At 46.0% G+C, this 107,500-nt stretch overlaps 3 protein-coding genes across 3 annotated transcripts; 2 read left to right on the forward strand and 1 right to left on the reverse strand.

The window, feature by feature from the left end:
• The first annotated feature begins 51,420 nt into the window (after window positions 1-51,420).
• On the forward strand, window positions 51,421-62,333 carry LOC130392418 (uncharacterized). The gene is made up of 2 exons (XM_056602900.1): window positions 51,421-51,696; window positions 51,968-62,333. The coding sequence occupies exon 2, from the start codon at window positions 52,241-52,243 to the stop codon at window positions 53,222-53,224; it is 984 nt and encodes a 327-aa protein (XP_056458875.1). The 5' UTR covers window positions 51,421-51,696; window positions 51,968-52,240; the 3' UTR covers window positions 53,225-62,333.
• A 22,872-nt stretch (window positions 62,334-85,205) lies between these two features.
• glipr2l (GLI pathogenesis-related 2, like) lies at window positions 85,206-97,025 on the forward strand. Its single transcript, XM_056602533.1, has 5 exons — window positions 85,206-85,697; window positions 92,124-92,232; window positions 93,650-93,753; window positions 94,843-94,920; window positions 96,195-97,025. The coding sequence occupies exons 1-5, from the start codon at window positions 85,685-85,687 to the stop codon at window positions 96,368-96,370; spliced, it is 480 nt and encodes a 159-aa protein (XP_056458508.1). The 5' UTR covers window positions 85,206-85,684; the 3' UTR covers window positions 96,371-97,025.
• A 189-nt stretch (window positions 97,026-97,214) lies between these two features.
• nacad (NAC alpha domain containing) lies at window positions 97,215-105,408 on the reverse strand. The gene is made up of 8 exons (XM_056602532.1): window positions 101,084-105,408; window positions 100,394-100,636; window positions 99,421-99,509; window positions 99,237-99,305; window positions 98,983-99,129; window positions 97,946-98,083; window positions 97,728-97,850; window positions 97,215-97,348 (listed from the first exon to the last, which is right to left on the reverse strand). The coding sequence occupies exons 1-8, from the start codon at window positions 105,366-105,368 to the stop codon at window positions 97,334-97,336; spliced, it is 5,109 nt and encodes a 1,702-aa protein (XP_056458507.1). The 5' UTR covers window positions 105,369-105,408; the 3' UTR covers window positions 97,215-97,333.
• Between the last annotated feature and the right edge of the window lie 2,092 nt (window positions 105,409-107,500).

Here is a 107,500-nt window from a genome sequence, read left to right on the forward strand (position 1 = left end):
CAGGACTTGAGTGAATTATTTTCCATCTGATAGCTTTACCTTATGACAACATTAGTTCACTGGGCAAACCTAGGCCCATAGTTGCACACAGGGAGGGAGTTAGGGGGGAGAAGGGCGCTCTCACGCACGTGCACACATACACACACAGGCACAGAGTAATGGGTCTGTCTGCTTGGATAAAAGTAGGCTATTTGCTAAGCAATCACACAATTTTGCATAGTGTAAAATTAGGGACAGCTGACGTTTATTCCTTTTATTCAATGTATCACTTTCAGCTTATCTAACAAACATATTGCCACGGATGTGCCCTCAAAGAAACTGCCAGGCATGAGGGAAAGATTACAGAGGAGGAGATTGAGAGCTGGAGGGAAAAGCACGACTGTGCAAAGAACTTTCAGGGCTCTAGCAAGGCTATGGAGCAGGAGGCAGCGAAGAGGATGTGGGCCAGGTCCATAAGTCGTCACCAGTTGAGGTACCCCCAGATGCTGTCAGATGGGGATAGCGCAGCATTCAGGGGGGTGGTGTCCCTCAACCCATACCCAGAGCATGAGGTTGACAAGTTGGAATGCATAAACCACGCTCATAAGCGCATGGGCACAGCCCTTAGAAAATTAAGTGCTGAACGCAAATTGGGGGGGAAGGGTCTGGGAAAATGAACGGCCAAAAAATGTAAAACTCTACAGAATTATTACAGGGGGGCCATTTTAAACAACCAGGGATCCATTGACAGCATGAAAAACGAAATATGGGCTGGTCTCCTCCACGTCATGTCCACTGATGAGGTCCCATTGCACAACAGGTGCAACCCATCCTGGTATTGGCACAGGAGAGCTGAGGAAAATGGGGAAACACCTGAGAGCCACAGTACCCATGCAGGGAACATTTTGTCCAAGGATGTGGGCCAGAAGCTTCTCCCCGTGTACCACCGCATGTCGAGCGACAGCCTGCTGCAGCGCATGCAGCATGGTGGCACTCAAAATGCAAATGAGTGCCTCAACTCCGCCATATGGGCTCGCTGTCCCAAAACAGTGTTTGTTGGGAGGAGTAGAGTGGAGGCAGCAGCATGACCATCTCAACTTTTAATGAGGGGGCCTCTGCCATGCTTGCTGTGATGGAAAAGCTATGGCTTGAAAGCACTGTTGTCACCATCACCACAATTAAGGAAACCGACATGTTGAGAATTGCTAAAGCTGACACCATACAATCAGAGAGTGTTAAACGTCGTAGAAAGACTCTTAGCACAGCTAAAAAGGTAGTTAGGCACCAACAAGAGGGGTGAGGGGCCAACATACGGTGCAGGCATGGACAGCTAGGCTGTTAACACTAGGGTGGCTGTTTTTTATACATTTTGTGTAAAGTGTTGTTGCATTTCTGGTTGCAGAGTTGCCGTTCTGGTGGAAAATCTGTGTGTGTGTGTGTGTGGTTGTCTACAGTTGGTAGACCTGTTTTGTTAATAAATTATACATTTTCATGTACTTGGGATGTTGCATATTGTTATTACTATGGGCCTGACTAGTTGTTTTGCTTGCAAGGAATGCTTTTCTAATAGAAATATGTGGAATTTTACAATGTAAATCTTTAAATGCGATTTTCTCAAAATGAGTTTTTTCTCATACTCCAAGGAAAAAATCTCCACTTCAGTTTAACCTATATACACCAAACTTTCCAGTCTTGTACCCAACTATATTATGAAGACATTTACAGAGGGATTTGTAAATATGTTATTCCTAGCCTGAATTTTATAACATTATGTCCTCAAAAACATGGCGAAAATCGATTTTTTTAAGGCTATTGACAGTATTTTCTGATTTAAAGGAAAACAAAAGTAGATATCCATAAATCCCTCTGTAATTTTTTCCCATCTAATATTGTCAACAGAAGGAAAAAGGAATTTTTAACCTGGCTTAATCCCATGATCAGATTTTTTCTTTCAAACATTATGCAAATGAGCGCATATTTAATGAGATAATACCTAATTTGCATATTCAAACATCAAAAAAAAAAAAATGGAATACATTTTTTTCTCATCTAAACATGAGTAATCAACTGAGAAAGTTTCATGGTGATACCTATTATTTAAGATTTTTACCCTATTCACCTGCAGTGTCTCGCCTTAAGCCACAAATGTACACCTCCATCCCACAAAAGATGGGGACTAGAAACTAACCTCTGTCTTATGTACATTTACTGTACTGTTGGAGGTCACGCCCCTTTTCTAGCCCTTAGAGAAAAAAAGTTTTCCCAAATGTACTGTCATTTGGACAAAGCCCCTCAGAAGTGTTACCTGCAAGACCTAATGGTTCAGAATGTGGTGGAAAAACAGTTTTTGAGATAGGAACGTCCTACCGCCCTGAAATTTGAACACCTTATTCTAAGGCCTAACTGAGACCCCCGCACCGAAACTTGGCCCAGTCGGACCCCGAGTGCAGGAAGGGGGGGCCTGGACTTTCATAATCCTCGCTCGGTGACTGTAAAGGATGTTTGGTCGGATGTTATGACGAAGAATCATAATGTGAATGTGAATATTCTATAAATGTCTTGATATCATCTTTCGTCTCAACACTTCTGCTGCAGCCGTTTAAAGTCTCACTCCGAGAACCTTAAAATATGAATCAATCCATTAGAAGTATGAAAATATCTTCCCGGTGGCGTAACGGGGCAAACAAGGTGTCCTTTGACATCTACGCTAAATGCACAGAGCAAAAACATATATGTGGCATAAATACCTCCCGCGACCTGTAGAGGCGCTCATTTTTGATACGCTCCAGTGGGTCGTAATCCGTGGCAGTACAAACGACCTATACGGTCGTAAAATTTTGCGGACTTGTTGCACAAAAGGATGCTTAAGGATTCTTCAGACTCTTCGGCATCTGACTCTGATACAGACTCCTCCTCCTCTGAAGGAGGGAAGAGGAAGAGGAAGACGATGAAGACGATCAAGAAAACCCACACAGCATTTGGGAAAAGAGGTAACTTCCATCATTTGGAAAAAGATGATTAGTAGCTTGTAGGTTATCATAGATCTCTCTAAATTGTTTGCACACCCAACCCCTTGATTAATCTTGCCTCCATAACCAACAAATTCTGATAACTTGTGCTGTTTGGTTGTCTCCTAATTTAATATTATTCAAAATATTATTAAAGTATTAGTAGGGTCAAGTATTTTAGACAGAAACCGGTCTTCATTGCATTGCATGGGAGAGACCCGGTTGCAGCCCATATTATTGGTATTTTCTTATAACTGAATAGTGGTAGAAAGATTTAAACATTGATTCTGTTAACTGGATTACTTTTGGAAAGCAATACAATATAAATTAACATTTAGCTTCAATACTACTATTCACTGCTAATATTTACGCAAAAAACAGGTTTTGTTATTTGAACTAGTAGTCCAATCTGCAACATCATTGAACGAGAGTGTCGCAAAATGGACCTAGCTCTGTCTAAGGAACATTTTCATCTTAAAATCAATCAAAGCAGGGCGCTACATTGAAACTAGAATGGAGTGACATAAAAGATCCTTACACTATTAGGCATGAGGCTAAGATCAGTGGCAACACCCTCACAATTTCACATGCATTAACCATATTCAAGGTTCCATATTCAGTTACGTATTTTAGTGTAATCACTTCTGTATTGATGTAACACTAGAGTGAAGAAGAGCAGAGACTAGATTACTTTAGTTGATTTACCCGCCTAACTCCAGAATGGACTGTTATGTATAATCAGGATTATTTATATATTTGTGTGATTATGATATAATGTTAATCTATATTTCATTTTATGATCTGTGTTGTAGTTCAGAATCCAGAGGACGTTGTGCACCGGTACCGAGCTGTCCTAAAAGAGTTTAGGCGCACCAGGAGCATGAGCCTGAGCTGTGTAGCACTGAACGTGGACAGGAACACAATTGCCTTGACGGCCATCATTGCCGAAATCTTTATTGGCGCAGAAGGTGAAGACTTCGGGCAACTGCCAGTGTTCATTGAAGGAGACACTGTAGGCCAGGGGTTTTCAAAGTGTGAGAGAGTGAGCCCCCCCTCAGAGAAAATAGAGTTCCAATCCTTACTATCTTTCACTTCTCCCATTCTTCTGACCTTTCCTGAGGCCGGCACGGTCGGTGTACATAAGCAGTAGCTCCATAGCGGACGTTCGGAGTGGATACTATCTTATCTGCCGATCCGCTAATACCACCCTGGACTGCACGCTTACATTTTACATTCAAGTCTGCTGGTATTTTGTTATTAAAAACGATGAATTATTATTGCACGAGTCCCCCCTGACCCGCTACGCTCGTAAAGTCACCACCAACCTCCCTCCAGGCCCCCCACACCCAAGAACCCACCCCACCTCTCCCCCCTCTCCTCGTAAATCCAACCCCCCCCCCCCACCTCTCCCACGACACCTCTCTCTCTGTGGCTATTTTTACCAACGATAACTTCTGTTTGTAGTTCCCCTTTTCATCCAAGGATCTCATAGGGCTATCTGTGTATATATAAATGTACACACAGCGCAGGGACAGAGTGTACTGAGAGCGCAAATTGCGGTTAAGTGGTAGCCTTATGCCATAAGGTACCACAGATTTCCGCCAGACAGATAGAACTCGGAGAAGTTTCTGTTATCGATTGATACGTTTGTAGTTTGCCCCGCCGCCATATTTGTAGTTCTTGGTAGTGAATCCAACACCCCCCTCTCTCCTCCCTCCGATCCCCCTTCGTGAATCTCCTCCTCCTCTCCTCCTCGACTATCTTAATGAACCCCCCATCACCACTCTTCCTCCCGCCAAACCCTCCTCGTAAATCCAACCCCCCCCCCACCTCTCCCACGACAACTCTCTCTCTCTGTCGCTATTTTTTACCAACGATAACTTCTGTTTGTAGTTCCCCTTTTCATCCAAGGATCTCATAGGGCTATCTGTGTATATATAAATGTACACACAGCGCAGGGACAGAGTGTACTGAGAGCGCAAATTGCGGTTAAATGGTAGCCTTATGCCATAAGGTACCACAGATTTCAGCCGGAAAGATAGAACTCAGAAAAGTTTCTGTTATCGGTTGATACGTTTGTAGTTTTCCCCGCCGCCATTTTTGTAGTAGTCTATGTAGAAGAGAACTATTCCCGGTTCTATCTCAACGCTTCCTCCTACTCGTTGACACAAGAGTATTCCCAATTCCATCTCAACATCTCCCCCTGTACCACAAGAATATAACCATTATAAGTCCCAACTGGGTGACCCCCTGCTTTCCAAGAAGCAAACAACTACTGTTTTCCCCACATCCAGCTCAAGAATCCCCTTAAGTGTCTACCCCCACCAGGCGAGCCCAAGTTTGCCTTACAGCAATAGGGTAATCCATTGAACAGCCGATTAAAACCCCTCTTGACTTAACATTCATACTGGAACAGAGGGATCTCATACATCCCTATGCCCCATCAACTTGTTAGGCAGAGACCTGTTGGTTTCCCTGCAGATCACACAGGCCTGCAACTTACAGAGCACCACCCCTACACATACTGTACCTTCAAACACTCTCTTCCCCTCACTTCCTTATTCATATTAGAGATGCGCGGTTGGTGGTTACACCCGCGGACTCCGCGGTTAAACGGCGGATCGGGCGGGTGACGTGACAAAAAATAATATTTTAATTAAATTCGGGCGGTTGGCGGTTTAACCAACGAAATTCAAAAAAATATATACACATTGTTAAATGTCGTTACCTACTTCCAAGCGCATTTTGAAATAATCCAATTCTCATCAGGCAGTAAATTGGCCTAGTTCCATGTAGGGCCTATATGCATACAGCGTTTATCTGAGAAGGTGGCAGCGCAGCCGAAGGTAGTTAGGGAAAAGATAAAAAAGGGAGAACTAAAAACAAAGGAAAGAGAAGGTCGGAAAAGTGCTGTCTGGAACAATTTTTATGAAGTGGTGAATCCAGATGACACCAGTGCAGGCTATGTCATTTGCAAAAGCTGCGAAGGTGTCTATGTCCATGACAGTCACAAGACGGGTACGTCTAACATGGTGCATCACAAGTGTGCTAAAGCTCAAACCTCCACAAGCCTTATGACAAGTTTCGTCCGTCGAGATCCCAATAGAGTACCACAGGATGTCAAATCAAAGCTGACAGATTCATGTGTGGACCTGTGCTCTGTTGATATGCGCCCGTTCAATATAGTGTCTGGTAAAGGATTTCACAAAGTGGCCCAGACGTTAATTGACATAGGTGCTAAATTCGGTGCCGTTGACGCTGGTGCCATCTTACCCCATAGGCAAACGGTCTGCGACCGGGCAAAGAAGCAGGCTTCCATTGATAAGAAGACACTTTCGGATGCCATCCAGAGAGCTCTAAGCAGCAAGGGTGGTATTGCCGTAACCACAGATACACACGTGGACAAAATTGTTGGTACCCCTCTGTTAATGAAAGAAAAACCCACAATGGTCACTGAAATAACTTGAAACTGACAAAAGTAATAATAAATAAAAATTTACTGAAAATTAACCAATGAAAATCAGACATTGCTTTTGAATTGTGGTTCAACAGAAACATTTAAAAAACAATTAATGAAACAGGCCTGGACAAAAATGATGGTACCCTTAACTTAATATTTTGTTGCACAACCTTTTGAGGCAATCACTGCAATCAAACTATTTTTGTAACTGTCAATGAGACTTCTGCACCTGTCAACAGGTATTTTGGCCCACTCTTCATTTGCAAACTGCTTCAGTTGTCTCAGGTTTGAAGGGTGCCATCTCCAGATGGCATGTTTCAGCTCCTTCCACAGATATCCAATAGGATTTAGATCAGGGCTCATAGAAGGCCACTTCAGAATAGTCCAATGTCTTGTTCTTAGCCATTCTTGGGTGTTTTTAGCCGTGTGTTTTGGGTCATTATCTTGTTGGAGGACCCATGACCTGCGACTGAGACCAAGCTTTCTGACACTAGGCAGCACATTTCTCTCCAGAATGCCTTGATAGTCTTGAGATTTCATTGTAACCTGCACAGATTCAAGACACCCTATGCCAGATGCAGCAAAGCAGCCCCAGAACATAACTGAGCCTCCTCCATGTTTCACAGTAGGGACAGTGTTCTTTTCTTGGTATGCTTCATTTTTGCGTCTGTTAACATAGAGCTGATGTGCCTTGCCAAAAAGCTCCAGTTTTGTCTCATCTTTCCATAGGACATTATCCCAGAAGCTTTGTGGCTTGTCAATATGCATTTTGGCAAATTCCAGTCTCGCTTTTTTATGATTTGCTTTCAACAGTGGTGTTCTCCTTGGTCGCCTCCCATGAAGTCCACTTTGGCTCAAACAACGACGGATGGTGCGATCTGACACTGATGTACCTTGACCTTGGAGTTCACCTTTAATTTCTTTGGAGGTTGTTCTGGGCTCTTTGGTTACCATTCTTATTATCCCTCTCTTCATTTTGTCATCAATTTTCCTCCTGCGGCCACATCCAGGGAGGTTGGCTACAGTCCCATGGACCTTAAACTTTTGGATAATATGTGCAACTGTAGTCACAGGAACATCAAGCTGCTTGGAGATGGTCTAATAGCCTTTACCTTTTACATGCTTGTCTATAATTTTCTTTCTAATCTCCTGAGACATCTCTCTCCTTCGCTTCCTGTGGTCCATGTTCAGTGTGGTACACAGCATGTCACCAAACAGCACAGTGACTACTTTTCACCCTTTAAATAGGCAGACTGACTGATTACAAGTTTGAAGACACCTAATGATGCTAATTAGAGGACACACCTTAGTTTAACATTTCCATAAGGTCAAATTATTTTCAATCTTTTATAGGGGTACCATCATTTTTGTACAGGCCTGTTTCATTAGTTTGTTTTTTAAAATTATTCTGCTGAACCACAATTCAAAAGCAATGTCTGATTTTCATTGGTTAATTTTCAGTAAATTTTTATTTATTATTACTTTCGTCAGTTTCAAGTTATTTCAGTGACCATTGTGGGTTTTTCTTTCATTAACAGAGGGGTACCAACAATTTTGTCCACGTGTGTATGTGGACTGATGAGTTTAAAAAGAGGGCATACACAGTCCTTACGTGCCACTACATCAGTGAGTGGAAGCTGGTAAATCGTATTTTGGCAACTGTGGAATTTGACCCTACCCTGAAAAAAACCAGCGAAAACCTCCATGAGCAGATTACCAGTGTTAATGTCTTACGGAATACAGACAGACAAAATAGTTTTTGTCCGTGACCAGGGCTCAAACATAAAGGCCGCACTCCGATCCTATCACTGGATTCCGTGCTCCGCACACATCATTAACACGGTGCTGAGACATACGTTCAGTACAAAGGGCCCTGATTCCGACAGCATTGAGGATGTAGTGGACCTGATGGATTACTGCAAAGAGCTTGTTGCTTACCTGAAGCGAACCGGTGCGATCGCCAGCCTAAAGCACACCGTGAATCAAGAATGTGATGTGCGGTGGAACAGTAAAGTCACTATGTTGGAATCCATACAGAGACAATATCTGGATATAAGAGAGCTGCTACAGAACAGAGACCAAGAACATCGCCTTGATGGCATCCACCAGGATCAACTCACACACTTGATCGACTTTCTCACCATTTTCAAGTTAGCAATCACCGAGCTTGAAGGGGAACTTTACCCAACGATTCACATGGTGTTGCTCTGGTTTTCCAAGCTCAAAAAACACTGTGAGCCCAAGTTTGGAGACCCACCTTATATGAAAACTCTGCGCTCTCGCGCGTCTGCCCTGCTTGATGATAAGATGTGCCCTACTGCTACTCATAAAATTGCCACCTTTCTCCACCCGAAATTCAAGTCCCTTAAAATGCTGGCAGAAGGGGACAGACGAGAAGTGCTTAAGCAAGTTCGGGAGCTTTTACCAGAGGAAGGTGTCCGTCTCAGTCATGATGGAGAAGAAATCAACCCAGTCACCGAGCCCATGGCAGCAACAGAGCTAGGTGGTGAGTCAATACTTTGCTTAGGCTATTAAGTCTAATTAGGCTCTTGATTGTGTGTTTTTCATTATAAGTGTAAAATTTTAGGCTATGTACCGACATGGATCAATATTATATTCCATCTGTCTTTTGTAGGTGAGGGCGCAATACCGAAAAAGCCAAGGATTGACTTTTTAGACGTCAATCCTTGAAATTTCCATATAGACGCGGGATCAGCAGAGGTAAATCTACTCTCCTTTTGGGAGAAACAAGGCCAGTCATTCCCACGACTACAGCACCTGGCAAAGCGTATTCTTTGCGTTCCAGCAACAAGTGCTGCGAGTGAGTGTCCTTCAGTGCAGCAGGGCGCGTTATAGAAGCCAGGCGCTCTCGCCTGAATCCTGACACTGTGGATGCTATCTTATTCCTCCATAGTGCTAAGACACATTCTAAATAGAACAAAGGTTAGGCATATCAGCAGAGGTTTATTTTGGTTAAATTAGAATGGCTACGTTTATAGCTTGCGTTTTGGGCGCACCACAATTGATAGCTTAAGGCTTAGGAGACACAATAGCCTATATGCCGTTTTTTTTTATTTAGTTTGTGTAGTTTAAGTTTTGTATAGTGGTTGTAGTTTCATGATATGTGTCTTGTATTTTGACTGGCTGGTTGAGGTTTGATATGCAGGTTATAGTTTAATTTGGTAGTTATAGTTTCATACCTAGTTTGACTGACTGGCTAGTTTGATGTGAAACTAATATGAACTAGTTTCATATGTTTGTAGTAGTTTGAGTGGCTGGTAGTAGTTCAATCCGCAGGTTGTTATTTAATTTACTGTTCCCAAAGGCTGAAGTGATTGAGCTAAAGGCTAGGCCTAATGCATTAAGACATTTATTTATTTTGTATAATATTTTTTTCTGCCTGTTGTTTCTTCATAAAAAAGGCATTGTCTGATAGAAGCTATCAATAAAGGTTCATCTTTCGCGGAATTGGTGTTTTCCGATGTTTCACTGAGTCCTCTCTGTCTCTATCACACACACACACACACACACACACACACACACACACACACACACACACACACACACACACACACACACACACACACACACACACACACACACACACACACACACACACACACACTAACGGAAGCAAGTTTAAATTAAGTGACGATCCGTCCCATGTCGCGTCTCCACAAACCTGCAAGTTATGAGACAGCTGTCAGTATTGGAAGAAGCTTTAACGTCTCGTAGATGAAACTGCCTGGGTTATTTTGTTTCGTATAAGTTATATTTTAAAACAGCCAGTCATTGTAGCCTACCACTCGTGGAATATGGAATTTCAAAGAGATGATGGAGTGATTTGACTCAGAAGTGACATCAGGCATTGGCAGCGCAAGATGTGCAGAACAAGTTAAACTTCTAGCTCAGTAACATCAACACCTAAGAAAGAAGGTAAGAAAAATAGTCGGAAAACTTTGATTTGCAAGGCAAGCAGGCAAGTGTTGGGCTTGTTACAGTAGCCTATATAGCCTTCAATTGGGTGAAATTTCGGAATTAATAGGCTCGAGTGAACAGGCAAGAACTTTCTAGCCTCGCGTCAGCTGCGCATATACCTAAAAACAACAGGCGGATGGCGGGCGGTTGCGGTTTTGAAAATTGATTAAAAAAATTCTTGCGGATGGATGGCGGGCGGATCAAGCGTTTTGTAATGCGGTTGCGGATGAAATAATAGTCCATCCGCGCATCTCTAATTCATATCGATGAAAGAAGGAGGCCTTTCATCATCGATTCATATCGATGAAAGAAGGAGGCCACACGCCTTTCTATTGTTAGTTAAATTGAAGTTATTTTCTTATTGTTCTTTCTTCCCCTTGCTCCCTTCCACCCTAAACACCTGGTCATGTGTTGGGACCAGAATGTACATTTAGAATATTTGTTAGTATATTTGAGGGTCTGTGTGTGTCTGGGTGCTGAAATACGGGGAGTCTTCTTATTAGAAGAGTTCTGGGATAACCTGCCTCGTAGGAGAGCGGAAGAATCCCCCCCAATAGAGGACCCTGAGGACAAGCGGTAGAAATGCATAGTTCATCAGACCTGACGAGGTCCGAGTACCAAAATAAAAAAGAATAAAATATATATTTCCTTACAAATTATGATAATAACAGACATTTCAATGAAAGACATCATGTAATCTATGGTTAATAATTGGCAATATTTACAATTAAATTAAATAAGTAGGATAAAATGTTATCCATAATTCATCCTAATTGTGATTGTCAATATACGTGTTAAGTTTTTAATTACACGACAGGCTATGTAGACAGTGGATACTCGATTATTAAAATATATCACAACCAGTTTAATGGTCAACCAAAATGCACAGCCATAACATGACCCCGACTGGACCCCGACTGACAACGTTCCGGTGACAATGTCGAAGATTAATCGAGATTTAAAACACTTAAACTAATTTAAGAGAGAGTGTAAAATAAATCAAGGGGTCCGGAGCAAGAATTGAAAAAGACTTTATCGTGAAGAAAAACAACAACGACAACAGCCTGAGTAGGTCTATAGAGTCACTGCTCGAACATCGATTTTCAGCTTCACTTTATACACATACAGGAATTTCTTTGTTACAATGGTAGGGATGGGAATCGAGAACCGGTTCTTGTTCAGAACCGGTTCCGAGTCAACCGATTCCTTGGAATCATTAGCAAGCCTGCTTAACGATTCCGCTTATCGGTTCCGGTCGCGGCAAATGCGTCATGACGTCACACACACGCTGCTTTTGTTTTGGTTCAGAACGCAGCAAACATGGCGCCTCCGAGGAAGAATCGCATTGTGCGTTCACACCAAACGCGACGGGGCGACAAGATCCCATACAAAGTGAACGTAGAGACGCGTATAAGGGCGAAATTTTCGCGGGAGAAACCGGCGACAAGTTTTTGTCGTGATGAAAGCCAATCAGCGTTCAACAGCGTGATAACTGAGTGACATGTGTAACGTAACAGCCAATCAGCGTTCAGCCGTCAAACTCAGTGCAGTGCAGTCCGGGGTGACTGCGGCATGGAGGAGAAAGTGATTGTTGCAGTTTGCGACTCCCGGAGCTCTATATATAATAGTATATAATATATTATAATTGTATATATAATATCACGGCCAACAGCTCTGTCGTCTCCGGATGGCCGTAGCGTGGGGAGCTCTCATAGGGATTGGGCTTCTCGGGGTTTGTTTACCGGCATTGCTATGGTTTCCGGTCTTGTGTGTTCCAACGGTTTATTAGGTAGGCCCATCTAATAACTCTGTCTAATCAATGCTTAATTTTGTTTATGTCAGTTGAATTTTGTTACAAGTTGAATGCAAACAGCACTGTTAGCATTTCAAAAGGCACAAGCTCTTACTTGGCTGTTTTCAGTCTGTGTTTTTAGTTGTATGGCACATAATGATGGCATATATTTTTTTTTTCGTCTAGACCAATTGATTTGAAAATTTACAATTTCCTAATACTAGAAGCACTTCTGATCAGATATTAAAGAGATTTAATACAAACAAACACATTTATACTTATTTTCTCACCCAATGAGAATCGATAAGAGAATCGATAAGGAATCGGATCGATAAGCAGAATCGGAATCGGAATCGGAATCGTGAAATTCTTATCAATTCCCATCCCTATACAATGGAGTCCCAATGGGGTTTCCGCCCAGTCAATCTTCGTCTCAGCATGCTATCAACCACGCCCTGGTCTGAGGTCCGCATGGATTGACCTCGTTAGCCAAGATGACCCAAGGCTGAAAAGCTGAGGTCAACTTAGCTTGACCCCCCAGTTCCCTGGGCATTCCTGTGCGCCATCTGTTCTGAACCCAGACTCTGCAAGCATCATGTGCTTTCCACCATTTAAAATATTAAACCTATTAATAATCATGGCTTACCATAGAATATACTCACTAATTTCTACCACAACAACAGAAGTGTGTTGCCTAATATTGAAAATGCAGATTTTTATGTTATGATATTTTGTTAATGTTACGAATTTTGTTTTGTATGTTTGTGTCTTCCCATGTGGTCTTGTCACCCTGTTATTCTGCAGGGTCGTTTAAAATATAATCCTTTGAGGTTAGTGGTCAATCTGTTCACTCTGTTCCTTTGTTGTCTTGTGTTGGTTTGGGCCTGTTATCCTTGATCCCCAGGGAAGCGCAGAGACGCAAGTGATAAGGAACGGCCAACCCCTTATTTTTGACATCTTAAGGAACTTAAATTACCATATGGTTAACAAAGGCTTTTGGTTTGTTGGGAGACAGCTGCCCTCAACAACCCAATCTGAGTGTGTAAGAACTCCTGGCCACTCAGCGGACTTCTCGAGAATGAAGGGCCCCGTAGGGAGAAATCCCATCTGAGGCCTCACATTACTGAATAATATGCCTGTTTTATGGTCTGTTGATGCATGTTATGATGCATCTTCGTTCGTACTTTTCTTACGAATGTGTATATAAAGATAAAAGATAAAATGAAAATAAAAATAAGTAAAAGTGTAAAATAAAAACAAATGGAGGATAAATATACCATGTGTGAATGTCCTCTCGTGTGTGTCAGAGCCACCAAGATAATGGAGGTTACTCGACTGTTACATGCACGAGGGGATATTGAAAGCATACCACATATAAAACTATAAGATAATTAGGAAATAGTTTATTATAATTGACTTACAATAACATTTGTTTCAACCGATAACTTCTGAATTTTTCTTTTAGGTTCAGTTTTTGTTTTGTTTATAGAATATCACCATCTATTTAATACCCAGATGTGCATAATTGTTCTCCCATAAAGACTCGATCACTGATAAGTATGAACAGGATTTATTTAAATAACGACATGGGAATATTTTGCATGGTAAATCTTTGGCATGAGCCCCGTCACTGATCCAGGGTGACGTGCGGACTCGGCGTATCCTGCCAGGACTAGCAGGGGCGGAGCCTTCCCCAAAAGAGAGGACGTAGGCCTACGCCGGAAATAGGTGATAACTCGGCATGTCCTGCCGGGACTGGCAGGGGCGGAGCCGACCCCAAAAATAGAATAGCAAAAGGGGGTAATGAGACCATACATACCCGCGTAGAAGAAGTGGACAAGGATCTATACTGCTTCTGGAAGATAAAAGGCATACCCAATATACGACATATTAAGAGTCAATCATACATACCGTAAAACGATAAGCTTAAAACAGTCAGCGAGATCGATGAATCACGTAAAAGCAGTTGACTTGAAATACGTCAGCGAGATCAATTAAAATTTAGAGCACTCTGCAGCTGTTACGCAACGAGCCACGAGTGCTTTCGTGCTGTAACAACTGCCGTGGTCGATTCACTCTCCGGGGTCGCTGTGTGACCTGAGTGCTTTCGCGTTGAACCACCGATGTGGTCAACGAACTCACGAGTGCCCTTGATGTGCCACCGACGTGGTCACGCACTCACCGGTGTTGTTGCAGCAAGTATTGTGAACTTCCATGTTGAACACCGACGTGGTCAACGAAATCACGAGTGCCCTTGATGTGCCACCGACGTGGTCACGCACTCACCGGTGTTGCTGCAGCAAATATTGTGTACTTCCGTGTTGAACACCGACGTGTTCAATGAACTCCGAGTGCCCTGCACTTGAGTGTTTGATATTATGCCACCGACGTGGTAATTAAATTTGCATGTGCCCGAGTTGTGCCCACCGACGTGGTCAACGCACTACCAGGGTTGCTGCAGCGAACGTGGAGTTCTGTGTTGTACCGCACCGACGTGCGCAACGAAATCACGAGTGCTTGAGTTGTTCCCACCGACGTGGGCAACGCACTCACCGGGGTTGCTGCAACGAACGTAGAGTTCTGAGTTGTACCGCACCGACGTGAGCAACGCACTCACCGGGGTTACTGCAGTCAAACCATGAGTATTAGATAACGTGCCACCGACGTGGTCATACTAACGAGTGCCCGAGTTGTTACCACCGACGTGGTCAACGCACTCACCGGGGTTGCCGCTGCAACCTTGAGTTTTATTTTCCTATGTACGCCACTGACGTGACAGCGAACTCAAGAGTGTTTTCTAGATGATCCACCGACGTGGTCACACTCGCCGGGGTTGCTGCAGGTTAACCTGAGTTATGAAACCGAATTTTGCTTTATGAATTTAGTACCTGATAACCACCACCGCCGGTAGTTGCAAATAGTGTTGCTTTTGGCTAGGGTGACCAGACGTCCTCTTTTTCCCGGACATGTCCTCTTTTCGAGACCTAAAAAATGCGTCCGGCAGGGATTCCAAAAACGTCCGGTATTTTGCCTCGTCGCAAAAAAAAAAAATATATATATTATTGTCATTATTATCTTTTTATTTATTTTTTGCCTCGTCGCATATTTGTGTTTCTGGGTCTTTCACATAACCTACTAGTTATTACCATTGTATATGTCTATGGTTATTACGGCCTTCCAAGTTCTGGAAATTGTATCTCCCTTACGTTCCACCTTCTTGCGCGAGCTGACTGTAGAGAGAGTCTGTCATTGGGCGACCGATCTCATGTGCTCGTTGAGAAGGTGCCGTGTATAGACGGAATGAAACCCCCACTGAAGTACGTAGGCTCACGTACTTCACGTAGGCTCACGTACCCCCCCCCCCCCCCTCAACAATCTTGCCCGGGGCGCAATTGGACCTAGGATCGCCACTGTCTGCAGCCATGCCTAAACGTAAATGTAAGTTCACGGACGAACTAAAGAAAAAATACCCATGTTTTCGCCCCCCCCAGCGACGAAGTGTCCTCTTTTTCACAAACTCAAATCTGGTCACCCTACTTTTGGCAATGAAAATTATGACTAAGAGTCGTCATCAACAAACCTTTATCGCGTGAGAAAAACGAGACTGGACGCAACGTGGATGCTGGGCAAGTGACAATAGCAGTGATTAAATGCATAGTACAATATAGTTGGGGAATAAAACAAGACTAAAAAGTGTTTTACGAAAATAAGACTGCTAAAATGTCTCTTCATTTTCGTTGACCTAAACTAGGCAATAAAGACTTATAACGTTATTTTGTTCGACTGGAACTTCAACTGTTCCAGACATAACATCAATTTTCAACCATTTACCTTATTTAACAAAACTACGCACTTGTAACTTCGATAATATCTAAATGGAATTACGATAACACTGGAAAGAGTATGAATGTAACTAAAACTAATAAAAACTAAGATGACAGCTTGACACAAGACTAGACCAACACTAGAAAGGAAACAGGCCACCAAAAACAGCTATGGTTGCAAACGTGTAAACCTGTCTTAACCGACGTTAGAGAGCATCGTGTGCGCTTGAAGAAAGAACCTTGAATTCGACCGGATGTAGGACGTCGAGTTCTGTGTTGTACCGCACAGACGTGTGCAACGAACTCACGACTAGTGCCCGAGTTGTGCCCCAGTTGTGCGTTGACATGGTCAACGCACTCACCGGGGTTACTGCAGTCAACCATGAGTAATAGATAACGTGCCGCCGACGTGTTCATAGTCACGAGTGCCCGAGTTGTTACCGCTGCGCTTTGGTCAACGCACTCACCGGGGTCGCCGCTGCGAACCATGAGTTTTATTTTTTCCATGATATGCCACCAACGTGACACCGAACTCAAAGAGTGTTTTCTAGATCAGTGGTTCTCAACCTTTTTTCAGTGATGTACCCCCTGTGAAATATTTTTTCAGCCAAGTACCCCCTAACCAGCGCAAAGCATTTTTGTTTGAAAAAAAGATGTAAAACACGGCGTTATGCCATCATTGTCTGATTTATTGAACTGTCAACACTGAACATTGAACATAGTTGCATTGAACTGATATTTTTATTTTTTTACTTTGTAAAAGTAAGACACATAAACATAAATGTACATAAAATAACATAAATATCAGACAAACATACATTTGCAAATAGGTTAACAGAAATAAATACATTTATAAGAAAAAATAAATACAAGGGTGAACCTGTGAACTGATTTTTAATGAGAAACTTGTGGTTGTGCTTCGCTGAGAAGCTTTGTCATTCTTGGTGACAGGGAGGCAACTGCTGTGATTAAGCTCTTCTCCAGGCTCAGTCTGTTTCTCTGCTTTGTTTTAATCACAGACATTGCAGAGAAGGTGGCCTCACATAAATATGTGGAGGCAAAGGGCAGTAGCGACTCCAAAGCTTTCTGTCCCAGGTCAGGGTGCTCCTGCTTCACACACACCCAAAACTGTGTGAGTGTGGATGTGTCAAACTTTATCCGGAGGCCACGGTCAGATGACACATCAAGGAGTGTTTCCTGATTAGTGACGGGTAGCTTGTTTGTTTCGGAAAAGAGAAATGGGTTTCTCACCCAATCCAGCTGTTTAGATTTTTCCTCAATGTCAGGAAAGTAGGAATGGAAATTTTCAATCATGTTATTCAAATGTCCCACAATGAGCAACTTGACTGAAGTTCTGTCCACATCCTCACAGAGAAAAGCATTCACCTGAGGAAAGCAGGTGAAATCCCCCTGTGAAGAGGCTCTTCTCCACAGCTCTGCTTTCTTCAGGAAGCCATCCACCTTATCATATAGGTTCAAAAGGCTGGTGTCTTTTCCCTGCAGAGACATATTCAGCTCGTTGAGTTTGCTGAATATATCTGCCAGATAAGCCATCTTTGCAATCCAGTCTGTGTCCTGGAACAGGGTGGCATGGGGAGAGCTGTGCTCAATCAGAAATGTTTGAACTTCTGATCGTAATTCATACAGCCGGTTGAGAATTCTCCCTCGAGACAGCCAGCGCACTTCTGTATGGAGCAGCAGCTGTGTGTGTTCCACTCCCATGTTTTCACAGAGGCGTCGAAACAGGCGTGCGTTACGTGGCCTTGACTTTATAAAGTTGATCACCTTGATGCAGTCGTTCAAAACGTCATGTAGCACAGGGCTCATTCTCTTTGAGGCCAATGCTTCCCTGTGTATGACACAGTGAGTCCACTTCACGTCGGGGTTCTCTTTTTTAATACGCGCTATGAGTCCTTGCGTGCTGCCCGTCATTGATGCTGCTGCGTCCGTGCAGATGCTGCTGCAGGATTTCCAGCTCATGCCATTTTCACAGAAGAAGGTGTTGACAACATCAAAAATGTCCTCTCCTGTTGTTTTCCCCTCCAATGCTTTGCAGAATAGAATGTGCTCATAAATGTCGTCAGTATCGATGTACCGTACAAAAGCAACAAGTTGAGCATTCCCACTGACATCTGTGGATTCATCCAGCTGAAGAGAAAAAGAGTCGCTAAGTTTTCCCACAACTTGCTCGACAATGTCTGTTCCCATTGCATCTATTCTGCGGCAGACAGTGTCATTCGACAAAGGCACAGTCTTTAATTTCTCCGCTGCGGTTGTGTCCAGCATTATCTCAGCCAGTTTAACGGCGGCGGGAAGGAGCAGGTCTTCGGCTATGGAGAACGGCTTCTTGGCTTGAGCGATGAGCAAAGAGACCTCAAATGAGGCCTCCAGGGCTTTGGCTGATGTCGTGGAGGCTTTCCGCATCGTGTCTTGAGATGACCTGAACTCAAAAAGCTTCCTCTTAAAAAACTCAGGTGCCTTACCAACATGACCGGCATGTTTAGTGTTGAGATTCCGCTGAAGATGTGCTGGCTTCATGCTGCTGTTGGCTAATCTCTCCCCACAGAAGAAACACAACGCCTTGGGTGGATGGCAACTCGTTGATGTAAATCCAATTAAAACATATTCTTCTGAATACTGACGAAATTTTTCCGGCTCTAATTTGGCTTTCTTTGGTACGACTGCCTTCGTGTTTTCAGCAGCATTGCTGCTACGCTTCAACCACGACTTCATTTTTTTAAGTTTTCAAGCGGCAAATAGTTCTTCACCAGTCATGGGAGGATACAGTGAGGTCAAACTTGGGGGTTTGTTGGAGGTGTGTCTGGTACAGGCGGGAAAAGGGTATGATCTGGATCAGACGATGGCCCCAAATAGTGGATAAGTGTTGTGTATTCCACATTGTGTTTTCCGTGAGTATAATGAATGATGAATGAATGAATGAATCTTTGGTCTGAACTGGGCTTTAAGATTCACCTTGCAACGGCTTGCAACTCGCAACGCCTTGCAACGCCTTGCAACGAGACGGGCTGCGACGTTCTAAAACTGGGCAGTTCACACTGGCTGCAACGGGCTGCGACGCTAGGTGGTTTCCATAGCAACTGTGAACGCTCTGGCACAGCTGAGAGCCGCAACATCATCATTTGCGTAGGTTAGGTTAGATTAGTTAGGTTTGCCATTAGTTTTATTTTGATTTTGCTTGAGAGTAGGCTAGAGTTACTGTGTTTTGTCATTCTCCACTACATCTGCATTGGAGTAAATAGCTGGAGCTTACAGTTAGTTTATATTACCCGTTGTACTTGAATACATTGCATTTTCCGTTAGTTGAATTTCAGTTTGATCTGTCTTTGTTCACCATCGGCTCAACTATTACTTGGAGATGGATAACTTAATCATGAAAAGGAGAAGACGGCGAGTTATAAAGCCAAGAATATGGAGCCGCAGTTGGGTACTTCAGCGGCAGAAACAGGGTGCCTACGCCGAATCTGTGTAGAGAGCTGGAAGTCGGGGATATCGACAAACGTCGTATAGGACAGGTTGATCCTCCAGCAACTGAATTAAGTTCTCCTCCCTCTCCTCGGACCAGAAGTCTGCCATCTTCAGATCTTTTTATGCTGGAGTGGACAGTACGGTACCGGGACGGAGTAAGGCCGTGACGTACAAGTTGTTCTGTGCTGTGATTGGCTGAAGAGGAATAGTTAAATCGCCGCGTTCTAAAACTGGACCTTGCGATTTGACATGTTCAATCTCTGGCGACTCCTTGCAACGCCTTGCAACTCCTTGCAACGGCTTGCAATCTTTGGTCTGAACTGGGCTTAACACCTGTTGTATTCAACATCTGGGACAGGGAGGGAGGTCTGCTGAGGTGGAATGGGACATTGTTTTTATTTTATTTAGCATAGGCCCTGGCCCAGACGATCACGGCTGACACACACACACACACACACACACACACACACACACACACACGGGGGCAATAGTAATATGTATATCAGCGCAAACGCTCACAGGCACGAACGTTAGCCTACGGAAATAAATACGAATATCCCGCTTATCATACGGTGACTTGCCAAAACCTAAGAAGACATTCCTCCAAAATAACTATTTATTTAATGATTTTGTTGCCATTTCGGGATTTCTGCTAAGAAAAAATAGTTCTTCACGCAAATGCGCAGTAACCCACTGTCTGGCTTTACGTTTCAATGACTTTCTGTTATGTTAAATTACCGGACTAAGGAATGACATGAAAGATGTGAAAAAAAAAAAAAAAAACGTTTTTTTTTCTAACCCTAAAAAATCTCACGTACCCCCTGTACTACCTTCACGTACCCCCAGGGGTACGCGTACCCCCGGTTGATAACCACTGTTCTAGATGATCCACCGACGTGGTCGAACTTGCCGGGGTTGCTGCAGGTTAACCTTGAGTTATATAGCCGAATTTTGCTTTATGAGTTTAGTACCTGATAACCACCACCACCAGTAGTTGCAAATAGTGTTGCTTTTGACACCGAAAATTATGACTAAATGTCGTCATCAACAAACCTTTATCGCGTGAGGAATACAATGCTGGTCATATGACAATAACTATAATTAAATGCGTAGTGCAATGTTGTTGGCGAATACAAACGAGACTGAAAGTGTTTTACAAAATAAGACTGCTAAAATGTCTTCATTTCCGTTGACCTAAACTAGGCGATAAACTGTAATAACGTTTTGTCCAAACGGAACTTCAACTGTTTAAGACATAACAACATCAATTTTCGACCGTTTACCTTATTTAACAAATCTACGCACTTGTATCTTTGATAATACCTAAACGGAATTTCAATATGTTGCATATTCTTGAAGAAAGTTGTCCAATCCCGGGATGCTTTTAACTGACTTCATTTATTATAAAGTCGGCATGTTTCAGTATGGTAACTGAAGCTTAACGGAGGGAATTGTATCTAACGCGTGTGAGAGGAAAATACCGTGATCTACTTCAAGCCCCGGGCTTAGGCCCGGGGTGGCTCTCTGCCGTCTACCTATTGATCTCTGGCCTCTCGAGTTCGAAACCACCCGCTAGAGAGGACGTCAAGTGGGCGTGGCCTAGTGGGCGTGGCCGGGGTGACGTAAAGGCTTCGGCTCCTTCTGTGGTGGAGCAGCCTTCAATAAGGTCTTGCCCCCCTTGTGGCTATGTGAGGGAAATGCAGCTTCTTAAAATACTTATCACATATCACTAGAAAGAGTATGAACGTGTCTAAACTAATAAAAACAAAAGTGACACCTTGACACAAAGACTAAAACTAGAAAAACAAAAACAGCTGTAGTAGCAAACGTGATAAACCTGCCTTAACCGACGTTAGAGCATCGTGTGCGCTTGAAGGAAGAACCATGAATTCGACCGGATGTAGGATTCGTAAGCTGTGGAAGACCGCCTTCCCAGCCGTTTGATAGACGCGACCGGCAACCCTTGTTCAGCAGCTGTGGTTGCCGCTCCAATCCGGAAGGAGTGGCCAATGTAGAGGGGAGATGGTGGGCCGCACCCTTCTACCACCGTCGCGAGATTGACTCTGAACCACCCTTTAGTCATTGGCAGGCCGCAAATAAACAGGTGATTCGGGGACGTGCGTTGCCGAAGCTTGAGATAAAGGAACATGGAAGCGTAAGGACAGAGAGTTGTTGATTCTTGAAATGATAATAGTAACAGCTGCTCCGAGTCCTAGGCTATCGCTTTTAGATGAAAAAATGCCTTGCAGAGAAGGTGACATCAGCGAAAGTCAGGCCCCGTGTAGGGGAAAAAGTCTGAGTAGGAGACGTGTACGCATTTGCGCATAAACCCAAGAATGCATAAACCCGTAGAACGCATGAACCCGTAAAACGCATGAACCCGTAGAACACATGAACCCGTAGAACACATGAACCCGTAGAACACATGAACCCGTAGAACACATGAACCCGTAGAACACATGAACCCGTAGAACGCTGTGAGAAACACTGACTTGGGTAATATGTTAAAATAAGGATGAAAACTCCCAGAGAGAGCACACTAATCTATTCAAAATATCGAGTGAGTTGGAGTGGCCAACACACATAAATAATTGTAATACACCAAAATTGTTAACTGACATACATGGCTAAACAAGCAAATGAAAAATTAAATACCCCGTGTAGGGGAAAAAGTCTGAGTAGGAGACGTGTACGCATGGACGCATGAACGCATGAACCCGAGAACGCATGAACCCGTAGAACTGTGAGAAAACACCGTCTCGAGTAATATGTTAAAATAAGGATGAAATCTCCCAGCTCTGAGAGAGCACACTAATCTTTTTGAAATATCGAGTGAGTTGGAGTGGCCTACACGCGTAAATAATTGTAATAAGCCTACACCAACATTGTTAACTGTCATACGTAGCTAAACGAGCAAATGAAAAATTAAATACCAACACGACTGAAGCTATTAACAATAAGACTATAAATAATAATATAAAATGATACCATAATGTACCTGTTCTTTGTCTTTGGATCTTTTGAATAAATTGAACGATATGTGAATCGCATTGCGAGCAGACGAACGTGAGAGTTAGTGAGCAGCAGCTGAACCAATCTAAAAGGCCCTTCGTCAATAAAAACCTTTTAGTAATAATCAGTTACCACAGTGCCTAAAACCCATCAACTTCATTCATGTTAAAGTGAAGGGAAAAACCTCAGACACAAGGAGTTAACCGAACAGTGCACGGTATAAAGATAATTATGAACCTTTGATTGCGAACGTAGAGTTCTGTGTTGTACCACACCGACGTGTGCAACGAACTCAACGAATTCAACCGGATGTAAAATCCGTATGCTGTGGAAGACCACCTTCCCAGCCGTTTTGACGCTGCTTTGTTATCGCAAAACATGGTTATACGTTATCGCCGCCATGCTTTGCCCCACAGAACGCTAGTTGCTACGATAGGGTAAAGCTCGAACAGCGCAGACGACTCTGACCCGAGGGCGAACGTACCAGCTTCGACTGGCCATCCCTCAGCAAACCATTGCCCTTGGAAGAAACCCCCTAACCCAACCGAGGGAGCCGCATCCTGAAGCTGGACTGGTAGAGCTGTGAGAGAAAATACGCTGCGGGGGCTAACGCGGGGACTGCAGTAGCCATGGTAGCAGGGCACGTGCCAGGTGCGTAGCCTGTGAAGGCGGAGGAAGCCGAGCCTGATGGTTGCTGGAAGTAGAAAGGCGCCGTGGCGACCGACGACAGCGGGTTGGGGGCCTGGACCCGTCCGGGAGTTCCGCATGGCGTTTCGACGGCGTCCATCCTGGCGCCAATGCTTTGCACCAACTCGGCGAGGGTTTGTAGAACCAGGCGGATGTCCGTGTTGGGAACTTGTTGGTGGTGTTGTTGAGGATACCGGGGACCGAAAAGAACGGCTTTCTGTGCTCGCTTGCCAGGACCAGAAGTAGTAGGCCGACCAGCACGAATCCGAAGTTATGACCTCTTGGTGTTGCTACCGACGTAGCAACTAAGCGACGAGATATGCGAGATAATTAGAAGCACAGTAAAGCAGCAGCATGCGTCGAACGAAGACCTGAGCAGCAAAGACATATGTTAGACTACTCTTTATAGAGCAGGTGTAGGCAGGTGATTGGTAGCTGGTGATTGGTGGCCAGCCGCGCGTGATTTGAGTCCTCCTGGTAGAACTACCAGCAAGCTTAACATTTGTGACTTTGGATGACTCTTATTCTACCTAGTTTAGACTGTTTAAATTGACCTGGCTCAAAATTCCCCCATAGACTTGGTGTCAGACGTTGGATTGTGGCACTCCTTGGGAGCCTCCGAGCCCACGTCGACCGACTAATCGTTCCTGCGGGTTCTGGAGTGGTGACGGTGGAGCTCATGGGGAGGCTCCGGGAGAGTTGGCAATCACGGGCTCCTTCAGGGAGAATTCAAGTGGGTCAGGATTACAAGGTTAAACTAATGTATCAATTTGATGATGAAAAAAAAAAAAAAAAGAGTGAATCAGAGTGGACAACATCAAATGCAAGCAATAGGTAGAATAAATGAAGATTAGGTCATCCAATATACATAGTTAGTGTAGGACAATCGGGTAGCATAATGAAGGTAACTGTTATTATGAGATAGGCCTACGGTTAACACAGAAGTGATATTGAACATGCACATTTTAACATTGTTATTTCCCTTTTACATCTTTTTGGTTATAGATAAGAAATGGATTAGCGACAGGGGTTTTTCTAGAAAAAAAAAGTAGCAGGGAGGAGACCCCTGCGCAAAGCCGAGGGAGCAACGCGACTGAGGCGGGGGATGGTGTGGAAGGGGGGTCTACCTCTTCCATGGAGCGAAGCCTTTGAAAAAATAATGATTAAATGGTACATTCTGAGGCTATCTTAGAGAGAAATTCTAGCTCTTGTGGTCATCCTGAAAAACTAAAATACTATCAACTTTTGGTAGACTTGTACAACTTTACCCTGTCAATAAACACGACAAATTTCAAAAATATTGGCTAAACTTTTTTTAAGTAGGACAAATCACAACAGCAGCCGTCTGTTCCTGAGACTGCCCCAACGGCTCACTGCCTTGTCAAAATCAAATTGATCAATTGCAGGCCCCTCAATACTGATCCTGAGGAGGTGGTTCAGGGTAGCGTTAGTCATGGTAGACCTTAGCCTTGTCTTCACCCTTTTGAGGGTGGAGAAGGCCCTTTCACAGTCAGCCGTGTGAACCGGAATGACCACCATTCTGGCGTAGAGGGAGGCTATGTTAGGGTACTGGCATGCAAGTGTTGGATTGGCAGACAGCACCTGGCACATGTCTTTTGGTGTCTTCTGACGGTAACTGCCCAGGTGCTGTCTGAAGGAGATCCACTCATCCCGCAGTTCTTCCCGGTCAATGGGGGAGTGGCCATCAGAATAGAAGGTGGACAGCTGGTTCATCTCCTCCCATCCATAGTCTCCAGTCATCAGAATATTATATTCTACATCAATTCGAACTTAAGCATACTGGACCTTTATATTATTGCTAGATTTTGGCGTAGCCAAAATATACAAAAACTGCAATAAACATAATTACAAAAACTTGGGGTCACTTCCGGTTTACCCGGAAGTTATGACGTTAATTTAAACCCCGTTGACGCCGCACACATTCCCTAATACAAAGTCTAGACAAGACGCTGGTAAGACGAACATTTACGCTGTGTTAACATGTAACTTTTAAACTAAATAAACAAACCTGGAATTTGACAACGACATACTTGTTTGAATGGTTATTGCAACAGAACAGGTGACGTAAATGGTATTAAACAGAACGTTGTTGATGGTACTTGCAAGATTGTATTAAACTGCCGTAGCGCGCATGATAAATGACATGGTTGAAAAATTATTTTAAAACAGTATGAAGGTAACGGAATACATAATCAAACAAGACAAACACACACAGGCAACATTGACGGAAGCTATGCGCCCCGTCACACACCCCTTGTCAATTTTACCATTATTCTTTGCGAACCCAAAATGCTTCCACACTTTGGATTTCAAGTTTGCTGGTGCATTAACAATCTCGCTGCCGCTCTCTGCCATGTTTGAAAGTCATTTGAGGATCAGACACATTGTCAGGTGGTGGTGTTGGGATATTTTCGCGGAGAAAAGATCGTTTTGAGAAGTAGTGTATGTTGCAGCATGTAAGTACAGATCCAAGTCTGACAGGTTCAGTCGGCATTTCGGTAGGATGGCGCACGCCGGGAGTATCGGGGCGCAGCGCCCCTGTTCCCTTGTTTAGAAAAAACCCTGAGCGAGACATCTGCTGGGAAGGGAACCTATATACTAGGTTCTCAATTTAGATTCAGAAGTACTGGGTTCACCTTTCAAATGCCACTGCTACTGCTGTAACGCTTTGATACAACGTCAGCGTTTCATAGTCTGATATTTTTTTACTCTGACAAGTTACGGCACACAGGTATACTGACTCATGAATCGTTTACGGTTTACTGCATTTGAGAACAGCGTGGTCTCAAGACGGATGCATAGACCCATCACTATCAACCTTTGGTTTTGTATGTACTGGTCTTCATTTCTCTTCACAATAGATTGGTTTATGTACAGATGATTAAGGAAAGGAACTTCAACTTGGTTGCACTACACCGCTGTTAGGTTTGGTTGTTATTCAATGCGCATGGCTGAAGCAATGCGCAAGGAGGGATGTAGTGTGAATATTAAACCAAGGTGGATACCGTAAATCAAATTTTTTAAAATAGAACTGTCATGCCAAGGTTGAAATCAGCTCAGAATAAGGAATGAGACACTCAAAACAAAAATTTAAAATCTGTACAAGCACTAAATACAATTAGTTAGATGAAGGAATGCAAATGAGGCATTATCAATTATAATACAAACATATTTAAAACACATACAATTTTCAGGTCCAATATTTCCGGAAGCAAGATGAGTACCGTGTATCACTCTGACACAGCTAACTTTGCACGTAATGCTTCCGGTTAGATTCATGCTTACACTTACATTTCAAGGGTCCCATAATAGACTTCCATTAGAACAATTAAAAATAGAATTAAAGGAAATATGCTTTTGAACAACTAACTGCTGTACATGAGTCTGTATTTCTACAATAGAAACACAAAGTTCCAGAGCCAGATGCAGACACACCCGGAGCCTACAAACTACGTCTGCCGAGCAAGGAGTAACAGTCACATGAGGAAATCAAATAACAGCAGGATTTGAATCGGTTCTGTTTTGGTTGTCCACCATTAGAAAAAATATTGTTTGGATAAATTACATATATCATAATCAGCAACAGTTCGTACATTTTTCCACGAATAAGGTTAAAGGAATATATAAGGTATGGATATGTTATTGAGAGAGCAAGGAGGGTTGTATGCGATGATAGGCACAACATGTTGTACTTTTATCCCCAATAACACAGCTCCGGTTGGGTTGGTGGCCAGGGCGCTGGCATGATTACAATCCCTCAGGTTCGAATTGGCAGAGAACTCCGGCATTAATGACCCTTTCACAGGATGGATGGAGAATATGTTTAGGAGGTGGAAAGGCATGATCCAGTCAGTGCCCGTCGCGGGAATAATGGCAGTAACCTTGTTAATTGTAGCCGGCTGCCGTTGTATTCCCTGCGCACGAGGTCTACTGCATCAGCTGATCACCACAGCAGTGGGCGCTACAGAAGCGCCAAGTGCCATTCAGGCTTACATGGGGATCAGATATGATCCGGTGAAAGTGGACGATACATCACCTGAGGGGCCCGACCCTATCCAGCTGTAATATGTAGAATAGTCAACACCTATACTATTCTAGTAGTAGCGCCTGTATATAAGATAATCAATTTCCCGGATTTACTTGAATAACACATTTTTAAACAACCATACCAGGTTATGTTTGTTATCGTGTAGTGTTGCATGGTTGCGAGTGCAACCCGTTATTTCTGTATCACTGCATTGATAATGGGACTGTTGATTTTCTTTGAGAAAGTTGTTTACAGGTTTCCTGTTGCTGACATGACGTCGATTGAACGCCTGAAGGAGGCTCCCATGATGTGAAAGTAACCTCTCTATGTGAGCTGAGCCCTTGACAAGGAGAGACGAGCCTTGGGTTCATGAATTACAGGTCCCGATGGCGACAGAAGAAACAATTGCTGCGATTACAACAATGTCCAATAACACCCACATGCATCAGCTCACCAATACACGAAGATCACCTAAACCACCCAAATCCATGCTAGCCTATCAATAATCTTGAATTTTTTAAATTCTTAATATGACTACTAATTTTGTACTCTACTTTTGCACATGCCGAAAATGTTATGACCTTGTTACATATAACCAGTGTTGGGCAAGGTACTTCCAAAATGTAATATATTTCATATTACTAGTTACTTGCATTTGAAAGTAATACGTTTCTTTACAATATTACCTTCTGTGTAGAGTAATAAGTAATAAGTTACTTTCACCAAAATAAACATTCAGGACAAGGCGGGGGGGCAAACATTAAAGTCTAATGAGGTCTATATTGCATCTGCATGTAATGTGTACCATGAATAGCTGAATTACAATAATGTTATGATATAGAATAATTAAACAACCAAAACCTTTACACGACATGACACAAACTCTTTTTCTATGCCTCATTTATTAGCTCCTTAGTTAAAGTGCAGCCACACAAACATTTAACAAAAAAAGTTGCATTTCCATGAAATCAAACATGTTAATAGTTTATACTATTTCAATAATAAAATAAAAGTGCACTTCAAGAATGACGTCTAACAGCCACCAGACAGGGTATGTTTTGTAATTAAGTATTTTAGAACCTGAGCATATATCCTGCCCTGAAATAGCAGTAAATAGCAGTAATAAAAAAGAGCATGAGAACAGCATAAATAATGAAACACATTCAACATTTCAGTCCCACAGAGACTTTACAAGGAACTTATGCTTAGAGCCTATTAATGTTTTGGTTAGGACCAAACAACAAAGTCTTAATAGACTAAATATACAGCATAACAAGGGCTGGAGTCTGTGTGGCTCGGATTGTAACCAAGCCCCCAGGAACACTGCATACTTCCGCAATCCACCAGTGCTCAGCGGCCAAGCCTGGTATTGCAGCTGTTTAAGCGGGCTGTGGACAGAAATAGATATCTCCGTTCACTCCAATACAAGTGGGGAACAGGAATATGAAAATGTCTGGATATAAATAAAAGGCTAATAATTACCTTCATGCCATGTCCTCAAAACGCCACCTCAAGCGTTTTATTAGCCCTTATCTCGCTGGGGAAGAGGGGTGTGCAGCTGAAAGGAGTCGTAGTGAAACAAATGGCATCCGAGAGGGCCTAGTTCAGTGCTCCGTTAACGTGTCCGATTTTTGGACTGGTTCATCTGCTGCTCAATAACTCTCACGGTCCTCTGCTTGCGATCATTGTGATTCATCATGTATTGATCCATTTATTCAAAAGATCCAAAGACAAAGAACAGGTGCATTACGGTATCACTTTATATTGTTGTTGGACCGGAGTGGGGGGATGGGCACGCATGCGTTCTATATTTCTGCATCCAGTACGTCACGGACTAGGCCACGTGTCTTGGCCCCATAACGCGGAAGCAAATCGCTCCTGTATGTTACCCATGGACATAATAAAGGATGGACCACGGACTGGAAAATGGCCGCCCATTCATTCCTATGCAAACTGCTCAGTGGCGCATGGTAACATACAGGAGCGATTTGCTTCCGCGTTATGTGGCCAGGACACGTGACCTAGTCCGTGACGTACCGGATGCAGAGATCTTCTTCTTCTTCTAGTTTAGTGGCGGATCATAGTTTTTCCCCATATACCGCGACCTACTGGACTACTACACAGGAGTTTGTGACAAGGACGTTGGCAAATCATACTTTAAATCATACAAATAAATTCAAAGAAAAAACCAAACTAACGAAACAAAATAAACAAAATAAAACAAACTAACAAAAGAAATGAATAAATAAAAATAAAAAATATATATACTTAAGGTTAAATTCTTCTAATTAGGTTAGTATCTTTTATCTAATTTATCAGCAATTTCATTGCCATATATACCATGGTGGGCTGGAATCCAACAGAACTGAATAACTAAACCAAGGCTTATAATATTTAAAAGAAGATGCTTTACCTCTATCACCAAATCTTCACGCATTGAATTATTTGTTATAAAACTTAGTATCTACAAACCATCTAAGAGCGGTTATTATTGATAGCTGATAACCAAGGTACACACTGTAATACTATAATCAAGAGGACATACAGGCAGTTCAAATAAAAAAGAGATAGAACTTTATTGATCTGGAAAACTTCATAGATATGTAAGATTGCTCCATATAATACCATAGTAACATAGTAAACGTATGTAGGCCTAAAAAATTCAGTTCAATGTTATTGCTTAAGAAACAGATTCCTTCCAACTAACTATTTTACGAAGAATGCAATCAATAATTTATATAAAAGTAAATGTTTACATATCGACCAGCAACGAAGTTGGAGTAGCCTACCCAAATATTGAATTGTAATACACCAACATTGTCAACTGTCATACATAGCTAACCATAACCCTGTCATACATAGCTAAACAAGCAAATGAAAATGAAATACCTACCAACGCAACTGAAATGTTAATATTAGACAATTAACAATATTATGAAAATTACGTAGGTCTCCCATAATCATTCAGGTAATCAATACGTCCGTGCCTGTTACAGCTATTTCAATGATGTGTGTTATATATCCGTGTTCAACGCCATTCATGTTAAGTAAAAGGACAAATCTCAGACTTTGGAAGTTAATGGAGTTAATGGAAATTAATTCGGAATTTAATTTAATTCGGAAGTTAATGGAGCCGTGCACTAAAAAATAGGTCCATAGCAAGGAGCCGTTTGTTTCAGTACGGCTCCTTTCAGCTGCCCACCCAACATCAACTGCTAATAAAACGCTTGAGGAGGCGTTTTGAAAAGAAAAAACTTAAATTTTTTTAGAACAGGGTAGAAAGATAATTATGAGCCTTTGATTGATATCCAGACATTTTTTGCGGAGACACAATCCTGTTCCCCACTTGTATTGGAGTGGACGGCGATATCTACTTCTGGGCCACATGAAATGACGGACCCCCGTCCACTCCCAGCTAAAACAGCTGCAATACCAGGCTTGGCCTCTGAGCACGGGTGGATTGCGGAAGTATATGCCTGTCCTGGGGGCCTGATGTTACCCTGCGCCACTGAGCAGTTTGTATAGGAATGAATGGGCGACCACTTTCCAGTCCGTGGTCCATCCTTTATTATGTCCATGATTGTAACGCGTTACCGGACTCAGTAACGATAGTTATGTTATTATAACTCTAGTTCTATGATTGTAGGCGTAGCCGTCTAGGCTTCGCCTTATGGGCTTGTCGTGTGAAAATTCAAACTATGCACCTATCAGCGTGGGCACCGCCCACATTTCCCACGGTATCGTGTATATAGAGCGGTGAATACCGTCGCTCATCCTCCACGCTTTTCTTTCAGCATTTGGAGGGTACAGCAGGTGGGAAACTAGACGGCTACGCCTACAATCATAGAACTAGAGTTATAATAACATAACTATCGTTCTATTTCATGTAGGCTACGCCGTCTAGGCTTCGCCTTATGGGCTAAGGTGAAGCTGCGAGCGGAGCCCGATCAATGTACTCCTGCTGGACCCCAGTCAAAACGACCTAAGTCACCAGAACACATTAAGACTCAAAAAAGCCAAGGAAGTGTAAAACACAACAGCTTGATAAAAAACTAATTCCTCCTAGATCAAGCAAGGCATTGATCAAGGGAGAAAAAAAGTGAGTCTGTAAAGACTCCGGCTCTAATCCGTGCTTCATGGAACCCATGAAAAGGAAAAGAAAAACCAGAGCAACACGGTTTCCATTAGGTCCGCTACTACCGGGGGCGGAGCAACAGAATCCGGCTCTCCAATAGGGGACTCTCTCGGCCGTTTTAGAAGAAAAAACGGCGGGAGTGCCACTGGCAAACAAAGCCACCTGACAATTGGCGAGCCAATAGAAAAACCTCCCTAGCCTGTTTTTCATTTGAAAAAAGGTGGGAGAGTGAGACTGGTAATCAAGTCCAACTCGCCAGCCGGCGAGAGGAAATTCAACCAAGCCGCTTTAAAGAACATGTCTATATTCTTAAGCCGTAAAAGGGGTCCCGGACTCTAGCACAGAGTTGCAGAGTGAGCCCCTGGACATGTCTAACATGTACAAACGGACAAAGGGGCCGGGGGAAGACCAAGACGCAGCCGCGCAGATGTCTTCCACCGAAACGCCCTTGAGTAGAGCCGTTGAAGCGGCCACGCTCCGTGTGGAGTGAGCTTTAACGCCCAACGGTGGCGCCAAGCCCTGCCGAGAGTAGGCTAAGCAAACACCCTCACATACCCAGCGAGAAAACCGCTGCTTAGAGAGAGCGCGGCCCCTGCTAGCGTCGCTATAACACACAAACAACTGTTGTGTGGAGCGGAACGCGGCCGAGCGATTCACGTACATAGCCAACACCCGAACCGGGCATAGGAGATGCAACTCCGCCTCCGCCTCATCAGAATGAGGCGGGGGGTGAAAAGCCTTAAGCACAATATCCCTCGACCGAAAATAACTATTAATGTTCTTCGGGAGGAACGCAGGATTAGGTCTGAGCAACGCAAAGGAGCTGTCCTCGTTTAGCAACAAGCAACTCGGGCTGACAGACAGAGCGGTTAGCTCACCGGCCCGCTTGGCAGAAACCAAGGCCAACAAGAGTGCCGTCTTAAATGACAAGGCATCCAAGGGGGCCTGAGAAAGAGGCTCGAAAGGATCCCTGGACAATCCGCGCAACACGGTGGGGAGATCCCAGCGTGGTGTAAGCACGCGTGAAAACAGGCCTAACCCGTCTAGCCCCACGCAAGAATCTCTTGACCAGTGGATGGCTGAAGATCGGTCCACCATCACAGCCTGCATGGCCAGCCGAAACGGCTGCCGCATAGACCTTGATAGTGGAGAAGCCCAAACCTTTTTCCAATAAGTTTTGCAGAAACGAAAGCACGCTTCCCACCTCGCATTGAGATGGGACAGCGTGGTTCCTCTCACACCAATTAGAGAAAGGCGCACCACTTCGCCGCATAGAGGGAAGAAGTAGAAGGCGCACGAGCGCTCTGAATAGTGTTGATAACCGTCTCAGGCAAACCTTTGCCCTGCAGAATCAACCTCTCAGGAGCCAAACCAACAGCCGTCCCGAGACATCGGGCGGGTTGTGTACCGTCCCGTGGGCATGTGAGAGCGCATCCGGCCTGAACGGTACTGGCCACGGCGCTGACCGCAAGAGCGTGGCCAGCTATGGAAATCACAGAGCTGAACGGTTCTCCGGGGCCACTAATATCAGGGACAGACTCTCCTGTCTGACCCGTTCCAGAAGAGGAAGGATCAGCTGGAGCGGGGGAAACGCATACAAGAGAGCCCGCGGCCAAGGTGTGTGTGCCAACGCATCTACCCCCAACGGGGGAAGATCCCGAGGGCTGAGGGAGAACCACCACCTGCAGTGCGTGTTCTCCCATGGACGCGAAGAGGTCCACCTGTGCTGTCCCGAACTTCTGCCAGATCAGTCTGACAATGTCGGGATGTAACCGCCACTCGTCTCGGCGGGGACCGCCTCGAGACATGAGGTCCGCCCCAAAGTTCTGAGCGCCCGCGATATGCAGGGCTCTCAGACTGAGGAGATACTGATGGGCCCAAAGCCAGAGCTCGACCGCCTTTCGGTGGAGAGCAGGGGAGCGGCCGCGCACCAGGTGAAAGAAATGCAACAGCATTTTCCTCACAGCGTCGAGCTCCAACACATTTAAGTGTGCTGTAGTGGGCGTGCGCCACTCGTCCCCGACCGAGTGAGAGAGGGACGTTCCTCCCCAACCCGTCAATGAGGCGTCCGTGAAGACCACTACGTAGGACGCCACCCTGCCCAGGGGAACACCCCTGAGAAGGGCGGAGGGTCTTTTCCAATATTCCAGGTCTGGCGACACCGAACGGGAAACAAGGAGCACCCTGAGCTTGTGTCGCCTGGAGTCTAACCGTTGGCGAGCAAACCACCGCTGGAGTCTGCGCATAAAAAGCAGACCCAGGGGGACCACGGGGTGGGCAGCTGCCATCAGCCCTAACAGGCGCATGGTGGAGAGTGCGGTCACGTTTCTGCGAACGCGAAAACGAGGAGAGCGTCGACAGGATGGCGTCTCGCCGAGGAGGCGAAAGCATCGCAGTCATGGTGGCTGAGTCTAGGCAAAGCCCCAAGTAGACTGTCTGCCGGCTGGGGAGCGGGGAGCTCTTCTCCCAGTTGATGGCAAAACCCAGGAAGGCGAGATGGTTTATCACCAACATGGTGTCCCTTCTCGCGGTCTCTTCTGAGTTGCTCAGAAGAAGCAGGTCATCTAGGTAGAAGAGAATCCTCTTTTCCTGACGCCTGAGCGGTTCCAACGCCGTCTCCACACACTTCGAGAAGGTGCGCGGAGCCAGGGAATAGCCGAACGGCAGGACACTGGTACTCGTATGCCATCCCCATAAAGGCAAAGCGGAGAAACTTCCTGTGCGCCTGCCGAACACGGACGTGGAAGTAATCATCCTTGAGATCCAGGGATGTGAACCAATCGCCCTCTCTCACACACCGGAACAATGCTCCGTGAGCATTCTGAACTTCCTCGTGGCAACGGAACTGTTGAACACGCGAAAATCCAGAATAGGTCTCTTTTCCCCTGGCTTCTTGGAAACCAGGAAGTAGCGGGAATAAAACCCTAGGTGAGACTCGTGGGGGGGAACGACAGTGATGGCCCCCTTTACCAAGAGACGTGTCACCTCTGCTGCCAGAGCCCTGCTCGCAGCCGGGTCCCGTAGCGTGGTCTTCACCAACCCCATAAAGGGTGGGGGACGACGCTTGAACTGTATGGGATGGCCCCATCTCAACGTGGTGTCCAACCACGATGGCAGAATGCACCGCTCTTGCCAACAAGCAGAGCGGTCGGAGAGAGGGCGAGCCGACAGCTGAGGAAGACCGTCCAGGAATAACCCGTATTCCTCTGCCCCTACCGCCTCCACACTGCGTGTGAGCCAAGGGGGGCTTCCCATGAAAGGGAGGAGGCTCAGCGAGCGTAGGAGACGTACCAGATCCAGCCGCTGTAAAAACAACGAGCTGTCTAGACGTCGCGCTCGTGCCCGCTGAACAGGGAGCGAGCCGTCCGGCCACCGCACCTGTGCGCATGCGCTGTCCGCAGGCTGTAGCCACAGCGCGCGGACCCGTCTCCTCACCTATAATGTGGGGAACTGGGAGACCGGTACAAGCGGCCGTATCCACGGGCTCGTGCAAAGAGTCTCTGATCCGTCCACAAGGCTCCAAGGGACGCCGCTTCTTAGAAGCAGGTGAACCAGAGGCCATGTGAACACGCCGTCCGACCGCCACCCTACAGCCACAGGGCTGAGAGGGGGGAAGAGGCAACATGGAGGAACGCACCACAAGCATAGGACGCAGGTGGCCTGAGGAATATCGCTCTTTAGGTACCATGTAGCCTACCGCTGTTCGGCCGAACGGTCTTTACTTTTTCTTTTTTTTAATAGGGAAAGAAAAAGTTGGAGCAAGCTTCCGGAACTTACCGGTCCGGAACCGGTGGCGCTGCTCTACCCGGCTGCTGCGGCACCGGGGCTGGAGTCGGAGGCGGCCCCCTGGAACGCTGGGACCGGTCTGGACCCCGCCTCCTCCCAGCCTGCTGGTGGGAGGAGCACGTGAGAATCGCCCCGAACCGGGAACGATTCTCACGGACTGACTGCTGGTGCGCGAGCACCTCGGAGAACCGGGGACCAAATAGGCCATCAGACGCTAGTGGACCCTGGACGAGGCTGGCCCGCTCTCGTTCCTGCACCGCAGTGTGGGAGAGCCATATGACCCTTAGAATCATGGTAGCCCACGCCATATGCCGGCCGGCCGAAACGGCTATCGGCTGGCATAGCTGGAGGATGGCGCTGGAAAAAGCGGGAAACCGCCAGCCATCTCGCGGCTTCCTCCGGGCCGTAGGCCTCCCTGTCAGCAAACAAGGAGACCATGGCAGAGGAGAGCAGGGCGATGTTGTTGACCGCCGCCGCGGATTGTCGGCCCGACAATCTGCTTCTGGAGGCGGTCGGGGGGCAGCGGCTTTTCGTTAGGGCGCCATCCGGCGCCCGGACAGAGAAGCGCTGCCAGTGGAGGCTCCAGGCGAGGGATCCCCCTCGCTTACCGGAGCCTTCAGGGTAGAAGGGTCCCCACCTGCAGCAGTAAACAAGTGCTGCACAGGCGGGAACAAGGGGTAACCCGCCGGGAAGCAGATGGGGTGCGAAAGCACTCGCCCTGCATATCGTCAGATACGGGGGCGGGAGGCGGGGCCGGCATGGGAAACCCTTTGATGGCCGCCGCCTCACCCATGATCTCCCCGCGACGGTGGCGGTTGTAACCCGAGAGCGGGAAAAACCGGACGCCGAGTCGCCGTCGTCGTCGGCGTCGATGATGCCATCGCGTCAGGTCCACCGCAGGGGAAAAGAAGAGATGCCTGGAGAGGATCCCCTCTTCAGGCAGCTCCCGGCAGGCGACACAGGAGACGGGGGCCGCCATAGCAGCCTCGGCGTGGTCGGTGCCGAGGCACACAGAGCACGCCAAGTGCCCGTCACCCGGTGCCAGGGAGGCGGGACAGGAGGCGCATAGGAGTCCTGAAAAGGACCTAGCTCCAGGAGCGCTCTCAGGTGGTCCTGAAAAGGGGCCGTTTGTCCGCGGCCTCGCCCGAGCCGCTGCCACCGGCTCGGGAGATCCGTGCTTAAGTCTTCATCTTCTTCTTAATAGTAGTTCTCAATTTCTCGCTGATAAGCACAAGTGCTGAAAGAAAAGGGAGGATGAGCGACGGTATTCACCGCTCTATATACACGATACCGTGGGAAATGTGGGCGGTGCCCACGCTGATAGGTGCATAGTTTGAATTTTCAGCGCGCGCTTACGCGCGCACGGGACAAGCCCATAGGGCGAAGCCTAGACGGCGTAGCCTACATGAAATAGAACTGTAATAATATTACCGAAATATAGTTAGTAACGCGTTATATTACTCCGTTACTGACTAAATGTAATATATTACGGTAACGCGTTACTTTTGTAACGCGTTACGCCCAACACTGCATATAACCAAAAGTATTAGCTTGGATTTCTATGGATACTTTTGTTTATGTGCCCTTTGACCATATGATTGTATGATAACCACCATATATGTGTTCATTGTTGTATTGTTAACAATGACTTGTATTACCTATGAGACCCACCAAGGCAAATGCCGTTTCAGTATTATGGGGACGCGTTGTGGTTTATCTCCAATATGGAGTTTTTTTCACTTCGGTCGGTGGTGTTGATGATTTATTATACTTTGGCTATGTTTTCGGTGTGGTAAATAGTGTTCATGACTTAAAATCGTATTGTATGGTCATCTGTGATGACCAAGGAGGGATTGTTACGTATTTTAAGAACATAAGCTGCCTCCACATAGCCTCTAGGAAGCAGATTCAAACACACAAGCTGTATTACCTCCACATAGCCTCTAGGAAGCAGATTCAAACACACAAGCTGTATTACCCTCACATAACCACTAGGAAGCAGGACCAAACATATAAGCCGTAAATACTATACATAGCCACAAGGGGAGCAGGACCTTATTGAAGGCTGCAATAGCTGCTCCATCCACAGAAGGCAGCACCTCAGACAAGTGAGGAAGCAGAGGCTAATACGTCACACCGGCTCCGCCCACTTCACACAGGCCGCGTGGATTTGAACATAACAGTCTACAGGGAAGTAGAGAATTCAGAAACTCCAGGTAGCTCAGACTTAGGGTTAGAGTTTTGATCAGCTGGGAATCGCTCAGCACGTGTTCGACACACTTCCCCTCCTTTTGCTCCGTAGTTACCATACCGAAATACTTTAACAAATAAAGTAAGTTAAAAGTGATCCGGATGAGACTACTTTCTTTGAAGAATGCTGCACTGGTGTCTCTTGTTATAAATTGTTAATCTTGGGAAATAACACTGTGATAATGTGTTTTTGCAGATGGAGAAATGCAATTCCAAGCTTCTGTCAACGGTCCATGGAATAACACACTGCCTCCAGCAATGGATGCCACAGCCCTTTCCCTATTTGCTAAAGGCTCAGTACCAAAGGGCTGGCCCTCGCCCATGATGCCCTCCAAGGACCTCCTTGTGGATGTGCTCTGGATGGTTGGTTTGTCTGGTTGACAGAGGCGTTGTCATGCTGGACGGTGAAGACCAGAGATCCTTTGCCCTTTTCCTCCTGACTGCAGGTTTGAAACCAAAGTGCTCATCCTCTCTAATGATTTCCTCTTGGGACATCTTAGTGGATGGTTTCTTGGCGGTTGCCTTGGGGATGGAGGCATCGTGACGTTTGACTGTGAAGACCAAAGATCCAGCTGTAAAAAGTTGTATCTGCATTGTGTGACAATACAATACAATACAATACAACTTTATTTATCCCACTAGGGGCAATTTATTTGAGCAGCTTGCATACAGACACAGTAACATACAAACAACAAATACACATACACAACTACGGAGCATTTAGTAGTCGAATTGCAGAGGGGATGAACGACTTGGAATGGCGGTTTGTTCTGCAAGCAGGTAAAGCGTAGCGACGCCCTGATGGCAATAGAGAGAATTCACTTTTAAGAGCATGACCAGAAGAAGCCAAAATACCTGCTGCTTTCTTAATGATTTGCCGATTGCAAAAATAATTCAAGTCCCTTTGTTTTACTCCGGTGATCTTAGAACAGATGTTGACTATACTGTTCAGGCTGTTTCTGTCTTTTACTGTGAGGCTGTGAAACCAGCAAATAAAAGAAAAGCTCAGGAGACTCTCAATAAAAGATTGATAAAAACGACAGAGGATGACAGGACTTACCGAAAAGGAATTTAGTTTGCGGAGAAGGTGAATTCTCTGTTGCCCTCGCTTCACAATAGCCTCAGTGTTTCTGTAACCCAGATATATTTTCAGTCAGCTAATGCTTTTCTGTATTATCACTGTTTTTGGTGTGTGTCTCTTTAAGGGTTACGACCACTTTATGTTGCGGCAGCTTTACGACTGCTGTTTTACGGTGTGTGTTATTGTTACCTTTGAGACGAAGTTTTCGCGGGTAGAGCTCTTCTTCAATGCCTGCAAGCAACGTGTGGTCAAGCTGTGATTCTCCTGCTGTTTAATTTTGGAGTTTAACTTGTTAAAAGTATTTTAAGTGAAATATTTACCGTACAAAGTACTCGGTTTTCTTTGGATAATATCCGGAAGTCCGTCGGCAACGTTTATCCACAAGAAGACCGTTTGCAAGGAACTCCGCCGAGTGAATGAACATTGACGAGACGCTGCCGCTGTTTCCTGAGTGCTTTCCTGTGGCTCGTGAGCTTGTGAGGAGCCGTCGTCATCTTCTGAATATCCTGAGGATTGCAGGCAAAACTACTAAACCACCACACACATATAGAGCTCTATAATATTATTGCTGGCCAGCACTTTCCTTTATTTTTATTTATTTTTTTGTTGCTAAAGACAATATAAGGACACTTCAAGATTTGTTCTATGTTCTATAAGAAGACCGTTCGGTATCCATTTTGTAACATTCCTTCAGGTATTTTTGTACTGAATAACAGGGTGTTGTTCAAACATTTAAGTATTTGGTTAACTGCCTAAAAAGGGGAAATATATATTTTTCTATTTTTTTTTCTTATTCTAATTGAGGGTTACAAAAAAATATATAATCACATTTCCATGTGATTTAATGTTTATTGTTTTATGTTGTTCCTGACCTACATTGTGATCAAGTAAGATGCATTTCAGTTCAGCAAATGTTAAATAAAACTGGATCGATAGTAAACTGCTATCACAACCCGAGTAAATTCTGTTTATTGGTTACAGACGATAATTGGCGCCCGAACAGGGACTGAAGTGTGTCTACTTGATCTTAAATATAAAAGCTCTTTAAAGTATAATCATTTGAAAATTGTAAGGTTGGGTTAATTGAGAAAACAAAATGGAGTTTTGTGACATGTATGGTTTTGACCCAGAGCGCACAGTTATGCTTAAGGGTGTCCCAGCTAAGGTTAAACTGAAAGATGTAAAAGGGTTTTTGCATTACTAGATGATGTTGTTGGAGTGCATCACATTGACAGCCTTCCCAATACCATTCTGTGTCAGTTTAGCGAGTCTTTAACTCCAATGCTTCTAGACCGCGAGCATCCAGCTGATGACTCATATTGGGAGGTTATGCAGATAGATGAATACTGTCCACCTAAGTCAGTCAGTGAGCCACCCACAGATGATGTAGTGCCTCTTGCTCGTGCTATTAATGACATGACAGTCAATTTCAGAGAGCAGGTAAATGAGTTAGCTCTAACATACAACATGAGCCCCATTACTTTGAATCAAGTAGCAGTGAATCATATTTCTGGAAAAGGGGATAGTGACAAGGGCCCAGTAACTTCTACCCCAGCATCTGCTCTTGAAGCCCCGGCATTTAAAGCACAGTCTACCCCTAATCCAAGACCGGTTGTCTTCAGTGCTGATAGCTATTCATCCAGTCCAAGACAGGCCCCTAATGACACTCTGCTTGTTGACCCCCTCCCTGCAGATGTTCAGAGAGTAATCGTGGAACATATTGTAAAACATGACTCCCTGGTGTTCATTCCACCTGCAAGAGAACTGCGTCCATTCTCTGGAAATTCTCCTAAACCTTCCACAGAGGTGGATTACAAAGTGTGGCGGCTTAGAGCCAAGCAAGTAATAAATGACTCCAGCCTGTCAGAGGCACAGCAGCGACGTATGCTTCTTGATAGCCTTCATACCCCTGTTTTAAATGTGGCTTTCTCTATTGGAGCCCAAGCCCCACCAAGTGACTGTCTCCATGAACTAGACAAGGCTTATGGTAACGTTACAGGAGGCGAGGAGCTGTATATTCAGTTCTTAGAGACCCATCAGGACAGTGGGGAGAAAGCATCCGACTACCTGCGTCGACTCCAAACTCTGTTACAGGAAGTAGTTGAAAATGAAGGTGCAGCGGGACAAAAGGTTCCATATTTGGGCTATGTTGAAGTGGATGTGCAGTTCCCTAAAGATAAATGTGGCACAAACCAATGTTTTCACATCCTAGCTTTAGTAAGCCCAGATCAGTCATACAATGACAAGCATTCTTTGCTTGTAGGTACTAATGTCCTGCGTCCAATGATCCAAGACTGCATTAAGCAAGGCGGAACTAAGTTCCCAGAAACCCTTCCTATCCAGGCCAGCTGGCTAATGGCTTATGCAGAGTGTGACAACGGGACTGACTCCCAAACAAAAGACGCCAAAGTTCTGCGTGTAAGGCTCAGCAGCAAAGTACCCATACGCTTGAAGCATGGCGAGCTTTGTACTTTAAAGGGCATCTGTCACAATAAACCTGGTGAAGGTGAGTTCCAAGCTCTTGTGGGTGGTACGGAGGAAATACCCACGCCAGGAGGTCTGATCGTCTATGACCAGATAGTGGATGTAAAGCCTCAATCCCACAATAAATTTAAGCTTGCTGTCAAAAATATTTCTCAGCGTGACATCACCTTATACCCAAAAACAGTCATTGCTGAGTGCTCTCCCATTGACTGGGCAGTGCCCGTTTCACACTTTGACCATAACAAACAGTCAGATGTTGCCCTTCCACAGACACATGCTCTGTCGGTGTCACAAAATGAAAAGATCAATTCAGCAGCTGAAATCTTCTATCCTGATTTCAGCGACAGCCCCATAGCACCAGAACTAAGGGAGCACATACAGGCTAGAATAAACAAAGAAGTGCCAGATGCGTTTCCTAGACATGATCTAGATGTTGGTAACATTGCAGGAGTCACTCATCGCATAGAGCTTGACCCTCATGTACCATTCAAAGAGCGAACTCGACGTGTCTCACCTGCCGACTTCAATGACTTAAAAAGGCATCTCCAAGACCTTTTGGCCATAGGCATCATAGAGGAATCACATAGCCCCTACGCCTCTCCAATTGTTCTTGTCCGAAAAAGAACGGAGATCTGCGAATGGTGGTGGATTACCGCAGACTGAACAACTTGACTAAAAAAGATGCCTACCCATTACCCCGTATAGAGGAGACATTCTCCCTGCTGTCAGGCTCAAAATGGTTCACTGTACTTGATCTAAAGAGTGGGTACTATCCGATGGAGGTTGAACCCTCTGATCGGCCAAAGACAGCATTCACAACATCCTTTGGAACATGGCAATTTCGGAGAATGCCCCAAGGCCTGACCAACGCTCCAGCAACCTTCCAGCGAACCATGGAGAAGGTGATGGAAGGTATCAACCTCCAAGAGGTTGTTGCTTTCCTCGACGATCTCATAATATTCTCTAGCTCTTTGGAGGAACATGAGGAGAGATTAATGAAGGTTCTCAAACGCGTCTCTGATTTTGGCCTCAAACTGTCCCCTTCCAAATGCAAATTCTTCCAGACCTCTGTGAAATACCTAGGGCATGTGATATCTGCTGAGGGAATCCAACCCGATCCTGACAAAGTTGCTGCTGTAAAAGAATGGCCCCGGCCTCAAACAGCCAAAGAGCTTCGGTCATTTTTAGGTTTCACAGGGTATTACCGAAGATTTGTGAGAGAGTATGCCAGGGTTGTTAGGCCACTAAATGATTTGTTGAAAGGAGATCTAGCACCCAGGCACAAAGGCCCTAACTCCTGGCCAAGAAAACAGTCACTTCCACTTGGTGCATTATGGACCGCTGATTGCCAAGCAGCATTTGAGCTCATTATTGAGAAATTAACATCTGCCCCTGTGCTTGTGTTTTCCAACTGGCAGCTCCCATATGTGCTCCACACTGACGCCAGTATGACCGGTTTAGGTGCAGCCCTGTATCAGGTCCAAGATGGCCAAACCCGAGTGGTAGCATACGCCAGTCGTGGTCTCTCTAAAAGTGAGAAAAACTACCCCGTGCATAAGTTAGAATTTCTCGCCCTTAAATGGGCGGTCAGTGAAAAGTTTCATGACTATTTGTACGGGGCTAACTTCAAAGTGCTAACGGATAATAATCCTATGACATACGTGTTGACAAGTGCAAAGTTAGATGCCGCGAGCCACAGATGGCTTGCTTCTCTATCATTGTTCAACTTTGACATCCATTACAAATCTGGTGTGCTGAATATCGATGCTGATGGGCTCTCGAGGAGGCCTCATGAACCATCCGAAGACGATGATGAGTCTCGAGAGATGGACCAGAGAATCTCCGGTATGCTAGATCGCGCTAGCCTCTCACTTGAGGAGTTCCAGGTTTTGGATGGGGAGACAGTGAGCACTCTTTGTATGCGCCACGGTGTCAATGTTCATGCAGTTTCACAAGACAATCAGGATCCGGATAGTGTCATACCTGCAGTGGAAACTCTCTTGTGTCATGAAAGTGCGGTCCCTGATGATCTGGAAGATCCAGTCCCTGGGCCAGGACAATCAGCTCTGCCAGAAATGTCTATGGAGAACTGGCATCAGTTGCAGAGGGAAGACGCAGCATTGGCACAAGTTATTTGTATACTGGAAGAGCCTGACACTGAGGTATTTGATAAAACGTCTGTGGAGCCAGAGGTTGCTCAACTCTTATGTGAGAGATCAAAACTACTCTTGAAGGATGGAGTGTTATGCCGCAAGGTTCTCAACCAAAGAGGTGAAGCGTTTCATCAACTTGTCATACCCAGTAGTCACAGAGAACGAGCCTTCCAAGGTATTCATGATGAGACAGGCCACATGGGTATCGAAAGAACTTTGGAATTAGCTAGAGCAAGGTTCTACTGGCCGAAGATGGCGAAATACATTGAGACAAAGTGCAAAAGCTGTGAAAGATGTGTCAGACGAAAATCTAAGGTGCAAAAGGCATCCAAACTAGTTAACATCAAAGTCAGTGGTCCCCTTGAGTTAGTCTGTATGGATTTTCTGACAATTGAACCTGACTCAAGAGACACTAGAAACATACTGGTCATAACTGATCACTTTACAAAATATGCACAGGCATATACGACTAGAGACCAGACAGCCAAGACTGTTGCCACAGTGTTATGGGAAAACTTCATTTGTCACTATGGTTTTCCACGCAGGCTGCATAGTGATCAAGGAGCCTGTTTTGAGTCAGAAGTTGTAGCAGAACTTTGTAAGCATGCTGGAATCGCCAAGTCTCGCACAACACCCTACCACCCGAGAGGGAATCCGGTAGAACGATTCAACAGGACTCTGCTCGACCTCTTGGGAACGCTGGAGGACAAAAAGAAGGAGGAATGGAGGAAATATGTCAAGCCCCTTGTACATGCATATAATTGTACACGGAACGATGTGACTGGCGAAGCCCCTTTTCTACTCATGTTTGGCAGAGAGCCGCGTCTCCCCATTGACCTCTGTTTTGGCATCAGCCCTCAGGGTCACAACCCCAAAACGCACACACAATATGTGCGAGACCTAAAGAAAAGACTCAGACACGCATATGAGCTAGCGTCAAGAAATGCTGAAAAACGGCAGTTGTTGAACAAAAGGCGCTGGGATGCTAAGGTGACCGCCTTGCCTTTAGAGGTAGGGGATCGAGTCCTTGTGAGGAATCTGAGTCTCAGAAAGAAGCACAAAATCTCTGACAAATGGGAATCCACTGTTTACGTTGTTGCCAAACAGCCGGATGAGAGTATCCCTGTGTATGTTGTCAGGCCCGATAATGGTGAGGGCAGAGAGCGGGTTTTGCATCGAGATATGCTTCTTCCCTGTGGGTTCTTACCTGCAACCTTAGAAGCGGATCCTGTGAGTACTGTTGTGCAGGCAATCCCGACTCAAGTTCCTGAGGTGACTGATGAGGGAGATATTGAGGATGATCTGTCTTCAATGGAAGTGGATCAAGACTTGGAAACTCAGAACACGAGCCTTGAAACCCCTGAACAGAGTACCTCTCAGTCTCAAAATCCCCTAAATCCTGATGCCCCTGAATTCATGTCAGATCAGCATGATTTGTCAGACACTGAGACTGTAATTAGTCCAGGCCCGTCCCAGGCTAGGCCTCAGAGAACAAGGGTACCACCAGCTTATCTTAGCTTATCTTAGTTATCAAGTTGGTCGCAAAGCCCATTGTAAACATCACACCTTAAGTCCCCCTACACAGCAGACACTGTTTTATGGTTTCTTATTGTCCTTGCAGCAGCAAATTGCAGGGTTAGTTCAGTCTCTAGCCGTAGGTAGTGACGGGGACGTCACATTTTAAGTGGGGGAGGATGTAACCCAGATATATTTTCAGTCAGCTAATGCTTTTCTGTATTATCACTGTTTTTGGTGTGTGTCTCTTTAAGGGTTACGACCACTTTATGTTGCGGCAGCTTTACGACTGCTGTTTTACGGTGTGTGTTATTGTTACCTTGGAGACGAAGTTTTCGCGGGTAGATCTCTTCTTCAATGCCTGCAAGCAACGTGTGGTCAAGCTGTGATTCTCCTGCTGTTTAATTTTGGAGTTTAACTTGTTAAAAGTATTTTAAGTGAAATATTTACCGTACAAAGTACTCGGTTTTCTTTGGATAATATCCGGAAGTCCGTCGGCAACGTTTATCCACAAGAAGACCGTTTGCAAGGAACTCCGCCGAGTGAATGAACATTGACGAGACGCTGCCGCTGTTTCCTGAGTGCTTTCCTGTGGCTCGTGAGCTCGTGAGGAGCCGTCGTCATCTTCTGAATATCCTGAGGATTGCAGGCAAAACTACTAAACCACCACACACATATAGAGCTCTATAATATTATTGCTGGCCAGCACTTTACTTTATTTTGTTATTTTTTTTTGTTGCTAAAGACAATATAAGGACACTTCAAGATTTGTTCTATGTTCTATAAGAAGACCGTTCGGTATCCATTTTGTAACATTCCTTCAGGTATTTTTGTTGTTCAAACATTTAAGTATTTGGTTAACTGCCTAAAAAGGGGAAATATATATTTTTCTATTTTTTTTTCTTATTCTAATTGAGGGTTACAAAAAATATATAATCACATTTCCATGTGATTTAATGTTTATTGTTTTATGTTGTTCCTGACCTACATTGTGATCAAGTAAGATGCATTTCAGTTCAGCAAATGTTAAATAAAACTGGATCGATAGTAAACTGCTATCACAACCCGAGTAAATTCTGTTTATTGGTTACATTTCCATCAAACTTAAGGTGATCATCGAAAATAGTTCCCAGATATTTATAAGATGTTACTATTTCCACACTTTGCTTATGTATGATACACTCTTTGGCTGTATTCCTGTTCCGTCTAAAATCAATGATCAGTTCCTTGGTTTTAGAAACATTTAAGTCCAAGAAGTTATCATCACACCAAGAAATAAAATCAGTGAGAGCATTCCCGTGGTCTGATTCTGAGCCTTGGAGAAGGGACAATAACGCGGTATCGTCAGAAAATTTGACCAAATAGCTGCTGCCCTCCTGACTGCTCCTGCATCCGTCAGTATACATAATAAAGAGTAAGGGCGAAAGGACACACCCTTGTGGCGAGCCTGTGGACATAATTAGAGAATCGGAGAAACTGCCATTTACAGACACTCTCTGCACTCTGTCAGTCAAGAAGCCCAAAATCCATAACACAATCTGATGAGGTAATTTAAAATCATATAGCAACCTTTCTATTAAAAGATGCGGCTGCATCGTGTTGAATGCCGATGAAAAGTCTGCGAACAAGAGCCTGACATGGGCTTGAGGCTTTTCTAAATGTTTATACAAGTTATTGAGTATTAAAAGCTTTGCGTCCTCAACACCTCTCCCTGACTGGTAAGCAAATTGAAGTGGATCAAGTTTTTCATCCACAATAGATAAAACAAGGTTTTTTTAAATTTTCTCGAGGATTTTCATTATTAATGATGTTAGCGCAACTGGTCTAAAATCATTAAATTGCCTTGGATTAGTGATCTATGGGACAGGTATCACAGTGGATGTTTTCCAGATAGCAGGGATTTGATTAGAATCAAGTGATCTCTGAAAGATATGGTGAAGGACACTACTAAGCTGGTCAGCACAGTAATGCAGCGTGCGCCCACAGATGTGATCTGGACCAGGGGCCTTCCTGATGTTTACACGTTTTAGAAGATCTCTAACACATTCCTGACTGATGACAATATCACAATCAGAAGAGAGGGACTGTCTAAGGAGAGAGATATTGCTAGAAAAATCATGTTTTTCAAAACGGGAATAAAAATCGTTAAAAGTATTTGGGAGATCTGCATCACTTATTCCCTCGATGTTAAGAGGTTTCCTATCACTGTCACTGTTTCCCTGATTGATTGAGGACATGGATTTAATTCTCTTCCAAGCTGCCCGAAGATCACCACCACTGTACTTATGTTCCACCTTATCCTTATACAGTCTTTTAGCTTTTCTTATCTCATTCCTTACTTCCCTGGTAATTTCTTTCTTTTCCTGGCTATTCCCTGTATAAAAAATTATTTTCTTCTTGTTTATGACATTTTTTAGTTCTTTAGTAACCCATGGTTTGTTATTAGGGAAGACTGTAATATTTTTACAGGGAATATTGGTGTCCACACAGAAGGATATGTAAGAAGAAACTGTTTGAGCCAGATCATTTAAGTCAGAGCATGAGCTATAGAATACATCCCAATCTGTACAATCAAAGCAAGCTTGTAGTCTGGCAATGCTGGTTTCCGTCCAGCATTTAACTGATATAACTGTTTGCTCTTGTCGCTTACAGATGGGCTTGTAAATCGGCACAAGGAGTATACTATTGTGATAGGAGGCTCCAAAAGGAGGCATAGGCAGTGATCTGAAAGCGCCAGGTACTGAGCCATAGCACAAGTCAATAGTGGAGTTCTTCTTAGTAGTTGCACAGGTAACATACTGTTCATATGTTTTCAATGTCTTCTGAACCTGGCAATGATTAAAATCTCCTAAAATGAATTTTGGAGCGTCGGGGGAAAAAGCGTCCAGTCTGTTGGTCACCTCCGCGATCAGCTGATCGGCTGACGCGACGTTCGCCCGCGGATGAATGTAAACAAGGGTGAAGAAAAGCTGGGGAAACTCCCTCGGCAAGTAGAAGGGGCAAATTGAGATGGATAGCAGCTCAAGGTCTGGGGTACATATTTTTTCCCGGACCACGACAGTATTACAGTACCTCTCATTAATGTAAAAACACACTCCGCCTCCGCGGGATTTGTTTGTTATGAGAGGCGACCGGTCCATACGGACAGGGTACCCGAAGCCGGTTATATGTAGATCCTCGTTAGGATCCGCGTCTCCCAGCCACGTCTCGGTAAAGGCCAGCAGGCATGTTTCTCTAAAGTCATGCTTACATCTAGCATAAGCCTCCAGTTCATCCATCTTGTTGCGAATGGATTGAACGTTTGAGAGAAGAATAGTTGGTAGCGCTGGGAGCCGGCGTCTGTCCCTTAGACCATATTTCCTCAGTCTGCGTTGAACGCCTCCCCTCCTTCCTCTCTTCCTCCGTTGTTTTTTGGACAATATTCCACTTGCTGCAGCCTGTAAGCTATTTATTCGCAGCGATCGGGGAATGTGCAGAATATTGTCACTTACTGCCAGTGGACGAAGGGCAAGAAGTAGCTCCCGGCTGTAGGTGATAGCCTCGCCGCCGCCAACATGCTGTCCACAGGCAAATCGGCTAAAAAGAGTCCAAAGTGCGGCAAATACCCCCAAGTCGAATCCCCTCATGATTAAAAACTCTTCCACGTAAGCTCCAAGGCGAAAGTTAAAAAAATAAAGTTATGGTTAAAAGGTGCACGCAGACAAACAGTCAAACACACAAGCTGCCCCCGGAGCGCCCCAGGATGAGTGACGTTCCTTGAGCGCTAGGCCTATTCCTCCCTCTAATACATTTTTACATTTTATTTAACAGCGCCTTTCAGGTCACTCAAGGACACTTTACAACAAGGGCAAACAAATAACAAAACCATTAAAAGTGCAAGTAAAAAAACATGACAACTACAGTGAAAATGCTATCCTGAAAAGGTGGGTTTTGAGAGAGGATTTGAACTGAGGGAGGGAGTCAATATTTCGGATGTGAGGTGGGAGTGAGTTCCAGAGTTTGGGAGCAGAGCGGCTGAAAGCTCTGCTCCCCATGGTGGTGAGCCGGGCAGAGGGGACAGTGAGGTGGATGGAAGAGGAGGATCTGAGGGAGCGGGTGGAGGTGGCAGTGTGAAGGAGATCAGACAGGTAGGGAGGGGCAAGGTTGTGGATGGCTTTAAAGGTATGAAGGAGAATTTTGAAGTTGATACGGAAGTTGATTGGAAGCCAGTGGAGTTGTTCTAGGATGGGGGTGATGTGGTGGAAAGAGGGGGTTTGGGAGATGATACGGGCAGCTGAGTTCTGGACCAGTTGGAGCTTATGGAGGGATTTCTGGGGGAGACCAAAGAGGAGAGAGTTACAGTAATCAATACGGGAGGTGACAAGGCTATGTACAAGAATAGAGGTGGTGTGGGGGGTGAGGGAGGGACGGAGGCGATTTATGTTACGAAGATGGAAGTAGGCAGTGCGGGTGGTGATGTTGATATGGGATTTGAAGGAAAGTGAGCCATCGAGGATGACACCCAGACTCTTCACCTGGGGGGAGGGGGAAACTATGGAGCTGTCAAATGAGAGGGAAAAACTGTCAACTTTGAGTAGAGTTGATTTAGTACCAACTAAAAGGATTTCTGTTTTATTGCTGTTAAGTTTGAGGAAGTTTGAGGTGAACCAGGTTTGTACTTCAGATAAGCAATCTGTTAGGGATGAGGGAGGGAGGATGGAGTTGGGTTTGGTGGAGAGGTAGAGCTGGGTGTCATCCGCGTAGCAGTGAAAAAGAATATTAAATTTACGAAAAATAAGGCCAAGGGGAAGGAGGTAAGTAATGAAAAGGAGGGGACCCAGGACAGAGCCCTGGGGGACACCAGAGGAGACAGGGGAGGGTTGGGAACGGAAGGATTTGAGTTGGATGAACTGAGTGCGGTCTGTGAGATAGGAGTGAAACCAGTCAAGGGGGGTGCCTGTGATGCCGATGGAGGATAATCTATTGAGGAGGATGGTATGGGAAATTGTATCAAAGGCCGCACTCAGGTCAAGGAGGATGAGGATGGAGATTAAACCAGAATCAGCTGCAATAAGAAGGTCGTTGGTAATTTTCAGAAGGGCCGTTTCAGTGCTATGACGAGGACGGAAACCAGATTGAAACTGTTCATATAGACTGTTTTGAGATAGATGGGAATGGAGTTGAGAAGCAACGATTTTCTCAAGTATTTTGGAGACGAAAGGTTGGAAATGGGACGGAGGTTATTAAAGTTGTTGGGATCTGAACCAGGTTTTTTGAGGATTGGGAAGACAGCAGCAGTTTTGAAGGGTGAGGGAACTGAACCAGTAGTGAGAGAGGAGTGGATGATGACAGCAATAAGAGGGAGCAGTGAGGGGAGGCAGGATATGACCAGGGCAGTAGGGAGGGGATCTAACTGGCATGTGGATGGTTTTGATTTACAGATGAGATCAGAGATAGCAGAGGGATCAGGGAGATGGAAAGAGGAAAATGGCAGACTGTAGGGGAGAGGTTCAGAGGAGGGGGAAGGTGAGGGAGTGGGGCACAAGTGCTGGTGGATTTTTTCAACTTTCTGATTAAAAAACAGAAGGAGGGAGTCACACGTGTCCGAAGAGTACAGATGGGGGGGTAGGAGATCTGGGGGTTGAAGGATTTTGTTGAGGAGTGAAAAGAGTACCTTAGAGTTGCCATGGTTGGAACAGATGAGAATGAATGGAATAGTAAGTAGATTTGGCTGAAGCAATAGAGTCCTTATACTGTAAGATATGATTTTTGTACATGTCATGGTGGACAGTGAGACCAGTCTTATTATGGAGACGCTCAAGTTGACGTCCTTTGGACTTGATGGAGCGGAGTTCAGGGGTGAACCAAGGGGCAGAATGGGAGAACGAGACAGACCGAGTTTTAACAGGAGCGAGGGAGTTGAGAATGGTAGTGAGCGAGTTATTGTAGTGGAGAACCAGTTCATCAGGGGAGGAAGAGTAGTCCGGGTCCGGTATAGATGCGATGGTGGAGGAGAGGGAGTGAAGATTTATGGCCTTGATATTACGGAATGAGATGAGACGTGGTGGCTTGGTCGTAGAGAGGCGGAGTGTGACATTGAATGAAAGGAGGAAGTGGTCAGTGATGGGGAGTTGATCAGCTGTGCAGTTGGAGGGAGTGAGACCAGAGCAACATATTAAGTCCAGAGTATGTCCTTTAATATGGGTAGGGAAGTCGGTGAAGATGTGGTAACCAGAGCTCTCAAGGCAGGATGAGAAGTCACAGGTGAGGGGGAGAGTGGTGTTGTCCAGGTGGATATTGAAATCGCCCAGCAGAATCACATTAGGGGAAAGAGTGGAGAGATGGGCGAGTAGAACAGCAATGTCATTTAAAAACTCAGAGTGGGGCCTAGGTGGACGGTAAACAGTGGCCACAATGGTGGGAGTATGACCAGGCAGTTTACAGGCAATGCACTCAAATGAGCTGGATGCAGGGACAGAGACGGGAATCACCTTCCACTTCTCGCGATGAATTATCGCGAGACCTCCGCCGCGATACCTATACCCTATAGGTATAGGTATATATTCCTATATTCCTATACCCTCTGCCTGTAGGGTATAGGAATAGGCTTGTATATTGTTTATGTATTGTACTGTTCCCTTTGGCCTGCAGGAGGAGCTTGAGTGTTCCCGGCGTAACGAGGGAATTGCACTCAGCCGTGTTCTGGCTGCCGGGATAAAGGCAGTGTCCTGTGGCCCCATTCTCTCTCTAGACGCGGGTTGACGGCTGGATGCGGCGGTTCGCATTGTATTCTCTGCGCCCGTGTTTATTATGGAACTGCCTGTCAATAAATATAGTTTGTTGTATTGAACGTTACCTGACGGTGTCTGTCTCCCTATGTTCAGCGCCTTTGAGCCAAGGCGTTTGTGACATTTGGGGGCTCGTCCGGGATCAGAAGATCCGGTAACTGTCTGTGTTTAAGGCCCATGTTGGCTGTGATAGCGACGTGCGGTAAATTAGACTAGGCTACTTGGAGTTCCATGGCCTGTTGTGGCGTGGGGTGAGTAGGTTTGGTGCTAACTGGCGAGTTTTTTTTGTGAATGAAGCTGTAGTAGTGGGCGTGGTTTGAGCCTGCCGTGTACTCGCCTGGTTGTTAGGGGAGATCTGCGCTGTCAAGTGGTAACGTTAATTTAGGCACGATTTCATGCTTGGTTCTCGAACTGTCTAATAAGTTTTGTTTTGCGGGGTGAAATCGCGGCTTTCATAGTGGGGTGGCTGGTTTCAAGAGCGAACGCTGTCCCCATTTAGAGCGCCTCCGCTCTGGGTCATAGGTTCCGGAGACGGAGTCTGGACCGGTGGTCACCGCTGCAGAGTAAGGCTGCATCGACTTTGGTCGGGATGGCTGGCATCTGACGATATTGGTGGGTGTGCATTTCTTTTGTTGACTAATCCACGGTTCTTGGACTCCGTCAGAAGATAGGTGAGTTTAGGCGGGGGGTAATTGTTTAGGGGGACGCTCTGTAATTGGTTTTCCCTACTGTGCTAGCCGCGTTGAACCTTGTTTGGATCGTATTTCTTTTTCGTTTGGTTATGGAAGGTTGGTTATGAGCGCATTGGATGCATTTTGGGAAGCTCCATTGGAGAGCTTGTTGTTAACACTAACGGTTCAGCAGTTAATAGAGGTTGCAGAACGGTATTCCATTGAGATTACGTTGCCGAAAACTGCCAGGAAGGACTGTTTGGTAGATTTGATTTGTGAGAGTTTAAAGGTAAAAGACGTGTTGCCCTTCTTTTGTTATCCGATTGTTGATCCAGTTATGGAGCAGTCGCCCGGTCAGAAATCTGAATCCGCTATGGCTTATAGTGTGCTTACTTTTAAGGAGCAAAAAGTTATTTTGCAAATGCAACTCGAGCAGAAGAGATTTGACGCGGTGGAAAGGGAGCAGGAACGTTTGTTGGAGCAGGATAGATTACAGTTGGAACGTCTTCGCCTGGACCTGATGGCGGAGGCGAAATATGGGAATTCCAAGCAGCCATCGAATCTAGCGAGTATGGTTAAGTTTCTCCCTAAGTTCAATGAGAGGGACCCAGATGTTTCTTTTTCCCTGTTTGAAAGTGTCGCTAGTGATCTGGAGTGGACTGGTGAGGACCAAGTTTTATTGTTGCAGACTGCCTTGTACGGGAAATCTCAAGAAGCATATGTCGCTCTGTCCGCAACCGATCTGAAGAGTTATAAAACTGTTGAGGAGGCGGTGCTGAAAGCGTACAAGCTTGTCCCTGAGGCTTACCGACAGCGTTTTTGGAATCACGAAAAGTCGGAAAAACAAACATATACTGAGGCAGCCAGGGAGCAGTCCAGTTTGTTCCACCGTTGGCTTGCAGCTGAGGCTGTTGATGATTTCGATTTGTTGTGTAATTTAATGATTGTGGAGCAGTTCAAAAACATCTTGCCCGAAAGGGTGGCTACCTATGTAAACGAACATAGAGTAAAAACTGTCTCTGAGGCCAGTTCTCTTGCCGTTGGCTATGTCTTGACACACAAGAGTTACCTGCGTGAGTTTTCTCCACGCAAAGACTATTATCGGTGAGAGCAGCAACCAGCTTTCCAGCGACGCTCTAGTCAGGGTAACACAGGACCTCCCGTGAGGTTTAATTTCGGATCTGGCGGAAAAAATAAAGATGGTCATTTTGACAATACTTGCCGTGAGTGCCACAAGCCAGGGCACTTCAGACGTGATTGTCCTGATTCGGCCCGTAAACAGCCTACGACCAGCACAAGAGAGGTTGGTTGTGTGTCCTCGGTTAGGTTTGGTCACAAGAAAAGTGTGAATGCAGGTACGGGCGAACTGTTACGTTCCGGGTGTTCTACTCTATCAGGCGAAGATGAAAGCTTGTGTGTGGTGCCTAGGACTGTTCCTGACGCTGTTTATGCTCCTTTTGTTAGTGATGGGTTTGTGTCGTTGGTTGGTGACTCTCAGAGAGTGCCAGTCAAAATATTGCACTGGAGCCTCAGAAAGTTTAATCCGTCAGGCTGTGCTCGCCTTTTCCTCAGCCTCAGACACTGGTGGTACGGTCTTGATTCGAGGAATTGGGTTGCATTCGTTTCCTGTACCTCTGCATAGGGTCGACCTAGATCCGGTTTCGTAAACGGAGAAGTGACGATCGCTGTTCGTCCTTCGCTGCCTGTGGATGGCATTGATTTGATTTTGGGCAATAGTTTGGGACATGGTTCTGTTTTTCCTTTTCAATCTCCGCCACCGCCTGTGGTCAGTAGGCCTACAGGAGTGGAACTGTCAATTGAGTCTGACAAGTGTTCTGAGGAGTTCTCGGAGGTGTTCACTGCCTGCGCGGTGACTCGTGCTGTGGCTCGTGCGCAGGTAGAGGATTCATCTGGTGTTCCTGTGACGTTGGCGAAAATGTTCATTCCAGAGTTACCAGCGCCATTATCTGTGGATAAGGTCATTGAGGTTCAGAAAGAGGACACCACCTTGGAAAGGTATTTTGCGATGATTGTGGATAATCAGGGTGTGGAGCATGACTATTTTGTCCAAGATGGGTTGCTGCTTCGCAGGTGGTTGCCTCTTGCAGGTACTGCGTCCGGTCAAGTGGTGCAGGTGGTAATGCCTGAGAAGTATCGTGATCTAGTGTTGAAGGCCACTCATGGGGAAACTTCCGGACATTTTGGGGTAAAGAAAACGTATAACCATGTGTTGCAGCATTTTTACTGGCCTCGCATCAAACGGGATGTTGCGAGATTTATCAGATCGTGTCATGTTTGCCAGGTCGCGGGGAAGCCCAATGAGACAATTAGACCTGCACCATTGAGGCCTATCCAATCTGTTGGTACTCCTTTTGAGCACCTGATCATTGACTGTGTTGGGCCCCTGCCAAAGTCAAAGTCTGGCATTGAGTTGAAGCGAGATTGGGCAGAGGGTTTACCATGGCTCTTGCTGGCGGCACGGGCAGTCGTGCTGGAAAGTACGGGATTTAGTCCTAGTGACCTCGTCTTTGGTCACAAGGTACGTCCACCTCTGTCTGTCTTGGGCAGTGAGTTGGGCGGTACAGAACCACCAGAGAGCTTCGCCGACCATGTTCAAGGTTTTCGTCGCAAGCTGTTCCTTGCATGGAAGATGGCGAGCGAAAATCTGGGTCGTGCTCTTAGGAGAATGATGACACCGTATGACCGTGGCCAGGAAAATGTAATGGAGTGAGGGTGAATGTCTGTCTGTCTGTCTCATGTCATGTTCCGCTTCAGGTGTCCCGTGTATCCAGGCGCCGGATATGTGGGAGAGTGGAGGCGGTAATAAGGTTGTGAGTATGACTGTTTGTGGAGTGTTTGGCTGTTGGTTTGGTGTGCATTTGTGCAACATGTGTGTGTCTTCCTCTAGGCCTATGTGTGTTATTAAAAATATGTTTTTTTTATGGGTTTATATGGGCAAGGATAAAATAACTTGTGGTGATTGGTATTTTGTAATGTTTTTCCCAGAAGCCAATGAGGTGGGCTCCTGTCTTTTGGGGGGGAGTGATGTGACGCCCCGCTCTGTTCCTTGGCCGCTAGGCCTATTCCTCCCTCTGCCTGTAGGGTATAGGAATAGGCTTGTATATTGTTTATGTATTGTACTGTTCCCTTTGGCCTGCAGGAGGAGCTTGAGTGTTCCCGGCGTAACGAGGGAATTGCACGCAGCCGTGTTCTGGCTGCCGGGATAAGGGCAATGTCCTGTGGCCCCATTCTCTCTCTCTAGACGCGGGTTGACGGCTGGATGCGGCGGTTCGCATTGTATTCTCTGCGCCCGTGTTTATTATGGAACTGCCTGTCAATAAATATAGTTTGTTGTATTGAACGTTACCTGACGGTGTCTGTCTCCCTATGTTCAGCGCCTTTGAGCCAAGGCGTTTGTGACAATTGCATTGATGAGCTTTGATTGGCCCAATGAGCTACTGCTGAATGAGCATGAGACCCCGGTTGATTGGTTGGCTAGCGATGTTGGAGCTTATAACATGTACCAGCTGAAAAATGTTACATAAAACTTCATAAGAAAGCCTCCGTCTGAGCTATTCTAAATGGTTTCAGAAGTAAAACGTCTACGTCGTACTACACGTGATTAGTGGAATGTTTTCTGGAATTGGACCTTAAATATTTGATGGTGATTCCGACTTTTCGGGGGGCGCAAAGAAGAGGACATGGCTGATGGATTTCGGCGTCCTGATCCGCTGGTGTTCAATGAGAAATCGTGGATAAGTGGCAAGCATTCGAACAGGAATATGACATCTTCATAGCTGTAGCTTACAGTGACAAGCCAGATCGGACGAAAGCCTACATACTCCTCAATCTAGCGGGAAGCGAGGCTATCGAGAGAGAACGCACTTTTACCTAGGCTGTGGCTCAGCTGGACGATGATGGCGACGTGGTCCGCCCAGCTGAATTGCGGGAGAATCCAGAGTGTTTGAAACAAAAGTTCAGGGACATTTGCAATCCACAAACGAACATCACGATGGAGAGACATTCTTTTATTGTGAGTAAGAATTAAAAATAAACTAATAGCCTAATATTACTGCCTGCAACACTCATCATATGATGTCGGGCTAATTCAAATAGCCTATGTGCAATGGAAACACCAACTCTGCAAAGTCAAAAATTTCAAAGGACAGGTTCGACATTATAGGGAAGTTATTTCTTCCATATTTTATTTTAACAATCTAACAACAATTTAACAACAGGCTTAGCGAGTGCATTGCCAATACATGAAAAGTAGAAATACATGTCATCAATAAAGCAGACCTTCGATTTGGAACTTGGCCCGACGATGTGTGCAAATCTCTCAATAACAACACTTTTGAAATCAGGTATTTCTCAATAACAGCTGTTTAAATCAGGTATGAAATCAGGTACAATTTTCTGCTGAAATAAATAAATAAATAGGCTTCAATGCCGAAAGATACAGGCGGAGTAACAACATTCCTAGAATATGACCATGGGGCAGACTACTTTACGACCATATGGGCGTCTTATAGCGCGGATTGCAATTCTTATTGCAGCCTGAAGGGTTATGCGAGAAACATATGGAGGGACGCGGTCGTTGAGCTCCCCTGCCCCACATTGCATGACACGTTAAACTCAACTAGAATCGCCACCATCAATTTGATATCAACAGACCAAAAATAGTCGGAAAGCCTACAGAAACTATAGATAGATAATGTGCAATCACATCATTAAAAATATAAACGATTTACTGAGGAAAAATTTTTTTTGGGAGCATGCTTTTGCAGGAAGTTCGCCGCCCCACCTGCCCATATTGACGGCACGCGTCTGCTTTCAACACAAGTTCGATCTGACGTTGTTCTACAAGAAAGGCAAAGAGCTCTACCTGGCAGACACGCTGTCACGTGCACCAAGAGAGACCACAACACCTCACAGAGCAGGAAGACCTCGAGGTGATGGCAGTACAGCGCATCTCATCCTCTCGCCAGGATGAGCTACACAACCACACAATGGAAGATGTGACTTTACAAACACTGACTAACATCATCAGACATGGATGGCCAGAACGGCTGAGCAGTGTACCAGCTACAGTGAAGCAGTTCTTCCCATTCCGAGATGAGCTTTCCGTGGAAGATGGAATAATAATGAAAGGGACAAGAGCAGTCATTCCACAAAAGCTCCACAAAAAATACCTCACACTGCTACACAAAGGCCATCCTGGTGCAGAGGCCACCAAGCGACGAGCACGCAATGTGGTGTTTTGGTCGACAATGACAAAAGACATTGATAACTTCGTACAGTCATGTAGCACATGCAATGCCTTGAAATCTCATCAGCCAAAGGAGCCATTGCAACTACATGCGGTCCCAGAGCTCCCCTGGTCAACAGTAGCAACAGATCTATTTGAATGGAACAGCAATCACTACCTCGTCCTAGTTGACTCATATACAGGATGGTTTGAGATGGACCAACTAAAGAACATCACGTCACAGTGTGTGATTAACAAGCTGTGTTATGGACTGAATTAGTGTTGCCCTCATTTATATCCTGCACCCCGGAACCTTTGTGCTTATACCAGGGTACCCCGCCGGGTGGTTCTAGGGATTGCTCTGCACCTGTCGTTCTCGTGTATACTTTGGCTGTTATGCTGTGAGCATGGTTTCAGTAAAGACGTTAAACTGAGTTACATGTGTGCGTGCATTATTGCCCTCGGGTTACCACACTTTTGGCGACGAGGATTAAAACATCGATGACGGAGAACCGGGTAGTTAGTGTCGAAGAAAAAGTTTCCGTGTAACTTTCGATAGCAGCATGGCTACGGCCACGGTCGGCACGCTCAGTGAATTCGTCCAGCTGGATGGTGACTGGATTGAATATGTCGAGAGACTTGAACACTTTTTCCTGGCGAATAACATTGAGGGGGGGGAAAGGAAAAGATTGATTCTCCTGAGTGCGTGCGGTGCCAAGACGTACAAGTTGATACGCAACTTAGCAACGCCACGGAAGCCAGGCAAACAATCATTCGAAGAGTTGGTGAAGCTGGTGCAAGAGCATCACAACCCCAAGCCGTCAGTGATTGTTCAGAGCTTCAAGTTCCACACGCATTCACGCAAAGCTGGAGTTTCAGTTGCTGCATTCGTGGCGGAGCTGTCGGAATATTGTGAGTTTGGACCGGTGCTTGACGACATGCTACGGGACTGTGGTATCAACAATGACAGCAATCAGCGCCGATTGCTAGGTGAAGTCACGCTAACTTTCAAGAAAGCGCTGGAGATTGCTCATGCAATGGAAACGGCAGCTATCAACTCTAAAGACATTCAAGCAGCTAACGCCAGTGTACCACAGGGCGCCGTTCACCGTCTGTTTAAAGAAGGGAGGGGCAAGCCGATGACGTCAGTTGAGTGTTACAGGTGTGGGGGAGCGCATCTTGCTAATGACTGTGGTTTTAAAGATGCCGCTTGCCACAACTGCCAGAAAAAGGGGCACATAGCCAAGAAGTGCAGAGGTGCTAAAAAGCCATGGGAAAAGGAGTGGGAGTCAAAACCCCAAATGAAAACGCATCATGTGCAAAGTGAAGAGCCGGAGGAGCAGTTTAAAACGCAGTAAATGTGTTTTCCAGGCTCCAAGTGTCACCTACCTGGGTCACAGGATTTCCGCTCAGGGTCTTTCCCCCATGATAGAGAAGGTGAGGGCGATAAAGGAGGCTCCTTCTCCAAAGAATGTGGCAGAGCTCAGGTCATTCTTGGGCTTAGTGAACTATTATGGGAAGTTCTTGCCTGAACTCTCCACTGTGCTCGCCCCCCTGTATCAGCTGCTGCACAAAGACTGTTCCTGGAATTGGCAACAAGCTCAAGAGACAGCTTTCCAGCAGGTAAAATAACTGTTGCACTCAGCAACGCTACTCGTGCACTTTGACCCAGACAAAGAAGTTGTCTTATCCTGTGATGCATCACCCTACAGCGTGGGGGCGGTTCTTTCGCACTGTATGGAGGACGGAGATGAAAAGCCTATTGGGTACGTGTCTCGCACTCTCACATCAGCAGAAAAGGGTTACTCTCAGCTAGAGAAAGAGGGGCTAGCTGTAGTATTTGCTGTGAAACGGTTCCACCAGTACCTGTATGGTCGCCCATTTACCATTTTTACCGACCATAAGCCCTTGCTGGGCCTGTTTAGTGAGACTAAGGGTATTTCACCCATGGCGTCAGCAAGAGTGCAGCGCTGGGCATTAACTTTGTCAGCGTATCAGTATCACATTGTGTTTAAAGCAGGAAGTGAAAATGCAAATGCAGACGCGTTCAGCCGTCTTCCCCTCCCAGAGTCACCGAGCCAAACTAACCTTCTTCCAGTGACTGTGTTTTTGTTAGACAGGCTGTCTGACTCTCCGGTGACAGCAAAGCAAATCAAACTGTGGACTGAAAGAGACCCGGTGCTGTCACAAGTAAAGAGATGGCTGTTGCAGGGCTGGCCAGTAACAGTTCAGCTGGAGGAGCTCAAGCCCTATGTCAAGCGTCAGCTGGAGCTAAGTGTGCTTGATGGCTGTATCCTCTGGGGCTTCAGGGTGATTATTCCACCTGCAGGACGGGCTCAGATAACGGAAGTGCTGCATGAAGCTCACCCCGGGGGGTCGAGGATGAAGAGCCTCGCCAGGTCGTTTGTGTGGTGGCCTGGGATGGACAGTGCTTTGGAAGAAAAGGTAAAAGCATGTTCACAGTGTCAAAGTAACCAGAAGATGCCCGCACCTGCACCTCTCCACCCATGGGAGTGGCCGGCACGTCCGTGTCCAGGCTCCACCTGGATTTCGCTGGTCCGTTTATGGGTCACATGTTCCTGGTGCTGATGGACGCTCAGTCAAAGTGGATGGAAGCACACATCATGTCAAATATCACAGCCCCAGTTACCACTGACACGCTCAGAAGCATCTTTGCCACCCACGGGCTACCAGATACGGTTATCAGTGACAACGGGCCCACTTTCACCAGTGAAGTTTTCAAAGAGTTTGTTGAGAAAAATGGAATCCGACATATCCTGATTGCACCATACCATCCTGCTTCCAACGGTTTAGCAGAACGTGCTGTTGAGACACTGAAAGATGGACTGCGGAAAATGACAGGGCACACGCTGGAGACTAAGCTGGCCCGTTTCTTATTCCAGTATCGGATTACTCCACACACAAACACAGGTTTTCCTGCAGCAGAGATGTTGCTGGGGAGAAAGCCCAAATCTCATCTGGACCTCCTTCGCCCGGATGTAGGAGCAAAAGATGCCCGATCACAGGAGAACCAAAAAGTGAGACGGGACCAACACGCAAGATAGCGGTTTTTACAGCAGGGGGACTGTGTGTATGTCAAGAACTTTGCCAGTGGCTCAAAGTGGCTGCCAGGAGTTATTCACCGCCAGTCTCGTCCAGTTTCTTTTGTGGTTGACTTGTTGGATGGCAGGTAGGTTCGCAGGCACCAAGATCACGTGCGTGTTCGCACCGATTCAGAGGAGAAGGGGTCTCAGAGTGTTTCGCACAAGGACAGTGTGAGCAGCTCTATGGAATTTGTTGCACCTGTGTGCATTGATGGACTGTTGGGGCCCCCGGATGGACTGTCTGAGCAAACTGCCTCCCCTGCCCCTGCCGCTGCCCCAATTCCTCCCATTGCAGCACAGTCTGTAACCCAGTCTATGGACTCTACTGTTGCACTGAGAAGGTCAGAGCGGCAACACAAGCCTCCAGAGAGGCTGAACTGTTAAACTAAAAAAAAACATTTCTTTGAGATCGTTTTATGCTTTGTTTACATTTTTATAATTTATCTACCACATTTATTCATTATTAGTCACAGGATATGTCTAGCTTGTGTGGGGGCTGATGCACGGAGCTGAGTGGAGAAAGATATCCTGGATTGTGTGTGACGCCCGTGTTTTTTTTTTGTCCCCTTTAAAATAAATAAACCTCCATAACTCGACTCCTGTGTGTGCCTCACTCTACGAATACAAGGGACAACGCAGAAACCCATCGGTTACACATACATACATGCATACAAACATACATGCATACATACATATAATGTGTGTATACATACATACATACATACATACATACATACATACATACATACATACATACATACATACATACATACATATTTAATGTACAGTATAATTGTTTTATCGCAAACATTTATTTTCCAAATATTAAAGGAGCATTTCACCGGTGGAGGCATGAATATGTATTAAAATTGGGTCCTATATGTAGGCGAATAATAAAATAAAATTCTTATTCGGTGCCTTCTTGACCGAGAAAAGGCAGAAAGTGACTTTTAGGCGCTTGTGGACTGTAAACAACAACTCCCACCATGCACCACGATGCACAGCTTCGCTGGCCACTCCCGCTGATCTAGATCTCCGCCTATCGGACACCTCGCTGTTCCATCTACCAAGCTGATACCGCAAGACTGCTTGAATATCATTTCACTCACCATTTCTAGTGAAGAGTACTAGTTGGTGAAAACGATCAGATTTCGTTTTATGCGGTTCAGGGATATCTCCGTAAAGACGGAGTCATTTCGTAACCGCATCGAGCTGTAGAAACGCTGTAGTAAATATTCAAGGCGCTGGTTCTCCACAGAAACAAGTGGAGCGCATCAAGCCTGCGCGCTGTATACAAACATTCAGTCACGAGGAGATTCAACCTTTTAAATTGAGCAGAAATACTTTTTAATGAATAGTTAGTAATTACATTCATCAAGGGGCTTTATTTAAAGCTACAAAAAGAATACAAATAAAATAATAAATAAAAAATTCAACACAACCCTGACGTCTCCAGCTGGTGGGGGGCTAATGCCATCAAGCGTTTCAGACATCGACACGAATCCTAACACGAAACTGCATAGATCCGGATAGATTTGAAACCACCTCCGAGGGTGGTTTCAGAAATGTGCGGTTTCGGGCACCGGATTCGCCGGCTCCGTCTGGACGGTCGGCCGAACGGACAAGACTTATGCAATGTTGAGTTATGCACTAACGTTTGAATTAGCGGTATCAGACTGTGTTTCTTTTACGTGTTTACAACTGAACAAGACTGGGAGATATTGTTAATATGCACATTAACGTTTGAACATCGTTACCATGGGAGTGAACGGAGTTGTCAGAACGCTTAATAAAGTTTGACTTTATCTGACTGTTTTGTTGACATTCCCTTTAGCACAGCTCCATCTAGTCAATGCATAACGCAACCCCAGTCAAACGTTTGACTGCAGTATCTTCTATTCTATGCGCCTTATAATCCGGTGCGCCCTATACATGAAAACAGTTCTAAAATAGGCCATTCATTGAAGGTGCGCCTTATAATCCGGTGCGCCTTATAGTGCGGAAAATACGGTAGTCCTCGTTTGTATTTCTTTCGAAATGGTGAACTTTTGCATGGTGCCATCTTCTATGTCAGAACCAGTACCCTCCGCCATTGTACTTCCGTTTTATCCTCAGCCTCTGTTAGCTTAGCTTCAGACGCTGTTGATGTTAGTTTCTGCTGGTGAAGTCCCACCCACTGGCACTGCCCTAATAGATCTGTAGCGTCAGTGGGTCCCACCCCCTTTAGAGGGGTGGGACTAGTGGTTGTAGTCTTACGAGAATCCTCCCCTCTTACACTTACTATTTTTCTTCTACGCAAAAATCGTCGTATTGCGTCATCTTAAACAGGAAGTGTTGGAGATCGATACAGATCTCTCCAGTCACTCCAGAAAATAAGGGAATGATGCACGACCATTCAAAAATATGAGTGGGATTCTAACGATACAAAGCTTAATGGAAATGGGTGAAGTTTCCGTTTAAGTTTCTATCATTACAATCATTTCTCATTCTTCTCATACCAGTCAAGTACTCCCAATCCCCATGTGGCCACTTATTACCCAAAACGACCCAACTTAAAAACAACATAATGCATTTTAATATCCTAAAAGACCTCTGGTGGCTCCTCAGAGACTGCTAATAGAAACACAAAGTACCAGATGGTTTCCTCAAGGCTCCCACGCCAAAACACAGCCACTGGTTTGATTTTCAGGAAGAAAATGTAAGGCAATGAATAAACAACAAGTGAGTGGGTGAAGGAGTTAAGGGCGTCGGTAATCCAGTAATACATGTCAACGCTGAACTGTTCGTGGAGGACGACCTGATGACTGGTGCCTCCGTTATTCCCTGGCCCCAGCTAGTATCGCGATGGGCGTTATGCACAAGGCAAATATCCAATGGTCTCAGCAAAAAGCCATGGCTGTATTAGACGGCAGCACGCTAGTGGATGGTAATGAGGGGCGCCAAATGAGGTGCACTGCATTGGAAAGACCTTCCTATTTTTCTCCACAGGGTAAGCGTGATCATCCTCTATTAATGAGCATCATGGGGCATTCTCACCAGATAATCACAAGGCTCAACCTGTTATCTTTAATAACATAATTGTGTATATGTGCTGTTATGACTAATAACTAAAATATATTTTAAAGTTAGAAATGTGGAGGAGGAAAAAGAATTATGGACATTTTTGCGTATGGTTATGGGTTCAGAAGAGTGGCTCCAGAGCAAGATAAGAGATGAATTATTAATGCTACCGTTGAAGAATCTGGTCCCCTGCGCCGTTTTGTGTCACAAAGAAGAGAGGATTGGAGGCCGGGGATAATGATTTGGCAGAGGATGTGGTTAATAGTTGTATTTTTGTGTGAGGGGAGTCAGGTTCCTTGTTTACTTCCAAACTTGCGTAAAAACATGCAAAACATGAATTTACAATTTGCTCATGTAAATGAATATACAATATACAAAGCTACGATAAGCTAAGTAATAGCAAAAGATTTTCCATGAACATCAGACTTTGTAATCCCGCTAGCTTCAATGCTAATTCTACACTGTAATTCAATGGGAAATGCTACCGCGATTAGCATTGGTGATTTATAAGTAAACCTTATCATTCCGAAATTAAACAAACATAATTGTTAATCCACAGAAATTATTTGAATTCCGTAAAGATTAATACTCACAGACTAAGACATTCTCTGGAAAACCAAAAAGAGAAGGAACTGACATGCTGTGCTCTCTCGCATTGCTATGGTGCCGCAGAAGGCGGCCGTGTCTCAAGCTCCTCCTCAACTTTTTCTTGTATTACTTTATTTTACTAGTTTATTTTTATATTTACGCCTAACTTTTGGTAACAGGCAAACGGCCAAAGTGAGCCCTATCATACGATATGATAGAGAAAAACTTCTGCGCATCAAATCGTCGGCGGAAAACACTTTTTCACCACCACCCTCAAACAACAAACAAACAAACAACGGCGATCTACCTAAAACACTAAATATCTACCTAGATTCGAAGGAGAGGCAGCCCAAGAACCAAATAGAACAAGTTGAACAAATTACCAGTTTATTGCTTCACAATCGGTCATGCAACAACCACAATATAAAGCAATGAATGCAACAACCACAATATAAATCAATGAAAAATAAAAAAAAGAAGAGTAGATTGTTTGGAAATCGTCAATCCTTTCAGTGTGTGTAATGTTCCAGGATATAGTCCATTTAGTCCAATGAAATGGGGTATGCTTGAAGATTCCGAAAGTTCCGGGTCCTTATGTGTACTGTATCTCTATCTTACTACCTGTCTACCTGACGGGCAGGACTGGGGTCTGATGTCTTCTTGATAAGCGAATCAGATTCGTTCTGGATCATGCAGTCGGCCACACTGCATCCACGATCCGGGTTTAGCTCGCCATCTCAGCATTCAGATTCACCGGGTTCTGATTCTTCTAGTGTGCACATAAAACCAATCAGAGTTTCCCGTATCAGATATTCTATTGCAATCACTTCAGTTGACACTCTCAAGTTGGATGTCTAGTTGGTAATTAACCTTATTTGTATAATTGCATGCAAACTATGATAATATTTTGATTGTTTTATCAGTTATTTCATACCGTAATCCAGGAGCTTCTTTCAACACGTTTCATGGGAAATCTTGCGAGGAAAAAGGGTTTCTAATTCGTGGGGAGTTCAAGTGCCCTTGAACGGCACGCTTAGTGCGCCCTCTTTAGGCAATAACTTTAACTACACCTGAGATTAGTAGCCCTAATTTCATGAGGGTTACATAATAAACAAACTAACAAAAAAAACAAAAACTTGTCTTCCAGCCACATTTGGAGTTCGTAGTCAACAAAAGGTACGCGGAAGCGAGTGCCGCCCATCAAGCAACGCAAGGAAATATATATCGTAGTTCTAGCCTACAAATTGTCGTAGCAAAATGTGATTTTGAATGGGCTCGTCAACAAGTGCATTAGCGTTGCTCGCAATGCTCGTATCGTCGCTTTATTAAAGAGTTTGGCGGACTGCCAAGAAAGCAAGATCCTTCTTTTAACCAGGAGTTAGAAGCAAAATGGGCCAACGGATTTGCAACTTTATGGTGGGGGTTATCTGTGATACACATATTTATTTTAACTGTCTCTTCATATTTCCCACGGCCCCACCGGTATAGCGCATACCCGCTTATTAGCCTAGCCTGCTCGACTTTAATCGACATAGGTTTCGAAGGTAGCGCGGATAGACTTGGGATTTACCATAGCCTACCATAGCCTTATCTAAAACACCTTTACGCACGTTAAATGCAAGGCGTATTATCCACGAGAAATAGGCTACAACATATTCTAGCTAGAAAGGAAATAATGATAGGCTCGCTTCATTTGCCTTCTCTATATCCGACCATAGATCTACATAATTTAGTCATTCAGCAGACGCTTTAACGTACAGTATAAGCTATTAAATGTAACGTTGTGGAGTGTATGACTAGGGTGTTTCAAACAGATAAAACGACTATGAGTAACTTGATATGAGTAATAACAATACCTTTTCTTAGAAAGAGAATAAATGTAGGCTATGCAACTTACCTTAAGTTATCACGCCGGCAGACTTATGTTGGGGGGCTCTTCTCTGGGCATGGATCTTCAAAATTCCCGCTCTTGGCGCAGCCTTATGGCAAGCCGGATAGATGCCAAAGCGCACCCGTAAGTCATGAAATGCAGTCCCGCTCATCACCTTGTCGGCTGGTTAAGCAGACATAAGCCATAAGCGCACCCGAAGTCATGAGATGCAGTCCCGCTCATCACCTTGTCGGCTGGTCAACCAGATATAAGCCATAACTCAGCCAGAATTACATGGCGCCCTTTATTTATTATGGCAGATCATAATTAAGCCACAGGTAACCCAAACGTCTTAGAGGAGCCATATCATTTACCAAAACAAGCCCAAAGAGGCCAAATGTATGCCTAAACAAAGCCAAAATGATTTGCTATCTGGGTATGGTCAAGCCCCCCTTTTTGGTTGAGTCATTGAATGAGTTACGCGGGACTGTAAAGTCCAGCTGGATGGCTGGCAGCCATAGCCATTGCGCTACGGAAACTTGTCCAGGCGTCGCTCTGACTCAAACACAAGACTGCAAGTTGTGCACTTCCCTGTGATTTTGGCAGTGTCTATCTCTCTCTCTCTCTCTCTCTCGCTCTATGTCAAATCTTGCCTGCTCTCTCACTTTCTCTCTCTCTCTCTCTCTCTCTCTCTCTCTCTCTCTCTCTCTCTCTCTCTCGATGTCAATCTTGCCCGCTCTCTCAATTTCCATCCTCCCTCTCTCTCTTTATCTCTCTAGCTCTCCCCTTCTCCTTTAAATACTGTTTTTTTTTTAGATTTACAGTGGCGTCTCTGTCGTGACCCTTGCTCTGCTGGTGCCAATGAAGGGTGTTACGCCACGTCCTGCCACACGGTCCAACACCCCCATCTAGTGGCCGCTTGGCGCCACTGGTCCTCACTCCCTCTACACACCTGTCTGCAATCTACTATCACCATTCCCTACTACAGCCGGGGATCTCCAATCTGCCGGCGCCAGTTCGTCGTTTACCACTACACAGTTAATCGGTCCTACCAGCGTTATCTCAAGTCTAGCCCGTTTCCCCTGTCCTCCAGTAACCCTTTTTCCTCCGTTTGTAGTTCTCCGTTCGTCACCCTGACTCCCTGTTGCCGAGCCCCTGCCTGCCTGACTGCCTGCCCGTTACCGAATCCCCACCTCCCTGACTACCCGCCTACCGCCGAGCCCCTGCCTGCCTGACTGCCTACCTGTTACCGAACCCTCACCCGCTTGCCTAGCCCCGGCTTGTTGTTACTCCTTGCCCAATAAACCCACCTTCCTTTCCACCCCGTCTCAGCTCCTCTGTGTCAAGCGTTTCCTCTCGTTCTGTAACCCTAACAGTACGAACTGGCCAGCATGGACCCAGCTGACGCAGAGGCTTTCCGCCAAATGATCTCCCGCCAAGGGACCCTTCTGGGCCAACATGACCAGGTCCTGCAGGAGGTCACCTCCACTCTCCGTGAGTTGAACCAAGCTCCGACTACTCCGCCTTCACCGAGGAGATGCGAAAGGTTTTCGGTCCGGGGCAGGGAGGCCTCCCAACGTCTCCTAAATCTCCGCCAGGGATCCCGCAGCGTCGCCTCCTTTGCGGTCGAGTTCCGAACCCTCGCGGCTGAGAGCGGTTGGAACGAGGAGGCTCTGCAGGGGTTTTTTCTGAATGCACTTAGCAGCGACATTAAAGACCAGTTGACCTCTCGGGAGGAGGCCTCGGATTTGGACCATTTGATCTTTCTCGCTATACGGGTGGACAATTGCTTACGCGAACACCGTAGAGAGAGGGGTCAACACTCGGCCTCCACTTCCTCTTTCGAGCCGCCTGCAGCTCCCCGGCCTCTTTCGTTTCCCGTGCCACCCCGCAACGAACGGACACGCTCCCCCGAGCCCATGCAGATTGGACGCGCTCATCTCTCCCCCGAGGAGAGGGAACGGAGGGATCCTGGCGAGCCGCTCCCGTAATCCCTCGGTCACCCGTCCTCCCCTGGAGGTGGTCCTCCTGTGGAAGGATCAAACCCTCCCGCTCTCTATCCTCCTGGACTCCCGAGCTGATGAGAGCTTTATTGATCGGGAGTTGGTTCGACGATGGGGGATCGACACCGTTCCTCTTGACCTTCCGATCGAGACCCCTTCTCCCCTGTAGTTCTGGGTTATCCCTGGTTCCAGATGCACAACCCCCAGGTCGATTGGAGAACGGGTCGAGTCATGTCGCGGAGTATTCACTGCCAGAACTCGAGCCCGCTGCCGCCCCTCCTAACCTGTCCTCCGTACCTGAGGAGTACCACGACCTTGGGGCAGTCTTTTCCTTGCCCCCCCATTGTCCTTATGATGCGCTATTGACCTCCTTCCCGGAGCTCCCCTCCCTGGTAGCCGTCTGTTCAACCTCTCTCTTCCCGAACGGGAGTCAATGGAGGAGTACATCGGGGAGTATCTCGCCGCTGGAATCATCCGTCCATCCTCCTCACCTGTGGGAGCGGGTTTCTTCTTTGTCAGCAAGAAGGATGGCTCACTGCGTCCCTGCATCGACTACCGTGGCCTGAACGACATCACGGTAAAGAACAAGTACCCCTTGCCCCTCATCAGTTCCGCCTTCGTCCCCCTCCACGGAGCCTCCGTCTTCTCAAAGTTGGATCTGCGCAACGCGTATCACTTCCGAGAGGGAGACGAGTGGAAGACCGCGTTCAACACCCCACTAGGCCACTACGAGTACCTAGTCATGCCCTTCAGTCTAACCAATGCCCCCGCTGTCTTCCAGTCTCTGGTGAATGATGTCCTCCGGGACATGTTGAACCACACCGTCTTCGTCTACATTGACGATATCCTCATTTTTTCGAAGTCCGGGGAGGAGCACAGGGTTCACGTCAGACAGGTTCTGCAGAGGTTGCTGGAAAACCGGTTATATGTCAAGGCGGAGAAGTGCGAGTTTCACGCCTCGACTGTCTCCTTCTTGTGTTACATCATTAGCCAGGGCCAGGTTGAGATGGACCCCTCCAAGATCTCTGCGGTGGACGAGTGGCCCTCTTGAGTTCGCTAATTTTTACCGTCACTTTATTCGTGGTTACAGCCAAGTCGCGGTACCCCTCACGGCCCTGACTTCCACCAAGAAAACCTTCGCGTGGACGCCGGAGGCCGAGACCGCCTTCCAGGGCCTCAAACGGCGCTTCATATCCGCCCCCATTCTCATCCAACCTGACCCCTCTCTCCAGTTTGTGGCTGAGGTCGACGCCTCGGACACCGGAGTGGGCGCGGTGCTCTCCCAGCGTTCCTCCTCCGACCACAAGCTTCACCCCTGTGCCTTCTTCTCGTCGGCAACCCCGAACTCTTGGCTGTCAAACTCGCCTTAGAAGAGTGGAGACATTGGTTGGAGGGCGCGGATCATCCGTTTATCGTTTCGACCGACCACCGCAACTTGGCTTACATCCAGTCAGCAAAGAGGCTGAACTCCCGAAAGGCCAGGTGGGCCCTATACTTTGGTCGGTTCAACTTCTCCCTCACCTATCGTCCCGGCTCCCAGAACGTTAAGCCGGATGCCCTGTCCCGCCTGTACTCCCCTGAAGACCCCCGTATTGACCCCGAAACCATCCTGCCCCCCGCTTGCGTGTTCGCCTCTCTCACTTGGGAGGTGGAGTCCGCGGTACGTCTTGCGCAGGGACAGCAGCCAGACCCCTTAACCGGTCCCCCTAACCGCTTGTTCGTCCCTTACACGGTACGGTCCAGGGTATTGGCCTGGGCGCATTCCTCCTGGCTAACCTGCCACCCAGGTATCACTCGTACCTTGGACTTCCTCCGTCAGCGTATCTGGTGGCCAACCATGGACGCGGACTACTTCATCGCACTCCCCAAGCTTCCATCTTCAAGGAAGACCGCCGACCTCCTGGTCAGACACATGTTCCGCCTGCATGGCATCGCCACAGACATTGTCTCCGACAGAGGCCCCCAGTTCTCCTCCCAAGTCTGGCGGGCTTTCTGTAAGGCTCTTGGTGCCACACCCAGTCTCTCTTCCGGATTTCACCCCCAGTCGAATGGACAATCCGAGCAAACTAATCAGGAGATGGAGGCAGCACTCCGTTGCATCACCAACGCCAGTCCATCCTCTTGGAACTCTCAGCTCCCCTGGGTCGAATATGCCCACAACACCCTGGTGAACGCATCCACAGGACTCTCCCCTTTCATGGCTTCACTGGGATACCAACCACCCCTTTTCCCTGAATTGGAGGGCGAAATAGCGGTTCCGTCAGTCCAGACCCACCTGCGCAGGTGCCGGCGCATTTGGAAACGCGCTCGCGCTGCTCCCAGATGCAGGCCAATAAGCGTCGCCTACCTGCCCCCCATTACGCTCCCGGAGAGAGGGTTTGGTTTCTGGCAAGGGATCTCCCCTTGAAGGGAGCTCCCCCCAAGCTTTCCCCCCGTTTCATTGGCCCCTTCGAGATCGAGACTGTGGTTAACCCCTGTGCCGTTCGTCTCAAACTCCACGCATCCCTCCGGGTGCATCCGACCTTCCATGTCTTCCAGGTCAAGCCCGTCTCCACCAGCCCGTTGTCCCCCCCCGCCCCGCCTCCACCTCCTCCCAGGATCATAGACAACTACCCGGCGTGGACGGTTCGTCGCCTCCTTGACGTGCGGCGCTGCGGCCGGGGACACCAGTACCTCGTCGACTGGGAGGGGTACAGTCCTGAGGAGCGCTCCTGGGTTCCCCGGAATCGTATTCTGGATGCCTCACTCTTTCGGGCTACCACCGAGATCATCCGTCCGTGGTTGGGCGTCCGCCAAGAGGCGTCCGTAGAGGGGGGGGGACTGTTACGCCACGTCCTGCCACATGGTCCAACACCCCCGTCTAGTGGTCGCTTGGCGCCACTGGTCCTCACTCCCTCTACACACCTGTCTGCAATCTACGATCACCGTTCCCTACTTCAGCCGGGGATCTCCAATCTGCCGGCGCCAGTTCGTCTACACAGTTAGTATCGGTCCTACCAGCGTTATCTCAAGTCTAGCCCGTTTCCCCTGTCCTCCAGTAACCCTTTTTCCTCCGTTTGTAGTTCTCCGTTCGTCGCCCTGACTCCCTGTTGCCGAGCCCCTGCCTGCCTGACCACCCGCCTACCGCCGAGCCCCTGCCTGCCTGCCTGACTGCCTACTAGGGATGGGCAAAATGATTCTTTTCCGGGAACTAGTTCTTTCAGTTCGGTTCACTATAACGATTCGTTTATTTGATTTGTTCGTTTTGATTCGTTCGTTACGTCAGATTACGTCATTTGGTGTCTGGCTTGTCGTTACTCCTTGCCCAATAAACCCACCTTCCTTTCCACCCCATCTCAGCTCCTCTGTGTCAAGCATTTGGGCCCTCTCGTTCTGTAACCCTAACAAAGGGCCTGTAAAGTTACTTGGTCCGATCCAATCTTTTCTTGTCAAAAACATTACTTGCTCACACACACACACACACACACACACACACACACACACACACACACACACACACACACACACACACACACACACACACTTTCTCATTCCCTTCTATCTTATTTCTCTGCCTCTGTCGGGCTGTCTTCCTCTCCCAAATATACACCCCTATAAGCAGCCACATAGCACACACACCTATTCAGAGCAGAGCACAGTAGAAAATTAAGCTTAATAGAGTTCCTAATTAGAATAAGCAGAGCAATAATCTTTGGTAAGAACCCTGAAAAGGATGTTGCAGTCTGAAGCATGTAACTGCAGTCTGCAATGCATTTCAAACCCAATTCTCAGTTTGTTAACATGATAATGTCCTAATTGGTTAATGAAAGAATTTACACCTTAAAGATAAAATCCCAGTACTCACATTGGTAATTAGTATTCAAGCATTTACATTCAGTAGTACTTGAGTGGACCACTTCATCCAAGCGACTAACTAAGTGAGAACAATCATAGAATTCAATGAACATTGGAGTAACAGCACAAGGGCTGCGCAGGCAAGTATCTCTAAAGTACCTTGACTGATTACAGGACTGCTAATCGGGATCCCAGAACAGGTGGAGATCTTTTTTCATTACTTTATTATTGATGGTTGTCAAGTGCTTAACAGCAATGCATGGCATCAACATTACTATGAGGCGTGTTCTACATTGAGCAGCCTAGTTCTACATTGTAGTCTGCCTCAGCATCTAAAGTATATATTTTTCCGTATCCAAGTGTATGAAATGTAGAGGGAAAAAAACAGGACTCCACAAATCCTGTCAAGTGGCTTCTCTTTCTTCCAGAAATGTCCATTCTCTGATTTTTCATCTTCCTCTCCACGCCCATCCCTCTCTGTCTATCTCTCTCACGGTGTCTCTCTATCGGATCGCACTCTCTCTAATCCCCGCTGACATCAAATCCCACTGTGGTACAGAAGTCCTGGCGGTGGTGAATCCATAATTCATCCATGTGTTACCACACGCTGCTGAATCTTTCCCCCTGACATGTTTAATAAGAGCTGCCCTCCCTCCCCTCCCTGCCCTCCCCTCCTTTCTATCCCTCCCCTCCCTGCCCTCCCCTCCTCCCGCCCCACGGAGGTGCCTCGGGGGGGATGCATCGCTCAGTCAGTTTAGGAAGTGTGATCCGGCAGCCGTGATAACGAGCAATGGGATGGTAATAAGATGTAATGGGTGTTAATGGGGTGTCGGAGACGGTAAGACCCTGGGTTAATGTACGATCGGACAGGACAGGGATGGACACACACACACACACACACACACACACACACACACACATACACACACGCACACACCTGCAAGCATGTGTGCATGTGCATGTGAGGCTTGTGTGTGTGAGTATGTGTGTATGTGTGTGTCTGCACACTTCCAGAAGTAGAGCTTAGATGCCCTTAATGAGATCTGAGTTGGTGTTACCTGGGAGGAGGCCTTTGATGAAATTTGTGCAGAAAGAGAAAAGATCCTGTTGCGTTTGTGCGTGCGTGTGTGTGTGTGTGTGTGTGTGTGTGTGTGTGTGTGTGTGTGTGTGTGTGTGTGTGTGTGTGTGTGTGTGTGTGTGTGTGTGTGTGTGTGTGTGAAAAAAAAATGGAGGAAACCGTGACAGAAGAAGAGAGAGAGAAGGAAAGCAAGAGAGAGAGAAAGAGGGCAAGGGAGAAAGAGAGAAAGAGAGCAAGAAAGAAAGGGAAAGAAACAGGAGAAAGAAGGAGTGGGAAAGAAAGAGAGTGAGAGGAGAGAGAGGGAAAGTAATTGGAGGAGAGAGAGAGAGAGAGAGAGAGAGAGAGAGAGAGAGAGAGAGAGAGAGAGAGAGAGAGAGAGAGAGAGAGAAAGTAATTGGAGGAGAGAGAGAGAGAGAGAGAGAGAGAGAGAGAGAGAGAGAGATAGGAAAGTTAGAGTGGTGAGAAGTGACAGGGAGCATAAGGGAGGACATTTATTTTTAATCGAGAGGAAAAGTCCTGTTCACTGCAAAGAGGAGAGCAGATACTGGAGATAAGATGGTTACACAGATACACACACACACACACACACACTAAGAAATACCACCACCACTTCTGCCAAGCCTTGCCGACATACACACAACAACCCCAACACAAACAAAGAGAGAAATATATATATATATAGAGAGAGAGAGAGAGAGAGAGAGGGGGAGAGAGAGAGAAGAGAGAGAGAGAGAGAGAGGGGGAGAGAGAGAGAAAAGAGACAACATGCATACACTCACAAAACCACACACAAACACAAACTGTGGATGCAGACATTCTCAACACTTAAACTAATTGCTATGAACAGTCTCATCAGTGGAAGGTGTGTGGTCTGTTCCACTGTGTGTTTGGAAAGTAATGGATTGCAGTGGAATTATAGAAAACCCCTGTATTATGAAATTATAATACAGAAAAAATAATGACCCTAAGTTTCATTCTTTTCATGGGGCCCAAAATCCCTAGCGGCGCCCCTACGCCTCAACGCCCAGGATTCAGGGTTTGAGGGGTACACTACACAACAAACAAGCACACACACACATTATAGTGAGATGCAAATACAATGTAGAAATTAGCAGCGCATAATCACACACACACACACACACACACACACACACACACACACACACACACACACACACACACACACACACACACACACACACACACACACACTCATATGAAAATATGCATGAAAATGACCTTACACAACGTACCCACACATACATACATGCTTTTATGAAAACACATACACACACACACACATACAATGAAAGGGATGCAAAAGTTGTAGAAATACACAAGAAACACACACACACACAGACATCACACCTATAAACACAGAAACAAATACACAGGCACAGACACACACACACATAAGGCTGTGCGTCCTATTTCAGGATGCTGTCAGCAGAGGGAAAGAGGCGAAGGGAAACACAGGATGAATTCTCCTCCTCCTCATTCAATCACGCTGCCTTGACACCCCTATTTACCTGGCCCATCTATCTCTCCTCTGACTTTCTCATATCTCTCCTGTCTTCAGTCACACACCCCCACAACCACACAGACACACACACAAATACACACACACACACACACACGCACACATACACAGAAAAGTGTGGGTATGGTTGTTGGGGTGTGTAAGGGTATTTGTGAGACTGGGTGTGTTAACCATCATGCAGGCCATCAGCATTCCCCCCTCTCTCCCTGTGTTGTTAAGACAGGATAGAACACGGCCTGGTCAGACCAAGCGTGGCCAATCAGGGGAACCACTATGAACCACACTAGACGTGATGAGGCCTTCCAGTGGCGTTGACCTTTCTCGCCATCCCAGGCTTGATCTGAATGCTCCCTCCAACACCCTTACACCTTTTCCTTTCATCTATTTCAGGCCCACAAATCATTTGTATCCTGTCTCGCTCTCGTCGGCCCCACCCCACCCCCACCCATACCCTAGCCGGTGCGCTAGGTGTGTCTGATGGCTTCTCACAACACACCTCTACACAGCCCCACCACAGCTATATCCTCTTCCAGAGAGGAGGGGGACACTTTCATTTGGGGAAACAAACAGCGCACCATCAGATTCTCCAACCTCATTTTTTCACACACACACACACACACACACACACACACACACACACACACACACACACACACACACACACACACACACACACACACACACACACACACACACACAGGATTCGATATAGCTGCGACAACATACAGAAATACATACCTGGAAAGAATTGTACAACTGACATTTTGAAGAATTTTATTTTTTTTATATTATATATTGGTTATATATTTGCAAATTAATTATTATCGGTTGGAGAGAAAATGCAGGTTTACAACGACACAAATGGTCTCTGTCTCCCGTCTGTCGCTTTACCACCCAGGGCCATGTGGTGATGCATTTTCTCTATATTAGATTTGGAAAGTTCCGTCTCCCAGGTTTTCTATGATCCGTAACGGAGGGAAATAAAGCAGGCAGGTACAGAGACAGAAGAGAAATTGGCGATTTTGGAGCCCAGGCGTCCAGCGGTGAGCTGTGACAACCACTCCAATAACCTCAAATTGAACACAAACATGTTGCATATTGACGTATCGTTGTCGGCAAAAGCAGATTTGCAATCGATTTCTCTCATTCTCTTTAAGGAAGTCTCTGGAATCTCTCCCATTAACAGCATTTTTTCCTTACAGATTCTTTGTCTACTGGATTACATTTTAGTGGTATTCTTAAAAAAATATTGTACCATGCAGTCAAAAAGAACATAAAAGAAGGTTATTCAAGGTTAAGTTTCTGTTTCTACTGTGTGCTTCAGGCAAAGCCGACAGTATAAGTCAGTCAGCAGAGGTCCAAGTCCAGGAGCTGTAACAGGGGCCAGCAGCAGCAAGTAGAAATGGCAAAAACAGATCAACTCTGATCAAGCTGATTCTGTATTGCAGAAACGAGACGCTTGCAAACCATGACAAAGAAGTAACGTTAGCACAATGAAAGTCCGATTTTATTTCATTTTGTCCTCATAACCTGGTTAATCAGATTTATTTCAATTTTGTGTACAGCTGTCATGAAGGTTTGACATTAAACAAGCAGATGGATAAATGTATTTTGTAAACGTCTGCCTTCTGTAGCATGCAAGGGTGCATGCTTAGGAGTTCTACCTAAATGCAAGCAACACTAACTCAAAATTCCCATGCCAACTCTGTAAAGATGTGGCATGGGATTTTGACAGCGTGTGAGTGTGTGTGTGTGTGTGTGTGTGTGTGTGTGTGTGTGTGTGTGTGTGTGTGTGTGTGTGTGTGTGTGTGTGTGTGTGTGTGTGTGTGTGTGTGTGTGTGTGTGTGTTTTTGTGTGTGTGGGGGAAGGGTTGCATGTGTGTCTTTGGAAAGGCTTGACAGGCTACTGATAAGCTAACATCATTTTCCCAGACAGTCCATCTTCTACCCCTTTCTGAAAAATGACCGTACACGGATTCACACCATGAGACACAAGTATACACACAAACACACACCCAAACACATACACACACCCACAAGCATGCACATACCCACAGGCACACACACACAGGCACGGTTAGTATAATTAGATATGTTGAAGAAGCCTCATTGGGGTTTCAGACCATTAATTAATTAACTGTTACATCTCAACATTTGTGAGAACAGTGTGTTTGATGGAGAGAGCATTGATGGCCTCCCTTGATTTGAAACTAAGAGGGCGGGTGGGTTGTTGGGAGTGGCTGAGGCTGTGTTCTGAGCACCCATCAGAACGCAGGACATCAATCCACTCGACACAGCAGTGAGGTCAGATCGAGGCGCCACTGTTACTCCACTTTAGATCCCATACCACCATCAGTCTGTCACCTTCTTACCACCTCCTGCTGTTTTTCAATCTCCTTCTCTCTCCAACATACAATGTATAATATATATCCAACTGACAGACACATCCAACTTCGGCTCGGCCACTGTTTTACCGGGCTAGTTGCTCGCACTGCATCCATTTTACATGAGTGTGTGTGCGTGTGCGTGTGCGTGTGCGTGTGCGTGTGTGTGTGTGTGTTTGAGAGTGAGTGTGTCTCTGCATGTGTATACATAAGCACTCAAACCATGACTTCTCTGCATGCAAACCTAATTAATGCTAATTGACGTGACAGTGGCCTGTGTACGTGTATGTGTGTGTGTGTGTGTGTGTTTGTGTGTGTGTTTGTGTGCGTGTTTGTGTGCATGTGCGTGTGTGTGTGTGTGTGTGTATATGTGCCTACATAAAAATGGGCATGGGAGGATGATTTAATTAAGGCAGCAGATAGAGCAGGTGACTTGGGTTAATATCCTATATGCACTCTGCTCTCCTCTGGACATCGTAATTGCTTGGAGCACATTAAGACCTCTATTGACTGTGATGGCCTTTTAAGACATTACATTTCAGCTGCTTAGTGTCAGATAGGAGCCAGCATAGCTAGCTTTGCATACTGTCCTCTATCTTTAATGTATTTTCTCATTGTCTTAAACCATCTTAGCTATTAAATTAAATTAAATTAAATTTTATTTGTATAGCCCTTAATCACCATTACAGTCTCAAAGGGCTTAACAGGCCAAATATTTGTGACACCCCCCTTTACCCATGCCCCCACACGGGCAAGAAAAAACTCCCTTGAATCAGCAAGGAAGAAATCTTGAGAAGAAACGCAGTGTAGGGGATCCCTTCTTCCAGGGATGGTCAGGAGTGCAATGGGTGCCACAATTGACATACAGGTAAATACATGCAAATCATATTAAAATGGTGATGGGGTTCTGGCCGGTTATCCATGAGGAGAGTCCAGGCATCCAGTCCAGTACCCGCAACACGCTAGAACAGACAGAATAGTGAATTAGAACGGAAAAGTACATAGTGGGAATTTATAATGTAATAAGAAAAGCACAAGCAAACGGAGTAGTCTTCACTTCGCATCTGTCGTTTTCACACTCCAAATGCAAGATTATAGAGGTGCGTTTTGAGCTTTCCTTTGAATAGCTCCACAGAGTCAGCTTCCCTGATCACTGATGGCAGCCTATTCCATAGGAAGGGGGCTCAATAGGCAAACGCTCTCTGTCCAGCCGATTTTTTTTTTAACCTTCGGCAATGAAAGAAGGCCCGCTCCCGAAAACCGGAGGGACCGAGAAGGACTATAAGGAATAATCAGGTCCTTCAGGTAGGATGGAGATAATCCATGCAAGGCTTTATAGGTTAGCAATAGCACCTTAAAGTCTGATCTGAAAGTTATTGGTAGCCAGTGTAAAGAGGCAAGAATAGGTGTAATATGATCAAACTTTCTCGTTCTGGTCAGCAGTCTAGCTGCCGCATTGTGTACCAGCTGTAGACTTTTTGTGGTAGAGTTCGGTAATCCCGAGAACAGTGCATTGCAATAGTCCAGTCTTGACGAAACAAATGCATGAATCAGTGTCTCTGCATCCACTGCAGATAACATTGGTCTGATTCTTGCAATGTTTCTCAGATGGAAAAAGGCAATTCTAGTTATACTTCTTATATGTTGGTCAAAGCATAATTGAGGGTCAAACAGGACACCAAGATTTTTGACGGACGCACTCTGTGGGATGGCGAAGCCATTCAACCACAGAGAGACATCCTCAAACTCTTCCCGGTCCCGCTTCGAGCCGATAACTATCAGCTCTGTCTTCCCAGAATTAAGCTGTAGGAAGTTTTGTGACATCCAGCCCTTCACAGCAGCCAGACAGGACTCAACCTTTTGAATCTGGGCCGAGTCCCCGGAATCTACAGGAATGGAGAGCTGGGTGTCATCCGCATAGCAATGGAAACTAATTCCGAAGCTGCGGATAACGTCGCCCAGGGGAAGCATGTAAATTGCAAAAAGTAATGGACCAAGAACCGACCCTTGTGGTACGCCAAAGCGCAATTTACAGTGCTTTGATTCTGCACCCTCATGATGCACAAATTGGGTTCTATCTGTGAGGTACGATTCAAGCCAACCAAGAGCCGTACCCCCGAAACCAACATAGTGTTCAAAACGGTGAAGAAGAGTGCTGTGGTCAATCGTATCAAACGCAGCGCTCAGATCCAATAGCACAAGCATTGTGCTTGTATTTTTATCCAAAGCTAAAAGGATGTCATTTACAACTCTTGTAATAGCAGTTTCAGTTGAGTGGAAATTCCTGAACCCCGACTGGAAAGGTTCAAAGAGATTGTTCCTCGTCAGATAATCAACGAGTAGCTTGGAGCTCCTTGGACAGGAAGGGCAGATTCGATATAGGCCGATAGTTCCTGACTAATTCAGGATCTAGGCCAGGCTTTTTGAGTAGCGGTTTTAACACCGCAGCCTTGAAATTGGAGGGATCAATTCCTGTTGAAAATGAAAGATTCATAAGCGAGAGGATTGCAGGCCCCACCGTTGGAAGAAGTTCCTTAAGAACCCTGGAAGGGAGAGGATCCAACATACAAGTTGTTGGCTTTGATGCCTTTATCACCCTCTCAAGTTCCACCAAAGGAATTGCCTTAAACTCCAAGAGAGTTGTGTCAGAGTTCACCATCCTACTTGGCAGGACCCCATCCTGCCCCACAGGATGTGTAGGATTAGCCGCACGGCAAGCATCAATTTCCTCTCTAATTTATTGAATCTTATTCTCAAAGAAATCCATGAATTCACCTGCCGCGATCGATGAGCCTACGGTCTGAGTTTGTTTCTGAGTGAGACTCCTCACCGTGTCAAAAAGAAACTTAGTATTGTTTCTATTCAAATTGATGATACTGGAAAAGTAGGCATTCCTGGCAATAGTCAGCGCACCCTTATAGGTGAGCAGACTGTTATGCCATGCAAGATGAAAGACCTCAAGTTTAGTCGAGCACCATTTGCGTTCAAGGATCCTGCAGTTTCGCTTCAAAATGCGCGTTTCTGCATTAAACCAGGGGGCTGTTTTTTTTAGCTATTGGTTTATTGCTCACCTCCTTCTTAGTTTTCCTCTTCTCCCCTTTATTCTTCTTTTTTCATCATCTCCTCTTCCTCCCCTCCACCCTCCCCTTCAGCTGGGATACTCCTTGCCTTTATCTGCATAATTGTATGCCCTGTAAAAAAATAAAAAAATAAGTACTTCAAACCTCAATGGTGTGGGCTTGCTTGATGAGGCTTGATTGACAGGTGATTAACTCCTCGTAACCCATGGCATAACTACTTCCTTTCGAATGGCAGGTACAATCAAATTGGGGCCTGCCCTGGAGATCTCTCTCTAAACTACTTTATGAATGAAATAAGTCGTCAGGTCCAGATATGCATGTAAATATTTATATATATTCTGATATGTTTATAAATAGAGATAGAATCATGTATATCAGTCCTCTCTCAACACCTCCATCAACAGGCTTTCTGCTGTAGGTCTTAACTCATTGGCTGCCAATGACGTCTATAGACGTCAATTTAAATACAACCGTTGACTGCCAATGACGTCTATAGACGTCAATTATGTTTTTCAACGGGGCGGGCTGGGGAGCGATCTGGAGCACCTTGTCACAAAAAATCTGGCTTGTAAACAGAGAATGTACTACTGAACTGAGCCGCCAGGTGGGCGGGGGCGCTGTGCCAAATTGGATCAGAGATGAGGAAACAGTAGCCTAATGGGTTAAGAAAGTGAGCATGGCGCCCGCGAAACGTAAGTGAAATTTCAGACAGCTAACACTCGAACAGAGTATGTGTCTCAGTGTCGCGGTTGGTTGCGATAAAGCCTCTGACGAAAAACCCGGGCCAAGTAGAGAGAGTAGGCCTACATGGCGTATTTCAGCAGACACCTCCGAATCATCAGGTGATGAATTCAGCGAACCTGACCCGGATTCGTCAGATGAGTGGTTGCCGTCAACCGGGAACAGCAGAGCCTCATCCCCTGACGCGTCTCCAGGAAGACGTGAGGGAGGTAAGAGCTAACTTTTCCCCTTCTCTCCTCCTTCAGTCCGTCACATGAACGCAATTTAGTCCCACTAGTTCATTACTGTAGCTAATATGTGTTGCCAGTAGCCTACTGATACAATGTTGCAATTTACAGATCGTGCGTCCAGCAGAGCTCGCACCCCACTCCCCCTCCCCCTCCCACTGCTCCCAATCCTGTTGGCAAAGCGAAGAAGAAAGGTAAAAAAATGTATTCTTCACGTCACACCGCAGCAATAAAATAATATTTTTTTATTGTAGGCTAATTGTATATTTTTCTATAATTTACAGGTCGTGCATCCAGCAGAGCTCCGACTCCTATTGACAAAGCGAAGAAGAAAGGTAAAAAAAAGTATTCTTCACATCACACCGCAGCAATAAAAATATATGTTTTATGGTAATTTTATATATTTCTATAATTTACAGGTCGTGCATCAAGCAGAGGTTGCGGGGATGACTGGCATCAAGCTGGCTGGCAACCAAACAATTTCCCCTTCACTGCAACCCCTGGACCCCGGAGGGCTGCTGCGGAGCTGGATAGCGACCTGCCAGCTGACTTCCTGACGCTCTTCCTGACTGACGAGCTGCTCCAAAATATTGTGGATCAGACCAACCTATATGCAAGTCAATATTTTGAAGCACACCCTGACAATCTGCCATATAGCAGAGGAAATGCATGGAAACCAGTGTCAGTTCCAGAATTGAAAACTTTCTTTGGACTCAGTTTTCTCACTGGTTATATCAAAAAGCCTAGCCTTGAAATGTACTGGAGTGTTGATGAGGTAGATGCCACGCCCCATTTCGGCAAGACTATGCCAAGGAACAGATTTCAGATAATAATAATAATCATAATTTCAACAATAATGCATCACAGGATGCATCTGCCAAAATGTACAAAGTTCGCCCAGTGTTGGATTACATTGTGGAAAAGTTCAAGGAGTTGTATCAACCAGGCCAAAACATTTGCAACCTGTCTTTCAGGTTGTATAACCCACAAAAGCCTGTGAAATATGGAATCAAATCCTACATACTGTGTGACTCTGCCACAGGGTACTGCTTCAATATGCGTCCTTATGTTGGGGAAGCTAGTACTCTGCCAGAGATAGTGTTCTCTCTCCTGGATCGTCTACCAGGTCATGGTTATGCATTGTTCATGGATAACTTCTACAATTCTGTAGCACTGTGTGAACGTTTACTGGGAGTGCAAACCAACGTCTGTGGAACACTGAGGAAACATAGGGGGGAACCTCAGATCATCAGAGAGATGACAAAGACTGACTTGGCGGTGGGGGAAAAAGTTGTGCGGCACAATGAGAGGGTGATGGTAGTAGCATGGCAGGACAAACGGTTGGTGAGGATGGTGACTACCTGCCACCAAGATAGCATGCAGTGGGTTGAAGTGTGGAGGAGGGGAAACAGAGACAAGGTTGCTCAGCTCAAGCCAGAGTGTGTTGTTGCGTACAATGCATCCATGAATGGGGTAGACAAGTTGGACCAAAATATTGCATACTATCCCTTCATCCGAAGATCGCTGAACTGGTCAAAGAAGTTTGTAGCCTATCTCTTCCAACTATGCATGTTTAACGCCTATGTCCTCTACCGAGCCAGAAACCAAGGGGAGAGTAAAACCCTCTTGGAGTTCATTCGCAGGGTAGTGAAGTCCTGGACAGTAAAGCGACATGAGGGGGGGTGTGAGGAGGAGGAGGTGGAGGAGGAGGAAGTGGCAGGTGTGGGGGCTGAGGGGTCTGGGGACTTGGAGGAAGGCCGACGTACTCCGAGAGCAACATATAACACTGACCCAGAGAGCAGGCTAGACGGAGGGCTAAGCAGACACAAACTCAGACACCTGATGCCCACCAGAAAGAAGGGGAGACGAGCAAGGAGGTGTAGGGTCTGTGCTCGCAGGGGTCTGCGCAGCAAGACAAAAATGTGTTGTCAGTCCTGTCGTGTCCCCTTGCACGCAGGGGAGTGTTTTACAGCTTACCACACTAAGCTGAACTATTTTGTGTAGGGGTGGAAACACACACACACACACACACACACACACACACACACACACACACACACACACACACACACACACACACACACACACACACACACACACACACACACACAGGATTCGATATAGCTGCGACAACATACAGAAATACATACCTGGAAAGAATTGTACAACTGACATTTTGAAGAATTTTATTTTTTATTATATATTGGTTATATATTTGCAAATAAATTATTATTGTCCTGTCAAAATACATGTCTCAATGTTGTTTTTGCTGTTTTATGGAGGGAAACCACTTTTCAGGTGTTGAAGGGGTCACTAAAGCAAAAAAAGTTTATTTTCACAAAAAGCTTGTTTTCTCCATTTTTGGTCAAAAACAGGTGTTTTTGGTGAAAACAACGTATGTTCTACTGCCGATTACTAAAGAACGGAAAAAGGTAGAAACAAACGGTTTGTTCCTGATGAAAGAAGAGAGTCTACTCTGTCTTTTGGTGGTTTCAGTGTTTTACATAGTCATAGAACTCACTGTTCAGTGGGTCTTTGGAAATCAGTCAAAATGCTGTAAAACGCTTGGCAGTATGGGGCTCTCTGCACTGAAAATGGCTGGCAGCCAATGAGTTAATGAGGATGGAGGTGAAGAGAAGGAGTTATTAAAATGTCCTCACTTCTTCTACTGGGAACACTAAAGAGGAATTATATGCAACAAAGTGCACTTACATTCTCGACTGGAGTTATTTCACATTTCACTTGCCGCATAAATCCCAGGGGCAGCAGTGAGAATGTGGGGAGCCGTGGGAATCAGTTTTTCTCTGGGAACAATCACGCTGAGGAGGAATATCTTTATATTTATATTCTGTGCATGTAACATGTGTAGATTGGGTGGGGTGGAGTAATGTGTCACAGGAGATTGAAGCAGTGGCGAGTGTAGGGGCGTGAAGGGGGGTGTTGGTTGGGGTTTGGGCGGGGCAGGGTGGGGCAGGAGGAGGACGGCGGTTGGTGTTAGAGCGAGCGGAAAAAGAGTAGAGAGGGGCTGCTGTCCCCGATTACATGGGAGAGGAGAGAGGGAGCGGAGCCAAAAGGTGCAGCAGATACATCCTATGTACAGAGATAAATGATGCCGTATCTGAATGGATCAATGGCTGCGTGCTCTCCCTCTGAAACATGTACATCTTGACAACACTCTCTCACACACACAAAAACAAACACACACACATTCACACATACATGTACATCCACATGCATGCATACACACACAAATCCCCATGTATGACTATCCACACACACACACACACACATTCATGCATAATCCTATGTGCATATAATCTCTCGATCTCCCCCTCACTTTTCCCACCAGTTGGCTGGTTTCCTAGAGCTGTCAATCAGCTCATGTCTGTCCACTATTATGAATTAAGATGTACAGCTGCAGAGCCCATGTCCTAGGGCGGTTGAGAAAACGTCTTCGTCCAGTTGTGATGCTTCAACACGATGCAGATGATGACAAGAGTGGGCCGCAATTCATTTGTTAAAATAACACTATCCAGCTAATGAGAAATCAAGTGGCTTCACTTTTCACATGGATCCCATCATGCCCCCCACAATGTTAATAAGGCAGGATGTTACAGCGTTCATTTAGTTGGATTTATAACCGCTTCCCCCATTGAACATGATCTTATTAGGCTGCACTGCCACCTGGTGGTACATGGAGGTATTACAGAGGGCTGGATGTTGCATACTTCCTCTTTAACGTCCTTCTGCTCTGACAGACATATTTGTCTCGTGTCTTATATTCTACTGTACTCATTATAATTACCACACAACCAATAGTTCCTCAAAAAGTACAAATACCGAAATAGTCAACAAAGTACTTTTCTTTAAGAGACAACTGGTGTTGACTCAGAACTGGGAACCAGGGCAGCTTGACCTCATCTGTAAAAGCAGCACAGGTGTGCAGGTCACCAGGCGATTGCAGTCAAAAGTAACGCGGTACAGCAGAAGTAATCTCATCAGTTGTCAATCGTCTCATAATACAAACAAAGTGTATAGGTTCAACATTGAGTAACTTTTCATGCCTGCACAATTGGTGTCTGATTTGCTTTTCTAGAAAAGTCGACAGCAAGACAAACTTTTCAGAAGCCGAACTTATTAAAACAGACCTTATTAAACATGTTGAGTGTGACAAAGAGCTCCTATATCCCAGCTTCAGTGGTTTAAAATGGTTTACAAATTGGGAAGTGACTGTTTTCCATGGTTACTAGATTATTGGGAAGTGATTGTTTTCCATGGTTACCAAGATTATTAGGACCATATAAGGGCACGTGTCACATAGTGATGATGTCATCAGGCCAACTGACTGCAGTGCAGGTTTCATCAGTAGGAATGTAGGGGTTGAAGAGGGTTTGTGATTCTGTTAGTGTGTGTGACCGTGACAGAGAGGCAAGAAGATCGTTTTGTAATGCTGGGGTTGGATGCAGGCAATGTGAGGAGTACACAGGGAGATCCTTAAGAAAGGGTGGCATCTCATTGGCAAATATTATGCCTGGAGTAGAATTAGAGCTCTACAGGAAGTTAGCAGAGCTGTAGTAAAGTTTCAGCTTGAGGGGATAGGAAGGCAACAGAGAAGACAGCTTACACAAGACGATAGCCACTGGCAGCTGCTGAGGAAAAGGTGCCAGCTGGCAGAAACCTTGACTGAAAGATAGAGAGATAGAAAGCAAAGGAAACGAAAGAGACAAGAGTAAATAACCAGGTGGAGGAGGATTGCTTGATCCAATACTAAACTCATTACTGTACCACCAGGAGCCTTTCTGTGTCAGCACTATGGGAAAGTCAGGTAAGTGTCAATTGCAACTTTAAATCAATCATAAACTTTGCCTTAAGACAGAAATTTGACCTGTCGCCTGTCTCTCTAGATTCTCAGACAACGAAAGTAAAAGTTACGGTGGACCTTTTTTATATTTTTATGTTTAATAGTTTGGGCAAGTAATCTGTGAATACTCTTTGCTGTCAGTGGTTCCTAGTCCTCAACGTCACATTTGCATACAGTTTAAAACACAAACTGCCGCTCAACTGTATTGCCAATGGCTTGACTGTCTGTCCCAGTGAATGGTCCCATTATGCCCAGTGCTACAGATGACCAACAGCCCAGTGAGTGATAGGCACTGGGGGAACTGGTTGTACATGACATGCTTTGTCATCAAGTTGTAACCATATCAACAGTGTGTGTGTGTGTGTGTGTGTGTGTGTGTGTGTGTGTGTGTGTGTGTGTGTGTGTGTGTGTGTGTGTGTGTGTGTGTGTGTGTGTGTGTGTGTGTGATAGAGGAGATTGAATTTTACCGTACAACATGAAAGCACGCTCGCTCAGGCAGCTGCGCGCTCACCTCACCAATGTACACAAGACGCGTTGTTTGAGCATGTTGTGCCTGTTTTTCTTTAGGTCCCAGGCCATGTTAATTTGTTATACTGTAGACTCGGGGTGAGACCATACTGCTCAGCACGCACGTGTTAGTCACTGTTCACGAGCGCAGCACATTGGGAGTTAGTTCTTTATTTTACATTTTACATTACACTCATTTTTGACTGTAAATGTTTTCTAAAACACTCAAAGGTTCTGCATTCAATTCACATATTCGTCTAAAGTGTTTAAAGTATATTTAAGGTATCAAAAACTATGTTTTATATGCTTTTTTTTGTTTTGTTTTTAATCGGCCGATTCAATCGTAATTGTAATTTTTCTCTGAAAATAATCGGCATCGGCATCGGCACTCAAAAATCGATCGGGCCCTAATATGTATATCTGAAAGCACCCCGCCTACAGTTACCAAACGAGCGAGTCAGTTTCAGCGCCCCCTCGAACGTAGGAAGGAGGAACATTTGAATATTACCTCCCACTTCCCCACCCCCCTCCAATAAGAGCATTGCTAAGATTTTGTGGACCAGCGGACGAGCGCTGGGCGGAGATGTTCGCGCATTTCATAAGCAGGGATATGCCACCGGCGGGGGTAGCTCGGCGGCAGTACGGCAGCTCTGGCGGGCGGAGCTTGGCGGCAGCACGGCAGCTCAGCTCCGGGAGTACCTCGGCCTACAATCCCTTTCTCAGCCGTGGAGATGTGCTGTGTTCCAATATCCATACTTCTATGAGTACACTTAAACGTAGTACACTATCCGCACTCACTAAGTGCGCTGATTTTCAGATGTCAGTGTTATTCCAAATCGAATACTCCGTGGTGCACTAACCAGAAATTACGATCGCGACTGTTCCTGTCACACTCAATTTGTACCGGCTGCCAAATTTCTACCGGGCGCGTCATCCATACGTAATCCATTCCAAACCTGCCTGTCAGCAGATGATCGCGTCGTCCGTTGCCGGGCAGGTTTCAAAAAACATTCGCGCTCATGTTGCCAAAGACGAAATAACATAATACAGTTAACGGATCGCTAGATAATGTAATGTTTTGTTGGGTTCCTTAATAAACACACGATGTATCTTGGAACAGACATCAACATGCAGCGCGCCAATCCAACTGCGCATGCTCCGTGTGACAGTCTAATAACTGATGTTGATATCATTACAGATAACACTTGTTTTTACTTTGTATTTGTATTGTATTAAATTGTTTAATCAAATTTAGCAAGTAAACTGAGTGTTTAAAGCAGGTCAAGGACGAAATAACACAATACAGATAACGGATCGCTAGATAGAAGGTTTGCGAATGTTCACGTCATTCGACGCGATTGTCCGTTGCCAGGCAACGGACGAAGCGATCATCTGTTGCCAGGCAGATTTGGAGTGGATTACGTATGGATGACGCGCCCGGTACAAATTTGGCAGCCGGTACAAATTTAGTGTGACACCGCCACGGCTCCTTCCCCGCAATAAACATCCCGCTTTGAACGGTGAACTCTTTACGCCTAGCAGCTATAAAAAGCTATAAAAGCTATAAAAACTACAAAATGACTCTATTAATGCAGGCTATGTGGAAAATGCGCCGACGGTTGCTCAGCCTGGCTCCGCCCTTTTCCGCTACGTAGCTAAGATGGCTGCCGTTGAGTACGAAAAGTGTACATCAATCCACACTTTGCGGTTGGACCGTTTTGAGTACACCATCCGGGTCCTTTCAGTACACCTATTTTCGCCCCGATCTTAATTGGAACGCCCTATGTGCTCAAACTAAGTAAAGCCAGTACGGATAGTATGGATATTGGAAGGGATTGTACTCCCGGAGCTGAGCTGCCGGACTGCAGCTGAGCTCGGCGGCATATCCCTGCTTCTGCCGCCGACAGCTCCAGTCCAACAGCCCCGGACTGCCGCCAAAGGCTCCAGCCCCGGCGGCAGCTCCGGCGGCAGCTCGGCGGCAGTCAAGTCCAAAGTTTGTTTCCCCCAATTCTTCTCAACCATGGTCTAGATAACCCCCACTACGAGTCTATACTTGTTGTGGAAGTACCAGAGACGTCAGACGCAGTCTTTATGATTCATAATATCATCCGAGGCGCACATAGCTTTTGGCCGTGATATAAGATATAATATTATATAAATACCTATATATTATATAATAATATTATTATTATTATTATGATTATTATATTAGATAGATATAGAGCTCCAGGGCCCCGTTTCCCGAAGGCATCGTTAACCTAAGTGGTTCATGAAGTGCAGTTTTCGTCACTTTTCTCACCGTTTGCCAGAAGCATGGACAGCATCAGGACAACAGGGTTAATCGTAGGGTGCTAGCCGTTTTTACACTGCCAAATATGCTGTCGTTTGCACGCTTTTTTTGCGGCACGGTCCACTCGTTTACACTGCCCGAGGTAAGTTGCGTGCTTGAGCTAGCACCCCAATTTCCCTTCCCGGAACCTACACACATTTGCGGTTTATTAGATTTCATTCTGATGTAAATGCGACGTCTCTGCGGTTCCGGGGGGGGGGGGTGTTGCTGCAAGGTCTCTACAGAGACAACGCGCAGCAATATCATCATGAACAGTTCTAACTGGCGAGAAAGGGATATCCGCGATCTGCTGACCATGTGAGAGAAGGAGTGTGATACAAGCCGTTTCGAAAATCTGCCCCATATGACATCACTAGTGGGCGTGTCCACCTAGATCTGTGCTGGATAGATGAGCATCGTATACTTCAGTCCACTGGGAAGGCTGGTAGACTGATCTATCCAGCACAGATCTAGGTGGACACGCCCACTAGTGATGTCATATGTGGCTGATTTTTTAAATGGCTCGTAAGGCTATTCACACTCACACCTGGTGATATAATATGTCCTTTAAACAAAGACCTTGAAAGATGGTGCGATCTACGAGAGAGACGCAGAGGAACTTTCCTTACGAGGCTTTTGTCAGGATAAAAAACAGGTGGTCAATAAAGAATATGTTGGCGTTTTGCACGTAAATAGTAAATCGCCTTTATAGCCTACACTCAGACGTGAACTCATTCTTGCATGCGGGTGTCTTCATTCATAAAAAAATAAAAACATTCGGGAGTAGCCTATGCGAATGATTCTAAAGAGGTAAGCGGTGACGAACAGGGGATTTGACACCCTCGGTTTTACACAGGAAACTTGAGATAAAACAGTGAAATCGCCGGATGTGCCAAGCTGCGAACAATCCGGCTTGGCAGTTTAAAAAGGCCTATACATCATCAGGCCTATACAGGATCTAGACCAAGCTCTCTCTAGCAGTTCAGCAATAGCCGTGTGTCAATGCCCAGCCAGTTTGAATGATAATTAATTAATGGAATGTTGCATTTTTAGAGATTGTAGACTACAGTCGGCTCTCTGTGCTGCGTAAAGCATTTTTCAGAAATCAGCACATTAAGATAAATGTAGTTGTCCCACAAGCTATTTTTGGATTTTTGTAATATGGAATTATTTCAGGGGGGGAAATGAACGCGAAGTGCGTTCAGGATTATGGCTGATAGGGATGGGCATGATTAATCGACGATCGACTAATTGATCGTCTAATTTTTCATCGATTAAACGAATGCAGTGTGCAATTAAACATTTTACCACTCGGGGGCAATATTTACATTTGCGGCTCCTCCCCCGCAATAAACATCCCGCTTTGAACGGTGAACTCTTTACACCTAGAAGCTATAAAAACTATAAAAACTACAAAATGACTATTAATGCAGGCTATGTGGAAAATGCGCCGACTTTGGCTCAGCCTGGCTCCGCCCTCTTCCGCTACGTAGCTAAGATGGCTGCCGTTGAGTACGAAAAGTGTACATCGCCACACACTTCGCGATTTGACTGTTTTCAGTACACTTATTTTCGCCCGATCTGAATCGGAACGCCCTACGTACTCAAACTTAGACTAGTAAGTACGGATAGTATGGATATTGGAACACGGCGATGTAATCATGAAGCGGACGACGCCACGGCAAAGTCTGGTCTGGTGGGACCATTATGATTTAAAAAGTGACTTCTTGGGGAGCACTATTGGCCTACCACTAAAGGCGAGGTTCGCATCGAAGCAGAAATAAAGAACTTTCTGAGCCCCTGGATTGTGGAAAGTTGTTCCCCCGCCTTGCCAAGTTAGCACGGAGGTATTTGTGCATCACAGCAACGTCGGTCCCCTCAGAGCGGGTGTTTTCGGCGGCTAGACTGATGGTCACCAGGCTGTGGTCGCGTCTGACCCCAGATTATGTCAACATGCTCATCTTTCTGAACAAAAATCCGTAGACTGGTTGGTTAAATTATAACATGATTGTTTTTTTGATATTATTATTGTTGTTATTTTGGGAAGAAACTAGGGTTATGTTTATGAGCACCAGCTTCGAGCTGCATGCTCCGTTGCTTAGAGCAGAGTAGCGCATAACTATTGAACGGATCTGGTTTAACTGAGTTGTTCACCTAATAATAAAGATCCCAATGAGGAAAACACGCTGCATTTGTATTTTCATTTCATTTTGAATATATATATATTTTTAAATTTTAATGTAAAATATTAACGATTAATCGACTAATTGATCTAATTCTCCCGACGATCGACTAAGACAACTTAATCGAATGCCCATCCCTAATCGCTGATATAGCATATGTCGGCCTAGGCCTAATCAATTGTATTTTAATATCTTTAGCATTCATATTATTGCAGGCTATTCTTTTCATAGGCTGCTCTGCTGTTGGCCTTGATGGGGAGATATTTTAACCCTTTTTAACCCCATTTTCCTGCAACACTCCTGAGTCTCCTCCTCCTCCAGAGCCCATTTCAGGAGCGTATCAATGGACAGTTACAATCCTACGAACGTCGTTAGTTCAGTGCACGCACGTTCATGTTAAGAGGAGTTTCGGGAAATGCTCCAAAAAAATGTACGATGGTTCGCAAGTGGTTGTGGTTCTCTCTGACAGCTCATTGGTCAATGCGCAGTAGCTCATTTGCATTAAAGCTACAGACACTAGAAACAGCGCATTCTGAAGGGACTGAAACAGAGGGGAATGGCGGTAGGCAAGATTCTTTTTCCTAAAAGCTATTTCCAGCAAACAGCTTCAAAAACATGTTTTCTGGAACTCAAATACTATGTTTACTTGTTGGGAAAACACCATAATATGTCTCCTTTAACCATCGTTCAGAGAGGGCTTGTTCAGCTGGTTGCAACTGGACACTCAAGTTTATGGTTTGGGATTCGTCATTGATTAACGTGCTCGTTCTCCTACTGTAATGTTTATACTTATACACCTCCCTCAAACTATATCTCTCTCTGTCTTTCTACCCATATCTCCCTCTCTCTATCTCTCTATCCATAACTCTCTATATATATATCTCTGTGTCTCTCTATCCATGTCTCCCTCTCTCTATCTCTCTGTGTCTCTCTATCCATGTCTCCCTTTCTCTATCTCTCTGTCTCTATCCACATCTCCCTCTCTCTCTCTCTCTGTCTCTATATCTATCTCTCTCTCTGTCTCTATATCTATATCTCCCTCTCTCTGTGTCTCTCTATTCATATCTTCCTCTCCCTGTGTCTCCCTATCCATCTCTCTCTATCTCTCTGTGTCTCTATTCATGTCTCCCTTTCTTTATCTCCCTGTGTCTCTCTATCCATATCTCCCTCTCTGAATCTCTCTATCCATATCTCCCTATCTCTTTGTGTCTCTCTATCCATGTTCCCTTTCTCTATCTCTGTGTCTCTCTATCCATATCTCCCTCTCTATCTCTATGTGTCTCTCTATCCATATCTCCCTCTCTCTGTGTCTCCTTATCGATATCTCCCTCTCTCTCTATCTCTCTGTGTCTCTCTATCCATATTTCTCAGTCTCAAAGCAGTTTGCGGAGGAGGTGTTGAGGAGCCATAATGAGTACAGGAGGAGCCACCAGGCCCCCCCACTGAAGCTGAGCAGCAAGCTGAGCAGAGAGGCTGCCCGGTGGGGACATCCTCCGCACGCACGCACGCACACACATGCGCTGACACACACACCAACACGCACGCACACGCACACTGACACCCACACACATGCGCTGACACATACACCAACACAAACACACACACACGCTCGCACGCACTGACACACACGCACATGCACTAACACTGACACACGCACCAAGACACACACAAACGCCCACGCAATGACACACAAACCAACACACACACAGACACACACTCAGGCACGCACTGAAACACACACCAACACACACAAATACACGCGCACACACTGACACACACCAACACACACACACACACACACAGTTACACCAGATACGCTGCACCTGCAGCAGCCAGTTGTCTCCTCGCTCGCCTGTCAAAGGGATGAGGGATGAGAGTGGGAGGGACAGACAGAGCCCAAAGGCCTCCAGTCCTGTGGGATGACTCAGAGGAGGGGATGTATAACAAGATGATATGATGACAGCCTACGCTCACTATTTGTTTGTTGTCACTAATTATCAACGTGATGAGTGTGTGGGGGTTGTCAATATCTCCAACACCATAGAATACTTACTCAAGGAAAAGGGAAGAGAGAGGTGTTGTTGGGGTACCTGATGGACTGGAATGCGGCCAAGTGGGCTGATTAACATGCTATGCTGAGCAGCTTTAATTAGCATGCGGGAGCCGCAGAGCGCCGCTACGAACAGATGAACAGCGTCACCATCCCTGAAATTAGATGTTTGATCAGGGTGCTCAAAGGGTGACAAGCGCATTGCAAGGTTTTATTTGATAATTATTGTATTCTCCTTGCCTCCCATGGCTCTTGCTATTTCCAAAGTAAAGATCAGGAAAGGCAAGGTGGTCAGGCAAATTAAACACACTGTTGCCTCATATATAATCACAATAAATGGTAAACCGTGTGGAGTCACCGAACAGCACCGCACAAATCTGTCCTGAGGAGCTGGTTAATGCTGATCCTTGAGGACAATCCTGTGTGTGTGTGTGTGTGTGTGTGTGTGTGTGTGTGTGTGTGTGTGTGTGTGTGTGTGTGTGTGTGTGTGTGTGTGTGTGTGTGTGTGTGTGTGTGTGTGTGTGTGTGTGTGTGTGTGTGTTGGTTTTTGTTTCTGTGTGTCTGTAGGTTTTTGTGTCTTTCAGTGTGTCTGTCTGTGTGTCTGCGGGGGCGGGAGTGACAGTCATGGTGGTTGTTAGTGGGGGTCCTGAGGTCATAGCATTCGGTCATGAGTTCCATTGTTTGGCTTGAGAATGTTAAGGTTGAGGCTTAAGCAGAAGAAGGAAGAGTGAGCAGCACAGTGCCATTGTTGGTGTGGGTGTTAGTGGCAACACACGGTCAAGAAGAAAAACAAACACTACACATGGTCATGAACACAAAAAAACAATGCCTTCTTCTCTTCCTCCAGCTACGCTGAGAGTCTGGCCAGCACGCGCATACTGAAGCACAGCGTGGAGTCCAGCAGGGGGAGCTGTGGAGAAAACCTAGCCTGGGCCTCATATGATCAGCCTGGTACACACACACACACACACACACACACACACACACACACACACACACACACACACACACACACACACACACACACACACACACACACACACACACACACACACACACACACACACACACACACTTGCGATATATACACACACACAAACATACATTTGTGATATCCACACACATTTGAGAAATATCCACACACACATTTGCGATATGCACACACACACACACACACACACATTTGCAATATAAACACACACACACATTTGCGTACACAGAAAACAAACAAACACTATATTTCTTAGTCTTAGGTATGAAATAACTGCCAGCTAAGTTAAAATAGGTGATATAAAAACATAATCATCTCAGCCTTCCTCCCTGGGAGTGAGAGTAACATCTGTTACCCATTTCCCCTTCTCTGATGACTCACTGCAGAGATATGGACACATGATACCATTTCACAAACCAACATGGTCCCCTCCCCCTGTTTCTCTAGAATTTAGAAGGCTTTTCACGCATATATGATTCGCAGACAAGAAAGATTCCCCAAACGAACCAGGGAAGAGATTAGCTGATTGGAAAGACATTTATTGGGAGGCGACAAACATCTACATAGCTACCTTGGACCAGAATATTTCGAAGAAAAATTCCCTTATAGTAAACAGATGGCATTCATCACTAATTTCACTCAATAATGTGGTCTTATATCTTACCTACAGCCTCTTTAAACAAACATGACTTTGCATCAGAAATTCCATCCAACAATTCTATCCAGATCTAGTTCTATCCAACGCAATTGGATAGACCTACAACCAATCAGAGCAACAAAAGTGTAATCAGTGACAGTCATCTTAGTTGTTTATGAAAAGCCTCAACGGCACTCCCATAGGGCATCATGCATTAAAGCTAGCTATTAGAGCCCCATATTAAATAAACTGTCGTGATTGGCCCCACCCGGGACGGGTCTAGTGGAAATGTTTCATGGGAAGGCAGATTGGTCTCATTCCCGGCTACCTTAAAATAGCATTGACAGTGTGTTATCTGCTGTACATTACACATCATGACTCTGATTCTGGCTATCTGTGCTGTGAGCTGCAGGGAAGGATGTGGCGGATCGCTGGTATGATGAAGTGAAACAGTACAGCTTCAACAACCCTGGTTTCTCTTCCGGTACTGGTAAGTCTCTCTTGCATGGCTCTCTCTCCCTCACTCGGCTCTCTCTCTCTCTCTGTCTCTGTCTCTGTCTCTGTCTCTGTCTCTGTCTCTGTCTCCTTCTAGTCGTTTTGAAACTGCCGAATATGCCTGTCTTATACCCGCCTTCTCCCCAGAATGGTCCGCATGTTTACACTGACCCAGGTAATATACCGGCTTGATTGCGCACCAAAATGTCCCCTCTCGAACCCTGCACATATTGGGGGATCGATTTTCATGCATTCTTAAATGCGAGTGGGTGTAAAAAAATAAATAAACATTTGGAGTATGCCAATTATTCTAAAGAGGTCTAATCTCTGTGCGTAGTCCCGCCTTCTCCAATGAAGCAAGAATGCCGACTCCGTGACAAAGGCGGAATATACCCCCTCGGTTTTATACAGGCAAGACAGTGACATTGCAGGGTGTGCCAAGCCGCGACCGAAGCGGCTTGGCAGTGTAAAAATTCTCTCTCTCTCTCTCTCTCTCTCTCTTATTATTCTCTCCTCTCGTCCATGTATCTGTCAATCAGCCACTCCAAGCTGCATGTTTGAAGCACGATCAGGTCTTATCTTGTAATCTGGGTATTCTCCTGCGCCATAACTGTCCCGGTGGTGGGGGGTGAGGGGTGGGAGGGGGTGGAGCAAGAGTCATGTGATCACATCATCGATGAGTCAGCCCGTATGACTCATGGACACGCTTCAGGTGACCTGGGGGGGGCTGTAGTTAATAAGGTTCATAAAGCATCAACCAGTCAATGTGCAGTCGTACAGTCTGTTTAGTCTCAGGGTTCTGCAGAAAGCAGAGGAAAATGGCATGGAATCTTTCTGTCCGAAACATGACCGAGCACACCATCCAGAGTTGTGCATCTTCTAATTGTTTATGTTAAGTATAAACAGTCCTATGTGAACATAAATAAAAGTCTTAAGTGTGTGTGTGTGTGTGTGTGTGTGTGTGTGTGTGTGTGTGTGTGTGTGTGTGTGTGTGTGTGTGTGTGTGTGTGTGTGTGTGTGTGTGTGTGTGTGTGTGTGTGTGTGTACAGTAAAGAAAGTTACTGTTAAACGTTTGGATGAGATTTGTTCTCTGTAAATATTTTTAAGGAAGGAAGCGGATCCCATGGTACACTTAGTCAGTTATATTTCATCAGCCCTCTGTCTCTCTGCCTGTATCAACACGTCCACCGTCTATTTATTAACAAGTCCAATACCTGCCTGCGATTTCCTTCAACCTCTTCCTCTGTTTCTTCTCTTCACTCCATTAAGGCCACTTCACAGCCATGGTTTGGAAGAGCACCACCAAGCTGGGCGTGGGCAAGGCCACCGCCTCAGACGGCTCTTCTTTTGTGGTGGCCCGCTACTTCCCAGCAGGGAATGTCACCAACAAGGGACACTTTGACAGCAATGTCTTGCCACCCAAAACTACCACAGCTACCCCCTAAAGACTTACATTTCACCTTAACGGGCTGATTACCCGGGTCTACAGAGAGGGCAGCATCAGGGAGGTTTGCCTGCCCTTAACCTAACCTTAGTGGGAAGGAAAGCCACCTAGGATGTGATAACGAGTTGCACTTCAAACAGTGGATAATGTGTTGATGTGTGAATAAAATGTAGAAAGATAAATGCACTAATGTTTTGTCTGTTGTATCACTTACCATTAAGTGAACCGTGTATTTTTAACATCCAGATGCATATATGCTAGAATTATAAGAAAAGTATAAAGAGGATTTCATCCAGTGGAAGAAAGATGTGGCCATTGAGGAATAAGGACTATTTGTCTTCATCAAAGCCATGCTGAAAGCCACTGCTCTGAAGCAGAGCCTGTCCAATAAGCACCTTACTAGGTGCGTGTTTAAATATTTTTACTTGCTTTATACAATAAAGAAGTTGTTTTGACAAATGTTTCTCCTTGTGTCACGTGTTTTTGCTACATTTCATTCCGACATAGCTTATTGGATGTTAACGGCCATGATTGTAGACGCTGATGTCTTCGGGATTCTGTGCATGAGGGAAAAGCTTCAAATATTATTTAACTGGGTTTGTGGGCGAGCCAGTATATTTAGTACAAGGTCCCTTGAGGCAAAACCACGTACCTCAAGTCTTGAAAGAACGCAGACGTTCGGACAAATGCACTGATGCACACATAAAGGATCGTTCCTAGACTAACATGACTGTAAACCTGTTGATGACAAGGCACACGGTGCTAATATGAGAGATAAATAACATTGTGGTTGGAGGATGGATTTGTGCGGTTGTATCAATAACAGCCCAACGGTGATGTACAGGTTCTCACAGACTTTATTGAGCAGGTACTAAGGATGCAACATAGCAGCGATACAGGGGGAGTGGCGTTAGGCTTAAGTAGGGGGAGAGTGGGGCTTCAGGACCCCCACTATCCTACCCACTCACATGGTCAATTCCTGCAGAAAGAAGAAACAAAGAGACATATATGAGGCTTAATTGATATACATCGAAAACAATAAAGGTAGTATACAAAATACTTAAAGTGAGGTGAGCTAATGTAATTCATCAGAAGAATGCTGCTCAGAATGACTGCCATCGTGATGCCCGATCATGGCCCGAGGCATCATGGCCCGAGCATGAGGCCACAAATAGAAATCCCATGAGTCACTGCTGCCCCCTGGTGGACCTCGCTCAGTACTACAGACTGAATATGCATCATTTGTCAGATGTCCTTTATCAATGCCCTCCTCTGAGTCTCCTCTGAATCATTGTTGTTGTTCGGTGTCTAACATCATCTCTTCCTCCTCTCCTCCCCCTCTGCTCCTCCCTCCTCACCATGATAGCGTTGACAATGTCGTTGTTGTTGTGTTTCAGGGCGCGCATGGCCTTGGCCCGCGACACGTTGGCCTGAGCCATGACTAGCTCGATGTCCCGCTGCTCCAGGCCTCCAGCGTCCACCTGAACACAGAAGAGCACCGGTCAGACCCTCAGAAGAATAGGAGCAAACGGGACGCAAGGCTGAGACCCTGTGGGGCCAATGAGGGGCTCCCTACCTCCTCCTCCTCTTCCTCCTCACTCTCCTCCTTGATGGCCACGCTGGGCGGGGCGGGGGGGGCCAGCGGGGAGGAGGACACAGGCACCTTGAACTTCTCAGCAGCAGCTTTATGGACCTGCTGGGACAGGTCCTCAATCTGGACCAGAGGACAGACAGACCACCGGGATTATTCACTGAGTATGGACAGACAGACAGACAGACAGAGAGAAAGAGCAGAAAGACAGAGAGACAGACAGACAGACAGACAGACAGACAGACAGACAGAGCAGAAAGACAGACAGACAGACAGACAGACAGACAGACAGACAGACAGACAGACAGACAGACAGACAGACAGACAGACAGACAGACAGACAGACAGACAGACCGACAGAGAGAGCGACAGAGAGACAGACAGACAGAGAGAAGGAAAGAGATACCAAGAGAGACCGAAAGACAGACAGACAGACAGACAGGGAGAAAGAGCAGAAAGACAGACAGAGAGAGAGATATTGAGATAAACAGACAGACATACAGGAAAATGAACAGGCATAGAGAGTGAGAGCGAGAGAGAGCGAGACAGACAGACAGACAGACGGACGGACGGACGGACAGACAGACAGACAGACAGACAGACAGACAGACAGACAGACAGACAGACAGACAGACAGACAGACAGACAGACAGACAGACAGACAGACAGACAGACAGACAGACAGACAGACAGACAGACAGACAGACAGACAGACAGACAGACAGACAGACAGACAGACAGACAGACAGACAGACAGACAGACAGACAGACAGACAGACAGACAGACAGACAGACAGACAGACAGACAGACAGACAGACAGACAGAAAGAGACAGAAAGAGACAGAAAGACAGTCAGACTGACAGAAAGAGAGAAAGAGCAGAAAGACAGACAGACAGACAGACAGACATAGAGAGAGAGAGAGAGAGAGAGAGAGAGAGAGAGAGAGAGAGAAAGATATTGAGGTAAACAGACAGACATACGGGAAGATGAACAGACAGACATGCAGACAGACAGCCAAACCTTGGCTTCTCCAAATACGATGTAGATGTCAGAGGCCGGGCTTTTGAACACGTCTGGTCTGCTGATGACAAACAGGATGCTCTTAGACTTCCTGATGGTGATCCTGGTCACACCATGAACTGGCTTCAAACCCAGCTTGGACATGGCCTGAAAGCCAGGAAAAGGATAAGTACAGAGACAGTGAGCGGGTCCTAGTGTCAGCATCAGAGCAGGAATATGCACTTTGTTCGTAGTTCCTCCTCTAGTGGACCAACCTTGCGGGCCTTCTTCTCACTGCGACTCTGTTTGGGTCTGTTTAACCCTTCGTCGATGGGGGACATGGACTGAAACACACAGATAAGAACAAACTTGAGGCCATCACAATGCTACCAGAGCCCAGAGCTGAGCCTAGGATGCTGATGGGGGACATGGTAGAGTAGGCTGGTGGGTCAGACTGACCTGGGGCTGTGAGGGTCTGCATGACGTCGTCTCTGGACCCTCCAGCTCTGGCACCGAGCCTTCAGTCTCTGAGTCGTTACAGGAGCCCACTATAGTGCACGGCATGCACAAACACAAAGACACACACATACATACACACACACACAAACACACACAACCACACAGACACATATACACACAAAACACACATGCGCGCACACACAGGCACACACACATATACACACATGCGCACACACACACACACACACACACGAATACGGGTACACACACATGCATAAACATGCGCACGCATACACACACGCACACGCACACACACACACAAAGGCACACACACACACAAAGGCACACCCACATATACACACATGCGCAGGCATACACACACAAACACACACACACAAACAGGCACACACACAGATATACACACACACACACACACACACACACACACACACAATCACATGCAAACACACACAAACATACACACACGCATGCTCACGCGTGTACACACACACACACACATGCAAACACACACACGCACACGTGCACATGAAAACAGACACACACATCCAGACGCACCGACACACAATGTAAGAACATCAACATCTACTATGTCCAGGTCTACGTTTATGCCAGTCCACACGCAGATAGAATACATGTATTTCCATGACCATGTACAATCTTCAAGCACCCACAAAGAATTTGTAGGATAAGATGATGAGAGTTATTGTCTTGCGGACCATTTGAGCAACTTGACGCATTGCTTCCAAGCAGTTTACTAGCACTGTCTAGTTAACATGTGAAACAAGTCATGAAGGTCTAATAAGGCAGTGACATGCACACATTGTCCATGATAAGAGTTATTTAAAATCCAGGGAGGAGACAGAACATACGAAGAGAGCAGTTTGTGTGTGTGTGTGGGGGAGGGGGAACACTCTTCTGTCCCACAGGAGGTCACCTTAATATAACTACTCACAATTATTTTTGAAGGACTGGAGGATTTCTTCTGAAAACTTGTGTCGGCTGCTGATTGGACAGCAAGGCTGTCTGTCTGTAATCAACTGTTGAGAAAAGGGCTGAATTTCCATGTGGTTGGATGATTCACACTCTTTATGCATTGAACTATGCCGGCTTCCAGCAGTCCCTTTGGCCTGGATTCTGTGATCTTGAGGAAGAGCTACGTCCTCTTCACTGTCTGTGTCCATAACAAGACGGGAACCTAGCAGAATGGTTTGAAGAAAGCTCAGTATAACATCAAAGAATTACTTGGCCTATCATGGGCATATAGAAATCTTCTACAAACATACGCTGCTGATATTTCAAAATCGAGGATGAGATAACTTCTGGTACATCTTCATACCCCCTTCAATAAATCAGATGTCAATCAGAAGAGATGTATTCTCCATTTAAATGAACAAGCACTACTAAAATTACAATCTAAACTACTCAAGGCCTTCACAGCAAAAATACAAGCATTTGGCAGTGTTGAGCAGTGTGATGCCATGGGAATAATAATAATAATAAAAAAAAAACATACTAAATTGATGAAAAGTCAAATCACTGCATTTTGTAATACAATTCTGTCGGTGCGATATTGAACCCATTGAAAAAACCACAGCAACAATAATTAGACAACCTTTCTCTTAGCGTTGTGCGTGGAATGTACCTCTGTATGTGTCTCTTCCACTCCAAGGCACAGCACGCCTGGCCAGGTGACCGGGCAGAGCAGCCCCCTCAGACTGGGGTGGCGGGCCGGTTTGAGAAGGCAGAAAGAACTCCTTCTGATCCTGATATCCACACGGAGACTGTTGGGTGGGCTTGGACAGACTGAGAGGCAAAAGAGCAACAGAAGAAGGGGCAGCAGAGACACTGGGACTGCTAGATGTTGTTGGTGTGGAATGCCTTTGCTTTTGAAGGTTGTTGTTCTTGTTGTTTTTGTTGTAAATAATTGGAGGAGGGCAAGAGGGTAGGTTAACCCCGGTGTTACTGACAGGAATTTGATCTCCATTCTGAGTCAATGAGGGGAGGCCGTGATGGGACTCCTGGGTGTTGAGCTCATCTTCTGGATGCAAGGAGCTGCATGGCCGATGGGAGGAAGAGAGAGGTGGTGGTGAAGAAGAGAGAAAGCTGGAAGAGGATGTGAGCGCCCGAGTGGTAGAGCTGCTAGTGTTATTTTCATTAATATCCTTGGGGCTTCCCCTCGGTAATGGCCTGTTATCAAGCACTTCCTGTTTCTGCATTGAGTGGTTCCTTGATGCTAAATCATGGAGTTTGTCTTGGGCACGCATGGGAGATATGCTGTTTCCAAGGCTAAAAATGCACTCATCAGGACTAGAGCTGGAAGGGTCTGTTCTGTTCTGATTCCCTTCAGCTTCAACTTTTGCAGGTACTGTCTGCTTTTTGTCCGATGCCATGGACATCTTGTTTTGCTTACGTCCTTTCTTAGATTTAGAATGAGCAAGCCCCCTTGTTTGGCCCCCAGCAGCTGAAACAACACACTCCGGTGGAACAGGACCGGCCTGGGAGCATGTGTCTGCATGTGTGGCTGGCTGGGATGCTTTGTGTTTGCCCTGCCTCCCTTTTTGTCCATTCTTGGTGTTGACTGGTGGATCAGCACAAGGCTCGTGATGGGTGTTACATGGAGAGGCCTCGAAATCTTCTGGGGAAACATTCCCATTGTCCTTCTCTTTATTTGCTGCCCTCTGTTGGCTTTGTCTTTTCTGTTTCTCCATTTCATTCTTTGTCTTGTTTTGCTCCATTTTCTCCACATCTATGCTTGTATTTTCACACTCCCTTTTCTCCTCAATCACCTCTTTCTCCCCCTCAAGCTCATTCTTCCTTTCTTTCTCTCCATTTTTGGATTCCACCTTATCTCTCTCTCCTGATGTACAGACACAAGTCTCCCCATCTTCAAAGGCATTTTGAGTCTTTGTTTGGTTGATATCACTGGAAGTCAAACAACTGACATCTACTTCTCTTTGGACTTCCAACTGTAGTTTCATTATAACTGGATTCAACAGAGGCCCTATATTTTCCTCCTCATCCTTTCCCAAAACTGATGAAGCATTTTCTTGACAACTCCTAGCAGGTTTTGATTGATTTAACTTTGGTTTGGAAGTGAAGGAACCAAAGGATCCGCCAATCAGAGAAAGGGCGATATCAATCTCCTTAGAGGCTGAGGGGGACACTGTATTATTTTGGCGTCTAGAGTTGATCAGTTCTGGTGAACTGGGCAGTTGGCCCACAATAGACACGTCAGAACCCAGTGCAGAAATGTTACAGGGACTATCACAACCATCCTCTGTTTCAGATAGGTTTAAAAAGCTGTCAATTGGCCTTCTGTTCATGTGTGTTTCATTTGGTGTTGGCATATCAATGAGTGGAATATTTGAAGTGGACTCAGTCACACTGACACTCGTGTTCAGAGGCCTTAATTCCTCTGACAAGGCATTCAAAGTCCCACTAACTGGCATTTCTAAGGAATTGAAAGCCGACGTGTTGCCCTGATCTTGTGCATCTTTGTTTTTTCCTGCATCGACTGGGTTTAGATTACTGACATTATCATCCAGGAATCTGGAGCTGCCATCCTCTCCACCCCCTGCCTCTGATATCTCTTCGATGGATCTCCAGTGTGACAAATTTGATTCAGGGGCTCCCTCATCTATGAGCTCCACATCTGCCATCCCCTCTCTCTTCCACAAAGCACTGTTGTTTTCTTTATCTCCTTCACCATCATTCTCATTTTCTCCAGAGTTAATGTCGGGTAGGTCGGGTGCCATTGCCATCTGTGTACTCTGTCCTTCTATGTTGCACATGAGCAGGCTCTCTGCCTCTTCTAGCTCATAGCTCTTCCCCAGAGAAAGAGAGAGTGACCCCACAACTCCAAAGGCCCCGAGTGTTGCCCCGGGCCCTAGTCCCAGACCTAACCTCAGCCCCATGCAGTCGGAACCCCATGCCACTGCTGCAGAGTCCATCACCCTTGCTGAGGTGGTCTCTGAGTTCTCTCTCTTGGGCGAGATAGCGAGCGGTGTGTGTGGAGAACCATGAGCTCCTGTGCCACCCTCCTCAGCACTCAGCGTGTTCTCCCTCAGGTTCTCCTGGGCCGAGTCACAGGGGCAGGGGTTCAGGACCAGGTTGTCCGGTGGATCTGAAACAACCTCTGAGCAGGCAGATATGGGGATGTTACTGGGGTTAGGAATTGGGTCCTTGGGATAGGAAAGAAGAGGGACACCCTTATTCAAGTCATTGGTGGCGGCGGTCGGCGACCCTGTTTTCACAGAAAGGCTAGTTCCCTCCGAACTTTCGCCCATCAGACTCACACCCTCAGCTAAAGCATTTCCATTTTGTTGGTCAAGCTCAAGCTCCCCATGCTCCGTCTGCACGATGGGTACACTTATTGCTATTACTGCCCTAACAGATGTGGGACTTTTCTGAGTCTCTGATTTGGATGACAAAGGTCTTGCTATCCCGGCAGATTGTTTGCTTTTAAATTGAGAATGTCGAGGCTTGATGAGCAATTTAAACGAGTCTCCCTCGAGTTCATCTGTGGACTCCTCCTCAGACATACCACTTCTCTGCTGGTCCCTCTCTGCCGTAATGTGTTCATGCAGTGATTGCTCTTTTATCTCTGTAACAGTTGCTTCTGGTCTGATATCCAGAGCCAGACTTCGATAGGGTTGCTCTGTTGTATACTTTTGAACTGTGACCGAAGGGCAGGAAATAGTTTGAAAACAAACATTAGCAGAATCAGGAGCAGCTTCATGACATAAAGCAGAATCGACAGGAGGGTTGGCAACAGGAGTGGAACCACAGACATCTTTAGGCTGGCTAAGGGAGTCTGACAGCCCAGAAGAGATCTCCATGTCACTTTCACTTCCACTTGGGCTGTGAGAAGATGGTGGTTGATCAGGGACAGGTTCAGAGCTATGGGGTGGTTCCATGTGATGAGATAGTTTGGGGCAAATTTGTCCCTCAAAGGGCTCAGCTTGAACACTGGCAGGCTGTTGCCCAGCTTCTGGTTGCAAGTTAATGCAGTTTACTGCATCTAAACATCTAGGCTCGGGTGACTGGGCATGCCTCTCTGTACTGTACAGGCGCTCATCCTCCTCGCCGTTGTATGAAGCAGAATCTAATGAGTCATCTGTGTCATCTGGATAACAAAATGACTCATCCAGGCCCTCGTTGATGGATGTCTCCGATAACGAATGAAGGAAAGAAGCAGATGTGTCTTCCTCTGTTGGATCCTCCACTGCTTTACCATCACACTCCTCTTCAGCCACATCCACGTCATCTTCCTCCTCTGCCACCTTCTCCTCTACCTTAGCCTCAGCAGCTTCTTCCTCTTCAGAATCATCGTCATCGTCGTCAACATCTTCAACATCGGCTTCATCCTCGCCAGCAGCATAAGCATCCACATCCTTTTCTTCATTGTCTTTTTTCACTTCTTCTACTTCTGTCTCCTCTTCTGTTGGGAAGAGGGTGATTTCCATGGAGTCAGCCTGGAAGATAAGGCTTGTGTGAAGAGGGAAGGACAGCAGTGAGGCCGGAATCATCCTGTCCTCATCGGACTCATCATTAGTGTAGACTCCTGGGAAGAGCATAGAAGAATTGGATTCAATGTCACCAAATGCCTCGAGAAGGGGAGCGCTGTGGCTGATACTAGCAGAGCAAGGGGTGGCGGTATCTGTGTCAGTGCCCAAGACATCGGAGGCTTGCTCTAGTTGCCTGACCCTCACCATGGTTAACTGCTCTATGTATGAATAATGTTCGTCTGACCCACAAGCCTCTAGTTGCAGCTCAAGGCCTTCCTGGGGTAGGGTAGCTGGGTACTCTGCGCGTCTCACATGAGCATCTTCCAGCAGACAGAGCAATCCTTCCGAGCTGACTACATCCTCTTGGGAGTCGCTGCTCCGCCCACTACTGCTCCTGCGAGGAGATACGTCCTCCACCATCCAATGGCTGTGAGAAACCACTGAATGTGAGCAACCACTGGACCCCTGGACCTCCTCCCCTCTCCCCACCTCCTCCCCTCTCCCCACATCCTCCTCCTCCAGAATATGTATGTCTGATAACCGAGAACTCCTACCAAAAATCTCAGATGTGTACAAGCAGAAGGCTTCTCCTCTCTCATGCTCCTGCTCCCGCTCGGCGCGTCCTCGTGAGCGCTCCTCCCCGGCCTCGTCGCCGATCTCTGACAGGGAGCTCACAAAGCAGGCGGGGGCCTCCGAGGCTTCCTCGGTGAACAGGAGGTTGGGAGAAGGGGACGTGGAGGAGGTGTAGGAGGAGGTCCAGCTACCTCCTTCTGCTGTGACGTAGGAGCCAGAGGGAGAGGTGAGAGGTGAGCACAACTCCTCGCTGTCTGAGGGGGAGCCAGGGGAGAGGGGGTAGACAGGGGAGCCGGGGTAAGAGTGGTGCTTCATGTTGGAGTGGCGGGCGGTCGCCTTGATGGGAGTGGAGGGGGCAGTGTAGTAAGGATCAGGGTCGAGGAACGTGGGCACACCCACTCTTAGTGGGTCAACAATATAAGCTGGCTCAGAAAAGGACAACACCACTGGATAGGCAAGCTCAGGAAAAGAGGCGGAAGGCACTTCATTCTGAGAGGGGGTACATCCCTCCCCTGGGTTGTCTATCAAAATGTCACCGGCTGTGACTAATTCTGCGGATGAGGAGGGATCAGGGATGAGGGTTTTGAGGAGAGGGGAAGGGAATGAGTTTGGAGGTTGCGCCGGCCCTTTTAGCTGAGCCTCCCCTCTCGTTGGGCTCTGGCGTTGGCTCTCTTTCTTTGCAGTGTCCATTTGGGTGTCTGTCGTTGGGGTGATCTGAGGGGCTGCAGCATCTGGGACTCCAGGCAGGGGTATAGCTTGTGAACTAGACGGCCCCTGAGTTTTCCCTTTCTGGATCTCAGACGTCTTGAGCAAGGTCTCCTGGCCCATTACCACCCTTGTCACCATGGTATCTGGCTCCTTGTAGTCACTTTCCACCTCAGAGCCAGTCAGAACCTGGGAGCAGGTGAAAAACAAGTTGCTGAAGTAAAATATCCTGACATATAAACACAATAAATCTCACAAAGCCCATTGATAAGATATGATAAGAGAGACAAGTCCAAACACACAAGAGAATGCATGTATCTACCTCTTTCTCCTCCTCTCACACTCACACACACACCTTGATTCTTTCCATCTTCCCAGGTATGTGGCGGCCACAGGGCCCATGACCCCCCAGCCTCCCGGAGAGTCTGGCTTTGTTGCTGTGGCGATAGTCAGAGCCCTCCGGCTGGGGTCGTAGGGTCACAGAGTGTCCGGGAGTGGCACGAAGTAGACGTGGCCCAAAAGGGGAGTCGCACATAGGGAGTGGCTTCTGAGGAGTTCTTGGAAACGGGCTTGAACCACTATCGCTAGGAGTGGAGCCACTGTCGCTAGGAGTGGAGCCACTGTCGCTAGGAGTGGAGCCACTGTCGCTAGGAGTGGAGCCACTGTCGCTAGGAGTGGAGCCACTGTCGCTAGGAGTGGAGCCACTGTCGCTAGGAGTGGAGCCACTGTCGCTAGGAGTGGAGCCACTGTCGCTAGGAGTGGAGCCACTGTCGCTAGGCATGGAGTCAGTGGAGGGATGTCTCGTCATGTCTGAAAAACAACACATGTTACACGATCACATGTTAACACATACTGCACTAACCCATGTGCTAACGTTAGATGGTTTTCAACCATTACCCTAAACCTACTTAAGAGTGCCCCAGTGTTTCTTTTCTTTTATAGATAAAACCTGCTAAGAAAAGTCCCCCAAGTATAACTGATCAACAGATCCATTAAATACTAGTGTTGCGGGCTCTTTGACACACACAAATAAAAAAATATTAACAGAAAAAAAGTGTAAAGGTAAAAAGTGTATTTTTGAATATTATGGATATTGTTTTCTAATCATTGGCTATTAACAATTTAGTGACCTCCATTGATACTGTATAGTCACATTGCCTTAAAGTGATCTCAATAAAACGAGCTGGAAAGCTAGCTTAACCACACACACACACACACACACACACACACAACCACACACACACGCACACACACACACACACACACACACACAC

Source organism: Gadus chalcogrammus, chromosome 11 (genome assembly GCF_026213295.1).
Source record: "Gadus chalcogrammus isolate NIFS_2021 chromosome 11, NIFS_Gcha_1.0, whole genome shotgun sequence".
NCBI lineage: Eukaryota > Metazoa > Chordata > Actinopteri > Gadiformes > Gadidae > Gadus > Gadus chalcogrammus.

What these genes read in the sequence shown, in the direction of transcription:
- LOC130392418 (XM_056602900.1), top strand. Translation starts at nt 52,241, where the DNA reads ATGAGCGCATTGGATGCATTTTGGGAAGCTCCATTGGAGAGCTTGTTG.
- glipr2l (XM_056602533.1), top strand. An exon ending in GGCCTCATATGATCAGCCTG is followed by an intron (nt 93,754 to 94,842) that starts GTACACACACAC and finishes TGTGAGCTGCAG; the next exon opens with GGAAGGATGTGGCGGATCGC. An exon ending in TGGTTTCTCTTCCGGTACTG is followed by an intron (nt 94,921 to 96,194) that starts GTAAGTCTCTCT and finishes CACTCCATTAAG; the next exon opens with GCCACTTCACAGCCATGGTT.
- nacad (XM_056602532.1), bottom strand. Translation starts at nt 105,368, where the DNA reads ATGGTGGAGGACGTATCTCCTCGCAGGAGCAGTAGTGGGCGGAGCAGC. An exon ending in GTGAGAAGAAGGCCCGCAAG is followed by an intron (nt 99,130 to 99,236) that starts GTTGGTCCACTA and finishes CCTGGCTTTCAG; the next exon opens with GCCATGTCCAAGCTGGGTTT. An exon ending in AGGAGGAAGAGGAGGAGGAG is followed by an intron (nt 97,851 to 97,945) that starts GTAGGGAGCCCC and finishes TTCTGTGTTCAG; the next exon opens with GTGGACGCTGGAGGCCTGGA.